The sequence below is a fragment of the Emydura macquarii genome, unplaced genomic scaffold, assembly GCF_026122565.2.
Source record: "Emydura macquarii macquarii isolate MOO-44397 ecotype Brisbane River unplaced genomic scaffold, CSIRO-AGI_Emac_v2 contig_967, whole genome shotgun sequence".
NCBI classification, from domain to species: domain Eukaryota; kingdom Metazoa; phylum Chordata; order Testudines; family Chelidae; genus Emydura; species Emydura macquarii.
This window is the reverse complement of record NW_027131104.1, coordinates 1,896,308-2,014,809: the sequence shown is the minus strand read 5'-3', so window position 1 is coordinate 2,014,809 and position 118,502 is coordinate 1,896,308. Positions and strand designations below refer to the sequence as shown.

Genomic DNA, 118,502 nt, shown 5'->3' with positions numbered 1-118,502 from the left:
GGTTTTTCGGGTTTATATCCCCTCTAGCAAACACGTCTACAATCCTATTTCCTGTGACTGGATTTCTTCCATTATCCATGTAAATGCCTAACACTTTTTTTTTTAATTCATGCTAAGCCTTGGCCCCATAGTATCTAGTGGGGGTGAGTTCCAATGGAATGGTTAATCATTCATTGTGTAAAAATTATCCATTGGTAAATGGGTGTCTTTTGGCACCTCCAGTCTTACTATGATAGTAAAATATCCCTGTCTTGACCTTATCTGTTTTGTAGAAAGGAAAAATTATTGAACTGGACGTTCTAGGACCATATCCTACACCCACTGAAGTCAGTAGCATAACTTCCATTGACTTACAGCAAGATTTATTTTAATTATAGGCATATCCATGATGCGCATCCCACCACAGCAGCTGAGCACCTCGTTAATGAGTGAATTCACGTAATGCCTATGGGGGTAGGAAAATGATTTTCCCCTTTTACAAGTAGAGAAACTGAGGCACGGAGAAATTACAAGACTTGCCCAAAGAAGCCTTTAGCAGATGGGGGTGTAAAATCCATGTCCCCTGGCACTCATTTGCATGCCCTAATCGCAAATCATTCCTTTCCTCCCTAAAACTGTTCGACTGAGGAAGAGGATGAGGAACAGTTGAGGATGAGTTGAAAATTAACTCCATGCATGACAGGGTACGGCCAGTGACATTTATTCCTCCTAGTTGGTCACTTCTATCATTTCTGCAAAAAGTCTAACCTTCAAAGATGCTGTGCTAAGCACAATACATTTGTAAAAATGCAACAATGAACTGTATCTGCTTGCCAAGCAGCAGAAGGATGGGAGGCTATAACAACTAGCAAGAGAACTTGTAATGATCCAGCTTTGTTTACTCAGCTACTGTTATCTTTGTTTATCACATTAGTCACGTTCTATTTCAAATCATTCCATGCAGCACCCTTTTAATCTCACTGGCATTTTGGCTTTTCATTTGTTTTCCCACCAAGCCCAAGAGTCATAGAATGACTCCCTGAAACCCACAGCCAGTTATTTACTAAGCTCGCTTTCTTGCCGAATTAAAAGGAGCCACTCAAACTCAAGAGAGAAGGGTGGAAATATCTGGCCAAATAATGCAGTGGTTTCCTAGCATGACACATAAGTAAACAGAATCTTCAGTATCTATAACCTGTAACTAATTCAAAAGCCTAATCAGCTCCTTTTGAAGGGTGTTCACAGGCAGATATTGTGCTATACAAGACAGTATTATGAAAATACTAGATTCCGGGAAACCATTTATAGTGCATTTTAAAAAAAAAATTAATCTCCCCAGTTCGATTAATGTAATTGAATCACTGTAGTTCTCAAGAGGAGATTAAACATCTGTATTAAGGGTTCAAGTACAATGTCATGCCGTACATACAGAGTCACTGCATATTATTCATGCTGGTGAAGAAGGGGAAAAAAAGAGACTACGTGTGCTATGGGGGAAATGAAAATATAGAAGGAAGAGCTGTGTACTGCACTGAATGACTGAAGGAGGAGATAATGTGTCTTTTATGGTTATGACAGACAGAAAGGGTCTAGGGTAATATGGAGCTGTAACACTAAACACAAATCCAAGCTGAAAAATATCTTCTGCTTTAAACATCATGACACCTTGCAATCTCTTTTAACACAATCCAGAATGGCCAAGTGTTTATACTAAAAACAACACAAAAATATGAATTCATAGTATTCTGTGTTTCAGACTGAACAGCAAAATGTTCACCTATTGATCCGTATTTATCCGGTAACACTTGGCCTTTGTAAGATAGTTCTCTGAAGCAAGACAATGCTCAGAAATCCTACCAGTATTTCTACAATTTTCCACATGAAAAAAACCTACCCACTGATATGTGAATCTCAGCTAATGATCACAGCACCATTATGTTTTGTGACTATAAATATCTTTGCTGAATGTTGCTGGCCGTTCAGTTGTACTCTATATGTTATGACAGTCAGAATTATACTGGTTTTAATGCTTACCTAGTTTTTGGTTGCAGAAATATGCTCGGTTTCCTGCTGTTAGTTGCAGCATTTTGCATCCACCCTGTACAAGACGGGCTGCCAAAATTTAAGATATTTCACTCTCTTGGATACCACATGTTCTAAATATGGTGTTTCAATGTTATTGAATTTTCTACATGCTGGTTTTATAGATCCATTGTTTGATATGTGACATGTTTGAACAGTCATGCTGGTCATTTTCTTGAACAAAATTGAATGTTTATGAAATATTACCAGGTAAACAAATAAATTATTGGGGGAAAAGAGTATATTTTGGGAGACGTGAACTGTAGTTTTTTCAAAATTGTTTGGGTTTCTTGTAAATGCAAGTTATCCCCCGTCACAGACTTTTCCCTATGTGCTGGGCTGAGATTGCATTACTCCACAAATTGATTTAAGTGGTGCTGCTCAAAGAGGAAGGCACTACTCCGTGTGAGTAAGGTAATAACACCCTGATCTTGTGTAGCTATGTAAGATGGTGGACTATAAGCCTGATCCTGCAAACTCTCACAGCACACTCAAATCTGATTCTGATCTCACTCCAGCATGACAGTGTGAACCATTCCTACACTATTATTTATTTGTTTTACGGTAGCACCCAAAGGCCCAACTGAGGTCCCGGCCCCTTTGTGCCAGGCACTGTTCGAACACACACTAAGAAACAATCCCTGCCCCAGAACTAAAATTCTCTATAGGGAAGACAAGACAAAGTGTGGAATTATTGTAAGTCCCTTTTTATGGATGGCAAACTGAGGCAGAGAGAGAGGAATAGATTTTCAGCACAGCTCAGACACGGAAAACCTGGCCACAAGGGGCACACTGGGAACTGAGCAGCGTTGAAAATGTGACCCCAATCATGAGGGGTAACATGGCCCTAAGTGAACGACCCAACATGACACGCATTTGAAGCCAGGAGCAGAACTAGAAATTAAACCCAGATTTCCTGAGTTGCAGTCTTCTGCTTGGACCATCCTTCCTCTGGCATGGAATCAGAATCAGTCCCTTCATGCTTATTGTTGTTGTTGCTATTATTTGTATTGCAGGAGTGTTTAGGAGGCCCAGTCATAGACCAGGGCTCTGCTGTACTAGGCGCTGTACAAACACAGAACAAAAAATATGGTCCTTGACGTAAGGAGCGGTCAACCCAAACCCTTTGATCTTTCTCCCGAAGGTCACTTCGGGGTCACAAGTTGAGGCCTTTTTTCTTAGGAGATGCCTAAAGCCCCCTGAAGTCAAAGAGAGTTGTGGGAGCTACACACCTTGCAGAACAAGGGCTTTGTAACCTGGATTTACTTATGTTTAAGAAGAATCCAACCAAATGCAGCTGAAGGACTTGAACATCTAATAGCTCATATGATGCCTGCCAACCTGACCTTGACTGCTGAAGCAAGTTAACAATGTTGTAACCATAACTATTAACTTACAGACTTGGCTGTGCGATATTTAGATTTCCTGTCAAATGGAGTTATTTTTTATAAGTGGTGGAAAAGCGGTGCCAGAAACACATTTTTCTGCTTAATCTCATAGAGTATATGGATCAGGCATTAAAATCAGTTCAGGTGAGGTTATATAGGAATACGCCCCTCCTTCTAGCACTGTGGTTGTAAGCTCTTTCCCCATCTATCTATCTTGCAATACATTCCCATCTGTCATACATAAACCAGTGGTGTAGGATGGATAGGATGGGCTAGTGGATAGCGCACAGGACTAGGAGGCAGGAGTTGGCTTCCTACCTGAGCTACAGTTGTATTGAGTGACTAAGCAATTTAATTTACCCTGTACTATATTCCCCACCCGCAAATTTGAGAGGAAGGATGGGCCAGTGGTTTGGGCACTAGCCTCAACATTGAGAGCGCTGTGTCCCAGTCCCTGCTCTGCCAGACTTCTTTTGTGACCTTGGGCAAGTCACTTAGCCTCTCTGTGCCTCAGTCTTCCCATCTGTGCAATGGGGATAATAGCTCTGCCCTGCCTCCCAGGGGTGGTTGTGAGGCGCTCACATACTGTGGTGATGCGAGCCATCTGAGTACCACAGACAGACACTCCCAGGAGTGTTGTGGGGCTAAAATTCCATTATGGATTATGAGGGACTGACATACTCCAGTGGTGAGGGCCTAGGTGAGTCTGTTGATGATTTTGGTTAATTTAATTACGTCTACACACATTAGGTATAAATCCCTCCAGTACCTCTGCCCTTTGTTAACATCCTAATTTCCTCCTCTTCGCTAAAGGGCTATCGCCAGCCTGATGGCAATTCCCAACCACTCCGTTTCCTGTTTTGTAAAGAGCAAGTCACTTGTTGTATCATGAGGCTGCTACTCCCAGCCCCTGCCATGGGGCGTGGGAGAGACTGGGCCTTGCTTCCACCTCCCCTAACATGCAGGCCAGCACAGCCAGGGAAGTAATTGGTGCCTGTTCTAAGGTGGGAACAGATTACTTCCCCCTCTTGGGGCGAGAGGGGAACCGAGGACCACGTTGTAACTGAAGCGAGTCAGGAAATGATTTCTCCTTTTCCTTGAAAATAATTTCAAAGGCAACCAAAGTTTTTCTTGCAGCTTTTTCAGATTTTCATTTATTGGATGGAAATGTGAAAAATTTCAATGGAACCAGATGATTTTTTGCCAAAATGGTGCATATGCCCAAAAGCTGGCTTTTGTTGATTAAAAGGTTTAAACAAAAACATGCCAGTTGGCGCCGCTTGTGACTCAGAGGCCCAACCGGATGCCTGGCTCTTCCTGGGTCTGCCCAGCTGTGCCCTGCCCCTTGCTTTGGGCTTGTGGCATTGAACCCTTAGAGAGCCAGAGACTAATCTCCAATCAGTGCCAGTCTGCAGTAACTTCACCAAAGTCAGTGGAATTACTCCAGATACACACCAGTATAAGTGAGATCAGAATCTAGCTAAATCTTTCCGAATCATTAACACCCTGTTTGCTGGCTGGTTTTCCCTCTGTTCTACCGCCTCCATTTCTACAATAGCCTCTTTATTAGAAGACGAGCCAAATTGTGCTCAGCATTACAAAAAAAAGCCTAATCGATCCTCAGTGCTTTACATTCAATCGTCTTCAAACCCCAGAGTTTTATCGGAGTTTCTTACCATAAGCACGGTATTACAAAGACTAAAATCATTTAAAAATCCCCAACACTATTTGTTTAGTACGCTTCATCCAAGTTTCTCAACGTGCTTTTAGAAGCATTGTTAATTAAGCTTACAATAAGTAAATTCCACTAGATATTTCCCTCAGAAGAATCCCAAACTCTTTTATAAACTTAAACTGATGTGCACACTACACACAAGGGCAAATTCGTCCTCCACTGAAATGTAGCCACCTCTAGGGAGTAACAAGACAGCTATTCAACAGCTTACATTAACATTATGCTTCAGCTTTGATTAGGAAGTGGAAATTGCCCCATCCAATTGAAACTCCCGAGGAAAGGTAAGTGGCAGAATCTAATTACCGGAGGCAGAATTGCCCAGGATCCCCAATTTAACACTACAATATTTTCTAAATGAAAGATAAGACGTGATATTTAATGGTCACACTGGTAACACCAGTGCCCTGAGCCATTCAGTCTTCCAAAGACATGACCATGATTTTTGCTAATGTTCTAGAGAACTATTGATTCCTTTTTTACACCGCTCAGATATCGCAGGGAGTTTTAATAGAGTTTTAATCATGGTCCCTTGCAGAATCCTTATGATCAACAGACGGGACAGCCAGCTGGCTCCCCAGGGAGAGAGAGACGTATGGATTAAAGAGGAGAAGAAAACCAGAAATATGCAATCTTAATACTGCAGCCTCTGTGCAGTCAATCGTCTGAGTGCAATATAAGGTCATGGCATTACTGGACTTCCTCAGGGCTCAAATGCTTTCATGATAATAAAAGTGACCCAGTGTTTGCCATCACATGAGCAGCACGAGTAGTGAAACATCCAGTTGTTTTTAACAGCCAGATATTTTAAATAAATGCGACAGCAGTAAATGCAACAGCACTCTTTGTGGTGTGATCCTTTCGCTGTTCATTAGAGAATTAAGTAACCCAAATGTATGTCAGTTAATCCTTTAGGTCACGTAATGCATTTCCCAGTCACCCCGTTGTGTCTGTGGACTGTTGAACTGATTGAACTAGTCCTGAGAAGTGTGGTTCTTTTCTATTTTATTATACAGCTGCACCACTGTCCACAAAGCCTTCCCAGGATTTGGCTTTGAGCGGGCGATCGATAGCATCTTTTGTGTAAAGCAAATGCATTTTAGCAGCCTCTTCATACAATGATCTACGGCTGCTGGGTCTGCTTATTCGTATAATGCTGTATGTCAAGTTGCCTTTGAGCACAGGAATTGCCGAATGGAATCAGACTGTGGTGCACCTAGTTTAATATCCTGTCTTTGACAACAGACAAGCACCAGACGTTTCAGAGGAAGTTAAAAGAAATCCTCATTTGCACCCTAAACCCTAAAAGATAGAAACTGATAGAACCCTGAAGCCTGCGGGTTTATATTCCTAAATTGGTAAATGCTTGCTAAATTCTTGGTCCCAACAACATCTTGTGGCAGTGAGTTCCACCATCTAATTACATGTTGAGTGAAAAAGTATTTCCTTCTATTAGTTTTTAATCTGCCACTTTTCATTTTCAATGAATTGTTCTTTTCCTTCCAAATCTACCATCTCTAAAGCATTCATTCTTCTGGATTCTTTTATAACCTCCCTTCTTATTCTTTACCATTTCTGAGGAGAGGAAATGTTCAAGCCCATTGCTCATGGCAGAAAGGAAGGAGTTTTGTAATTGCTCTTCAAAACAGCCCTAATTTCTGGGTGTCTCACATGTCTTTTTCAGCCACATCACTAAAAAGGAACTAACATTTTAGTAAATGTAAAATAAATTAGAAAAAAATATTATGCAATTTATATCCGTTTTCAGTCAAGTCACTCCAGCTTTACAAACATTTAATTAAACCTGAACAAAAAGGTTTGGAAAACACATTTTTTTTTTTTGGCCTGGGGGTGAGAGGGGGGAAGCAGAACTGGTGAAACTGAAACATTTCATGAATTTGTGTCAGATTTGCCAAATAATTTCAGCCAAACCAAAACAAAAATTTTCAAAAAAACAAAATGCTTTGTTTCAGCATTTTTTAGATTACATGGTGTGACTCAAAAGGGCAACTTGTTTAGAAAATTTCCTTCAATTTCAATTTTAAAAAATAGACTAGTTTAAAAAAAAAAAAAGTCAGAAATGAAAAATGTTTCGTTTGCCCCAAATCTAAACCTTTTCAACTTTTTTGGTTTGCCAAATAATTTTTTTTTTAATTTTGTTTTACATCAACCTAAAACAATTTTCTTTTTAATTTTTCATTTTGTCCAGTGAACTGAAAAAGCAATGAGATGAGTACATTGAAACTCAGAAGATTCTGATCCCTTTGCTCCATGATCTCTCATGCAGTTACTGCTTATATATATAAGCTCAAAATAAGGCTTGGAAGACCAGCCTCTACCACCATCACTCACACTGAATAGTAATGTGTGCTTAAGTCCAACTGAAGTTAATGAGTCTTAAACAGATGTTTGACTTCAAGCACAGGCGTATGTGGCTTTGCTGAATCAGGGCCAGACACTCAGGACAGGCCCACCAAAATCAGTGAAGTGGGGGTACTATGCAGTGAGTAAATGTATTAGAATCTGGCCCATAAGCACGAAATTTAGCTAAAGTCATTCAAAACCAAGACTGAGACTGAGACTGAATCACCCTCTCCGTTTGCAGCTATTCCTTCCAATGGCAAAATACCAGCGCTAGTGAAGTTAATGCCAAAAATCCTTTTGATGTTCAAGAAGCCCGGATCAGGATTTAGGCACACTGCGGGAAGCTTGCACGCTCTTTCCCTGTGCCATTCCTGCTTTGTCCCCACTCCCCAGTGCTATAAATCCATCAACTTTCACCAGCACAAAATTCACCTTGAAAGTTCGCTAATTGTTATTTACTTATATTGCAGTAGCATTTTAAAAAGCCCCCCACTCCCCGAGATCATGGCCCCATGGTGGTAGGTGTTGTATGTACAGTAAGTAAGAGATTACAAATGCATTGGGGGGAGACCTCAGCTGTTGGGAACTGGCATGCTAAAGCCTATGGAGCTACACTGATTTGCACCAGCTGAGAATCGGGCCCAAACACTGTGACGAAGCAGCTGTATGAAAAAGCAGCTGTCTCTCAGCATGCCTGCACCAGAGCACGTAATTTTGACATTCCAACTTGGTCCTTAAGTTGAAATGTTCTGTTCAAGTTTCTAGACGGCAAAGGGCTTGGGGCATTTCCTGCTTCCTGGAAGCTTTCCTGTTGTTTTTCTTTTCATTTGCCTTCTGACTTTTCTTTGGCAGAACACATGTACAAAAGAAATGAAGAGCTGACCCTCATTCTCTGTAACCCAATTAAAAAATATATGCTGAAGCAGACCCAGCATGCCTTCCCCCCATGAGTAATCAATCACACAAGCAATCCCATTAACTCCAATCAGACTATTCATATGAGTAAAGATTGGTACCTTCTCCTCCTCCTTTGTCAGCTTCTTGTTAAAACTTCATAAGGCACCGAAACTCTAAAGAGGGTTCCCAGCCTCAGAACTGCAGACCTTCCTTCAGCCCAGCTGAGATGCCTGTGTCTGCAAGAGGGGAGAAGGGTTGGCTCTGATTGGCTCTCCCATTGGCTAATGTGATGGCTTTTGTGAATCACAGTCTAAGGAGCCTGTCTCCCCCCATTCATTGTATTCACCTAACTCTGAGAATTGCAGTGTTTTTCTCCAGGCACCTAAAGGTTAGGCCTCGTGACGCTCAGAATCACAACACCTAACTTCTTTTGAGTGACTTGCCCAAGGTCACACTGAAAGTCTGTGGCAGAGTCAGGAATTAAAGCCAGGTCTTCTGCATCCCAGTGTAGTGTCTTTGCCACAAGACCATCCATCCTCCCAACGGACTTTACTAGGATTGCATTGGGTGTAACACAGGGCACAATTTGGCCCAGTGGTTGTCAGAGTTAGAGCAGGTAAATGGGATTCAGGTAGTTTACATTCTATCCCCATCTTGGACTCAGATTATGATGGGGTCAAATAGAAGATACATTTTGTACATATGTATAGTAACCTAGGGGCCTGATCATGAAGTTTTTCCTTTCATAAGTCTCCTAATTAAGTCATTGTGAGTTTAGGGTTCAGAACAGAGCAGCTTTGTTGTATGTTCAGGTTATAGTTTTGATCCCCCTCGTGGGCATGTGGTTCATTTATGAGAAATGTTTTCTTTTTAGTAAAGATGATCAGGTACCTTTAGACACTGGTCAGCTATAAAAATCAAAACCTGATTGAAGCACCAACTATCTTTTGTCTGTTTCCTTGTTAGGACAGGTAGAATGAAACTGGCTCAATATCAATTTTATATATACAGGCTGACCCCTGCCTAACCACAGCTTCTTGTTCAGTTTCTCTAAGTGGTTTTGCAGTTTAGATGGACCAAACTGCCTGTAAATTTTAGGATGCAGTGAAGCAAAAGTATTGGCTGAGCTAGAGATTTATTAAGAGATCTAAGACTTGTGTGAGGCTCCTTTTCAAATGGAAAAACATGACCTTTGCTGAACTTGTTTACCCAAAGTAAGAGTTCAAAATGCACACGTATATAGCTGATTTTGCAAATCTCAAACTTAGCTCTAAAGTCCTACCCTTTATTCCAAAGAGAGAAGAAGTAGAGAGAAGGGTTATAGGTCTTGCTTTAAATACATCTTCTGTGCATTGCTACCTTCGTGTCGATAGATGTGTTTTGAGAATGCTAGGTTGTGTGTGTCTCATTTCCTAGACATGACTTTTCTTATAGCAACTGATATTTTTGATCAACAACAGCAGAGCTGACCACATGTTGAATAATGGATTCACAGTATTGCCAACCTCAAGCGCTCAGAAAGCATGAGCTAAAAACCTGAGATTACTGTAAAAATCATGGTTTCGCTTAACTAAACAAATTTGAGGTTCTTTTTATTTACTTTCTGGCTTTAAGCCATTAGGGTTTTTTGTTTTCAAGCTTTTCTCCACAACCACAAGCAAGAAACTTACTTCTTCTTTTTAAAAATGATAGCTGAGCGTCTCACAATCACATGACTTCGGAGGATGGGGGTTTAAAAAATCATCTTGTGAGACTTGTGACAAAACTGATGAAAAATCCCCTGAAAAGCAACACATCCAAATACTATACCCTGTGACTGGTTTGGTACCAATGCAAAAAGATGAGTGCCTCTTTATGAACCACCAACACAGCTTCCACAGCATCCAGGTGATCTTTGGAAGCACATAAATGAAGGCTCAGTCTTAGCTCTACTATACACCAATCTGGCTGTTCTTCCTCTTTTTTGCATTTACACTAGTCAGGTATTCGTAGAATGTTAGCATGTCATTTCCTCTCGTCGTTATTTAGCCAAATTCAGACCTCTGCATTTTATTCTTTTTTGCATTTCTTCTTAGTCTCTTGAGTATTTCTAGTGTTAGTTACCGCCTGTATCTCATCGCCCATCTTCATAAATTCATGAGAGTAGTGACCAGGAGCAAGGAGGTGATTTCTTCTCTCTATATCGCATTGGTGAGAACAATTCTGCAATACTCTGTCCAGGTCTGGTATCCACCTTTTAAAAAGAATGTTGAAAAATTGGAGAGGGGGCAGAAAGGAGCCTCAAAAATGATTTGGGGGCTGGAATATTGTGCCTTACACTGGGAAGCTGAAGGAACTCAAGCTGTTTAGCTTATCAAAAAGAAGCTCAAGAGGATAAGTAACTTCACATGGAGAAAATACCAGATACTAAGATGCTCTTTAATCTAGTGGAGAAGACATAACACTAAGGCTGGAAGTTAAAGCCAGACGAATTCAAAAGAAACCCTAGGCAGTTATTCACTAAGATGCCTATTGGGAAAACTTTTATCTTAATTCCTACTAGCTAACGCACTGATGCATAAAACTCTTGCCTTTTAAAATCCATACAGTTATAATTCTGTCTATTGTAGTTATCCGTGTAACTGTACAATGCTCTTAAGGATTCTGCTAAGCAAGGTTGCAATTGTATCTTTAGCCAGGAGTTCCACCAGCTAATTGCATAGCGTGGAAAAGTTTTATGTGTTGTTGCAGTTTTACTGCTTTTCAACAACACTTAACACTTACATTCCCATCATAAAACGACACACAATAGGACAATGTAAGTGTTATGGGACCTCGTGGTCCCTTTACTGGAGGGATAGCACTACCTGGCAGGGTCCCTAACCTAATGGCACCAGCAGTAGCTCAGGACAACATCTACCTATTACTAGAATATTGCACAGAAGCAGCTCCCCTCCAGCAGCTAGTATAAGCAGTTCCCCTCGCTCCCTGAGGCAGGAAACACACACTCTTCAACTTCTTCAGAGTTGCTTCCTAAAACAGGGGTCCTTCCCATCTACGAGGAGATGCAGCCTTTGAGCTGCCTGCGATTGTGTTTATCTGTGACTGCCCTATGCACGGCCCCAGCCAGCGTAGTAACTGTCACACTGCTAATGCCGTTTTTGTTCCCGCTTTCTGAAATCCCATTCAACATATCAACAAAGTATAACATTCACCTTTAAAGGTCCCCTCAAAGAAGTGGAACCACAAATATGTATCTTAGGCATGCTAGTGTTCCGAGGAGACTGCATGTTGCAAGACAGTAACTTTAAAAGTTCTCTCGCCTCTATCAGGGGAAGTGTATGACAGGAGCATTGTTTTCTGCATCTGGAGACACCTTGACTTGAAATCTATAAAAATTCTTGAACCAAAAAGGAGGGGGGAAAAATGAGAGGAAGGAATAATAACATAACTGAAGAAATTAGAAGCATTGTTTGGTTTTGTTCATTTTAGATATAAATTATATTAATATATACTAAATATACTATTATAAGAAAGTTCAGGAATGTGACTTTGAAAATGCCATCTCTCTCCCACAATTAATAAACTACTGTGCGCACTTTTTGACAAGTTGAAAAAAACTTATTTTAAATATAAGAATAATATATTCCAACTTTGTACTGATTTCCTTTTCGATGACATTGTGACCTACCTGGAAATCAAACAAGCCATCAAGTGACAGTTATGACCACAATGTACTCAGGGTGGGAAGAAAAATATATAACTTCACTTTAAAGAAGTGTCACTAGCAAGTTTTTATGCAGCTAGCAAAAAGCATGCCATACCAGTGAACTCTGAACCAACACGGATCTTGTTTTCATGTTAATCTTCCTGGCAATAACAATTTAGAGAAGAGAAATGCAAATGGAGATATCAGCAAAATAGCTTCTAAATAGAATATTTTGCAACATTGCTCAATGTTTTCCAGCAGATATCAGTGGATCTTTAATCACAGTGGGCCAGACCCTTAGCTAGTACAAATCAGCATAACGCAGACGCGTGGACTTTAAGGCCAGAACGGACCATCATGATCATGTATAGTCCTCCTCCTGCACATCAGAGGCCACAGAACCTCACGCAACCACTCCAGTAATAGCCTCATAACCTCTGGCTGAGTTACTGAACTCCTCAAATCTTGATTTAAAGATGTCAAGTTACAGAGAATCCACCATTTACTCTAGTTCAACTTCGTTGACTTCAGTGGAAGCCTACCGTTCTACATAAGCTAAGGAGCATCTGTCCTCTTGTTTTGAGAGTGAAACTGAGATTTATTTGTTTTTCCATCTTACACACTCAATTTCCTTTTACAGCATGTGGTTTGGTGTTTACATAAAACTAAAGCGCTACGACAGTTTTCTTCACCAATTATTTTTTCCCATTATAGTTGATGTACAGCAGCAGGCCACAAGTGTTACCCTTCAGCGTGATGCCCTTATATCCCCCTGGCTGCTTGAAGTCACAGCAAACTAGTTTGGGATGAAATATTTGACTATTTATCAGTGAATCAAGTAACAGTATCAGTATTTATTGGCCCTCTGCCTCTTAAGCCAAATATCCCAGATGCTGCCAGCTCTCATGATTTATCCTGCAGAGAGACTCAGAGATCTGAACTTCATCGCAGGATTCCAAAACGTTACTCCAGTTTCAGGAATGTTCTGAATTTCCCTAGAGAATCGTAACATTTTAAACAGATGGTACTATATCTGGAGCTGGGGAGGGGAGGGGGAGAGACAAATATCTCCAGCGATTCTTATTTTAAACAGGAATTTTATTTTTTTCCTGAACACATGGGAAAGGTAAGACTATGAAAATACATGCCATTCTTTCCTGGCAGAATTGCCAATGCCAAGCATTGAAAAATCATTAGCCAGGTCTCAGAAATCATGAGATGGGTTTTAAAATCATGAGATTTTTTTAAATAATAGCTCGCCAGGTTTTTGAGCCATTAGGTAGCCTGTAGAAAAGAAAGATGGTCTAGTACATAGGGAACTAGCTGGGGCATTTGGAAATCTGGATTCAATTCTCTATTCTGCCACAGACTTCCTATATGACCTTGGGCAAGTCACTTAGTCTTTCTGTGCTTTCGTTCCCCATCTATAAAATGGGATGATAGTAGTTCCCTACTTCATGGGTTTGGGAAGATAAATATATTAAAGAGTGTAAGGTGCTCAGATACCACAGTGATGGGGACCAGGTAAGTACCTTAGATAGATATGGTTCAAGATTTTCTCTGCAATCATGAAAGCTATTTTCCATTTTTAAAATGAAAGCTGAGATTTGCACAAAATACCATGACTCCAGAAACTGGGGCTTTAATGAAAACACCAAATAGTATAAGACTTGTGATAAAAATCACCAGAGATTTCAACACTGCTTTATGACATCCCCAAAAGAGGTCAGAATTAAGGAATTTATCCTTACACGTGTGTTTGCAAATTAAAATGGATTTGGTATTGACTTTGGATCTAAATTAGGTTTATTCCTCAGTCTGGATCAGAACTAAATGTACAGACTGAGGCCAAAACTTTGTCCAGAGGATCTTTATATAGATATAGACATATAGATATAGAGGTGTATTATCTCCCTAATGTTGGCAAACAGAAGGCATCACTGCATGCAACTCTTTAGTCTATTAGAAGGAGTGACTAAATCACTTCCATAGCAGTGTTCCTCCACCTGAACTTACAGAGTCTTCTCTGCAGGTCTGAGACCTATCCAGGGGTCAGGGTGGAGGCTTGGTAGGTGGGGAGGGTGAAGGGTATCATCTCCTTTCTGGCTGCATGGGATTTCCCCAGAAAAGAGGGGTCAGGCTGTATTATCCCCCCCGGACCGTCTCCAGATGTAGCTAGAGAGCTAAGGCCATCACAGTTCAGAGTTACTGCAGAGGCACAGGTGGATAATACTAGCCCTAGCCACCTGCAGATTCCTGGGGATCCTCTAGGTTGGGGACTGGGCCCAACCAAGGGGCACAAAAGGATTATTAGGGGTTAAATCTGCTTGCTGCCAATGGGACAACATAGGGATAATGTCAGTGCCCCTTCCTAGGCCTGTTACTGCTCAATGGGATGATCTGGCTCAGAGAGAGGAGACAAGCCGGGCTTTCAAGGGTCTCAAAGTCTCATGGTCATAAAAGTGTTTCAGGAAGCCATCTGCTTTTTAGCAAAACAGAACGCATCTGACGAAGTGGGTTTCTGCCCACGAAAGCTTATGCCCAAATAAATGTATTAGTCTTTAAGGTGCCCCAGGTCTCTCGCTGTTTTGCTAAAAACAGACTCACGCGGCTACCCCTCTGGAACTAATCTGCTTTTTGTTCGTCCTCAAGCATGGCAGTCTCCCAGTGAAAACACAGGCGCTAACATGGGGTTTGCAGATGCCAGCTGTTTAGTCACACATTGAGAGATGCAGCAAGTAAGCTGAGCTGTAAAAAACAGGGCTTAATGAAACGTATTGAGAGGTCAGTGTTACACTGAAGTCTCCTGTTTTGGTTTGGTTTTTTTACATTCTTGCATTCCTGGTCCCTCTAGATCCCTTCTGAAACCTTTTTCCAGTTCCAGTAATCATAGTTTATAGTCATATTATAGCACAATCTTTTATTAGTGACTAGCTAGGGAACTATTCAAAGATGCAGTAGAATCAGCTAACTCATGTATGGGTGGCAGTTATCTTCCAGGCTGTGTGTTTCTGTTGTCATGCCTTTCCACAACACAGATTTAAGAGCAGTTAAATTGAAAACATCAAGAAAATGAAATTATTTGTGTTACTGCAAAAGCAGAAAATGCAATGAGGGAACAAAATTAAACTTCTACTTACAAAAGCTGACTTGCCACCATTTATGTTAAGGAAAATCCCTCTCCGGAGAGTTGCACTAAATGAATGGCTTCCTTTTTGGAGATCCAGCTGACCTGTTGGTTTCCATTTTGTCATCTTCACATCATGAACTCTTTTTGAATCAATGTATCTCAGATCCCGATAGGTTCTGCAGGAAAAGGTAGTGAACAGCCAGACTGATCAGAAATTTATTATAAAGGTAACTGAGAAACAGTTCCGGCCAATATAGATTTTATAAATTATTCCAAGGTAAAGTAGCTCAGGGCTGCAACTTTAATAGTTATTTGTGAACTCATTATCTGTGTGGCAAGACTGTGAAAAGCCAAAACGTGCCAATGGAAAGCAAAGAGAACACATACTTACTTGTGAACATTACGTCCAGATCCATAAATGGCCTTCATCTTTGCCAAAAGAATAGTAGGTCCCATATGTTTATTATCAGGCTATTTTAGAAGATTTTAGGCTTTCCGATATTTTGCTGCAGTCTTCCAAGTATTTGATTTGGAGTTCAGTTGTCTAAGCCTTGATGCCTGGCACATACCCCAAAAGAGGCAGCTAAATTATAAGGTTTTGGTTTGATTGCTGTTTCATTTACAGCATGCCTGCAGTGCCTCTTGGCTTGACTGGAGAATGCTTGGTTATAAAGCTCATCGCAAGCTGTGTTTACATATGGATGTGGGAGTACTGAAGTGTTTCAGGGGACTCATAACAATCCCATTCCTGGTCCTGATGCTCCTTTCTGGTGCTGCAAGGGAATCATGGAAGGGGATGACAGCAGGCTTGTTCTCAGGGAAACACTTTGTTATGCCTGCAACTGTGTATAAAAATACAGTCCAGGGTTACCTTGGTTGGTGGCAAGCAGTCGTAGTCATTCAAGCTTTGCCCTTAACACTGACCATGATTATTGCATGCTATGCCTCCTTTCCTAGCCAGACGTGTCTCCATGCCATCTTGCTGTTTCCCCCACCGTGCCTGGTGAAAGGGCAGGTGGCAGAAGGAGGAGGAGGAAGTGCACAAAAGCATGGAGAAGGAAGGAAAAGGAAACACGATGGGAGGGTGGGAGGAGAAAGAGAGACACGGCCCAGCCCAGTTCAAGCTCAGGTCAGAGGTGATCCAAACAAAAGTTGAGAGAGAAGAAGAAATTGAACCTGATTCTGCTCACACCAGTTTTACACCATGTGTAGCTCCATTGACTTCAGTAGAATGACACCTGATTTACACAGGCAAATTGGATGCACACACTTTACTGCCAGACCCATAATCTGCTCCTGGTTAGAGGCAGCTGGCTGGCTGAGGCTCTAAAACGTATGGGGGGGTCTGTTTTCCAGTTGCCAAGTGCGCTCACTGAGGGAACACTACACCCTCTCTAAATGCAAACCTTGCCAGTCCACTCTGCTACGTTTATGAGCTACACTAAGACAAATAAAGGGCATTAGAAACTTTTACTAAGAACTGATTTTGTCATCTCAGTGCTAACTAATGCCCAAAGGCTGCCTGAGGATTGTTTGTTTAGTTCAGTGCTGGGGGTTGCTTCTTCCATTCTTGATACTCTGAAAATCCTACATCTATTTTTTTTCTAATTACCTCATTTTACAAGTCAGCCAGCTAGAGTCCAGGGACAGATCCTCAGCTGCTATCAATCAGCAGATCTCTGTTGACTTTAAGCTGTATCAATTGACACCAGCTGAGAATCTGGCCCTTCCCCTATAATGCAGAGGGAAAGATGTTACTGAATGGTGATACTGTTTCTGTATCACTCCCGGTGAGGTGGCTAACCACATGCACAACTGGACGGCACAGCTGAGCAAATCTACACCCAAGATACGCATTGCCTCTCGCATCGCTCTCTCTAAACCTTTGTTCAAGTCACATCACCTTTTCCTTCACCTACATAGCACATAGGCACCCAAATAACTCACAAGATACTCACCTCATTGCTTTACTATTATCCAGGGGGGACGAGTCTTTGTTTCTACCTACATAAAGCTGGGGTGGCAGGTTGCTAAGATAACGGAGCTTCCTTTCATTAGAAATAACAATAAGCAGCCCATTCAAGCAAGCAGTACGTGCAACAGTGGGGATTGTATATAGAGCAAGAAGAATATAAAAGCTATCGCCTGCTACGATAATGACATGACCGTCCAGCTGAGCGAGAAGATAGCCCGTACAACCATGCATCTCCACTCAGAACACCTTGGATTCATAGATTCCAAGGCCAGAAGGGATGGCTGTGATTATCCAGTCTGACCTCCTGCATAACACAGGCCGTAGCACTTCCCCAAAATACTTCCTAGAGCACGCATTTGAGAAAAAAAAAATCTAATCTTGGTTTTAAAATGGTCAGTGATGGGGAAGCCAGCACGAGCCTTGGTAAATTGTTCCAGAGGCTAATTACTCTCACTGTTAAACAAGTTACACCTTCTTTCCCAGTTGAATTAGTCTAGTTTCAACTTCCAGCCCTGGGATCATGTTATACATTTGTCTGCGAAACTGAAGAACCCATTATGCAATATTCATTCCCCATGTATACATCTTGTTTCATGACTCTTGTAAGAACATTGAGCCAAATTCTCTTTTGTTCCATCACTTCAGCCCCCTGTGGATCCATAAATTCAATGGAGTTATAGTTGCTCTATGCTGATGAGACAACATGGTCCAGTGAGTAAAGCACTCGACTGGAAGCCAGGAAATCTGGAGTTTATTTCTGACACTGACCTGCCGTAAGACTTTGAGCAAATTGTTTTACCTCTCTGTTTACCCTCCCACTTTTCATCCATCTTGTCTATTTAGACTGTAAGGTCCTCAGGACAGGGACTGTCTCTTATTATATATTTGTACAGCACCTAGCACAATAGGGTTCCAATCTCCATGGAGGGCTTCTAGATGCTTACGTAGTACAAATAAGAATAGCTGATGTAACTGAGAAATATGTTAAATGATTAAGAAGGCTGTTTCCTTCACCAAGAAGCCTGCAAATTTCAAATCCTAGTTGCCTTTCATGGTTTAATAAAAAGGTTGCATTTTCCTACCTTCTGTCACATCAAAGGGTGAATCTCAAAATGGAGCTAAGTGTCAGAGAAGGCTCAGGAAATGTCTAAGTGGGTCAAGCAAATGCCAGTGATAAGGAGCAAGAAAAGTCGAGGTTTTTGGAGCGTATCAAAGGACTTCCCAACTAGAACTGGACTAGCATCAGAGAATACCAGCAAAGCAGCCGAGAGGACTAATAGAACATAGGATACATAGTCACAGTCATAGAGATTAAGGCCAAAAGGGACCTCCCAGATCATCTGGCCTGACCTCCTGTATCTCTCAGGTCACCAACACCACTCAGCACCTGCACACTAAGCCCAACAACTAAAATCTATGACTGCACTAAATCTTTATATAAAGATTTCTGACCCCAACAAGAATCGAACAAGGGGTTCTATATCCTTTAACATCCATCCCACCTATGGCATGCTAAATATTCCGGGGCAGTTCTTTGGCAGATGTAAATTGTGCAAAAAGCCATGACAACCTATACCAGCCAAGGATCAGTCTATGCAGCAAGGGAACCAGACTCCTTGTGAATTGAGCCAGCTCATTTCTGCAAAGGAAATCCTGCCATGCTGGCTTTTAAGGTCTGATCCAAAACCCATCGACATCATTAGGACGCATCCTCAGTCGCTGTCAATTGGCAGAGCTCTTCTGAAGTCAGATGCACAGAGAGGTGAAGTCAGTGGAGTTACATAGATTTACACTGCCTGAGACTTGGTCCCAGTGACTTCAGGGACTTTAGACCAAAGCTTCACTGAAGTCTTAGAACTGCGTTAATTTCATGAGTTGTTAATGTAACTAGAATTGTGTTATTTTAATGTGTGTGAAAGTAAATTTAAATTGTGGCTACATCTTTATTTAATGCAGCCACCCATGCTTGCTAAATCAGCTGCTTTATTTCAAACAATGAATGATGGCTATACTTTCCTTTCAAGCTTTGAAAATTAACAGCTAATTATTCTTAACCTAAGGGATAACACCTAAACAAAATATAAATGAATAAAAGCTAATAATGTCCTAAACTAAATTGAGATGAAAGACCTTCTCCATAAATGGCCAGGTTAGAATTAATGAAATACAGAGGAATTCATTCACGCTGCATGATAAATTAACATAAGAAAATCAAAATCCATTTCACAGCATAGCCAGAGACCAAGAAATCAGCCTGATTCCCTTGCCTCTGTATTAATCTAGTACACAGCTACTTCCAAGCCAGTTGCTCCAGAGCAAATTAGTACACCCAGCATAATTCTGTAGTGGAATTTCCATTGTCCATGAAACCTCTGACTGAAGGCTTCACTGAAGACCCACAGAAGAATTATTTTCCTTTTTCATAAAAAGATCCAAGGCTGGAAGGAAATGTCATCAAAGTTCAAACTAAAAATAAGATGCATATTTTTAACTGTGAGGATAATTTACCATCAGAACAGATTAGTGAAGGACATAGTACATTCTCCATTGCTAGGTGTCTTTAAATAACACTGGACATCTTTCTAAGAGATATGCCCTAATGCAACCACAACTTGTTGGACCTGATGCAGGAATTGCTAGGTGAATTTATATGAGCTGTTTGGAGCAGAAGATACATTTTTCAAAAATGGCTTAGCTATTTCAGAGTGGAGCTGTGCTCCTAATAGATTTTTCAGTTCACGGACAATTCTGGAAAGAAAAAAAAAAAGGTTGTCCTGAAAATAAATTGAATTTTTTTTTACATTTTGGGGGGAAAAAAGAGGGGGGGGGGTTTAATTCAATGCAAAATAAGAAGTTTTGTTTTGACAGAGTCATTTTTAGTGTTTTAATGTTTTTTAAAATAAATTTGAAGGAAATTTTGATATGGAAAGCCAGTTTGAACTGAAAAATTGAAAGGTTTTGACTTTTTTGGAATTTTGTTTTCTCTCCACACAAACAGTTCACAAATGTATCTTAGTTTTTCTGAAACATTTCAGTATTGCTGAATCTGCATTTTTTGCCAAAAGGGTTGTGTTTGAACAATTTTGCTTTAGCTCTACTTCAGATCCTCAATTCTATTGAAAGTCATTGAAGGTGTATTGAAAGTCAATGATACTTAGGAGTCACTAAGGTGCATTTGAAAATTTTACCCCTACATTATCATAATGGTCCCGTCTGGCTAAAAAACTATTAATCTCTTTTGCGCTTTCTAACTACACAAAGGCATAAATAGATTTCCTGGTAGATACCCAATTATAAGGGCCTCTCTCCAGATGAGACTGGCAGGTGGCCTTTAATTCTTTTAATCAGCCCTGACGAGTTTACAATCCAAAGATCACTATGAACAAAATTATAGCAACGAGATGTTTGTCTGCTAAAAGCACCAAAATCCACGTGTGTATAGTATAACTCAAGAAACATCTTCCTAAAACAGAAGTAGCCCCCAAACAGCGCCTTCCGATCCTTCTGCTTTAAAACTGACATTGCTGTCTTCATTGTTTCCATCAAAGTTTCCCAGGAAAACATCCTTGGGGCACAGTATTTGACACTTTAATTCTGACATTAAAGCAGCACATGAGATGCTTGTCTTTTTCTTGGCTTCCAAATCTGGGATGCCAGACTTTGTGAATCAAGCCACTTCTGCATCCTTCCATAACAGGTGGCTGTCTCTGGGAGACCTTTCCTGCAACAGGAAAACAGCATGTGAAGAATCTCCAGATCAGAGAGGACAGAAACGTATGACTGTGACATCTGTAGTTTTCTTTATTTCTAAATCAAATTTATAAACTGGGCTTGGTGCCAAACGGCTATTCTTAAAATAGGAGTTTCCACTCCCTTAACATCAGGCCGCAAACTGTACTTCCAAACTGGGAGACGTGCTAATATTATCTTTTCAGATGTTCTTGAGCTCTCTCCTGAGTTGCTTTGGTTTCTAAATGAACTATTTTTAGTGCTAGCGAGAGGTTTGACAGCCCAGAGACTGAAGCCATTTAGCCACAGAACAAGCATAGCCACCAAAATACAGCATGCTGCAAATTTCTCCTGAAGTGAACACATATAGGGATGATAGGGTACTTAGAGAGGAAGAAGGGATGGACTTGTAGTTACAGCATTCGATTGAGGCTCAGGAGAGCTGGATTCAGTTCCTGGCTCCAACACAGAGTTCTGCATGTGACCTCAGCTGAATCACGTAACATCTCTGTGTCAGCCGCTTGTCTGTAAAATGAGGATAATGTCATGCAGAAGGGTGTTGGTGGCTGTCTGCAATTATGTCTTAGATAAATTCTAGCCCTCCCAGAAGCTAATGAATGTTAGCTGCCTTTCATTCAGGCTAAATGAAGGAGCAATTTAACACCCCCTTTTGTTTAGTGATTGCTAAAATAACCGAAGCCATCACCCAAGGTGCTGGAACAGATGGAAAGGCCTGAGCAAGAATTAACTGAGAGAATATGAGGGAAAATCTGTGGACTAATTACAAATGCAGAGGCTGGGGCATCCATAGGTGGAGCTGTGTGTGTTAAAAGCAGAGAGTCAGCCAGAAAGCAAGGCGATAGCGAGAGAATCAGTGGGAAAGTGGCCCTGGGAGGAAGCCCTGAGAGAGCATTGGGCACGGTAGGGCCTAGAAAGCAGATTTCTGAACAAGGAACCTGCCTGCTCATTGTTCTTACTTGTGCTCCCAGAAGAGCACATTTTTTGTAAAATGCACCGGATCACACCAAAGAAATTCCTGACTCTCATCATCAATTTCTCCTCCTCTGGAAACAACCTGGTAATGTCCCAAATAACGGCTAACCACAGGGGCTAAGGTGCAACAACACCAACACCTTGTCTCCCCCATTATTTGTCTGTCTCATCTCTTTGTACAGTAAGATCTTCAGGTCAGGGCAGGGAGCATTGCACTGTATGGATGTACAGTGCTTAACACAAGGGGATTGCGGTCTTTGTTGTTGCCTCTAGGACAGTTAATAGCATGGTAAAAGCATCCTGATTGGTTAATAACTTAGATTGGTTAATAATTAAATCACACGGTGTTTTAATATCATGAGCTGCAAAGAGCCGCAGGAGACACATTAAAGAGCCACTCGCAGCTCGTAAGCCTCAGTCTGAATCTCACTGCTCTAGGTCTTACTGTGGCACGGATAATAAATAGCAATAATAAAAGTGCACCCTCGGTGGTCTCACTGCTGAGATTGCCCAGGAGGGAGCTGTTTATGGTGGCCACTTTAGAGGATATAAACACTTCTCTACTACAAACCGGAGAAAGGATTATCTTGTCTTCATTTGGTAGTTATTATCATTAATCGTGTTGATTACAGAACTCCCTAGGGATCCACCCAGCTCAGTGCCCCATTCCGCTAGGCACCTCCCAGACAGACACAGAATAGTGGACAGTCGCTGCCCGTTCTCAGGAGGCAGAGCACACGGAGGGTAGGGGAAAGAGTCTCCCATGCAAGCAGAAAGGGGTCTTTTTTTTTCCTGTTCACAAACGGGGCTGAATTTGAACAAGTAACTTCTGAGTGCAAAGTTACCCATTATCCAAGTATCTCAGGCATCTTGCCCTCACGCTGTATTTTCTCAGCCAACATCATTCATCAGAAATCCCTAAGCACCACACTACAACGTTGTGCATAAAATGCTGACGCTTCCTTCTGCACAAACCATAGTTAACGTCTCTGGTTTTGTGTTGTAGGTGATAACTTTCACTGTGGAAATCAGATCTTTGCCTTAACCCCATTCTCCCAGCTTCTAGTATTTTTAAGCCATAGTTGCAACTTCCAATGGTATTTTTAGGAATCTGGGTGTCAGGAAAGATGTTTAAATTACCTCTAATCTTTTTCATCTTTATTTCAAATCCAATGTTTCCTGCCAGTGGTAATGCTGAAGGAGGCAGTTTGTCTTTGAAACATAGCAATGCTAAGAAAAGGGATAATTACATGAGTTTGTCTTTCTTCACACATCGTATTACCCAAAAGGGCAAGAAATTTGCCTAGAAATAGCACAGTCGGTGGGAGGGAGAACTTGCAGCAAACACTAATCCTGTGTATTTCTATAGCATCTTCCACTGGGGGATCTGAAAGGGCTTTATAAACATTAAGACTAGGAGTTTTAAACCGGCTCAGCATTGACCTAAAACTTCTACTGAAGACCCCCCGACTTTGATAGGAGCAGCAATAGGCCAATACTGAACACTTTTGAAACTGCCACCTTCATTAACCCTCATAGCACCCTGGTGATGGTTTTAATTTCCAGAACTCAGTTTCCCAATTTGTAATATGGGGATAAGTGACTTCGCCAAGCTCATGCAGTGGTAGAACCCTGGTGTCCTCACACTTACACGCCTATTCTCACCTCTAAGGCCCCATTCCTGCAGCTCGGTCCTCTAACTACCCAGATTCCATGTTAGTTATTTAACTGCCAGCTTTCAGGAACTGAGACCCCACATGGGTTCAGGGATCCACGTTAGCCGATTGCATTACACAGGATTATGGCCTCCGGGGGTCTAACAATCCTACTGAAGGCAATGAGAACACTCCAGTGCTTAAAGCTAGGCAGCTGCTTCTGTACTTTTCTAAATTAGGGCCTAAACAGAACATTTGTATATTATAGAGATTGTCTTTAAATGCAAGTACTTATGACTGGTGTTCACCTTATTAAAACCGAACGCAGCTGTAACTTTGCAAAGAATTCAAACAAGAGCCTCAAAGCGTTGGCTTACATCCCCTGTTGCCATAGAAATAAAATACCCATGTTATGAATAAACTAACAAGTTCCTTTTTTACAGGACCATTTAAAATTCATGTGACAGGTTATAGTGAAACCTAAACTGTGCAAAGGTCGGGATTTTGCAGTTTATGTTTCTAAGTTTAAATAATGCGTCAGAGTGATGTCTTTTTTAAAGGACTTTTAGGACTCGGTCCATCGCTCACTGAAGTCAATGAAGAGACTCCCATTGACTTCAAGGGCCTCTGGATCAGGGCCTTATTGAACAGGGAAAGGCTGGAGGGTGATAAAATGCCACAATATGCCTTGAAACAGTCACTACAACTGGAGCATTCTGCCCTGTAGTGGTCGGTTGCGCACATGAATTGAAACTGTGTCAGCGTGTCAGAGAGAAAATGGCTCTGCTCATAGCTGGATTAGAAAAGAAATCCCAAACACTGAGAGCGAGCTGGGAGAGGCAGCACCTCCAATAATAGATAAGGAACACAAGAACAGACTAAGCCCACACGATCAGCAAAGGCAAAGTTATAATGGCTCTGTAGGTCTTTCCCGTGATGACTCCAGCTGTTGTGCAGTTCGGCTGGAACTCTTGGTAGGATACAGAATTGTTCACATATGAGTCGTAGGTTCAAATCAACCCAAATTGTTATCATCTAATGATTCCTCTAATGGATGTCTCTAATGGACGAAGTGAAATGGATTGGTGGTTTTTGGTCAGGTTCAGAGCGGGCAAGTGTTCACTGAACCCATCAGCACCATAGATTGTCATTAAAGGGGTCAATCTCAGCAAAGCGGCCAAGGTCTGAACGAGCCCTGGAGATTCAGCTACCTTCTTACACTTTGAGGGGATTGATTCCCATTGGCTGGGCAGTGGGGTCCGGAGGAGCAAACTTGTTTTATTGCTGTGGAGGGAAGTCTTCCATTTCCAGTGTTTTCACCAGCACTGCACTCACTTAAAGGTGAATAAATACATAAATGAACAAACAAACAGATAAAGTTATCCAGAAGTTTGGGTCAAATGAGATCAAAGATACTGTAAAATTTTTACTAGCATTTCAGGGGAAAATGGGGTGGAGCTATGCCAAAAAGGAAATAGAGGGCCAAAATTGTACCCTCCTGATAGATGAGGTTTAGGTATCTCTGCAAGTTTCATCTAGCATGCATTGTATTTTACAGGTAGTAAATAGTAAATGAACAGTTATTATATGCATCCCCTGTCCCAAAGCGCTTACACGGGCTTCTGCAAGAACTGTTCTCTTTTTCTGGGTGCTTACAGTCCAAGAGTCCAGGCCTATGAGGTGCATAATGTCTCCTGGCAGATGGTATGTGCCCAACCTACTCTCCCCGCTGATTTCAATGCGAGTAAGAGAGAGCCAGCACATTTGAAGTATCTGTCACTGCCTTACGCTGTAATGCAGATTGAGCTGGCGACAGTGTGATCTTTGTCACCCTCCAATGGCTGGAAAATGTGAAGAGGTTTATTTATCTGCTAATGTCTTGGACATCTAACTCAAACTGGAGAGAATCTTGCTTTGAAACCCAGATGTATAGGGTTCAAACCCTGATGATGATCCCTTCAGGGTCAATGGGATGACAATGGGACACTGCAGGAAACAGGGTGGGCGAGACTCCAGCAGCAACAACTGAACACACTGACGCATTAATCGCTAAAGAATAATAACGAATAGCACAACAGTGATGGCTGGAAATAAAAAAGCTTTTAAATACAGGTAATTGACTCTTTGCTGAATCCGAGCCAATCGTTCAATGGTTACACGGGGTTTCAACAGCTGAAGTATACTGTCATGCCTTAAAAGCTTTCAGAAGCGAGATCTAAGATGTCACAGTGGGCCATGGAAAAGCTCCACATTCCATTTCTTTGCAATGGGTTTCTCAACGTGGGTGCTGACTCTGTAATTCTCTGGCCAAGCGAATGCCACCTGGCACACAGTACCAGCCTCCTACCAAAGCCCTTCAGTGTCAGCTCTGTTCTCAGGCTGCTGATTTGTAACTTTGACCTTGTGTTCAAGGGAGGCCTCAGTAAATGAGATCAAATAGCAAGGTTTAGGCTGAGGAATGGGGCCTTAAATGTTCAAGTCACCAGTGAGCACCTCATATGAAAGCATTATGGAATTATGTCAGCACCAACACAAAAAAGTTAGCGAGGAAGGATGATCTTGTAGTTAAGGCACAGGACTGGGACTCAGGAAAACTCAGTGCATTTCCTACCTCTGCCACGGAATTTCCTGCATAACTGCGGGCAAATCTCTCTGTTCCCCATTTATAAAATGAAGGAAGGACATGATAAGATAATACTTCCTTTGTCTTGTTTATATAGACTGTAAGCTCATCGGGGCAAGGACTGTCTGTCGCTGTTTGTTTACTGCACAGCACAATGGGGCCTTAATCTTGGCTGGGTGCTACTGAACAACAAAACTGTAATAATAATAATAAATATCTAGGCTCATACAGAAGCATGGTTGTACTTATTTTACACTTTTATAGCTGTTCTTTATTCCAGCTTTTGAAGCCAACCAACTTTCATAAAATCTGCAATAAAAATGATCTGTGTCTAGAACTGGGCAGGAAATGATTTTCCCATCCTGTGAAAATTTTTGAATTATCAAAAGAAATTCCCATCCTGAACTGGGATGACAAGTTGAAATCTCAAACAGTTTCACAACCCAATATCCCCCTTCACAAAATTCAGTTTGGGTCAATTGAAACATTTCTTTTAAAAAATTTGAGGGGAAAATACTCTAATTTGCTTCGATTTCAAACCGAAAGGTTGTTTTGAAATTGTTGGACTAAAAAATTCCATTTTTCTTGTTCAAAACCTTTTTCTACTTGAGAAATTTGTCCAAACCAACCCTTTACCATAAAAAAGTTTGTTTCAATGAACCAGCAATTTTTTATTTAAAAAAACGTCACAAGTGTCCTGCCCAGCGCTATATTTGTCAGACCTCTGAAATCCACACGTAAGCTACTGTTGTTCTTGAAAATATATTTACAGAGTAAAATCAATTGCATTTTCTTAAACAAAAGCACAATGTTCCGAGAGGCAGGCTGGTACAGGGGGTAGGATACTGAATGGAGAGGTCGGAAACCTCTTTTTGCCACTGATCTGGTGTGAGACTTTGGGCAAGTCTCTTTGCCTTGCTGTGTCTCAGTTTCCCATCCCTTGTCTATTTAGATGACAAGAGCAGGGACTCTGTCTTACTATGTATTTATACAGGGCCTAGCACAAAGGGGCCTGATCTAAGTTGAAGCTTCTAGGTGCTACAGTAATAGTAGTTAAAACCCAAATTTTTTCAGTTAAAAGCATCATCATCTCCTCTCTACAGGAGGCAGAATATTTATTCAGTGCTTCACCTTCTCCAAGCTGCCTATTGATCAGCTGTTTGTCCCAGGGTTTCCCCTCCAAGCGCTTGAATTTTAACAGGAAGCAGCAGATGCGCATAAAGTGCCATTTCCATAGCTACCGATGAAGAGTTGACAGCAAGAAGTGATGAAGAGCCTCTTACCCAGATGTAGTGGTCATTAACATTCACCATAATGGCCCGGCTTGAAAAGACAAGCCTACGCAAAAAGAGAGAAAGAGATAAATCTTCTGTCTTGTCATGGGCTCAGGTTTTTAATCTATTAATTAATAATTTCTCTATATGGCACCTTTCAAAACTGAAAGGGAGAGCTAGGATTCTCCAGTCCACCTATGATCACTACGTGTGTAGCCATAAGACAGTGAACATCCCGAATCAAACACAGGCAAATCATAGCTTGTCATTCCCAACTACATCACTTATTTCCCCAGCCTTCAATGCCTGAGGCAATATGGTTTAGTACATAGGGCACTGAATGGGAAGTCAAATGTCTCATTTCTGTTCCAGGGTTTACTTGCTGTGTGACTTTGGGTAAGTCACTTTTTCCTCTCTCTGCCTCTCTTTCCCCTCCCTTTGTCTTCTCTGTTTGGTCAGGAAGAAATGCCGCCATTTCAAAAACATCTCCCTTCTGAAACGGAATGAAAAACCAAAATTTTCCTGCCAATCAGAATTCCAGAATGCTTTGGGATGACGGGAACATTTCATTTTGATTAAAATCAAAACATTTCTTTCCAATTTTGACCTTTTAACAACATTTAAGAAGTTTTCATATACAAAAACAATGAGTTTCATTTAGACGCGTCATTTCAAAATGAAAAATAAAGTTCCATTCTGAAAAATGTCAAAATTCAGGCAGGGGTTTACCCCACGCTGGCCTGGATAGGGGTGTAGAGTGTGGATATCACTGTCCCTCGGGCTGGAAGCCCTCCCCCTTTGCAACAAGGATGCAGGCTAAATCACGTAAGTGCCTTTCCACAATTCCTCCCAGGTGCCCAGAAGCACAGACAAGTTCTCCCACAATTCACTGGGAAAGAATCAGAGTGGCTCAGCTCACTGCAGCCCAAAGAACCATGGCATATGCCCCCAAAGACCTAGCAACACACATGGGGAAGCAACACACGTAGCACCAGTGATAGGGCTTTGCATTCTGGCTACTCACACCCAGGCCAGGCTAACCTGGTTGCTCAGACGCGATGCCAATCACCCATGTTAACTCCATAGCGAAGACATTCTTTCAGTGCCTTATCTGCTCCCTCTAGAGGCTATGTTTTTTTTTTAGAAGTTCCAGTTCCGGGGATTCATAATTTTAAACCTCGTGGTCCCTGCCTTTTCTCCTCCTCCTCAATAACATTTATATCTGTGCAAGCTATGAAAATGATACGGGGCAATCAACTCTCATGCTTCAAGGCCCATGCTGGTCAGGAACATACCCATCAACCTTCCAAAGCCCAAATGTGTGGACAGTCCCCAAATGAGAAAGGTTCCCCCGCTAAAAAAAAATTATTCATGAATAAAACTAGAAATGTTTTGAGATTTCTTCCTGCCCTGTAAATAACTCAGCCTGGTTTTTTTAAAATGCCCAGCAAGAGAAGGGACACCAAAGGACAGAATCTCAAAAGAGCCAGTACGGTGGGTGTTGACCTCTTTGGAACAGCTGGATGTAAGCATCACAATGGGCACTGCTGGGTGCTAAGCCCTTGTGCACATCTGGAGCATATTTAGGTGCCCAAGTGGGAGCAGAGTAATATTGAAAATCTGGCCCCGGATGTGTGTTGAACTCTGAGGCTGCACTGAGTCACATTCCTCACTAAGTGTCCATCGACACAGCACCTGGGAGGTGTGCTTCCCAAGGTGGGTAGACCTACATGCACTAGCTTGAGCATCCTACCCAAACCCTTGAGTACATACTCAGGCAGCTAGCTCAAGCCACCATCTGTGCTGCCGCAGCCACACAGCTGATTTTAGGCGCTAGCTCAGATCTGTCTACTGCACTGGGTATGGCCCCTTCCAGCTTCTGTGTAGACATACCCTGTGAGTCATGTTTGCTAAGGTAATGGTCAAGAAGGAATTCTAAGGGACTTAGAGTGTGAAATCACCCCATGGAGAGAGCCAGCAAAAGGCCTTTCGCACCACTTGGATTGCTCATCCTGTCTACAAACATCCAACACAGAAATGCAGAGTAAGGAGCTGGCGCTAAACTTGGAAGGATGGGGAAAAGAAAGCAACCCAACCCTTTGAGTAATTTACGAGGCATGTTTATCGCTGTGTTATTTATAGAGATCCAAAGGGATTCATATTGTTCTTTAACACCTGCCATTATTTGACATTAGTAGTGCCTGCCAAAAAAAAAAAAGATACTGCATCTTTGATTAATGCTTTTGAAAGCTAAGGGTGTCAGCAAGTCCTCCAAAATCCTGTCTCCGCTTTCCTGCAATAATTTATGTCTTAAAGGCAGATGGACCTGATTAAACGCTCTCATCACTTTAAATCAAATAGTGCCTCTAGGAAGGAAAGGGCAGTTTTTCCCCCTGTTGGAGTAGCTTGTGCGTTTCTGGCATTCAGTTCTGCACCCACAAAGGTACAAAGATCATTGACATGCCTATGGGGCTACTTGCTCTGTCTTTGCTGCCAAATGGAGAGTTTGCTTTCAGGCATATGAGGTCAGCTTTTACTTGAAAAGATTAGCTAATTCAGAGGCAGTCAAAATGGCCTAGTGCAAACAAACCAAGTCCCTCTTAGCATACTGGAAGGATAAAGAATGTCATGCACAAACTAAATACTATGAACTAAACAGACAAGGTGGTCACATGCCAATCTGTGCTCACTGGAACTATCTGGAATAGCACTGGTCTAGAACAACCCAACTTGTTATGGAGCCCATTTGAGAATCGTTCATGGGCTGTGCTGACTCAGAGAGACAAGCAACGCAGCTAGGATCTGCCCACACGATCAAGACTGACAAAATGATATGGGTGAGTGAGAGAGGGGCTGCCCCTCATGCACCCTGAGCAGGTTTTGTAAAAAAAAGGGCCCATTAACCTTATAGGCAGCAGCTGGAGGCAAGCCCAGGCCCAATGAAACCTAATGGCTGATGAAGCCCAGCTGTGGGAGGAGTGGGGCTAAGTTTATAAAGAGAGGAAGTTGGTGGCCCCAGAAGGGCTGGAGGGAGATGCTGGGCAGTTGTTATCTAGAGAGGCAGGGCAGGGCAGGGCGCTGGTTCTGGTTCTGGTTCTGGTTCTGGTTCTGGTTCTGGTTCTGGTTCTGGTTCTGGTTCTGGTTCTGGTTCTGGTTCTGGTTCTGGTTCTGGTTCTGGTTCTGGTTCTGGTCTTGCAATTAAAGATGCTGATAAGAAATGAAGAGGGGAGTAATAGCCAGAGGGAGCAGTGGGGATGCTCCCATGGAAAACCCACAGATAAGAAAGAGCCTAGGGAAACAGCAGTAGGGTCAGAGTTGGGTGTGGTTGCTGGGCGTAGGATCCCTAGGATAAAGCCTGGAAGAGTGGGCAGGCCCAGATTTCCCTTACTGGGCATTGGGAAAATGGCACAGACTTGGAGGTAGGTCAGAAGACTGCCTCAGACTGTAGACTGTTTGTCCAGTAGGAATTTAATACCCTAGAAGGGGAAGCCCTCAGTGACCTGGCCACAGGGCTTGTCATGAAGAGGGACCAGAGAGCAACACCCTAGTGTGAACAACTGAAAGAGGAGGTGCCAAACTGGAGAAGAGCTATTCCCCAGATGTAGCCCCACTGAGGCATCTAATGGTAAGTGCACCCCATCACGGGGTAATCACGTCTCATGTCTCTAGACTTGCACTGATTGTTTGAGGCATTAAGAAGGGAAGTTTTCACTATCTATACCTTTGCCCTCTTGGGGAGATGCATCATGGAAGGTTTTCTCCTTTTCTCTCTGAACGGGCAGGTAATAATGTATGGGCTCACCTGGTTTTCAACTATCACTTTAGAGGCCTTCCACAGTCAAAAGGCTAAGGATATACTGTGGGTGGGATATTTATTGCAGTGTAATTCTTACAAAGCAAAGCCATGCAACCCTTTAGGTCAACTGTTTGGCAGTCTATTGTTCAGTGTTGCCTCTTCTGTTGATTGTGTATCAGTTTTATTGATCGCCAATTAGCACTGCATAGCTGGGCGAGGTTATGTCTCGTGCCCAGGCCCAGAAATATCAGTGTTGTTATGAGGACCCCAACGCGAGAAAGAGACAGTCGTGCTTAGGAGAGGTGTGGTCTTCTCGTTATATCTTTATTAGCACAGTTAGCAGAGTGACACACCCAGCAAAGCAAGCAGAGATGATACAGAATGGTGATGCACTCTGGCATCTGAGTATAACTCCTATGCTTGCACCATCCTCTGCGAAAAGACATGGAGTATTAATTATCCTCACCCTTATCTCCACAATGGTGGTCATGCTGGTGTCTCCCACCCACAGGCTGGGATACGGCTTTTATAATGTTAGTGGCTCCTGCTATGCCTAATACATATTCAATAGACGTATTGGCCTTTTTTTCCTCACTGTATCCCCTCAGCCTACTAATGGCAGGGTGCCCTGTTCTCATAGGTTACTTGGCGTCTTACCTCATGCGTGTTAGCCTATATGCCAGTTGGTTCCCATAGCATGCTGAGGGTCAAACATCTGCTGATTTTCCTGATTTAAAATACCTAAAGTTGGGATAGACTGGCATCTAGTGGTCACTGCCAGCCGTTCACCGACATTTCTTTAATACGTGGCTCTTCCTTGTGAGAGTCACTTAATGGATTAGTTACTTAGATTGAGTTTTTAGGCCTTAGCTAGTTTGGCTAAGCTATTGTCTTTACACACTTGAGACCTTCGCCTTACTGCCTTAATCCACACCCATATCTTACCTACCTATAGCTATTCGCTACACCAGGCCCCTGCTTTGCTGTGGAATTGAAAATAACATACAGCATTGGCCTGCATCATAACGGATTTCATTCTAGATAGGGGCTCGTGCTGTACTCATAGCTGCTCCACGCTTGTTAGAGAAAGCAAAAACAAGCCATGCACTTGGTAGGGAAGATGGTGAGGCTTGTGGTGGTCCTTAGCGTGAATTGGATCCACAGCCTGGCACCGGCCCCCAAGAAGGTTGTCTTTGGGGCACATCAGCACCGCAGTCAGGAGATCAAAGCTAGCACAAGTAACTATCCCCGTGAAGCCTCCGCATCTGAGCAGTGGCTGTTGGCGTAATACCAGGGGTCCTGGGCAGGTAGCTAGCTTGAGTAACAATAGCAGTGAAGCTTTGATTTAGCTAGATCCAAACTAGTTCAGGTCCAGCAATCACACCTGCCATCACACCTGATGGCAATGGTGCTGTACCCCTGCACAGGTGACTCTGACCCATCTGGTAGAACAAAGTTCCATTGGACCAGAGAAGTAAAGCTGTCAACCAAAGTCTTCATCCCAGAGCTTCAGCTGATTCTTTTAAATACGCTGAACCCAGGCTGTTGAGAGCCTGGCTACCACAGTCTTGTAAGAATAGGTGTTCCCACAACAGAAAACTCCTTTGTGGATTAATAGGGATGAAACTGAACAAGGTTCTGTAAGAACCACTCTAAACTATAGAATCTAATAGAACTATAGCCCAGCTGTACATCAGCTTAAAGTCAATTGTCTCTTAAATGCAATAGGATTTTTCAATAAGGATCCATGATATTTCAGCTGCATCTAAACCAGAACCAAAAATATAAGCATCTGATCCAGAAAAATGTAGGCAGAGGCATTTCCCGTGCTGGAAAGCCTTCTCTTCAACCACCTGCTCTTGGGAGAGTTCAGATGTCCATCTCTAGGTGCATATACTCATGCTAAATCCTGCTTACTTGCTCTTGTCAGTACTTGCCCAGAAGTCAATGGGAGTAAGGGGAGGGAAGAGAAGGATTAAAGCAGGTCTTCGGGAAATAAGTGAGGCATCTAGCTTTAATGTATCCCTGGTGCCCTCTGGTGAGGAAACCTCATAGTTCAGGCTTGCTTGGAAAAGGCAGGTTTTAAGGTATGATTAAGAACAAGCTATCTGGTCTGTTTGTAAAGCACCTAACAGAGGAAGGTACTGATCCCTGACGGGAACCCCTGGCCAGTACCACGATAAAAATAACAGTAATATCAAATAGTAGCATGTAGTGTTATGGGAGGTCAAGCTGCTTAGGAACATGCAGTAGAAATGAAGTATGAGCAAATCAAGTTGGTTTTTTGTTGAAGATTGCTATTTATGGCAATCTTCATTTTACTGAGCTGTAATGTAATTTGAGTGGCTTTCTTCTGCCAGGACATGAAAGCAATGTAAATAGTCACTTTGGAAAGCAGCAGGTACCATCAGCTGGCAATGATGTCTAGTTACCAATATCAATTTGATTTGATCTAATCTAGCCTTTCACCTGTATCACCTTACATATTAGCAGTGCTATGCAAAGGAAGAGATGAACTGTAAATTCCCACTGAGTTCAGTGGGAGCACAAAGTTGTCAAACTCTACATTACACCTGTACTCAAAAGGCTTTGTTTAAACTCTACCTAAACAATCTTATGAGCAGCAGACAGTGAGCAATTTAAAGCTTTCCTCATTATACATTATCTTAAATGTATTTTGCTGTAGCAATGAAAGGCCCCAGTCAAACACTGCACAAATATGTATAAAACATGCTACATAATCTAACAACGTGCAAAAAAAAATAAAAAAAAAATCACTCTATGCATGTATACATGCACCAGCAGAGGCTGCCATGCCCTGATTAAACTAAATACTGCAGGCCAATCAGGGTCTGATTCTGATCCATATAATTCCCAGTGAGTTCATTTATTCAGGATCAGACCTCACTAAATTCACTTGTTTGCAGGGATTCCCTGAACTTGCTTAGCACTGATTTGTTACAGGGACTAGCATCGCCTTGAATTTTGGGACTCTTGGGAGGGACTAGTGTAAATGCATCTGGATCAAAACCACAATAAATATTCCCATGATCTTCTGGGAATCAAAACCACTGAGACTCTCAGCCCTGCTAGCAACAGGTTTTGAGTACTGAAATCTGCCAGGCCTGCGAAATGGCTGCTTCTGTCTGGGTGCAAGGAGGAGCCACTGACATCATCCAACACCTCCCTTTCCTTCTGGGCGGTGAAGGCTAGGCAAAAAGAAATCCCCACCCTTTCTGTGTTTTGATTTTTAATCTGCTCCACCCAAGGATCCAAGAACTCACTGGCAGCTCTTTGCTATATCTGCTCAGATGCCAATCCCTTAAAACTCCTGCTCTGTCCTTTCCACTAATCTCCCCACGGCTGCCAAAGAGACCCTCATATATTAAACCAGCGTCTCATTAGTCCTGGCTAGCATCGCTATAATTCAAAGAAGTGAAGAGGGGTGGGTTGGCAAGCAAAAGTTTCAGCCTTCATCAAAGTGCACCACCTGACGAAGCTCATAAATATTCAGTGCAATTTTGGTTGCAGATCTACTTCTGTCATCACAAACCGTGGTGGTCATCTCTCCCAGCAGCAGGTACAGAGTGGAGTAAACCCAGAAGTCTCCTCCCCGAGCTCAGAATCTGAGCTCGATCTGACTCAAACACTGCCCTAACTCCAGATAAAAAAAAAGCAGGGCTTTCTAATCCAGCCGAGAAAGGCATAACACAAACCGATGGCTAGAGTCGAAAGCCAGGTAAACGGGAATTAGAAACAACTCAGTTCTTTTAAGTGAGGGGTGACTTCCTTTGGTACCTTGTTCCAGTCGTTAGTGGTGATCTGATGACATTAAGAGCCTCCAAAACTGGAGGCTTAATACAGTGGCTTCCAAACTTTTTCACCTACCAACTCAAATTAAATGAATAGATGAAACATCAAGCTCACATCCATCGGCTGGTACACGTACCAGTTTGGGCGCGCCTATCACGCCTATCACGTTCAACTACAAGTTACTGGGCTCAATACAGGACTCAATGGATGAACGTCTCTGGCCTGTCATACTGAAGGTCAAATGAGATGAGCTAATGGTCTTTTGTACTATAAATTGATGCATCTATAAACTTTAACTAGCCATGGGAATCATCTTGATCTTTCAGATTAAATCCTAGCTGCTTGTGGTCAATGCAGACCCCACAGTACTTCTCAGTGTTAGCCCAGGGTGGGGGGGGAGACACAGGACACTAGCTTAACACAAGCTGGTAAAAGAGTGTATATTTCTGGCTTTAAAAATTAACCTTTTACCTTTCCCAAATTTGCAGAAAGCTTTTTGTCAAAATTCTGAATTTTTCAGGGTTTGACTGTTCAGTTTTGGGATATTTTTGTCTTGCCATCGAAATGGGAGGGAAGGAAAACCTGAACCTCAGATAGTTGGGTTTCTTCTCCCCTCCCCCCCCCATTTTTAGGGAGTCTTTTCTGGAAAAAAGGCCATTTATTGTCTCACACTTTGAATGGAAAAATTCAACCAGTTCTAAATTTAACTTCATCTAATATTGTGAATGCAGCACTACTTCATCCCTCTTGTAACTAAACTGAAGACAATTTGCGGCCATGTCTTGTATTTTACTCATGTGTTAGCGCTTAAACATGTTAACTAAAACAATTGTAAAGCTTACTGTAGATACACACAAGGTTTGTGTCTAGCTATGTTTAACTAGCTGTACCTAGGTTTAAACAGGACTAAAATCAAACTCCTGTATCCTGCCCACACTAGAATTAGACCTAGTCTACACTGTTTCACCAGAACGGTAAATTCAGCAAGCTCATCTAGTATAGATGAACTTAAACTAGCAAGAATGCCTTTGCTGGGATGCTTTATACCAGTTCCCTATGTGAAATAAGCAGCAGGGCTTTCAAAGCATAGAAATGTTGCTAAAAAGAAAATCACATTCCTAACACAATGATTGCAGCAGAAGTGTCTAGTGTAGGCCTGACTTTACAATTGTGTTTAACACATGTTAAAGCATGACTGAAGTCAGGTGAACATAGCCTGATTTGTGCTGGGAATGGATTTTCACTTGGTTTAGAGATTGTTCACAAAATTTCTCTCTAGTCAGATGCATCATACTAAGAAAACTGCAACATTCTAATAAATAAGAATTAAGTATCCTAGGAAAATGCAGTCTTTGGATCTGATCCACCTTTTTTCTAGGATTTCATCAGCCTCTCCATGATATAAATGAAATCTTTTTAAACTCCTCTCTTTTCTGTAACAAGTCTGATAGGTAATTCTTATGGCACAGTCTTTATTTTATTATAGGAGCACTTTGTGGGGGCTTAAATTATAATAAAAGATGAAGATATTCATCTTTCAACATTGATATATAATGATATAGTACTATAATAGATGTGATGCATTAATTAATGTATTCATATGTAATCTGTCACTGTAGGAAGCTATGTGAAGGTTGCTGCATTTATTATGTACTCAAAGGGATTCTTAGTGTTATGTATGCAGGGACTCCAACAGCCTACATAATTTCTATTTGATGTGTGTTGCTGCCATCTAATGGTCTTAGTTGTGGTTGAAAAATTCTTGAGCTGCAGGTTACATCTGAACAGAAATCAGCTTAAAAATATTAAATCAGTGTAGCTGCATTAAAATAAAGATTGAAAACCTGGAAATAAAAAGCTGGGAAAAATCAGGAAATGAAGGTCCACTATTTAGCACAAGGCTGTCATCATAGCACCACCCAGGAATCCCATGATGTACATATACTTACCAGTGGCAATGCTGGGAAGCTGTTGGGGATGCATATCTGACTTGTAACGTTGTGCAGACAGGCACTGATTCAGCAGAACATCCGACGTGTCATGAGTCAATAGAACTCAGGCATGTGCCTAAATACTCTGTTGAACCAGGTCCATAGCTCATTGAGGTACCTGGCTAGACTGGAAAAGAGAGGTTAGCTAGAAAGACTGAAGGGAGGCAATAAATGTCAGTCCTGGACTGCGTGGGCAGGAGAAGAGGCCAAAGCCCAGCTCCTCAAAGGTATTTAGGTGTGTAACTAGGAGGATCTGGGACTAGCTGCCTATTGCTGCCAATAGGCAGCTGAAGTAGAGGGGGATCTGTGAGCCATGAGTGATGTAGAAGTGTTGACATATCTGCATCTAGTCTATTAAGGGTGGCTGAGGATTTACAGTCCTTGTGTGAAAAGTGAGTAGTGGCAGGACTGTTGAAGGAGCCTGTGGTGGGTGGTTCACCCGGACGTGATGGGTAAACATCACAGGGTAGGCTTTCCCCTTCCACAGTAACTGGGCAGTCACCAAACAAACAAGGATTTCCCTTCACCAGGAGGCAAGCCAAGAAACTAAAACAACTTTCAGCCTTCCCTGGCTGTAAACACAGTTCTCTTAACAGCATGCAAGCTGGGGCATCCAGTCTTCGAGTGGTTGAGACTAGCATGTCTCTTGCCAGCCATATCTTTCCGCCTATTCTCTTTATTGTTAGCCACCCTCCGGCTGAAATGAGCCCCAGCTTGAATCTGTTGGCCCGACATGAGTGACCCTTCCCCCAACCAATGGGAAGTCTGCAGAAAACCAGATGTGTAGTACACGAGCCTATAGATAGTAAGCTATCAGCTAGAACCTCAGCAGCTGTAAATCAGCATAGCTCCACTAACTCCAGTAAAAGTATTGCTGACTTACGCACTCTGGAATTGACCCAGTAGGTCATTGATTTCCTCTTGCTATATTCAAACACCTCCCTACCTTAGATTCACATACACAGTTGACTTCATTATTAATCCACATGACCACAGAGCTATTACCGCATGCGTAGCAGCCAGCAGTGCTTATAGCATTACTATTGCTGAATGACGTAACATTTTGCGAGGGGGGTTTTTAAGCATTGCATTGATTGCCCAGGGGCTTTCTCTTCCTTTGTCAGTATTTTGACCACCTTCATTGATCACATAGCTACTTCCTAAAACTCGCAATTTAATCTTCCAGTAAACGCTGGTGAGATGAACCAAAATGAAGGCTGGCAGTCATGTTTCAGTACAAATGACCCTGGCTCATGATGTTTCCATCAAATCAACAGTCCCACATGGCTGGGATTTCTTTAAATCAAAACAGACATTAAGTCTCTCACTGTTACTCTTTTTTTAAGGAGCTCTCAATCTCTGTAGTTTAACAAAAAGAATAAGTGATTTGATTAGTTTAAAGTGCCTTCACAGGCACTTGAAAATACGAGGTTAAAAAGAGCTCTTTAATCTAGCAAAGAGAAGCATAACAAGAACCAGTGGCTTGAAGTTAAAGCCTGATATTCCACTAAGAAATAATTCTCTTTTTAACACAGAGGATGATAAATCACTGGAACACTATACTGCAGTAAAGTGGCAGATTCTTCATCTTTCTGTCTTCAAACCCAGTCTAGATGCGTCTCTAGAAGATACGCTTTAGTCAAACAAGTTGTGTTCAATACAGGGGTAACAGTGATACGTAATGGTCTGGGTTATACAGGACAGACTTGATCTAAATGGTCTCTCTGCCCTTAAAGCTTCTGTCCTTTGTTATCAATAGAATTCATGGAGCATGTCAGAGCTTAGTAAATGCTCCAAATGCCTGTGATGGAATTGTAAATCCTGGGATGGATTCCCAGGGGCCAGCCTTTTTCTGTGGTCTAGGAGACTGGAGATGATTCCCAAAATGACTTAGGTGGAAGCCCCGCCTATGCATTTTAACTAAATAATGCTATGGGCTGGCTTCATATTCCATCTCCATGTTACTGTAGAAACACTTTAAAAGTTGAGCTTATCTAAACGCAGTGTCATATAAATCAATCCCAGAAAATGTGGGTGTTTCCATGTGCTCTATTGTCTAGTCTAAAGAGGTAGTAACCAAGTCCTTGCATTTTGCTGGGACAGGAGACTAAGCAAGTTAATCACCTGAAGCTCCTTGCTAAAGGGCTTTCCTGGCCCACTCTGCCTCTTTCAATTCCTAATAAAATATTGTCCAGCATTGCTTTGCTGGTAGCAATCCCACTGTGCTTGAGAACCAGGAGACTCCCAGCAAGATTGGGGTGAAGTCTGGCCCTGTTGACAATAAGTGGGAGTTTTGCCATTGACAACAATGGGGCCAGCGTTTCACTCATGCTCAATTCCTGTGCTATCACTGCTTACTAGCCTGATGCTGTGTTACTGCTGTAATAAAGGGTAGCTGCACTGCTAAGGATAATATCTTTTAGGGGAGACATTAAACCAGAGTCCCTCCTGCCCATGTGGAAGTTAGTCCATGGTGCATTCTGAAAAGAGATGGGGAGAACATAAGCAACCTAAAGATGAACAGACGCATCAGGCTTCCTGGAGCTGCATAGAGAGGTTAATTCTATTTCATGGAGGGTTTTGAAATTTGATTTCATTCCCATTTGGAACAAAAACGAAAAGCTTTGAAACTTTCTACAAAAAGGAAAAAGCTGGGGTCTGTGACTCGGGGCAGTCTGCCTGCCTGGCTGTTCAAGAGCTCCATGCCGAGCAGCTTTCCAGGCTCACAATTCCCCATCAACTGCCAAGGAAGCCTGAAATCCCAGAAGGCTGAGGAACTGGCAGGGGAGCTGGCGTGAAACCAGAGGGAGTTCACAAGCTGCCTGGCATGCACGCTTCCCCTGCCATCCTGGCTGGGTTCTATTGCAACATAGCTGAAATTGGACCATGTCTATGGAATGGTTCCACTTGACACATCAGCAAATTCCATCAAAAATGGTTCATCAGCATTTTCCCAACCCACTAGTGATTCTGGCTCAGTTCTGTGTGTGCGTGCTTCTTTCTGGGTCTGTATCCTACATCAGATCCAAGTGGGCACATATTGGAGACTTAAGAGCTGTGCCAGTATCTTCAGTCTCTTTGGTTGCCCTTTATGAAAGCAGATTGCGTCAGATGATTGATCACTGCTTAACTCTGTAAATTGAGGGCAATTGTTTTCAGACCAACTATTGTGGGGACTTCACACTTGTCTGCTTTGCCGGATCAGCACAGCCATACTAGCTTAGACCAATAGTCCATCTAGCCCACTATCCTGTCTTCTGCCAATGCCAGATGCTTCAGAGGGAGTGAATGGAACGGAGCCATCCCATCACCCATTCCCAGCTTCTGGCAAACAGACTAGGGACACTTCAGAGCATGGTTTTGCATCCCTGCTCATTCTGGCTAATAGCTATTGATGCTGTGTTTATCAGACACCCGGTATGAAGTCTCTTAAAAACTAGTGACTCTTCTTATGAAAGAGGCTGGATCAAGCATTGTGGAGACAAGTCCTCTAGTTGTACAGAGGCATTAATTATAGAACAGCAGCCCAGGGAGCAGTGGTGCAAACTGTCCCTTACCAACATGCTGCTTTGGCGTGAGCGGTTGTTTGTCTCCATGGCCCATTCAATCCTTGGCTTCCCCAAAGAGATGACAGAAATGAGTGCCAGGGTGATGAGTTTGTTTTGGCAATTCTTGTTGGCGAGGACTCCATCCCACAGCCTCACTACAGCTGTGACAAGTATGTTCCATGGCATGCATAGCACAGGGCAGGTCCTCAGCTGGTGTAGATAAGCCTTGATGTCAAACAGCACTATGCCAGCCTCTGCTAGCAGAGGATCTGGCCCCATGCATACTCTCTCAACACTGATCACCTCAAGAAGCAGATACACCTAGTGAAACAACAAGGTTTTGTCTTTATTAGGAGTTCCCATGGTAATATAACACAGCTCATAAGGAATAAAACACAAGACTTTGGGAGGTGGGTTGCCATTGACAATAGTCAAATATCAGTACTTTGTCTACACACATGATCAGCTTTAGCACTTACCGCTCCTCCTCTCATAGTTCACAATCACAAATCCAGGGGTTAAAATCCAGCTAGTATTAAATCCTACATTGTTTTTATTATTCTTAGAGCTTCAAGTCACTGCGGTTAATTCAGTTATTCTTCAAGCATTTACATATGACATTCATTAAACAGACACAAAGCAAATGAGCTCCCACAGAAACATGCTTACATAGCCCGTGAAAATCTTTTAATTTTTTTCCCTTGTAATGAACGAACAAAAAGGACCCAAAATGTCACTGAGTCGGTGAAGGAAAAAAAGAACAAGGAAGACTCAAGTGAATACTGAAGAGCTGCGAATGTTTTGTAGAACTGAAACTATGGTTTCTTTTTATTCTCCCCAAATGGTTCAAATTTATTTCAAAGCACAGGTGGGGGGGGAAAAAAAAAGAAAATAGCTGCAATATAGAACATTTACTGATCACTAATAAGTGCACTCTCTTCTTTATGCAAAACGAGACCCACGAGTTAAACCAAAAATCAAACAGGGCTGACAAATGAACAAACTGATCTACTGGTTTTTTAAGGCTGATATATATTTTTGAAGGAGTTAGGTGCAGATATCCAATGGGACTTGGGTACCTAAACTGCTTTGAGATGATTTGAAAATCCCAGCTTTGATACTTTACAAAAAGATTAGCTTTTTAGTTTTTAAAAGTCTACATCTATCTTTCCCTTAAAAGAACCTGTAAACATAATTTTAAAATAGTTAAAACACTGAAAAATAAAGTTAACGCACATGGGAAAATGCAAACACAAGAGGAAGCAGATGACACCCACAAATACCAGGGGATATTAGACAAGACATGTGAGGTAGTGCCTTGCATTGGACTAAGATATTACCTCACCCATCTCCTCCCTCATATTGTGGGACCACCCTGGCTCCAACAATGCTGTGGGGGACAAAAAGGCAGTGGAGATAAATGCTGTGATTGGGTGAAAGATGACCCCCAGTCCAAAGAACCAGCCCGAGGCCCTGAGCTCTCGAAATACAGCTTAAGTGATGCATGTGACCCAATTGCCATCTGGATCTGAAACCAGGATCATGCAGTGCCTGAGCTAAAAGACCAGCACCCAGTTCCTCAAAGGCATCTAACTCACTGATTTCCATGGGAGTTAAGAACCTGAATACCTCTGAGGATCTGGGCCTCCGCTCACAGGCATGAAGCAGCCTCTATATAGCGTTTGTCCACTATATAAGGACAAAGAACCACCACTGATCTAACCACTAAGTTAGGGTAGATTACATATAGGCCTTAACCTGGGTCTTTCCTTTAGGGTGAAATTTGCTGTTGTGCAATGATCTATAATATAACAATTGCCCAAATTATGGGCAAAATCCTCAGCTGATGTAAACCAGCATAGCTACCACAGCCATTTACACCAGCTGTGCCTCTGCCTCTGTAACTGGAGCTGCCACTGATGAAACCTTTATTATCTGCTTTCATGGGGGACCTTTACGATAGCAAGATTCTTGCTATCTTAAATGACTGCTCTTGTCATTTTGACTTTTCCTCTGATCATCGGAGGTGGGGGGGTGGCTATTGAATTGAACATGCTGCCAAATGAACCTACTTTATTGACTCAAGTCTCCGTTTACGGAGTTCTACTTCTATAAATGAAAATCCAGTTGCTGAAAGGTTTTCATGAGACTTTGTTTCAGATCGTCAGCTCGTGTCAATTAAGTCTTAACTTCAATGGTGCTATGCTGGCTGACCAATGCCAGCTGAGGACCAGGGACTTCTTGAGGGCGATTGTAACTTAGCTTTGAGGGCTGGAAGTGTCCATGGACTAACCCAAGTATCAAGTGCTTGATGAAATGCTGCTATGAACTCCTACAACCAAATGATCGTGATGGCTGTGGTGGTGGTCAGAAGCTATGACATGAATGAGTCTGGGGAAGAGAGCGGGGAGGGATGTTCACTGTCCGATAAGACTCTGCAAATACAATGGTACAGAACATTTTTAAAAAATTAAAGTAACACACTTTTTAAAATTTCCTCAGGGACCTAACTTGGCAGCAAAATCCAGAAGGAAAAACAAAACAAAACCACCTCAACCCAACAACTGGGTAAAATGCATCTTGTCAATTTCTAGCACAGGGTTCCTATTCTTAATAAAACAGATACAACCATTCTATGACCTCACGGGTGAGGGGGAATGTTGATGTAGGTTTAGACTGGTGTCCCTCCACCCTCCTTTAGCTGGGCTGTTTGCAGGTCAGGACCCTAAGAAATATCCAGTTTAAAAACCCTTGCATTACTGCTCTGTTAGACATCTCAAAAAGCAAGTTGTATTTTTAAAAAAGGCAGCTCCCAGGAAATTCACTTCATCCTTCCTTCGTCAAAAGAGAGATGTTTAATGAGAACGGAGGCCACGTCTCAAACGCACTCTTGAAACTGAATTTTGGCATGTCCAGCGTGTCAGAGGGTTTGTTTCTTTAAAGGTGGAGGGAGCGGGGCGGGAAGTGAGGGGGATCACTGATGAGGAGGAGGGCGGATTGAGGGGACAAAGTGGCGCCATAGCTGAGCCCCACACTGGTTGCCCGCAGTAACCGTCACAGGCTCTAAAAGAATCAAAAGGGTCTCCTGGTACCCCGCCCCCTCCCCCGGTCCGCTAGGCGGCCACAGAGAGGTTAGCTTCTTAACCCAAGCTGGTGATGTTGGCACGTCCGCCCGGCGGCGCCACTATGCGCTGAGTTGTGCGCCGGGGGATGTTGTCGTCGATCTGTGCACCTGGAAGGAGAGGGAGAAGAGAGGCCGTGTCAGAGCGGTGCTGGAGTTGAGTATCTTTCAACACAGTAACTGAGACCTGTGACCGGGCCCAAAGTCTACCGGCCGCATTCAGCCCATGGATCTAAGAGGATGAAGCTCTGCTGAAATTGATCACGTCCTCTTAGGCCAGGTTGAATTAAACCCTGTGGCCCGGTTCCTCAAAAAGGTATTGAGGCACCTAATTCCCATGGAAATCAGTTGATGTCTTGCCCTGGGGAAGGCGTCTTCTGAGCTCACCACAAAACAAGACAGCAGTTCTGCAAGGCGGAAGATCATGATGCCCTGCTGAATTGCTCTAATCCAAACCCACAGGGACCTGCCCCATTAATTATGGTGGAACCTGAGAGGTGGACGGAGACCTCCAAGTAGGTTGGTGGCCACCACTAGCTAATGGCTTTGTGGGGGAGTGAGCCAGGTGTTGAACTACCAGCCTAGAGACAGGTTCTCTATCCCTGTGCCATGATGAGGGGGCACTATCTGGTCCACAGTGAACAAGAGCTTTAACCTCAGCTGAGCTTCCCATTGCATCATGTGCTCAATGGAAGGGCTCTGAACTGGCTGCTGAGGACAGAGGGAGAGATTGCTTAGTAGGAATTTAAGGCTCTATGCCTATAGAATGGGGCTGGAGATGGGACTGACCCCCGGGGTTTCAGAACAGCAACACTAAAAACAGACAAGATTATGCTGCTATTGCAGTGGAAGCTGTGTGCAGCAGGAGTGGCTCTGGAGCTGCCTGCAGATTCAGGGAAGGGGCCCTGCATTGGTTCGCATGTTAGTAATTAAGGTCCTCTCTGATCACCAAGAGCTAAGTTAGACTGTGCAGAAGCAGAGGGCATTGGGAAAGCTTCCAAGTGGTTGGCTGGTGAGTGAAGAAATGTTGGTCTTTCCACCCCACCCCCCCATGCTAACTTGTTTGAATTGCCTATTAGAAGCATCCCCTTCAGAGGAAAATCCCTTTCCTGGCTTCCCCTGTTTTAGCTTCTGCTGAGGCATGCCAATGATTTACTACCCCTTTCTCAAACACCTGGGCCACCCAGTCCTCCCAGCTAAGTTAACTTCTGACTGGAAAACCTGGCTGTATTTCTTGAAGGAGGAATCTCATTAAATAATCATTCTGATCCTCAACCTATTGCTTCAGCACAAAAGGGGACAGATGTTACACTTTCCTATGCAGAGAATCTCAGGACAAGTCATTTCAGTACTTCCCCATGGTGCTACTGAAAGGCACTTTTAAATACTTCCAAGGGAGCTAAAAGTTCGGCGAGGCTGAGATGCAGATCTCTGAATAAAACTAATGCATTCCTGTAAACTGCAGGAAGCCTGACCCGCTTTTGGTCAGGTGATTGCTTTGCTCCAGGGAATAGAATCAAATTAGCTGTACACTGCTGCATCAGAACAGCCCTCCTGCTTTCCCGAACTACAGCTCTCCAAGTTCAGACCTGTCCTATTCCCTCACTGACTTGCTCCAGTGGCCCCCTTACAATTCTGACCTTCTAGCTGTGTGTTCTTACTTCACTCCTCTGATTTTGGCTTCCTCTGGACTAGTCACAATAGACCTGGACCAATAGACCTGGACCTCTCACTTTTGTCATAAAAGTTTGGTTTTCATTGAAAATAGGATTTGATTTTTGTTGACCAAGCCAAAGAAGTTGAATACGTTTGGCTTTCGTCAAATTTTCCATGTGGTGGGGGCGGTGGAGGGAAAGGGTCCTGCTCTCAATTTAGCAGTCAGGCAGCCGACCCTGTCCCTGGATCTATCTCCCAGACAACCGCTGTCTCTTCATACCTCACCATTAAACCCTCTCTTCCCTATTCAGGACAGATCTTCTCTCTGAAGTATCCTGTGACGCTATGTATTCAGGACGCTAGGCCAAACAAAAATGCCTCACTCAGCACTGTATGGGCCAGATCCCCCCCACAGCTGGTGTAGACTAGCATAGTTCTATTGAATCTGGCTCTGAATGTCAAACACAGGCTCTTCCTTTGGGCCACTCAATCCTGGTCCATTAAAGACTTGTGTGATTGTCTCCCATTCTGTCCGAGCTATTCACTACTCAGAATCCTAAGCCATTGAACTTTACGATGTTCCAGACCCTCAATCAGCAGATCTCTATAATGGATCTACTTAACTTGTGTCCCAGCGGGGTCCTGGCCTCTGAGTTGTGTGGGGAAATAAAATCCTTTGCTTTGGTGCTGAAATAAATCAGAATTCTAGGAGGGCTTCTATCCTGATTTATCTACTGCTGTAAACCTCCTAGTCCCTGTCTTCTCTTGTTGCAACCAAACCCACAGCCCCACAAGAAAATAACCAAGATTTCAACGTAATAATTTAGCCATACATAAGTATGTACCAGACAAGCTAAATCCAGACTGGTGCAGGTTCCTGACAGGTGGGGCCTGCTGTTTGGCTGGAGACGTCTTAGCCGAGGATGCTGGTGTGACAGTCTTCGGTGTCACCGATACTTCACAGACAGGCCCATCATACAGGCCCCGGGGGACGCCCCGCAGCTCAGCCAGCTGGAAAACACACAGGTAATGAACCTCCCAATAGCAAAGCTAAAGGCAGCATAAGGAAGAGACCGAACAGAGGCTGGATATCACCAAGTCAAAGGTCTTGAGTCAAGGTTCAGTTTTCACATTAAAGTTTACAAGCCACATCTCTGCAGGCTGCTGATGAACTATAGTGGTTCAACTGCACAGGTGGAAGGGGGAGTAGGTTCTCTCTCTCCAACTGCAATTTATTTTGGATTGAATGTAATCTTACTAATTGAGATCAACCAGATTTGGAAGGGAAATCCGAGTATCCCAAAATAATGGGATTTCATAGTTATCCTCATGGATCTCCAGTATATAAATCCATTGGCTTCAAAGCATTGCAAATTGTTTTTATCAACATTTCAAAACACATTCACTCTACTCATGAGTGTCCAATATTCACTGCAAATGATAGTGTAATAATCACAAGCAAACAGCTCTGATTCCGTCCAGCAGAGAGCAGTGTTGCAGATAAGTCAGTACAGCATGAACTATTTCCCTTCTCAAAGAATTTGACAAGTTAACCAATATGCACAGTTAAGTTACTGTTCCAGTTTGATACACGCACTCAAGGAACCAGATCCTCAGCTGGTGTAAATCACTATAGCTATGTTGATTTCAGTGTAGCTATGCTGACTTCTACTGGCTGAGGATCTCTCAAATTTGCTTCTGGTTTGGCTTCGACTGTTTTTTCAAGAGTCTTTGAGGTTAAAATTATTTGAAAATGTAAATTCACTATTTTTCAGAAGCAGCAATGTTCTAGCTCTATTTGTTTCAATTTAGAATAGAATAATGTAGGACTGGAGGGGACCTCAAGGTGGAGTCCAGCCCCTTGCACTGAGGCAGGACCAAGTAAACGTAGAGTCTAAACCATTCCTGACAGGTGTTTGTCTGGCCTGGTCTTAAACCCGCCAATGACAGTGCTTCTACAACCTCCCTTGGAAGCCTATGCCAGATCTGCAATATCCTTATAGTTTAGGTATTAGGAAAATCTTTCCATCTCCCTGTGACACACTGTACCCCATGTATACCCTTACGGTGTGATTGTGTATCATTTGTGTTCACCCTTATAGTGCAACTGTTTTTTTTAATGCAAAGTATGTCATATACGGTGGTGTTGCAATGCTCATGACATACTGAACATTACGGTTATGGTGGTATGTGTCCTGCAATGTCGCATGTATGATTATGAAGCTCTGCTATGTAATATTCCCAAATGCGTCTCACCTTGCTTGAGGCAGATCTAGGTAAACACTAAAGGCAGAGAAGGTAGTTCACGCCTCGCCAAAGCATGCATGAAACCACCCAGCTCTTTCAGGAACAATGGACTGGTCTAAGCCTCTGATAAGGTGATGCACATTTGACTCAGTGGAGGAAACCATGCCAGACTTGGCCAGTCACTTGACCCCAGAGGGGGCCATTTTGGTCTCTGGAGCTCTCTTGCAATCCATCTACAAGACAACACCAAGCTATTGAAAGACTGTCCACAGGGGGAGGGCCTGACCAAGGAGGAGTCAATGCTCACCACAGGCTGGCTATCTGAGACTGTAGGGTTAGACATTTTAAGCTTAGTTTAGAATGCGATTTGCTTGTATTCTATCTGGTCAAATCTGACCTATATTCCTCTGGTTTATAATCACTTAAATCTTTCTGTACTTAATAAACTTATTTGTTTTATCTAAAGCAGTGCATGTAGTTTGGGTGTGTGCAGAGACTTCATTTAAAGTGACAGAGCTGGTGCATATCAATTTCTCTGATATAAATTGACAGACAGAAGTTTGCAGAGTCCAGGGGGCAGCACTGAACTCTAAGACGGCAGTTCCTAAAGTGGCATCTGGAACTGGGGATGTTTACTGGGGTCATTCTATTGCATAATCCCATGAGTGGCTGGCCAGAAGCACTCACTAAGGTAAGAGCCGCTTGCTTGCAGGAGGCTGTGCATGGGCTGACCCAGGAGTGGAGGTTCTCACAGCAGGGCAAGTGCAAGACAGGCCCTAGAAGTGAGGGATTGGGGTGACACAGCTATACATTGGTCCAGATTGCAGGGGGAACGTTGCACTCCCTTGCTGCAGAGTAAGCCCATTACTTCTTGTCCTACCTTCAGTGGACATGGAGAACAATTGATCACCATCCTCTTGATAACAGTCCTTAACCTAGTGGAAGACTATCAGGTTCCCCTTAACCTTCTTTTCTCAAGATTAATTATACCCAGTGTTTTTTCTAAACCTTTTACCATTTTTGTTGCTCTCCAAGTTGTCCATCTTTCCTAAAATGTGGTGCCCAGAACTGGATACAGTATTCCAACTGAGACCTCATCAATACTGAGTAGTGAGACAATTACTTCCCACGTCTGACACTTCTGTTAATTCGTGCAATCGGTGATCCACTTTACCCCCCAGATTTGCTTCAGCAGTACTACCACCCCGCCAGTTATTCCTCATTTTGTAGCTGTGCATTTGATTTTTTCCTTCCTAAGTGTAAACTTACTAAATTTAAATCTTTTAAAATTTTTGAATGTAAACCACCAATGCTGCAAACCAAATCACAAGAGACTCAATCTGCCTGAAAATGTGACTAGCCCAGTTCCATTGTTTGAAGATTGATTAAATGCAAAGGGAAAAAAGTAAGCAGCATAATTGAATTTACACTTTAAAATAACAATCATCCAGAAAAAAATTCTCTTTTAAACACTATCTACTTCTGCTACTGTGACAGGATGCTAGTACGTTGCAGAGTTATTTTGCTGACTCAGCCTGACCTGCAGACCAAACAGCTCTTACTAGTTATTACTCCTGTCCCTCTAAGACAGGACTGTTAAGAACAGACACAGGTTCTGCAGGGACAGTCAAACTCAGGTTGAGGTTTGTTTGTACCTGGTTTAGAAAAAAACAAAAGCCAACCCAGAAAATGAGGTAAATTAGGACAGTACCCCCTGAGTGTTCACTGTGAAAGAAGTGGGGTGGGGATGTCACCTCTTTACCAGCCCTGTAACATAGAAGCTTCATGAGATAACGAACTTGTATTCGTTGACACTCACCCTGCTCCTTGCCTTGATGCGCTTGTAAACGAAGTCAGGGAATGGCTTCCGGGGGATGTATCGTCCAGAGCCCTCAGTTGCATGGAGGTTCCCATCCTCCAGCACAATTTTTCCCTGGCTGATAACCACCAGCGGAGACCCACGGCATTCCATGCCTTCAAAGATATTGTACTCCAGAGACTAGGACAAAAAGATACCAGGAAAAAGTGTTTACTCCAACGCATGATGCCACATCACAGGATACCACCTAGGAAGAATTCCTCCACCTTTTTTTTTTTTTTTAAAACAGCAATCCCTGCTGATTCCCAAAATTTGAGTTGAGGTGAGAGACAGGTGACAATGTTGGTGCATTCACTCCTAACATAAATCTCAGTTGCTTTTATTATAAGGCTAAACTCTATGATCCTTATTCAGTTTTTATACAGTCAAAACTCCCAAAGGAGGGTGGGGACAAGTTGTAATGATTAACAAATGCCAAAAAGTTCAAAGCTGGATGTGCTAAAGTTTAACCACTTCGGCTTGGATTCTCAAAGGGGCTGGGCCACAGCTGACAAAGGGATTTAGGAACTTGAACCAAAGCCCATTGAAGTCATTCACTGTCAGGCCTGATTTTCAGAGGTGCTGAGTGCCCAGATCTTGGAGCAGAGGGATGGCTATATGGTTTCAGCCCTGGGCTAGATTCCATCCACAGACCTGTATGTCACCCTACAAGTCACCTGAATCACTTTTTGCCTCCATTCCCCATCTATAAAATGGGAATGGTAAGTAGTGTTGCTTGTAAAATTTCAAATTCAATTTAAAAATGACAGGATCACATTTCTCACAATTTTTCCTGTTTTATTTTGACGCCACCGTGATATAAATATATTCAGTCCTACATTTAAAATCTTCATTCAGCTGTATTTTTTGCCATATCCCTTCTGAGTTAGCCCAGGATAGACTTTCCTATAACCTGGTGTCCTCCCAGAATTTTTAAATTTAATGTCCTGAAGGTTTATACTACTAATAAACAATATTTAGTAAAGCAATCCTTCTGAATTGCTCCTGCCATATCACACCTGAACAAGCTTTTATTCCTAAGTACGTGTGAGTAAAAGACACAGCATGTAAGAGTTGAACATTTTGAGAAGCATATGATTAACAGCCTGCTTTACGCTCACGGAGCATTGCATGCAGTATTAATCAGTTGTATTCTATTATTGCCAATAGGTCCCAACTGAGATCAGAGCCCTATGGTTCTAGCTGACTTGTGTGTCTCTGCAGCACACTCTCTGTAAGGTGAACAAGCTGTGAGAATTTGCTTCCCAGATGGAGGGCACAGATGTCTCCTTTTCATATTGTTCTGTTTTGTCATTAGACAATCAATACGGTTAAGTTCAGTTGTTTGGTCTTCTGAACATATTTAAGAATGATTCATGAGTATAGTCAAACTAGAAACACCTTTGAGTCACTAATACATATATGCTACGTATACATATACATACACAGATGCTACTTAAACACATACTGCTCTGTCATTTCCTTTACAATCTAATCTTAATTAGGCTAAAGCTAAATTGAGGTTTAAAAAATGGGTTGCGTGTCAACACTTTGCCTGTCCTAGTCCCGGACTCAATCTTATTTTACTCTAATAGGATTGCTCATCCTCAATTAATGGGATTTGAAATATTAGATCAGGGGGCGGGGGAACAAACAGAAGTTCTAAAAGGAACACTGGTAAAATGATCCACCCCTTAACTGCATTGGCATGAAGGCCTCTACTAACATGTTAGTTGGGACCAGTCATTCTTGTGATCCTCTTTGGGGGAAATAGCAACTTGATCCAAGTTGCTTTTGCTGAGCTAATGATGGAGTCTGAGCTTTAAGTGCCTGATGAGCATGGGTGGGTTTCACTGCAACTTTATAATTAATTAGAATGGTGGTCATAAAAAGCAAACGGGGTCCGGTCTGAAAGGGCTGTGGTTGCACAGGAATTGTTAGCTCTAAGCACAACACAGATTGCCTCCGTAGCTTTAATGTTTCCTTACCAGAGCATGGCACAAGTGTGAAATGCTGGAAAATGTGTTGCTCTAACTTCTAAAAACACACAAGAATAAGCTGGTGCCCCATAATCACTAGCTCTGGTTCCGCAGCGGTAAAAGCATCGCCAGTGTTTCAAACAGGCTTTGGTTTTATCTTTAATGAAATGTTCCTTTATTTTAAAGGCTGCTAAAGATTCCACACTTGTATGGCTTTTGCCTCCATCACCGCGTACATGAGATGTGCCATGGATACAAAATAACAGAGGCTATGCAGGGCAAGTTCCTGCCCCAGAAAGCTGTGTCTTATGTCAACTGGGTAGAGGTGATGTAGGGCGGGGGGAAGATAAACAGAAGAGCAGTGCGATCATGTATGGTACACAGTAGTCTCAATTCACCGCTGCCTAAAGTCCATACAGCACCTAGTACAATGGGAATGTGCTGGGGGTTCTAGGTGCTACTATAATAAGGGACAAATAGGTGCTACAAATAAAGGATGAATAACATTTAAAGAGTCTCTCTAACATCATCCTTCCCCCATCGTGTTGTAACCAAGTCCGGAAGCCTTTAAGGCAGGGGCAATCTCTGTACTTCCTGCTATACAGCACCTAGCGTAATGGGGACTTGAGCCCCCAATTGAAACCTCTACGTGGTATTGTAATATAAAAAAATATCTATGCCTCGTGAGAGACTGTTGGGGCTACAAACGTGCCGTTTAGAAATGGTGGGGTCTCGTTTATGTACTGCTTGTATCTGGCCCTGTTCTACAGTGATGGGATAGTCTGGCTGGATGGGTAAATACCTGCATGAAAATTAGGTACTTACTGCTTACAAGTTATTGTTTTGTGCTATTTGTCTTCAGTTGGAGTCTCTCTCCTCTTGTTTTTAAAAGGTAGCTTTTTGAGAGGTATTGGACTTCACAGCCTTCGAGACGGAGGCCTACATTCTGAAAGGTATTTAGGCACCTAACTCCCACTCATTTCAATGGGCACCTCATTACCTCTGAGGATGTGGGTCTGAGGTCCTCTGTCCACAGAGCTGATGGGGCAGTCCCACAAATTTGCTTTGACCCTGATGGCCAGAGGCCATCTTTAAATCTGAGGGTCACTCATTGAGTCCTTGACAGCCAACCAAGCCAGAAATTTACAAAAGCACCCTAATGATTAACATGCACAAGTCCTGTTGAAAGTCAAGGGGGCTTACGTCGCTAAATTAATTGGGGTTTTCTGAAACTCTCCCCCATGTGGATTGGATTCTCCTCTGTTGTGTAGTGGCTGTATACTGCCATACCTCTGATGAAGCTGGCTAATTGGATTGAGTTAATCCTGATCATACTAATGTAAAAAAAAAAAAAAAAAAAAAAAAAAATCAGGCCCTGTGTGTGGTGTGATATGGACACATGTCTTTTGGGAACCCATCAAACTCACATCAGTGCCAAAGAAAAGCCATCAGATGGAAAGAACTTTCAGATGCTACTGACCAAAGTAGAACAAGATCCAGCCTCCTATAATCATCTCTTGATCCACCTCCATCTTTGTCAAAGCTTTCTTTGATAGAGGATCTCTCATCCACCATACAAGTTAATAGCCCACTTACCAAGTCAGACAGTGTTAAGGAATAGGAAAGTAAGCCAAGCTTTTTTTAAAAAAAACAAAAAAACAAAAAACCTTTGTTAATGTGGCCAGGGATCCAAGGGGTGTAGGAAAATGTTGCTGCTTCAGCAGTGGAGTGAATAAAGCCATTCATGGAAAAAGCACAAGGAGGTTTTTCCAAGGAAACGTTCTCTCTTAGCCAGCAGCTAAACCAGTTGTAAACAGACCCACACCCTGGTTGTTCTTACTACTGCAGGGTCAGGGGCAACTTCAGCTGGCCCTGCCTGCTGATCCGGTTCTGTTCTGTCTCATGTAGAACACAACGGACCTACTTATTCAACTGCTGGAGCACGTGATTAAGGAGCCAGACTCTCCTCTGCTGTGAATTAATACAACTTCAGCAGAGCTATATGGATTTATTCCGGCTGACAATCTGACCCATAGACTATCAGGCCAGAAGAAACTATTCTAATTCATCTAGCTCACTGGTTCTCCACCTCTTTACCAGTGGGAGCTGCATAGGCAGCTCTATGGGGGCCGCCTCCCCCAATATATATATATATATATATATACATACATACACACACACTACCTGTATGGCCCTGAGGATGTCACCTGGGCTGCAGCTGTGTGTTGATTGGGCCCCCAGTTGAGAACCACTGCAAGCCTGAAAACTCATGGTTCAACTCAACTCTTTTAAATCACAAGTTTCATCTGCACTATCTGAATTTGTCATTCAAACTCTCCGAAGTTCAAGAGGATCCTCGGATCCAGGCTGGATTCAGCCCACTATGACGACAAGGAGGGCCACTGGCAAAATGTCTACGCTGTTTTTTGAGATGAACACTCCCCCCACAACAGCCATCCAGCCTCAATTAACTGAAAAAGGATCCCCAGAATCCAGACTGTCCTAGGGTTGAGACCCCGTTCCTACTCCTGCGTTCATGGGCCCATGAACATCTGTGCTCCTTCCCATTCAGAGTCCGGGTGTGGTAGTGTGTACACAGGGGTGCATGGTCTCAGTCGGACTCTACAGGAGGGTAATGGCAATTGTGGGCGTAAGTTTGAAGAATGGGGCTCGATGGCAAGTTATCTTCCTGTGGAGGGCTGAGGAAGGATCATGTATCAGTCAGGTGTGCAGATAAAACACTCCATTCCCTTTGATCAGAGGGAGCTGCCAGGCACATGATGGAGATAAGACCAGAATTCTCACTATGAATAGTGCTCTGATAGGGAGGTCTACACTTAAACTAGATCAACCTGGCTACATTGGCCAGGGACGTGAGAAATGTCATGCCCTAAGCAGTGTAGTTAGGTCAACCTAACATCTCGTGTAGATGCGACTACATCAATGGAAGAATTCTTCCATAAACCTAGCTGCTTCCTCTTTGGTAGCTGGATTAATTGCATGGGTAGAAAAACCCTGTGTGTCGAGGTGGGAAGCCTCCATCTTATGGTGCTGCAGACCCATCCAGAGGTTGGTGCAGAAGGGATGATAGGCAGGGCTCAGCTGCAAAAGGTACTTACTATGTTGTGAGTCTTGGCAGAGATGGTCTTGATGCTGTCGGGATCCCAGATAACAAGGTCAGCGTCGGAGCCCACGGCAATGCGGCCCTTCCGTGGGTACAGGTTGAAGATCTTAGCAGCATTGGTGCTGGTCACAGCCACAAACTGGTTCTCATCCATTTTCCCAGTCACCTGGGGAAGGAGCACAGAAATCATTGCATTAGCAGAGCACAAACCTGCACTAACAGCACCTCCCACCTAGCAAGTTCCTAATGGCCCTTTGTTAGACAGGTTTGTTCCCAGTGGATGGAGGAGGTAGCTGGCTTTGAGCAGACATTACTTGTAACAACTGAGCCGTTAGCATTTTCCCTTCAAAGATCTAAAACCGCTAATAATGCCTAGTTCTTAGGAGTAGAACTCAAGGCACTTTTTTTTTTTTTTTTTTTTTTTTTTACAATAAAGGTCACGGCTATTATCCCCATTTTACAGATGGGGAAACTAAGGCACAGGGAGGGGAAGGGGCCTGCCCAAGGTTACCCAGTGAACCAGTGGCAGAGCACTCATCTCTGTCCAGTGCCAGTCCAGTGCACTATTCACTAGGCCACACGGCCTCCCCATGGCTGTGCAAATCTTAGTCTAGCAGCACCTAACATGCCAGTGGGTCAGTTTATTAGACATTTTACAGATGGGGAAACTGAGGCAACACAATGGAAGATATGCATTTCCTCTGGGAGGGCTGGAGAACTTTGAGCCTGGATTTAGTCTCTGCATCAGCCCTCTGAGAAGGGCTACCTATAACCCTACACTCGACTCCTGTGCAGCCCTGTTGTAGTGGCACTGCTGGGACAGAGCCCGAAGACGAGAAAAAGTCACCCGCATGCTCTACACTGTCCCACTTGTAGGCTACAAAGCAGCCAATAAGCAGCTATTAAGGCTGCTATAACTCACACCAGCTTCCTATTGCAGCCCAGAAGTAGACAGGTGCAAAGAGGGGCAGCTTACCTCTAGGTAGAAGAGGGACAACTTTCACTAGATTCTGTTTCACAGATTACTTTCACGTTTGTGTTGCCCTTTCTTTTTATAGTAAATAGGGGAAGCAGAAAAGGGGGCGGGACTAACACAATGTAACCTCATTGTGTAACCCAACTAGAGAATGGTGGGGAAGCGGGGCCCTGCGTGCCGTACCACAGCCTTATCCCAGATGATGGACATTCTTTCTTCAGTCCCGTTGGTTCCCTCAGGGATCAGGGTAAAGTTGTCCTTTCCTACCGCTTTCTGGGCGGTGTTGAAGGTGCAGTGGGCACTGCCAGTTACCTGGAGGTCTCCGCTGAAACCCAAACGGGGTGGCAATTACTAAAGATACTTTATCTTCACAGCAAATTAACAGCACAAGTCCTCCGAGAACCCAAGATCTTGGGCATGAGAGCCCAGCCCTGGAGTTGAAGATGTAACTATTAGCTGGCAGCAACAGGAAGTTATCTTTGGTGACCACCCGCTAGCAGAAAATGATTAACATGCTTAGGGCAGCGTGTTCTATGAACACACAAGCCTCTTCTACTCACCAAGCCAGCAGAGAGTTGAGAAAGTCAGGAGTGGTGGGGTCAGGGCTCAGGGGTGGGGAAGTGACAAAGGCTGCAGCCTTGATCCAGTTCTTACTCCAGTAATGAGATCCATCGGTACCCAGGCTTGCTGTGATGGGCTCACCATACACCACGGTGCCTATGAGACAGAAAGACACCAACGGCACAGCTGTAAACACCAGCTGGGCAGCACGGCAAAGTGCATCTCCAAGCTTTCTGTGGGGCACCTGCCATCCTTCTAATTAGGGGAGAACAGGGAGATAACGTGCCCCTAGGGAAATTATCCCAGACCCCACAGTAGGATTGCTTGCACTTTCCTCTGCCACAGCTGGTACAGGCCCCTGACAGAGGCAGGATAGTGGACTAGATGGTCTGAAGCAGCATAGCAATTGCCCCGTTCCATCTTCCTGGTAGAACCCAACCCAATCTATTTGCTACACCAAATGACAGGTGCTATAAATGCCCCAAAATGTAGGCGGCTGAAATCAGACCCAACAAAAACCGTAAGGTTTGGCCAAAAATTTTATCTGAAACAAAATACTGCCCTTACTACTCCACCACCCCACCGCTCCCCATCTTCTTGTTCACAGTAGCTAAGTAGGCGAGAGCTCATTCAAATGTTAACATTTCATTGGTATGCACGAACTGCCCCGCCCTGCTACTGGAAAAACCCTATGGAAATAATGTATGAAATGCATATTTGCTGATGTGATGACAACCGTACAATTCACATTTCCACTGTGTGACTTGCTGGCGGCATGATCTTAGATCAGTATAATTAGACAAGGTTGCCTGTTAAATGCTCCCTCAGAAGTACGCCTGCCATTCTGTTATCTTTGACCTACATTTTCACAAGCCACCGGTGATTTTGGGTGCCTAGCTTGAGAAACCTTAATAATGATAAAACAGCGAGAGTCCTGTAGCACCTTAAAGACTAACAAACGTATGTGGGCATAAGCTTTCGTGGGCACAAACCCGCTTCGTCGGATGTGAGTTAGTCTGTAGGGTGCCCCAGCACAGTCGCTGTTTTGCTAAAAACAGACTAACACGGCTACCCATCTGGAACTTAATGATAGCACCACTTTCTCTCATCTCGAGCTTTTCACCAGTAGCTCTGAAAAGTCAGTATCATCCATTTTACAATGGGGAAACTGAGGCAGAGAGCAGTGAAGTGACTTGCCCAAGGTCGCCCAGTGACCGCAGAGCTGGAACTAGAGCCCTGGTCTCCTGAGTCTCAGTCCACTGCTCTGTCACTAGACCTCACAGCCTCAGAGGCCTGATTTTCAGAGAGGGGTACTCGGAAATTCCAGTCCATTTATGGCATCTGAGGGCAGGCACCCAAAACTGCCAGTTACTTTTGAAAATGTACATTTAAGTATTTGCAAATTAACGGTGGAAAATCTTATCCCTGATGAGCATTTAGAGCAGCAAACTTTGCACTGTCCTTTTGCAGGATCACTGAAGGCAGTGATTAATCCTGCCTTTTAGAAGCTTGTAAATACCCAATTTATTAGATCCCTCATATGGGACCATACAAATAAGAGCTGGGGGGGGGGGAAGCAGAGTGGCTGAAGGCCCATTATGGGATAAATCAGAAGGGAGCTGATGATAATGTAGCAGAATGAAGATTGTTTTATATATATATATACACACGTATACACACAGTGATGCTGGCATAAACAGACTGGGGCTCGCAGTGCTAGGTTCTGTACATACACACACAGTGAATCTCTGCCCAGAAGAGTTGAGTCTAAATAGAAATGACAGACAAAGGGTAGGAGAAAGGAAGACATATCCTCATTGTACAGATGGGGAACTGAGGCACAGAACGTATTTTTCCCAGTGTCTGTGGCAAAGCAAGGAAATGAAACCAGATCTCTTGAGTCAAAGTCCAGTGCTTTAACCACACGACCATCCTTCCTCTTTAGAGAAGTATTTTTAACCACAGCAGGGAACAGCCCATGTTTTAGGGCATAATTCTTTACATGGGTGGGACTCACCATCACGGTCTGCGTAAAGAGCACATACCTACTGCTGCAATTTCAGATGCCCTGGCAGCTGCACTGAACTTCTAACCCGCTGAACCCCTCTGATCTATCTAATGCACCTCTCAGCCAAGCAAAGATCCTTTCTGCACTGCTACTCACGTGCAAACAAGGCATCTGGGGCTCTGTGGGTTTTCAGTCACCAAGAATAGGGAAAAGACTCTTGAATCTGGCCATGTTCCTGTGACACTAGAGTGCTGAAGGTGCATCCTAGAGAACAGGCATTGAGAGTGGACCATGATGTCTTGGCCTCCTACCCCATTACTGGGTCTATTTAAGAGACAATTTTCCAGCTGAGGAAAAGCCTCCCAGAGAGTACTCCCAGCAAATAGGTTCAGGGCTTATGAAACTGGAACAAGGCAAAGGGTATGCGGATGTGAAAGGGATGCCTGTTTATATCCAATACATTGGAGGAATTGTTCTCGCAAGCTATCTTTCATCTTGCAGAGCTGCCAGGGACCGTGTCTGCAGGGAATATTCACCATGCAAATGCCACCATGGGCATCTGGCTTGATATAAAGTTCTTTTTTTCCTATTAAGAAATCAATTACCTTTTGTTCATTCATTTGGATGTTCTTCAGTGACTCTCTCTTTCCTCCTCTCAGGGCTCTGGCTGCAGGGTGTGTGGTCCTCTCTCTGTTGCGTAACTGCTTTGCATGCAATTTTTTTAAGCTACGAGGAGGCAAATGCTATTTGACCTTGAATTGTACATGGGCTTCCACCAAAAAGAGGATAGCCGAGTGGTTAGGGCTCTCTCCTACAACATGACAGAGCTTCTATTGCCTGCTCTACCACAAACTTCCTGTGTGACCTTGGCCAAGTCACTCAGCCTCTCTGTGGCTCAGTTCCCCATCTGTAAAATGGGGATAATAATTCCTACCTACCTCATCGGGGTATTACTAAAAGATTGTGAAGCAGTATGAGATCTACCGAGAGCTAGCGAAGCAGAGCAACCAATGGGAGTTTTGTAAGGAGCACTGACATGACAGTCAGTGTGAGTGTGAACATTTGTTTATTTGTTGTGGGGGCTGGGTACTAGACAAGGCTGAGAGCTTCCTAACAAGGCAGTAGCCAGCCAGCCTTTGCCCCCTAATCCCTTTAGGATCTCTTGACAAGGGGGCAGGGCTAACTCAGGGAAAACAGGTTTTAAAAGCCAGCCCCTACACACCGGAGGAGCTAGTGAATAGGTGAGTTTAAAGAGGGAGTGGGAGAGCCAGATACACCTATGAAACATACTATGAAACATAGGCCAAGAAACCAACCACACCCCAAAAAAGAACAAAAACTAACAAAACCCTGCCAGAGCAAAAAATAATGCAGGCAGAAGTCTAGCAGCAGCAGGGGGACTGTCCAGTTCATTGCAGCTAACAACGCATGGCCCTCAGAGACCGAGTACGGGCTCTTGAGAGTGGGTGAACTGGAGGAGTTAATGGAGATGGAGGTACGTAGCTGAGATCTCCAGTGGCACAGCAACGTGGTCCCACCCCCAGTCTGACAGCCTCTGTGCCGTTGAAGGATGAACGTCTTGAAGGAGAACGTGAAACTGGAGCAGAGGGAAATGATCCCATAATTGAGACCCTCCTCCCAGATGATGTCACTGTATCCTCTTGCACTGAGGATACCCCTCCAGGGGAGGGCACCCGAGTTCTGAGGAAGAGCCAGGTAATAGTAATGGGGGATCTGATTATTAGAAATAAAGAGAGCTGGGTTTGTGATAACCAGGAGAAATGCATGGTTAATTGCCTGCTGGGTGCAAAGGTTATGGGGCCCTCCAGACATCTAGACAGATTTACGTGCAGTGCTGGGGAGAAGCCAGTAGTCATGGTACATATAGGCATGAGGAAAGGTAAGAGAGGTCCTGGAGGCCAATTTAGGCTCCCAGATTAAGAGATTAAAATCCAGGATCTCCATGGTAGCATTCTTTGAAATGCTTCCAGTTCCACGTGCAGTGACTATAGTTCAAAGTGGGGTGGCATTAAATATTCAGTAGCTCATAGTTATATGTAGGGATTACATCATAGTACATGGTTTACTTTGTCCACACAATCTATTCATATAAAACATTCTACAGCCCTTCTGCTAAGAATCATTACTGTTATATAAGTAATTTACATTTATTGTCATTGTGTTCAGCGCTACTAAGAAGATAATTACAGTTGCACCATGTGTGCATTAGACATATATTTTTGATGTTGTTTGGTTGGCCTGGGACATTTTCTATAATTAGGGGGTAGGGGTCTTATTATCTGCATCATTTCATAAAAATAGCAGAGAGAGTCAATTCTACCAATGACAAATATTTTGTGATGGAGGAAAAATTGCACCCCGTCCAGCCCCTCCATCCACCCTGGTGATCACCACCAGATATGTGCCTAACACGTAGTAGCAATGAAATTTTTCTACCTGCTGGGTTACTCCTTAATGCCCAAAATGAATTTGGCCTGGTAGACTGCTAGCCCACATCCCAAAAACTACCACCTCTATTGGCTCTCTGTCCAGGTGTGACTAAGGGAGGAGGGAGGCTTTTCAAGCTTAGTGCACATGACTAGGACTCAAGAGAGCAGAGCTCAGTTCCCGACTCTGCCACAGTTTGCCACAGCCTCCTTGGGCAAATCCCTTAATCTCTCAATCACTCAGTTCCTTGCCCATAAAGTGGGAATAATACTTCCCTCTCTCACGGTGGGGGGAGATAAATTCAGTCATTTGTTGAATGCTCAGACAGTCTCCTCACTATGTGAATTTACTCTCATTTCTAGGTTATCGTTCTAGGTCCCAAATGAGCCACATCAGTGGGTTAAGTGGGGAAAGCTGCCTCTGATGCTGCTTGCATTGTTCCAGTTCTGTGGCTGAAAGAGAACATCCTCTATTCTTCCGACCAGCTCTGAATTAATTTAACGGGAATCAGGGGGTCTAAGCACTTGAGAATTCTCTCCCCCCTGCATTGCAGTTTGCTGCAGTAGGAACCAATTCTTCCAGCACCTTGCACCCACGTGGAAACTGATCTCATGTATCCGTTTGGTTTTATTTAGACTGCATCAGATTAAATCCAATCCTTGAGTGCAAAAAGAGAAAAAAAATCCTCCTGCTTAAACTCCCACTCTAGACGCTTTCAGTGGAAATGAACGAGGCTTTAGTAGCAGAAGCAAGGGGTGAAAGCGGAGCTCTCTCTGCTGTTTAACTGTAAATCCACTGAGTCTGGAAAGGGGTGATGTCATTTGCTTGCCCTGCATAAGCTAATGCCCTGCTTAAGAACAGCACAGCTCACTTTTTCCTCCTACATGGGTCTAAGAAGCAAGAGAGACAATGAGCCCATGTGGGGTATACACATCCCAAGGGCAGATTACTTCTCTCCGCTGCAGCTGCCCCGGGAATACTGTGTTTATTTGCGGGCGCAGAAGGGTGCCGTAACCAAGAAAGAGCGGGGGAGCTGGAAGGAGTGAGTGACGAGGACAGAGTTTTGTGTAATCTGACACACTGATTAAAGGTGGGGCACCTGCTACCTGTCTAATGGAGGAAATTACTGAGGGTAACGGAATAAATATTCAGAGAGAAAACAATTGGGTGACTATCAGGAAAAACTTCCTGACAGCTTATCAGGCTTCCCATGGGAAGTGATGCAGAGCCAGTTGCTTGGGACATTTAAAACCCAGAGTGGACAACACCAGAAAAAATGTCCTTCAGTGAACAATCCCAGCGCGGCAGGGAGACCAGCTGGACGGTCTCCTAGCAACTATGAATAACTTACCCTTTTTCCGGGCCTGAGCAATGACATCGGCGGCACTTTTGCTCATCACCTTGGTGATGTAGAGGGGGCAGTTGGTCTGGTTGGCGATGGTGATCGCCCGGTTCACTGCTTCAGCCTCCACCTAAAAAAAATCAAGTCAGCGGCGCGTTAGCACAAGCTCCGCTGAGCGGGTCCATCTCTTCCAACAAACCCGGTTACAGCTTTGGTTTCCTAGGAGCAGAGTGGGCACAGGACTCAAAGGAGGGGGGTGGGTTTGGGTGGCTACCGGCATTTAGATGGCAGGCTGCTGCAGGGATTGGATTGGCCTTTGGTATAAATTAGGGCAGCCTTGAGAGCTGCTGTAGTTTAGTCTCCATGCACACAGGCGGCTCTGCAGCATCTAAAATCCCCACAACGGGTGCAGGCTAGAGGACTCCCCTACTGCACCCAGCTGATTCCTACCATGCCCCTGCCACTGGGACTCTTCCTCAGTTCCTTCCCCAGGTTGGATCCAGGGTTTACAGCTTTCATGCCACTCTGAACCCCTTTACCTGATTTACAGGAGCTGGAACAGCAATGACCGTTTCACCCACAGGACTTTTTCATGCAAGGACAGATCATACACCTAGTATTATTGTTAGTTGTTGAGTACAGGCAGTGTGCTCAGCATTGCACTGAGACGGTCCCTGCCTCAAGCACTTTACCAGCTAACATTACATCCTTCTATCCTTCCTCTGGAAATAGCTGAGGTATTGGAGTAAAGCCGGTTTCCCCATAACTGATCCACCAGTCATTAAGTGCTGCACGTGGGAGAAAATTCCTTCCTGAAGGTAAGGCAACACACCCTGAAGCATGAGATTTGATTGCCCTTATCATGCCTTACTACACATTTTAGTCCATTTCTTTATTCAGTCATTGGCATACTCAGTGATAGTCGTCCTTCTGCAGCGGGCCAGCACAAGGCCCCATTTAAGTCCTAAAATGTCATCCATCGTGTGCATGACAATTATGACTAAGCACCTTCCATAATACAAAAAGTAAGTACTCCAATGCTGACTCAGCAAAGCCACCAGTGTTCCAGCCCACATAGGCAGCAGATACTACAGATCATAACATTAGCCATATATTTTCAGAAGCCACGTTTGCAAAGCAGCCTCCTAAACTGTATCCTCCCATCATCATATCTGAACTGGGAATCTGCTATGATGTGCAAAGTCCCACAAAACTGCACCAATCAACAGCTCGTTGCACATGGAACTGCACGCCCTCGCAAATTCTGTGGGAGCAGTTTTGGAAGCCGTGTTAAAAATTTGGCCCTAGAATTAATCCAACCACAGTATGAGACTGTTACAGGTGCTTGAATGATCTCAGGAAGAATCAGATCAATCCATTGCAAAAATCAAACAGTGTAATAACAGAACCTAGTATTTTATGGGCCTATTCCTTGAATACGCTCAGTTTGAGTCTCAACTGAATAATAAATCAAATACCTGGCTCATTAGCAGATTTCAAAGCGCTTTATAAAAGCGGTCAGTATCACTACCCTCATTTGACAGCTAGGGAAACTGAGGCGCAAAGAAGGGAACAGACTTGCCCAAAACCACCCTGCAGTCCAATGTAACTGAAGTTACACAGGCCTAGTTATGGAATAATGCCACAGAGAATCAGGGCCTCCAGCATCTCAGGTTGTGTCATCAGCGGGGACTACCCCCATGCCTTTGTCATCTTCGCTACAAGACCAGGGCTTAAATTTGGCCCCTTTACCTTTAATGGGACCTTTGGGATTGGGGCTATAGTTTCAAAGTGCTATACAGTCACTAATGAATGAATCCTCTCAATGGGAGGCAGCGATGTTAGTTACTGTCCACCCTTGTCACAAACAGAGGGAGCAGGAGCCTGGCTTTCAAAGGCGATGAGCAGACAGCAGCTCCCCCTGACAGCGCTGGGGAACACGTCTGAAAAACCAGGTCCTACGTCACGAGCCCAAGGCTGAGCCAGAATGAGAATGTAGGGGTGTTCCTGGATCTCAGCCCTTGCCTAATCCATTGGGCCATGCTACCTGAAGGCAAAAACAGAATGGCCTAGGGAACTATGCATTAAACATACACATTTTTAAGTGCCTATAGCGGCTTCTGCTCATATTGTCCAAGCTGCCATCTGTTGTGCTGCTCTGACGCCCTGCAGCTGCCTTAAAACAGCTGTGACTTTAAAAAAAACGTGGGGTCTGGCACAGCATGGGTTAAAATGCTGGCCTCTTGGCCACTCCACGATTTGTAACCAACTCGGCCCCCACTGTGGCCGTGATGCACAGCTCCCACCAACTTAAAAAGGGACCTTTTATAGCCCTGCCGCCCCACCCAAATGGCAAAGGGAGCGAAGATGTGTGTAATACAGCTTTCTTAGCTGCAGCGCGCGAAGGCCAGCAGCACTTGCCATGGAAAAAGAAGCTGGTAGGAAGAGTGGACGGACGCCAAATATTCTTCTCCGAGACACAAGAACAAAAACCAGTCACATCGTTGAGCCAGCCTTTTCAGGCAACACTGAGACTCCTCCCTTTGATTTCCATGAACTCTGAATCAGACCATAAGAGCACCTGCCTTCCTTCTCCTATTTAACTGCATGAGCTCTAAGCCACAGCGGCACCCATCCTGCAATGCCCAGAGGTTGGAACATGCGCAGGTGAATGGGGAGGCAGGCGGGGCAGTGCATGGGAAGCTCATCGCTGAGGTGGGAATGTCACAGCGCAATCGCTGGTATTCCTATCCGCGACTGGGGAGGATTGTTATGACACTGTCCCGGCGACCTCCTGGAGGGGATGGGGAATGATAATATCACCTAGTCCTTATGTAGCACTTTTCATCTGCAGATCTCAAAGCACTTCGCAATCTTTAATGTCTTAAATGATAATTGTGGACAGGCTGTTTGAATGAATCGAAACTGTTATATTCAGTTATCATTGGGTCTGTACCCAGCTCCGCCACTGACTCCCTATACAATCACGGGTAAATCCCCTTTTCTGTCTGTTCCTCAGTTTCCACAGCTGTAAAACAGGCATAACAATACTAAACCGTCTTAGCGAAAAGCACTGAGATTTTTGGGTGAATAGTACTACATAAATACTACACCTTACAATGATCTGCTATGAATTGAAGGGAGCAGGGCTGTTTAATCTGTGTCCTATGCCCAGATACTATGGTGACAGGCACATGACTATTACTGGATCAGGACTCCAAGGGGCACGTTTGCAATAACCAGTGTGTATTGGAAGCACAAGCACAGCAGTTCCCTTTTAAAAAAAAAAAGTTAATAAAATAAATCTGACATTTCCTGGAGCATTTGGAGGGACTGTGATTTTATTCTTGTGGCCCAATAAAAACAAAAAAGATGGATTGCTCTGAAAACACATCATAACAGAAGGAAATGAGTTATTAAGGGCAAGGTTTTCACAAGTGACTAGTGATTTGGGAAGCCCAGTCTGAGACACCATAAAAGGGCTTGGCTTTGATGGAGCGCTGAGCATCTGCCTCTCTGCAAATCAATCCCTATCATATATCTTGGGTTGGGCACCCAAAACCATTAGTCACCTTTGACACTTTAGCCCTAATTCATTTACTGCTTGCATTTCTGAAATGCACTCAGTTGTGCAAGCCAAGGAATATGCACACTGTTGAGCAACACACACACGTGCGGCCAGATCCTGAATTTCTTACTCAGGCAAAGCTCTCACTGAACTCAATGGGAGTTCTGACTAAATAAATGCCTTGGGTGTTGCTCAACCCAGGCCTGATCCAAAGCCCAATGAAGTCAATGGAACAACTCCCATTCCCTTTGCACTCATTCCCTGCACAAGCAATGAAAGGAAAAAAAAAAAAAAAAAAAGACACCCAGCAAAATAAACAGCAGCCCACCCCATTAATCCCCACACCGGGGACAGAGACAGGCCTTGAACTCAACTCTGCGCGCTCTGGTAAGCCCGTGTGCAAAGTCAATTCTATAGCTGACAGCCCTTCCACCAGGTGGTTATGTCTTGCAGGCATTAGACCCGTTCAATGCTGAGCCCCTTCAACTCAATGGGAACTGCTGAGCCACGGCCCCTCTCAGGATCAGGCCCTTCACTACACCTTTGTGGTTGATGGGCTTTGCAAGGGAGCAGAATGGGGCCAAGGCACCATTAATGCCACTGAATGAGCTGATTTCAAGGGCAAAGGTGGTTCCCAGTGTCTTGGATTGATTCTCATTTCGGGCACCAGCACGTCAGGCAAAGTATCCTAATTGTACTGAAAGAAGAATGAGCATCTCCCGCAAACTGGAACAAACAAGCCAGATAAGGGAACAGCCCCCTTACATCGAAGAGCTTTGCTCCTGCCTAGGATGCACTTCAAAGGACTGAGCTAATCCTCCACGAGGCTGAGCATCCTCCTTTCCCTTTGAAGTCAATGGGAGTTGAGGGAGCTCAGCACTTCGAGCCCCAGCGTCATGCAGTTTTTCCTCCAATGCCACCATCTGTTATTGTTTTCCTTATGCAATCAGAAAAATATGTAAAGGAATACAGGGATGGATGGGAAATCTGGATGCAGATGTTTGCACACAGCATCCGGGAAACAAACAGTCCCAATCCCCGGAGCCAACGATGGGGGGGGGAGAAGAGGATTTTGTTTGTTCCCGTCAGGCTGAGCATTGTTCCTCTCAATCCGCAACAGCATTTGAAATGGAAAGATTTATGGCTGGCACTAAATTGCCTTTGGATGCTGCTCGACTGAACAAAGTGCGGGGGGGAGTAAAGAAAAAGGGGGTGCTGTGCAAATGATCTCACCCACCAGGCTTTCAGCAACACCACATCTGGCACCATTAGCAAAGCCCCGATACTTTGGAGAAACAATAGAATCCCCTTGAACAGAATGAATGGACTTCACAGAGCCAAGATGCCATGGTGCAAAGTCCAGCCTAGTTCAGAGGAGTACGACACAGTGGGAACAGAACTTTGGACCAAATCCTGAGTTGTTACTTATGCAACAATTTTCAATTTTGGAGGCTAATGATACTTATAAGGATCTTCATCTTGTAGGACCTTAGGACATAGGGCACTACAGAAATATTTTTGTCATAAGCATCACAGTAATTCAACTAAAAAATAATGGTCTTCATCACTATCTAGTATTTATTGCACTGTGACAGAATAGGCAAACAAGCACTTCCAAAAGCAACAGTCTCTCTTCCCTTCCTCCCATCTGTTTGTGAAACCAACACGTCCTAGGACAAATGATGTGAACCATATTTATGGCCACATTCATCGAGGCACAAGGCTCTTACTGGTAATATTCAAACATGACCCAGAATAGGGGGAATTAAGTGAAAATGTGTAACGTCCTCACCTCTTCTGGTCTACTCAGTACGTGTCCTTCAGGGCCTGTGATTCCCAGTTCCAGGATCCTTTGCTGCTCCTAAGGCAGAAAACACAAGAAGATGGCTTAAAACAGTGTAATTTCTAACAGAAGTAGCTGAAGATATTCGGAAGAGATGTAAAACTGAGGTTCCCTTCATTTGTGCTCCCTAAAGATCCCATGGTACGTTCACAGGCAGCAGTAGTAGAACCAGCCTTCTGACTAACTTCCAGTGTCTGGGTAATTGCCAGAACTCTGCAAATCTTTGCCATTTCATTTGCAGTGTTGTCATGCCAGCCTTTCCTTTGATGTCACTTCACAACCCCTCAAGTTTCACTCTGACTTTGGGGTTTGAAAAAACAAAACAGAGCTTCCCCCAAAACTATCAAGCCATGTGTTGAAAACCCTTTAGGCATGACACATAAAGTGAGTGTGACATGAGCATCAGGACGCAATATATTTATTATTATTATAACATTTCTATTGCAGTAGTACCTACAGGCCAATCAAGTCCAAGTCCCATTGTGCCAGGCGCTGTATAGTAAATGTTTCTTCACTTCTGGTCCTAAACTGCTGTGGAAATATTGATATAGACAGTGGCTGCCTTCTACCTCAGAGGTGGCTGCATGTCAGTGATGGGTGAAGAGATTTATGCATACAGTTTCTAACCACTACGGAATAAAAGCTGCTATGTAAACCTAAGGCACGGTTATCTTACTGTGAGTTACAGGGGCTGTACACTTCAAGTATACCTCTGCTTTCTACATGGAAACGTCTATGTTGCTTGAGACAGACCCTTGACATGTTTTAGTGATTTCCTGCTATGGGTTTTGAGGGAGGGATTTGGAGTTTGAACACCTGACAGCATAATGCAGCTAAAATCCCACAGAGCAAACAGATAAGATACCTCAGCAATGATGTCACCGTTCTCAGCATGAACTTGAGCTATGGCGCCTATATCACGGATTACGCTCAGGACCTCATATATCTAGGAGAAAGAAAGGGCACCATTTGATATACACCTTTTGGTCTTACAAATACACCAGTGTTTTTGTAGCTTAAATGTCCTTTAGCTTAAACTGTAATGTAAAACCAAAACAAAAAGAAAGTGACTGAGATAGACAAGCTCTCTTTAGCTCGCCTTAGAAGATAAGGCAGTAGACTGGGATCCAGAGCTGGGTTCAATTCCTGCCCCTGCCATTAATTTGCTGGGGATTCTTGGGCAAGTCACTTCGCCTCTCTGTGCCTCCGTTTCCCCATCTGTAAAATGGGGATAACAGTAATGGCCTCCTTTCTAAAGCACTTTGAGACTCTCAGATGAACAGTGAGATACAACAGTTAGGAATTATTATTATTATTATTATTATTATTATCGAGCATAAAACAGGAATTGGTATGTTCTCCTGCGCATCCTCTGTGGTAGTTCTAAAGGCCCAAATTTTCAAAAGTGGCATCTTTCATGCCCAACTTGCAGAAGCACTGGGCCTGATTCTCAAAGATGCTCAATGCCCACAATTCCCACTGCCTTTGATGGGAGTTGCGGCAGCTCTGCACTTCTGACAATCAGTTGCCTTGGGATCTCACACTGAACAACCAAAAAACTGAGCTCACAAAATCAGTGGCCTCTGATTCAAATTTTGGCCATATTCTTAGATAGAAGATACCAAATTTTCTGTCTCCTTTTACTCAATTTAAAGCAAACTTCAGACACAGAGGAAAATCTCCATCACATCATGTTTGGAAGTAAAAACCTCCTGCAGTTTGTACATCCGAACAATGACGCGTATCCAATGATTGACAAGTAGAAATAGAATTCCCACAGGAAATGTTTTTCCTTAAGGTCCCAGTGATTCCAATGGCAAACCTAGAAACTGGTTTCCCAGTTAAAATCAGGAACTGGCATTCTTAATAGGAGTGCTAGTTCCCAGTATAACGTGTATAACACATGCTAACCCAGGGTCTCCCTTTAATGGCAAGACCATATAGAGAGATTTGTGTGTCTGCTACTGCCTCCAAATTAAAGGAGCTGGGGTAAAATCGTGGCCTTCCTGAAATCAATGAGAATTTTGCCATTGACTTCAGTGGAGCAAGACTTTTAGTACTGCTCTTTTAGCTAAAGCAGGAGAAGCTCATGCTTTTATCTCCCGGGGCCTCTGGTTCAATCCCTGCCAATTGCACAACCTGAGGCATTGATACATGTGCAGAGCATAGCTTCATAGAGTTTAAGGCCGGAAGAGACTGTTAGATCATCTTCTGTATAGCACAGGCCTTTACATTTCACCCAGTTACTCCTCTGTTGAGCCCAATCACTTGTATGTGGCTAAAGCATCACCTGTAAAGCCCACCTACCTGCGAATCTGTTAGCTGGAAGTGATCTTTGAAGGCCATGTAAACCAGGAAGGAATTCACACCTGGCAGAGACAGAACAAAGAAAATGCCCCGGATGTACAAGTTATAGGCATAGACAACGTCCATGTTGAAGCTAGAAGTGAGCCAGCCACAAGTTACACAAACAAAGTGATCCACGTGGAAGTTAAGTGAATAGATGGGCTGTGTCTGACCAGAACAGATCAAGAGCCTGATTCGCCTACCATGCATGCTGGTGTAAATCAGTAGGAGCTCCAGAAAAGCTAATGGTTTGAGGGAGAAGAGAATCGAGCACAACGTTCGTAGAGTTAAAACTGACTACACCGTTTGAGAACTGCAGAGTAAGACAATCCTGGCCCTGTAAAATTCCACCTCTCTGGAATAAAGAGGATTCTCCCTTCCTGCCGGACTGGTGGAATTTTATAGAACCAGATGCACCACTGAGACAAGTACAGACACTGAAGACACTTTTAACCTCTTCCCATCAAAAGGAACTGATTTTGCATCTGTGCAATGAAATGGTCTGCTACGGATGGCCTAATCCTTCTTGGCTCTGAGGGCCAGACCGTTGGCTGGAGTAAATCAAAGTACGGCCCATCAAATCAATGGAGCGATGCCAATTTGCACCACCTGAAGATCTGACACTTTGTGCCTCCTGGGAAGTGCGAAGCATCCTCAGCTCCCATGAAAATTCAATGTCAGGTAAGGGTGCTCAGCACTGGGCAGTATCAGCCCTTTGGACTGTATGCCAGGCATTATAATGGACCTATCCCCACTGGAGTCAATGTGAGTTTGTCGTTGACTGCACTGGGAACAGGATCAATCCCACAGTTTGTGATGTACTGAAATACACCAGAGTATGACCGTACAGCCATGGAGACGCCCAGGGAAATAAGACATGGACCTCTCTAAGCTCCCCTAGAGAGCAGAAATCATAAAGAAATCAATTCAATCTTCTGCGCACGCACGCACTTAATGGATCATAATTAAAGGCCAACATCTTCTTGGCCCTGTGGCATTTAATAACTCTGCTAATAAGAATGCTGGAGCCCACCTTGTGGCAGGGAGAACAGCTAAGTCTTTAGAGCTTCACTCAGCTCCGAAAAGGAATAAATCTTTTGGATTCAGCTTTGTGGTAAGCTGAGCAAACAAAAATAAGCGGAATACATCAAAAATGGGTCCTGTCTGCCTGATCTCCCTGCTAGATAGCTGGGGAATATCTAACAGAGCATTTCTACAAAGCATTGTGCTGACCACAACGTAAGAGTTCATGCAAATCAGCCTCTCTGTCCCCCCTGCATTCTACAGCAGATGACAGGGTAAAAATTCGTAACCAGAATGTGCAGGAAAACCACCATTAGGACACAGAAGTTTGTTGTGTTTTTTAACCACAACCAGGATGAAAAATGATTCCAGCCCAGGGGATGAAATGTCAAGGAAATCAGAGATGGGAAGGACCCTATTCGATCATCTTATCCATCTCCCCTGCCTTCGCTGGCCATTGAAGGATTGCTCTTTTCACACTTCCACTAGTTGAACTCCATGAACTCCCCTTGAGTTACTCCTGACTTGCACCATCGCATGTGACAGGAGAGTCGGGCCGCTTTTATCTCCCCTGGATGACCTACAGTGTTCCTGGTGACATTGGCCAGGGGAGACACACACATCCTAGAAATGCGTCTCTTCGGGACATGCCCATTGCCAGAGAGAGTCCAGATCCTCCATTGCGGTAGCTCCATTCAAGACAATGCAGCTATGTCGATGGACATCATCTGAGGATCTGGCCCGTATGCCTTCTGAATTACACAGGTAGCTGTCCACTTCAGCAATGGGTATAGCCACCCCAGCCATCACATCTCACCCCTAAACGTGGTCAGTACAGTCTCCCTGCCCAAATACCACTCCAGAGGGAAGGAGGCTGAGTGGCACCGCTGGTATTCCATTCCCATCCTATACACTAACCTTGCTTCTCCAAACCCCCTACAACACTGCCTCCTGATTTGCCGAGCCCCAGCAATAAAAAACCAGACACCATTCTGAATTCTGATCTGGCCAGTAATTTGAGCAAAACAAGAATAAAAATTATTTGCAAGGGCCAGTTTTCAGAACCGAAAAGAGGAAAAAAAAAAAAGAACCCATGACTTTTAATCAGTAAAAACGTATCTATTTAAAGGAGCCCAAACTTACCATGATCTTTCACCAAGGCTTCCATCTCCTCCTGAACCCCTTTATGCCACTCTGTGATATCCACATGCAGAGAGTAATCGCAGCAAGACTTGCTATCTGCCCATTCTCGCCACTGGTCAAATGCGGTGAGCAAGCTGGTCCCTGGTTCTGGAACTACATGGTCAACTGGAAAAGACAAAGCATTTGCAGCAGTGAGTGTGCGTCCAAAGGCCTTTAGCATCCATTCGAGACACAGACAGAGCTTTCCACTGACTCTGTGAAACAGGATGTTTCCCCCCACCTCCCTAAAGAAAAACTGGAGCTTGAAAAGCTCTGTGTTTTCCAAAGCCCAGGGTTTTAGAATCCACTCTGTAATTTGATTACAAGCAAAAGCTAAAGGAGGAAATAATTCAGTTACTGAGAGTGTTTCACTGTAATTGCATGCGACTGGAGCGGATGAAATTCCTAGTTCAAAGCCAGTGCAAATTCAAACCACTGCAGGGAGTAATGTACAGTTACTCTCACTTCCTATTAGAGTTACAAACAAACAATGACAGACAATACCCCCCATGAGCATCAGTGAGTAGCTTTCCATAGTCAAACTGAGGGACGTCTTTGTCTACTCTGTGCCCTGTGAGATGCTGGATAAGGTACCCCAAAAAACAGGTAGGGGGCTTCAGTTACGGACCAGGACCCCACTGCGCTCAGCACTGTACAAACACAGAACAAAAGGACTGTCCCTACCCTAAAAAGCTCACAGTCTAAATACAAAGCCCCACTTTCTGCACCTATTCTCTGCGTTGCTGCCACCACAGTCCCACAGGACACCGGAAGGGAGAGCAGCAAAGAGTCCGGTGAACGAATTCAGCTCTTCTGTAAATCCGCCGAAATAACTCAGGCTACAATTGCCTTGACAACCTGCCCATGGGCCCCCCCCCCGCCCCCATCATTTCCACACTGTACTCAAGGCAGAGACCATTGCAATTTGTAAATATACACCCACCCCTTAAATGAACTGCCGTTGGTAGATCCAGAGCGATAGTCACACGTGTGCAGAGGGGCCCAACCAAGATCTGTGCACCACTTATGTCTCCCTTCAGCCCAAGGTTCAAGTGAGGCTTATGTGGGGCACAGTAGACCTTGTGATTGCTCTTGGCACAGAAGTGGGCTTCTCCTCAAATATATACGCACAAGGAGGCCTTCCAAGAGTCTGGGCCAACTCCAGCCTGTAGAAAAGGAGGCTGTCGTCTATTGTACGGACTTTTCTTTTTTTTTTTTTTAAGCGCTAGCTGTTTCGCATCAACTAAAAACAACCATCAATGCAAAAAATTAAGACTAAAGCCCTGACTGAGCTGCCGATATTCTGCTATTAGCCCACCAATGACGACTCCAACACAACAGCCTGACGTCCCGGTTCATCAGCGCCCCTCCTCCCAAACACCCAGTGTGACTTCTGCAGCCTGCCCAGAAAAGTTGGCAAAGCTGGGCGCCAGTGGATGAAGGAGGGGGCAAGTTGTAAACGGCTGCATGGAGTGCCACCCACCTCTTCTGGGGCGACTCTAGTTCAAGGGCCTCCGCTGACTGCAACCGGAGCAGTACCAGGGGAAGGAAGGAAGCGAGTCCAGAGCCATCAGGGACTTTATAGATTAGAACTGACACCAACATCATAGGTAGAGGCAGCATGGAGCAGTGGGTAGAGCACTGGACTAGGAGCCAGGAAATCCGCATTCTATTCCTGGCTCTGTCACCTGGCAAATCACGTCCACTCCTTGTGCCTCAGTTTCTCTGTCTGTAAAATGGTGATAATGATACTCCCCTCCTTTGTAAAGGGCTGTGAGATCTACAGGTGAAAATGCTCAGAATTACCACCAACAGAAGGACTGCCATAATGGATCAGACCCCATGTCCAGCTGTTCCAGTATACCATCTCCAGTTGCGTCAGAGGAGGGTGTCAGAACCCCACAGTGGGCAGATGTGGGATAATCTGCCTCCCTACGCTAGGCCCCTTCTAATCTTTAAGAGTTAGAGACTGACAAACCCTGATGCATGAGGTTTAACATTCCCCCCAAAAATTGTTTAACAGGTCAGTACTAACAGGAGCGCTCTCTGGAGTCAGCTAGCCCTGGGGAGCGCATGGTCAGAGGGATCCACATCCCGAAGAAAAAACAAGCCTGGAACAAGGCCAGAAAGCAAGAGACTGAAAAACTGGGCAGCGGCTAAGAAAAAGACATATAATCTCATGGCTTCAGAGGTCCCAAATGCAACTTGTGCTGCAGGGAGGTTTGTACACTGGCCCACGGGAAAAAACAAACAAACATGAAACCTGCTTAGTTATCGGCAGAGAAATCAGAGCAGTTTATTTTTAGCTGACTTGTTAACTATCTGGGTTGCAACCAGCCCAGCATTTAGCTCTAAATTGTGATGGAAATGCTGAAATGAGAGACAGAGTCCTCAGGCCCGGTTAGCCTTTGCCATATCACAAAAGATCCCTTTGCTCCTACTCTGAGCCAGAAAAGCCATCCACGATTTACATGAGGAGTTGCTATCAAGTCACTGCAGAAACAGTGTCGCTTCCCTGAATGCCTCATTAGCCTGCAATCTGCATAGGCAATGGTGTCCCAGACTGCCTGAGATGAGTGAGCATTCCAGGAAGCAAAGAGGATTACGTAAAGCAACCACCTTTATTGCATGAATTAAAGGCTTTGGCTGTCACCTCCGTTTTCGTGACGGTGGCTACGTGACTGTCAGCAAATAATGGTTAAAACGTTTGTGCCCTTCGGATGAAGTTGTGCCGGCTGCTCAATGCAGCAAGTCATTCTGCGAGGAGGAGGGTGCGGCACGGAACGTTTTGCCTCCGCGTCACAAGTTCCAATCCAGCTGAGCTCCGTAGCAACCACACGTTCGTTGTTAGAACTTCAACGATGGCGCGGTGGCCTTTCGTGAAGTTAGTGGGTGGATCTCAGCCCTTGGTGAAAACTAGCTGCTTCTGCTTTGTAGACATTCAGATGCCGTGATAACGGTGACATATATAATTCGATTCAGTCTCCAGGCATGTCAAACCAGAGCTTTCGTCCTCTACTAGATTCACTCCATCTTCTGCTTGGTCGAACCTATCTCCGCCGTTAAAAAGCAAACGGATGGTGGGAGCATTACTGACACCTTTCCCTATTCTTCTCACAGGGAGTGGAATAACAGAGCCAGGTCTTGGGCGACATGAGTTAATCAGGTAGGCCAATGTTTCCAAAGGGTGCCTAAAGTCCTAATGCCCTAATCAGGTACCTAAATAGCCACTGGATTATTGCTTCCATTGATTTCATTGCGCGGAGCAAGTGCTCGCTCAGCAGAGCTGTTTGAGAAACTAACTGAAATTTTTGTGAAACTGGCTTTTTTGGCTGTTGAAATTGCATTGACATTTCAAAAGTTTTCAACTCTCTCCAGTGCAGATCACCTCTGAATAGCTTGTGGTATCTGAAAGCCTCACAAACATTTATGGATTTAATCTCCAATGCCTTGTAAGATTGTATCCCCTTGTATTGCACAGGGGGAAATGGGGCACAAAGAAGTTAATGGACCCAGGTCACAGAGGAAGTCTGTGAAAGGAACAGAAATTGCACCATAATCTCCTGTGTCCAACCCAGTACCTTTAACCATGAAACTGTCCTTCCTTGGTCCACGTATTTACCTGTCTGAATATGGATTCAGACATTTTACTACGGAAAATGTGGCCAGAATCTCCCTGAAAGTCAGTTTGTGCAATAATAACAAAGGCACAATTATTACCTAGCACACCATGATGCAGAACGGGGAACCCCAAATGCAACAGTGTTGGGAAGCAAATGGCCAGAATCAAAAATGACACTGACCTGTTTCTGGCCATTGCTGATGAGGAGCAAAAATCTACATGTTTTTAAAAGATATCCACCTTTAAAAAAAAAAGTTCTTAATCTACCGTGTTATCAGTAACAGGGAGTGAAATTTTATTTAGTAGATATACAATTTTTAAACAGGGTGGGTACAATTTTCTACACTCAGGGCACCCAATTCTACATTTAGGTGCTTAAATACACACACAGGTGCCCAGGTATCTGTTTAAAGCTCTCAGGGCTGAATGCTCAAAAAGGAATTAGGAGCTTAAATGGAAGCTAGGAGCCTAACTCCTTTTGAGCATTCAACCCCTACGGGCTGATTTAGCACTTTAAGTCAGGAGTCCAAGAAAACTGCTCCTTTCAGATACAGAGAGTGACTTTTGGGAGGCGCAGCTGGGGAAATGGCAGCAGAGAGGTGAAGACTGAAAACCTGGCCACCCTGAAGTTATTGGCAAAAGTGTCATTTACTTCAAAGGGGCCAGGATTTCACCTGCAGTGTCTTGCCAAGGTCACAAAAGAAGAAATTTGCCAGAGTGCAGAGGGCTAGCACAGGCCTGCGTGCGCCATTTCAGACCTCAAAATAAGGCTCCAATAAGATTTAAGTGGGGCACAGGCCTTGGAATGACCCCGTCCACAGGGTGAAATTTCACCCACGGTTAGTGGCAAATTTGGGACTAGGACAATAATCCCCAGACTCCAGGCTGATGCATTACGCCAGCCACCAGATCGGCATTCTGATCCATGTCCACAGCATCAGGAATAAGCAATAAGTTTAAAAGGTTGAAATGCTAAAACAAAATGTTTTTCCCTTTCTTCTTTTGGCAAAACCAAGATATAAAACAAGGCACCAGATCCTCAGCTGTTGTAAACCAGTGTATCTCCACTGACATCAACGGGGCAATGCTTTTTTACACTAGCTGAACAGATGTACACGTACCTTAGCTGAAACTAACTGGCTCGGAGATGATGGTGTTTTTCTTTATAGCAAATCTTTATTTTTTCCCCTTTGTTCCTGGAGGTGTTAAAAAGCCTCTGAATTTGAAGCCTATTTTCCCCCAGGCAAGTTAGAAATCTAATTCCTATCAATGGGATTTAGGCACCTCACTGCTTTAAGGCTCCTTCGAAAATATCAACCACAACCATTAAGACGTTGCCTTTAATTGCTCCTCAGATTTTCCTGTTTTAGGTCTTCTGTCATTCTTGGCAGTTTTCACTCTGCTTACAAGGTGCATGTGTTCTAACTCCTAACACCCCCTCACCTGCGTATCCATTGCCGCCTTTCTCTCTCCGTCATGCTCCCTTCGCTCCCTCCTGGTACAAATTAATCAGCTCAAGATTAAAACCAGACAATAAGCCAAAGTGAGACGACACCACCAACCACTGTCAGCTTATCTGTGTGGTTTTAATGTGCCAGAGCTGGCACCCAGCCATGTTGAAATGTTGTGTGTCCTACAAGCACCAATGGTCGAATGCTGTGGGGAAGAGATAACAGCCGTCAGCGTATCTGGCAGAGCAAAGCAACACTAGGACTTTGTGCAACATAAAGGGGGAAAGCACAAAATAAGAGAAGCTGATCTGAAGGGAACATTTCAAACACAACCAGTCACAGGAGGATACAAAAAAAGAAAATAACGCCCCACATGTTTAACATGAGCGGAAAACCCAAGCGGGAGAATTGAGTTATGATGGCAAACGTGTCCCTTTGCTAAACACTACCATGGACTTAATAAGGCATCAAACAGTTAAAGTTCATTGTAACAAAACATCCTTGTAATGGACCAAGTTGCATTGCTTTCCCCCACCCCAGCCCTATCAAAATTTTAAAAAAGACACAGTGATCATGTTAAATAACATGTTAAAATAATAAGGACATGCCAGGCTGGCTTTAAAGCATTCAGCACAAAACGTGTTCCATCCTCGTTCCAGATCCTGGTTCTAATGCAGAATCCTGGGTCCTGGGCAAGCTATTTCAGGGTTGATTTTCTCAGGTGCCCAGGCACCTAGTCTCGCATATAGGCACCAAAGCAAATGGCCTGATCTAAATCGTGTGTGTCAAGTCATAGAAATGCTGGCCTTTAGGAGAGACTTCTGAAAATCGGAGCCCCGTTGTCTGCTAGATGGCCATCCCTTGTTCTCAAAGTGATTTATAGAAATGTATGAAATCTTCCTGCACTGCATCCTGGTATTCTCTCCAGTTCACAGCTGGGGGTGGATTGGGGGAAGCATAAGTGATCATTAATGTTCAGTGTCTCGTGTTGAGATTTGGGGTAGTATTTTCAAAAACGCTCAAATCCTATTGAAAGTCCGTTGGATTTAGGCTCCTATGTCACTTAGTGCTTTTGAAAATGTTACCCTATGTCTTGATTTTCAGAAGAGCTAAGAAAGCACAAACCCCTCTCCTTCAATCAACAGGGTCTGCAGGTGGTCTGCACCCCTGAAAAATCAGGCCCTGATGCATCTCAAGTTGGACACCTCTCCTCCCCCCATTAAAAAAAGAAAAAAAGGAGGCATCCAAAAGTAGTGCCCACTTTTGAAAATGTTGTGACTTTGTGACTTAGTTTCCCCAGCTGAAAAATCAGAAGCACAACAACACTTCTCCATTTCACAAGGGCTTTGGAAGGATTAGTCAATATTTATAAAGGCCTTTGAAGATGGAAGGACAAATTCACTCATAATACAGCCTGGATCTCTTTGGCATGGAAAGCGCTACCTAATGTTATATTTTTCTGCATGGCAGTGGGAAGTATTGGCTTTCTTTACATTTTATTCAAGTAACTGGTGCACTGTGAATGGAACGGCTCTTTGTACAAAAAGATATGGATGTTAATCTGAACACATCTCCGCTCGTGTTTTCAAGATGCCACTGCATGACTGTGCACCATTCCACATCCAATCACTGAGACACTTTCTGGTGAAAACCAAAAAAAAAAAAAAAAAAAAAAGGCATTTGCAAGGACAAAATTAGAAAGGCCAAGGCACAAAATGAGATTAAATTAGCTAGAGACAAAAATGGTAATAAGAAAACTTTTTACAACTATATTAGAAGCAAGAGGAAGCCCAAGAACAGGGTAGGCCCATTACTCAGCAAGGAGGGAAAGACAAAACAGAAAATGCAGCAACAGCCAAAGTGCTAAAAGCTCTTTTTGTTTTGGTTTTCAGCATGAAGGTTATCAGTGATTGGATGACTAACATAGTGAATATCAGTTTAAATGAGGTAGGATGTGAGCTAACATAGGGAAAGATCAAGCTAAGAATTACTTAGACAAGTCAGATGGCTTCATGTCAGCAGGCCCTGATGAAATATATCCTAGAATACTTAAGGAACAGTTTGTTATAAAAAAGGAAGGTGATAATTGTTCTCCTTATCCACTGGGGACAGGGCAAGAACTAATGGGCTTAAATTGCAGCAAGTGAGATTTAAGTTAGACATTAGGAAAAACTTCCTAGCTATGAAGGTTGTTAAGCAGGGAGACAAATTACCCAGGGAGGATCTACATCTCTGGAGCCTTTTACGAACTGGTTAGAGACACACTTGTCAGGGATGGCCTACAACAGATAATACTTAGTCCTGCCTCAGTGCAGGGGACTGAACTAGATTGACCTATTGAGGTCCCCTCCAGTCCTACCTTGCTATGGTTCTTTTACACAAGAGTATCATGGATTCATGTAACAGTGCTAGGATATTTCTAGGTACCACCTTCACCCAACTCACAGACACAGATCCCTGGAGCTAAGTTTATAAGGTACTTACATGTCCATTTATCATAGTATTAGAGCACCTCACAATCTTTAATGTACTTATCCTCCCAATATCCCTCAGAGGTATGGCAGAGCTATTATCCCCATTGTACAGATGGGGGACTGAGGCACAGAGAGGTTAAGGGGCAGATTTTTTAAAAAGTATTAAGGCATCTAAATACATTTAAAAGTGACTTACCTAAAGTCTGTGGTGGAGCAGAGTACCTGGGTCTCCCATGTCTTATGCTAGCTCCCCTCACCATTGGACTATCTTTTATTTCAAGACCAATCCTTGGCTGATCTTAGACGCCACATGGCACAGCTGTAAGTGACAATACAATGAGCAAAGCCCCAGGTGACCCAAGCTACGTTCTGTGTTTGTTCTCAGAGGAAAAGCAGCATTACACTCCCAGCATTTTTATTTTTGCTACCATCAGTTAGCTTTCGAGACGCTTTATTGCATCTCCAAGTCTTAAGAGTGACAGATATTCAGATTCTTTCAACCACAGCCCTTTAATCAGCAGCACATTTTTTCGAGGGTGGGTGGGGAATAATGGTTTTATCGTTTCCTGCTATTGTGGTGCACATATTTTTATTTTTTAGCTTCCTGCTACATTTTGAAGAGACCTTGCTTTGCCTAACAGCCTTTTCCTGACATTTCTATTAATAGTGTCCAGTTCAAATGTCCACCCAGAAGTGCTTTTCAACTGGACTAAGCATCTGTCATCTAAAACACATGTGAAATTTCCCCGAGTGTTCAGCTAATGAACAACATGACAGAAGGAGGGAGGGAGGGAGGGAGGGAGTGGGGGGGGGGGGGGACGACAGGGGACGACGACAAGGGACAGCTCTATACTAAGGTATAAAAGCCAGTAAAGATCTTCAGGTAGGGATTATGTCAAAATTTCTGCACTTCATAAAAACACCCATCTAAGGTTCTAACTCCCATGTTAAAAACCTTCCTCCTAACAAGCTAGATCAAAGCCCCAACTAACTACTATGTGCAGACTGCTTAAGAGGAGTTTATAATGTGCAAATGCTGAACAGGAATGAGCTAAACTATAGCAGGCGTCCTGCCCCAAAGCAGATTTTAAACAGTGGCTGGGTCATTACAACATCCACATTTAAGACTGAATAAAGCTGCCTAATCTTCACAGCAGCAGTTCCTGCTGCAGCTGATGAAATCTGGTTATTTTACTGAGTTGTACGTCTTGCTGCAAGCCACTTCACTGAAAAGGGCAATTAAAATCACTACAGCTAGTCGGGCGACTCCATATTCATGAGTTTGGACGTTGCTACGCCGCTCAAAGCTACAGGCATGAGTCTGCTGAAACAAGCAGCACAAGGACAAAGAGTAACTCCCCGGAAGTTCACACAACCATCCAGTGTGAGAGCAAAATTGGGCCCCACCACCCAGTTTCTAAACTGCCTAGTGGTCTAAGGTGCGTCAAATTTTGGATGTTCAGTTTGACACATCTTACGGAAGCCATATTTTTGCAAAATACTGAACTTCCTTTGCTCTCTGAAAACCAACCCCCTTTAAGGGACCTGAAGTTGGGCACTCAAAATGTGAAGCCCCCAAAATAACTAGTCACTTCTAAAAACTTAAGCCACGATCCTTTTTCATACAGTGAAAATACTCTGCACTTTGAAGGCCAAACTCTAACCTAAGATTCTCTGATAGGCAGAGAGTACCTTTCTTCCAGACACATCAAACACCGTACTAATACATCTTCACAACACCCTTAGGAGGTGAGTGAGTACCATTATCCCCATTCTCCAGGTCAAGAAACTGAGGTATAGAGGAGTTCTGGCCTTGTCCAGAGTCACATGAATTAGTGTAAATGCCAGGAAAACCGCTCATTCAAACCACTGGAACACAACTCCCTCACATACCAATTAGCACCACAAATATTCGTGAACAGGAAGAGGTTCTATGACAGTTGGCGTCAAGCAGGAGAGAATGGAATTTAGCGCAAAGTCTCTTCCCCCAGAGAACGTGTCAACTGGAAGCAGGGAGGTGTGCTAGAGGAGAAGCAATACCACGCCTTCCAAATAAACCCACCCCAGACCTAATGTGACACTGCTGCCATCACATTGCACACTCTGCTTGTGTTGTGCCCCTTCTCTCCTCTTGTGTCAGCCTTGTCGATTTCGACTGTAAGCTGTTTGGGGCAGGGATAACCTACTGTGTTTGTGCAGCATTTAGCACAATGGGGGCCTATTCTGAGTGAATAACTAGGCACTACAGTGATAAGCATGATTAATAATACACTTCAGGGACTTCTACATCACAGGCTGATCCTCCGCTGATATTTAGCAGCTTAGCTCCAGTGACTTTAGTGGTGCTACATCAATTTACACCAGCTACGGATGGGGCTCAGTATTTCTTCAGAACACTTCCCAAAAAGTTTTTACTGCTCCGTTATACAGTTGACGTTTTTCCTCTTCTCCACTGAAGAGCATAGATCTGAGATGGCTTTTTAAGTTTTCCTCTATCTTCTATATATTTACTAACTTACACTGAATTCCACAGTGGGAAAGAAACCCACACAAAGAACTTTCCTAACTACGGTATCTCAAGCTACTTCTCACTAATTGCATGACCCCTGCTGAGGCCCCACTGAGGGTCTCACAAAAAACAGGGATTTTTCGTTTTTTGCACCTTTCTATTTCCAAATCGTTTTTAAAAATGTTAATGACTTTAGACTAGATTCTTATGAGAGATTATTAAAAGCATTCGTTGGGCTAATACAATTGTTTGTACGTCTCTGATAACTAATCCCAAGGGAGAATAAATGATGTCACATTGTTTTGTGTCTGCCCGGATCCACTATTAGACTTCTTTTTTAAAATCAGGAACTGGACCAGATTCAGAGGAATAAAACATGGCTGCAGCCTGAGAATTTATCATAATGTTTTGTTATCCCCTAGCTGATGACATAGTGAGCAGTGGATTCTTCATTTGTATTTTCAGCTGTCCGATTAGATCCAAAAGATATGAATAATAATTTAATGCCTTTTGGACCCAAATGTAAAGAGCAATAGGAGGCTATATGTTGAAACAACAATTAAATTACCCTTTTCAGCTGTTGGAATTATTAAACTTTCAGATCACAAGCAAAATAAATTCCCGATTTCTTTATAATAGGAATGTACAGTGCCTCCAACTAGTTTTATAACTCAGGGGGTGATTGTGATAAAAAAAAGAGTAGGGAAGGTACGTTCAAATGGGACCTGCAAGGGAGTCAAAGATTTTTTAGTACATTTCACAGCTGAAGCCCATGAAAAAGCATGCAACACCTCAAAGGATAATTCAATATGTATAATGGTCTGTAAACCTAGGGGGGACGGGTGGGAGAAAGACCAAGTGATTTACAGTTTGTGGTCTTGGATTTAAAGTCAAGGTAAAATACAATTAACAATAACCAGAGGGCAAAAGTGTGTTTAGAACAAATCAGTTGGTGTAAAAGTCAGTGTAGCTCCACTGCAGTCAACAGAGCTTTGCCAGCTTTTTCCCCAGCTTAGAATCTGACCCTAATTTTGCTTCCCATCAGGGGGTTTGTTCTGGATTTATGTCAGCGTTACCAAGAAGAGACCTTGGATTCTGGCAGAGATTTCCTTATTGGAACATTCCTTTGACTTTGTATAATCTCCATCTAATGTTCCGTCACTGAGCAAAGACCAGACAATTCCTCTTTCTTGTGATTTTGGCTAAGAGATAGATCACATTTTCGAAAGGGGGTCCTGAAATGTGTCAATATCAATTTCTGTTAACAGCTTCAGGGCCTTGATTCAGCTCTCAATTAAACCAAACTTCAGGGCAGTTAACACCCAATTTGCACCAGGGAAAGCCAGAACTGGACCCAAATTTTCACATGTGCATGGACACTGGAATTTTGGTAGGATTCCAACTGTGGGTGCAATAAGCCTGGGGGCCTTAGGAGGACAGTGTTCAACTCAACACTTAAGCATTGCAAAGGCCCATTTTCTGAACCAGAGTATCCATTGGCTTCTGACTTATAAAGCCCTGAACGGCCTGGGAACTGGTTAGCTGGTTGCTTAGGCGATCGCCTCTCGCTCCATGCAACATTGCCCCAGTAGTGATCTTTGGAGGCACTTTAATGGGAGCTCCCTCCATTTAAATGGAAAGGGGTTGCTGGCAAGCCACTTTCTGTGGCATGCCCTTGACTTTGGAGTTCACTTCTCTCCGAATCTCTTGGCCTTCTGAGCACACACGTGTATTTTCTCAGGCTCCTGGGGAGGTTGGGAGTTGGAGGAGAGAAAGGTCCATGATTTTGGGTGGGAAGAGGATTTGGTCCTGCAATTAATTTGATCTGGTTGGTTTAGGGATAGAGTTGAATAGGATTGTGGCTCTTAATTGATGTACATGCTCCTAGAGCGGCTGGGTGGCGTGTCAGCTCTTTGAGTCAGGGAATATGCCTTCTGTTTTTCCATGTTCTCCCACTTTGTTTTTTTGCTTGGGTATCTCAGACTAGAAGCCAGGGGTCGGCCACCTCTCGGACGTGGCGTGGCCACATCTTTCCTCATTCCCTCCCCCCCCCCCGCCCGTCTCCCACGTGCCGTGGGCCCAGAGCTCTGGCCAGGAGCCACTCCCGGCCCCAAGCAGCACTGCATGACAGCCACCCCACCCCTCTCCAAGCACTGGGCCCACGTAACATTACGTGACCATAGGTTGCCAACCCCTGCTATAAGGAGATGGCTCAGTCGTGGCTCAATAGCCCTCACTGATTAATAGCAATACTGAGCATTATACAAAGGCTTTATTTTATGCACCTTTGAATCTGGATGAGGTTCTGGGTAGCCTCTCCCAGCATCTCTTTAGGGTTGTAGACCTTCCTGCTGATGCCCATCTCCCACGCTATGGACTTCCCTCACCCAGGAAGGATTTTCAGGCCAAGTCAGTAGCTGGATGGAGCAACTGCATCCATGTTTCTGCAGAGAATGGTGCTCTCGAGTCTCATGTGGTTGATGGTCCCCATCGTTTTATATGAGGCTTAAAACAGAGATTCTAAGTACTTTTAGGAACTAAAAATTTCATGAAGCTTTTTACAGCAGTAGCAGGCATTAGTATTGTCTCCTGGCCAAATTCCAGGCTGGGCAAGTATAGCCTGCCCATCTGAAGCTTCGCCCCAAACTAACCTACACTGAAGTGATATAGGGCATTGACATAAAATTGCTGTGTTTCACCTTAATGCTGGATGAAGTGATCCCTTTGCATTCCACAATGTGCAGTACTTAGGGCCCCACTTGGATAAAAGATACTAGATAAGGAGTTTATATTCTCCTCTCACCTACACTAATTACACTTCATGAATAATTTACCTAAAGTAAATGCAACTATGTTGGTGAAAAAAGGAGAATCAGACCTTTTGTGCTACATACAGCTAAGGAATTAGGTTTTTAGAATAATATTACACTATTCAATTCCTCACTGTGAAATGCTCCCCCCCCCCCTCTTCCTTTACACAAAGTGGTACTGTGTAATAACAGAGGATCATTCTCAAGGAGCTCTTACCGACTTACACTCACATTGCAATTATAGCATGCCAGGGAATTTCATTCATTTGTAAAAATCTGTAGTGTGCCCAGGACTCCAAAAATACACACTACACATATGTGACTGTTTTCAGGAGCAAAGTCGTCTGGCTAACGCTTGGACTAGAGGCTACTGGGAAATGGAACTTATCTAAGTTGTTGTCACTTTTCAGTAGGCTTTGTATTCACACAGAGGCTTGCTACTAGAATTCGTATGTTAAGGATCCATTTAAATGTAAGGTTCAGATTACTTAAAATCATCTTACAGAACGGCTTTCAACTACAGGGACCCAGCGGCATTTTAAATACCCGAGGTTTGAGTCTCCTCTTGCTTACACCAGCATCTACACCCAACTGTTGTTTCACTTTACCCCACCGCTATGGCCCCAATTCTGCATAGTCAGCTGCATGGACAGACGGATGATCTGCATAGAAACAATGCAGGATGGAGGCCTTCGACCGTAAGCTTTTAGGGGAAGCTATATGTATATCTGATATACATGCATACAGTGCTCGCACGCTGGGCTCCTGTAGGTATTTCCACAGTGCAAATAGTCAGAACCACCAGTGTAGCTTACTGACAATGTTCCCTTGTGCTCCCTCTTCTGTCTGTACCCAAGTGCTATCTCTGGTCTTAGATTGTGAACCCTTTCAGGGAGGGCCTGTATTCTTGTACTTCATTTCTGCAGCATCCAGCACTAAGTCCCAATCCATGACTTGGACTCCTAGGTGCTACCACAATACAAACAACTGGTTTATACTAGCTGGGGTGGCAGATTGGAAAAAGGATCCTGAGATAGAAAGCTAGAGCAGCGCTAACTACGCTCCCTGTTGTTCATAAGGAGAGGGAACACTGGCCAGATGAGAGTAGCAAAACTATTTGAGAGTAGCTCTGTTTGAAGAGCACAGTATGTTCCATCATCACCCCCCCCACACACACACACAGACACACACAGACACAACCATGCAGTGAGAAAGCAGCTTTAGTAATCCAGACCATTATATGGAACACTAGGGATTAAGTGCTATTGCATAAACACATAACATCAGTTACTTCTCTTGAGTGGTTGCCAAATCCCTCTTTTCAGATGCATGGAAAAATCGAGGTTAACTATCCAGCTGCATCGGCAGGAAGGCAGCTGCACTGTCAGTAATGTTGCCATTTCAATTGTTGTTAGCTAAAAGCAGAGCACCCAACTAGAGTACACATGACATGGATTTCAGTCATTCCTTCCTATTCTTCCCTGTCGAATTAGAGCCACACTCAGCCCTGAACAGAGCAGGGCCAGTCAGAAAGTGAATCGAGGTCAAATTCACCTGCTTTTTAGAATTTGGTTACAAACCTAAATTGGCCAAAGGAGTCACAAGTCTTTCAGAAGATTGAGGAGAGCCCAAGATTCCAGGCTAACTGAGGACAGGGGGAAGGAGAAGAGGAAATTCATGGGTGGTGGTGGCTGATTTATAAGCAAATCACACTGAACTCACTGGTTTTACAGAGCAGACACGGTGTTGTTTTCACAGGAGCCCAGCTGAGAGCTCAAGAGAGGAAGAATGGCCCATTGGTTAGGGTGCTACTAGGGGACTCAGGAAACCTGGGTTCAATTCCCTGCTCTGCTACAGACTTCCTTTATAACGTCAGACAAGTCACATAGCCTCTCTGGGCCTCAGTTTCCCATCTCTCAAAGGGGGGAGAATTGCACTGCCCTGCCTCACAGGGTGTGGTGAGGATAAATATATTAAAGATTAAGAGGAGCTCGGATACTACAGTAATGGGGGAGCCAGATAAGTATCTGCATAGATGTGGGGTTTAGCTCCAAGGCAAAACATGGGGTACTAACCAATGCAAGGTGAAAGCACAAGGAAATGTTGCACTAACCCTGAAAACTACCTGTCCTCGAGTTCTGTTGATCTAGAACTGCCTTCCCGGGTGACCGCTCGATAAGACTCTCTAACCCTCTCATCTCCTTAAGAATAACATTGAAATGGAGAGGCTGTCAGCAGAGTCCAATATCTGACGTGCCATCCTCATCCCTTTCATAGCAGCAGCCTCCACGCTCCTCCTTTCAGTGGCAACCCATTTCTACAGTGGCTGAAGGACAGAGTCACAACAAACACTGCACACGCAAGAAAAACACACACAAGGCAGGCTACGAAATAAAACAGCTGGTCCCTTCTGTGCTAACTGGCAAGAGCTACTAAGGACTCGGTGGATTAGTACTTTCATTTCCAAGGGGGCCCCTCACAAAATCCCCCCATTAGAATACTACATACAATTCCACAGGCTGGAAAATAAGTGCCTGAGAAATATTTGGAGGCACAAACGGCAGCAACAAGAGCTCTGTCGTCCTCGCACTAGCTGTGCTGCTTAAAAGTAGCACTACAGCCAGAAACTGCTAATAGACTTAGCGGGGTTTAAAAGCTTGAGAGGAAGAGCTTACAGTAGGGAGTGCCCGGTTCTGGTGACAAACAGGCTTTGTAGTGAATGGCTAAAGGCGGCTGTGATTGCAAGTAACACGTACGTCAGCGGAACCCAGAAGTTAAAAGTCACAGCAGCAGGCAAGGTTTAGCGTGAAGCCACGTGGAGCCCAAATGGGGGTAAAAAATTAAGTGCCCATGCTCCGGTCAGTCAATCCGTGATCTTCATCGTTCTGCACTTGAAAGGACGCCGTCCAGAGAAGGCTCAACATTTAGTTTCTGCACAATTTTTTCTTCCCCCCTCAGAAGAGACATTTTCATGCATTTTATACAGAAAAAATTTTAGCACTGGAACTTCAAACACAACTTTGTGCTGGTCTGCACAGCTGCCAGAAAGTGAACTGACTGTAAAATACAGCTCAGGGTGTATTAGCTACCGGTTCGCCTGCCCACTCAGCCAGTTCCTCTCTTGTTTCTGAGAATCTGCCATGCATCAATAAGGCAGGTGAAACGAAGAATGTTGGTGAGACACTGCTTCCCAGTGGACAGTGCACTGGACTGGGACTCAGGAGACCAGGGTTCTCTTCTCAGCTCTGCCACTGACCTGCTGTGTGACCATGACCACGTCACTTCATCTCCCTGTGCCTGTTTCCCCACCCACCCTTTGTCTCTCTTGCCTATTTAGGAGTGTTAGCTCTTCAGGGCAAGGAAGGACTCTTACCACAGGCATGAGCAACACCTAGCATGACAGGCCCACTCTTGGCCAGCCTCTCTAGACTCTACTATAATATTATTGATGTAACCCTGGCTCAGGCAAAGATTTCCAAGGTTGCAGGAGCAGGGCCAAGGAGTGAACGTGACCAATCGAGTTTCACTTCCCAAGCTAAGTGAAGCGCAAAGATTAAAACAAATAAAATAAAATAATGAAAAATCAATTAGAAACTTTTAAATATATAAATCCTGGGTGTTTCATTATTAATTAGCTATGGTAATCATTTCATTAATAGTCTAAGGTCTTGTTAGAAGCAAAGACAAAAAATATATATATATGGCCTGTTAATGCTTTGCCTTGCAAATTGTGAAATCATGCAAATCTGTGCAAAAACACTAGCATCACTGAACAGGGAGCAGCTTTTACAAAATATTTGTACAGTGGGGACTCAACCTGATTGGCCTTAAATATTAGCAGTAATATTTAATATTAAACAAGGATTGCTGAGTGATCGCGTTTGGCACTCTGGTGGAAGTACACACAGTGCAAAGTAGGGAAGAATAACACCCATTATTTTTAACCTGACAGTGCTTCTTTGAAGCTCTGATGCCACTGTGCCTCAGATATTGCAACAGCAGATGCTTCTGTCCCCACTTCAAACTATTTATCCTCATTGCTCATTCTACTCCTGGCAGGAAATAGCTCAGAAGCGATTTAAAATGGTGCGACGATCACTAAACGTGATCATTTCACTATCAAGATTAAATCGGAGAGCTGGTCCTGCAACCCTCACTCACACGCAACCCTCTTTTGAGAAGTCCTTCCCAACTTCTTTTGCCTAGCTGCTGGATCTCCCTGCTCTAGTCCTGTGTTTGTTCCCACTTCCCTTTCCGTCTCAGAAGTTCTCTCTGGTAGGATATGAGAGCCTGCTTCTGGTCTCATCGGGTGTACCTACGATCACTACAACAGAATTACTCCTGCTTCACTCCAGTAAAAGCTAAGGGAGTATTCAGCATTCAGACTTAAAAATTCCCTTGCCATTGGTTAAATATTTAGTCTGGGATTTTCAAAACAGCCTAAGGAATTTAGGCACCCAATTTATTGCAATTCAATGGGAGTTGGGTACCTTGAAAATCACTTCTTCAATGTACACCAACCCTTTAATTAGGAAGCAGACTACAAACCATTTGAAATGTCCCCTCATTTTATAAACTTCCCAAAATACAAGAGCTCATATCCCTAGTGTATTTTCTCCATATTATTAGAATAACTGGTAGTCAAGTTCAAAAGGCAGCTGGCTTCCAAGTCGCCAAGCCAGAAACAGCTATAATTTCTACTCACTGTAATTTCTCCCTGTGATTATAACGGTGGTTGACTGAGTCAATGCCTGGAATGTCAGCAAATGACTTCACTCAAGGACAGCAAAGATACAGCAAGGAGTTCTCTTAAAAAAGTAACTGCCTCAGCTGAAATATGTGTGGGGGCTGGACTGGAGAGTTTCCGTTCTCATTAGGATATGAAACAGGCCAGCGTTAGCACTCGGGCAATAAATGTATGTAATTAATCCAAAAAAATAAAATAAGTGTGCCCATAAATAGGATGAAATCAAGCCTCTATTTGAGATTTATTTGAGATCAATGGCAAATTCCCCATTGACTTCAATGGAGTCAGGATTTCACCAAGAAAGATTCATAGGAGATCAGCAACTGGAATCCCTTGTGTTGATAGAGAATCTTCTCAGAATCCCAAAAGACCACCCTTGTTCTCAGCGAGTAGTGCCTTACTCTATAAGTAGTCCTGTGACTATTGTGTAGTAATGTTCCACTCGACCTCAGGCTGGTACAATCTGGCCCAAAGTACTTTGCAAACAATGGGCTGGATTCTGATTTTAGTTACCCAGGAGTAAATTCAGAGGAACTTCAATCAAATCAATGGAGTTACTTCCAGGTACCCGCCCTGGGAACTGAGATCAGATCCTGACCTGTTAATTAAATATGCTTCACAACAATGCTCTAAGGTAGGAAAAAATATTATTAAACCCGATTTTGCAGATGGGTGAACCAAGGCCCACAGAATCCTCAGCTGCTGTAATCTGCCACATTACCACTGAAGTCAACAGAGCTATGACAAGTTCCAGCAGCAGAAGATCTGGCCCATACACAATAAGTGACTTGCCCAAGATCCACAATGAATCAGTAGCTGAGATGGGAATACAACCGGGGTGTCCTGATTCCTTCCTGTAAATACTAGACTATGCTGGAACCATTCATTCAAACTAAAGGATCGAGGAAGAACATCTGAATGCAATTTGAAAAGAACAGTAGTCCAAACCTTGTCATGATATTGCCTTTGAGACCTACACCGGGCTAAAATATTCCAGAAAACAACATGGGTGCGGCCAGAAAAAGGATTGTGCAGAAAGAGCATCGTTTCACCCCACCAGCCTGCTCCAGAAGTGCATGCAATCACATCACACAGGCTTTTCCACCGATTCACCCTGCAGAGTGAACACAGCTAGGGGAAAGCAAACAGTAGACTATTCCGGCTTACAACATCGGTGGCGATCTGGTCACAAATCTTTGTTACCGAAGAAGTCAGAGGCAAGAGGATCACAGCCGGAGAGTCAGAGGCCACATGACCAAAAGCTAGAAAAAGACATCATCATTGACTTTCACACTGAGCAAACTGGATCTGGGCTCGGAGAGAAGTTGAGAATTCCCCCAGAATTATGGAAACCTCCCCTCCCCCAAGCGGCCTTTGTACAGTGTGCCGAAGGTAGAAAGGAAAGGGGCAATCCAGAGATCATTGCTATTAACCATTCTTCCTTTCTGCTGACTAGCGGAGGAGTTGAGATGTAGAAAACTAGAGCCAGATCCCCCGGCTGGTGTAAGTCAATGGAGCCACACTAATTTATTCCAGTGAAGGATCTGGTCCTTATTGCTGAGACACTATAGCAGGGGTGGCTAAACTTACTGACCCCCCAAGATCCCCACCCCACTGGGCAGAATCCTCTAGTCCCACCATCCTTCGCAGGGCAGAAACTCCGAGCTCCCCACCCGAGTCTGGTAAGCAGAGGCGGGGGGAGCACAGGAGGCTCCACGAGCCGCACTTTAACTGTAAAACAGCCGCATGCAGCTCACAAGCCATGGTTTGGCCACCCTTGCACTATAGTAAAGGGTGCGTTTAGAAATGAGAACAGAAATCTATGAGAACACAGTCCAGCCTGGAAACAATGCATTACAGTTTTGAATTTGTCTATGCTTCCCTTGTATATGCTTCCTGTGAAAGCAAAAGGGACATAATCAAAATAAATCTAAGAGGAAACTCAAGTTCAGTGAAACCAAATCAAACACACAGGGTGAAATCCTGGCCTTACTGGTGTCCAAGGCAGAACTATCATTGACCTCACTGGGGCCAGGATTTCACACACGGTTTTTCCAAAACCCAAGACCAGTAGAAATATTTCCAAGATTTTTTTTTTTTTTAAATTCCACTGAAATACACATGCACATCCCTGCAATATTTGCAACTGAAACAGTTCAGCCTTGGGTTACTCAAATGCAGGAGAAAGTGAACCTGACACGTGAAACTGACTAGTCTGTTTTCTTTTAGACACATTAACCAAGAAAACAAACAGCATAAGTGGCAAACACTGAACCAAAATGATTTCATTTTTAATCATCTTGGATGTTGTTCATAGCGTAAGAAAGGATATTCAGGTGATTTTTAATCTAGGCTGGGTCCCTTGAGGAAGGGCTTTCCAAAGAAAAAAAAGAGAGGAATTAGGCACCCAATTCACTGAAATTTAGTGCGTGGCTAATTGTCTTGGGCTTCTTTAAAAAAAATTCCCAGACACAATACTTAAAATAAATGGATACAATTCTTGCATGGTATTCACACACGGCAATTTGTTTACAATATTATAAATCTGGTTTATTAAACATAATCCAGTTTATTTAAAAGAACATCTTGAACTGAACAATGGCTCCCACCTGCTTTGGAAAAAATCAAAGGCCACCCACAGGGAGGGTGTTCATGAGGGCAGCAATTCTATGCTTCCTTGTGGAGAAAACTTTATGCGAATGTATAATTTTGCTGAGACGAGAACAGCTGAAGCAAGCCAGCATCTACAAAGCCTTGAAGTGTGGTAAGATTATTCATCCTTTTTTCCACTGTTCGGCTCCAGTTGCTTACATCTGCCAATTAGAAATCTCCCCCTAGCCTTAAGCAGTGTGAAAATATTGTCGCACCATTTCCATCACTGCCAGGCACTGTCAGTCAATCTTTCAAATGTGGCCAACTCGAGACACCTCGGGGAGGAAGGATGGTGTAGTGGAAAGGACACTGATATGGGTTCAATATCCAGCTCAGAAACAGACTTCCTGACCATGAGCAAGTCACTTAACCTACAGTGTGCATCAGCTTCCCATCTGTAAAATGGGGAGAACACTGCCCTACCTCACAGGGTCTCATCAGCATAACATAATGAGCCTCAGTTACTCTGAGGCACTCAGATTACTACACTGATAAGCACTATATAAGTACATGGATGTAACATAATAGGGGCTTATGTTTCAGAAATGTGGAAGACGGATTGTGTCCATTCACTGCTACACAATTGTAGGTCTTTTGCTTTTCTGAAATATCAGATGTCTCACGTTGGGCACACAACATCAGCAGCCACTTATTTAAAAGAAAAATAATAAACTTTTTCAAAAACTATTCAGGCAAGAAGTGCTATTTAGCACCGGTGTTATTACAGAAACATTCCATTTAACAGCCTAAATAAAATGACGGAGAGAACGTTGTTTTCTACCTACCTTCGTTTAGCAAGGAAGAATGATATCAAACATGTATGTTATGATAACGATACAAAGCAAGCAACAATGTGGACAAGGTAAATCAAGCATTCTCACAACACAGGTGAATTTAAAGTCAACAAGTATGAAACTTAAAAAGAAGTACCATTTTATACAACGTATAATTATACTGTAGAACTCATTGCCATAAGATATCATTGTGGCCAAGAGCTTAAGAGGATGCGGAAAAGAATTAGACATTTATATGTTTGAGAAGACCCACAGCTATTTTAGATAGGATACAAAAAATATACAAGATATAAGCCTTTATACGTCACATCTTAAGTCATGAGGTTAGGAAGAATCTTCCCCAGGGGCAAGTTATTTCATAACTCCCAGTTACAGCGTTTCTCATGCCTTCTTTGAAGCATCTGGTTCTGGTCATGGTTAGAGACCAAGGACTAGATGGAATAGAGCAGTGGTCTCATCTGGTTTGGCAATTCCTGTGTTCTATATATGGCATTTCCAAGAGTTTAGCTCCTCGGTATCTGAGCTCTTTGGGGATCAGGAATTCTGGTTTTTTTGCTTATCATGGTTTTACCCACGGCGCGGGTGGCTATGCAAAATACAAGCAATGTTAGAGTTCTGTTTGCTGTCTCCCTGCCAGGCTGCAGGAAGGCAATGCCATGAATAATCAAATTTGAGCACGATAGTCAACCACTGTCGCCTTTCTACTGGTTCTTAGCTGTCTTCCTTAGGCAGAGAGGAAAGTCACTCATACCGAAAGCCCATGTTTCGCTTTGGGGAACAGAAAAGGCAATGAGGAAGATTTTCAAAAGGCAGAAATGGCAGTTAGGTGCCCAACTCTCATTTGTGCCTTTGAAAATCACCTACGTTATTGTAATATCTTAGAATAACTGCTCGTAATCATCTTCACATCCTGGCTGCTCTGCCCAGGGCAGGCCCCTAATGCCCATCCTTTCAATGCCCCCACATCAACACGGCTTTGTAGAGCATTGCCCATCCCACAGCTCTGCCCCTATTTCCTCCGGCTTTCCCTCTTGCGCCTCCCGAGATTCCCTCCCATCTCCTACTCTTGTGCTTGTGCCCGCTTCCATGCCTTCCATTACGCCTAGGACAGCCTTCTCCTTTCCTGACACCAAATGACCTTGCATCCACTCTGAGATGTGCTCTGAGCTAAGCCGCCCAGCCTGTACCATTCACTGCCCGTATTTTACAACAACGTGTTCCTCATGCACTGAAGTGGCCAGGAAGACTTGCGTCTGGAGACAGTGAAGCAGGAGAGCAGTTTTTGCTCGGTTTAACTAACTAGCTGCTTAAGATCTAACAGAGCCCCTATCCCTGGATCTATACTCAGAGTAAGGTGAAAAAAACACCCATCCCTCTTCAGCATGGGGCATTCCCGGACTAGAGGTGGGTCAGCAGGTCACTGCAATAGAGCCAGTCTCACGTTTTATTAGAAGAGGGGTTCTCAAAGTGGGGGGGGGTGAGATGGATCGGGGGGAGGAGGGGGGCTGCGGAGCAGGGGACAGAGCAGGTCCAGCTCCATGCTCCCCGGAGATGGAAGCAGCTGCCGTCGCCCACCTCCTGGAGCAGCAGCAGCCCCCTGCCGTGCTGCCCCCACGCCCGGTGCCGTAGGCTGTTTTTTCTAAAAGGGGAGGTTTGAGGGAAGCAGGATTGTTAGGGCCTATAGCACAGGAAGCGTCCACCTAACAATCACACACCCCCTCCCCCCCACACACATTTCAGGGAAAAAACAGGGCCTGCACTGCCCACAGCACGGGAAGCGCCTCCCTGTTTTTTCTGAAAGGGCCCCACCTTTCAGAACGGGGACGGGGGGGCGCGATTCGGGGGTGGGGAGGGCGCGACTGTTAGACAGAAGTCCACGGAGGGGCTCCATTTAAAAAGTTGGAGAACCACTGTGTTAGAAGACCCATGAGAAGTATTTAGAAACAACTGGTGTTCCCCTACCCTAATCACTTTCCCTCCGCCCGTTCCCCATGACCCTCCACCACAGTAAGCAGGTGGAGAACCCAGGTGTCCTGGTTCCCAGAGACTTCAGCTAGTCACAGCGGAGTCCGTAAGTGTGTTGTCTAAGTAAGGATCAGGCACGTTTCTTTGATCTTTACAGTTACTTCTGTATCAAAATCAATGTAACGTGTGTGCAACAAAAGGAGAGAGGAAGGATCAGAAAAGGAGCTAATGACTAGAACCACAGAGGCTGAAGATGGGACAGACTTACCACGTCACAACCAGGACACCCAGCCTTTCCCACTGAACTGCGCAACAGGAGAGGCCACAACAATGGATATGCATCTACCAGGGATGCCAAAGATCAGGCCCAAGTCTGAACCCCACTTGGTGCCAGATCGGTTTGGGGATCTATTTATATACAATTGCACATTTTGTGGAAGATGCTGGTTTCTTGCCCCATTCAAGGTTTGAATTGAAAAGGCTATGAATGGAGCTTTAGGGTGCATTTCTCCAAACCCAAACGACAATAAGAGCACTGTGGATGAGAGGAGAATCTGGGTGAAAAGCTTTCTCCGATGACAATAATGTTACTTTACCACGCTGACATGTTTCCTTCATTTTTCCTCCTAAGGAGGAGCATTATCTAAATAGATTACTACTGGGGTTCGTGCAGAGCTCCGGGAATCAGGACATCTGGAGTCTGTTCCCAGTTCTGTCCCCAACTCACTGTATACTCAGGAACAAGTCACTCGGGGGAGTGGAATTTTCTCTGCTCTTTGGGCAGCCCACTGTCCCTGACAGTTAAGAGGAGATGCACTAAATTCCAAATTCATGCCTCTGAAAAATCTCCTCCTCAACTTCTCCATGTCAGTTTCCCCACCTGCAAAATGGATCTAAAATGTAATAACTCTTACACAGAGAGAACATGTATTTGGGGTAGCTATCTATGGTACTTACATGGGCCTCATTACTGTAATATCTGAGCACCTCACAACCTTTAATGTATTTATCCTCACACCACCTCTGTGAGATGATAGAAAAGGCTATTATCTTTACTTTACAGCTGGGAAACTGAGCCATAGAGAGACTACAGCCAGATCCTCAGAGGTATTTCAGCTCCTAACTTCCACTGGTTTCAATGGTCTTTAAGGGCCTGGGCCTAAAGGGACTGGCTCAAGATCACCTAGAAGCCTGTAACCTGCCAAGTCCTAGGCTAGTGCCCTGACCATTAGACTGCCCTTCGTTTAATGATGGGATTAATTAAGAAGATGAAAAACAGCAGGTTAAAAAAAAAATCACCCTTTTAAAAGCAAATTTCCTTTACCAGGAACTCATCAGGTAAACAGAACCGAAGAGCATTCTATAAATGTAATGGTCATCATTTGGCTCAGTTTGGACAGTGAAAAATAAGATTGATAATCCTAGTACTGAGCCCTTACCTAGCACATTTCACACCTGGTTCTCAAAACACTTTACAAGAGGTTGATATTTTCCCCATTTTACCAACAGGGGAAATGGAGGCACAGAGGGGTGAAGCAGCTGGCCAAGGTGACGGACAGACCTGGGAACAGAATGCAAGTCTCACAATTCCCAGGGCATTACATACCCACTGGACCCCCACTGCCTGCCAGGCTAGCCCATCTACTCAGTATTTCTAGTGAATAATTTAGACAGCTGGTAAGCTGTGACCACTGCTTTTCATGCTGATCAGCATCGTCTCATTGTTACCTTATGCTTTCCTTTCTGCCTATGAGCTGTATCCATCTGTTGTTTCTTGTCTTACACTTGGACTGTACGCTTCTCCGGGCAGGGGCTCTCTTTTGATTCTGTGTTTGTACAGGTACCTAAGTTGATCATTTTTCAGCGAGTAATGGTGTCTCTATGACGGCATGCACTCACTGTTATGGAAAGCGTTGAATTCATTCATCAATTTTGCTGCAGAATTTTCTTTCCCTTGATAAAAAATTTTGTTCTGAGAGACCAGAATTCTAGCAACCTAAAACACAGACTCTGACGTATGCCACAGTGGGAATCAGCTGAGGCAGCACAGAAGAGCTTGCGAAGCAAACGATGCTCTCCCACAACAACAGACTGCAGGATGTCCTATGACAATTCACAAACTATCGGTTGAACTGAAATACACGTTACTTGTTTCTCAGCTAGAAGCACATAAATATGAATAATTCATGTATAAAATTATACGGGCAGATCCTCAGCTGACGCAAATGGCCACTGGTACCATGAACTAGGCCCAGTTAGTCCAGCTGAGGAACTGGCCCAGTAGTCAGCTTCACTTCCTGATTCTCACATGCTAATCTGATGATGCAATTCCAAGAACTAGAAGGAGAATGTTTAATTATTTGGTGGGGTGAGGTATTTTAAACTGCGTTTTTAAAATGTCTAACAAAGCCAACGACCAAAAATTTTGGAACTTGGGTGCCTAACAGTAGGCCCCTACCTCCATCTTTAGGCGCATACCAAAGAGGTCAGATTTTGAGAGGTGCACAGTACATGCAATTTGCATTGACTCACGGTGCCGCATCAGTATGATCAGCCTCTAACTTCCGTGAGGACTGAAGTATTTAACCCAGGAACCCCCATGTGAAGTGTCCCCCATAGTATACTTACAGAGCACAGCACCTAACACTTTACAAACAACACACCAATTAAGCCTCAGAACACCCTTGTGAAGACGTTGTTAAATCCATTATATAGCGAGGAAGACTGAGGCACAGAAAGGTCCAGGCGGCGACATCAAAGGCGAAATTCCCATTGATTTTAATACGACAGGCTCTAGGAAAATTCCTCATGGTCCCATAGTCAGCAAGGGTTTGATCCTATCCTCACAGAATCAGTGACCCATTGACTTGAAGGTTGCATGACCCGGCTAGGAACAGAACCCTGGAGTCCTGACTTCCACTCCCCTCTGCTAGACCTTGGGCAAACTCCCTCTCAGGGCTGAGACTAGAACCCCAGGAGTCCCAACTCCTACTCCCCTATTCTAACCAACAGGTGACACATACACTGGGAGGTAAATACGCTGAGATTTTCTATACATTATGTCCCCTGCTTATAGATATGGTAGCTCCCCAAGGAGCAAATATCTATCTATCTATCTTACTGATCATCGTGGTGCCTCCAGCCACGGCAGCCTTGGTTCCTTGGAAGAAGTCATCAGCAGAGGTCATTCCCTGGTCTGGCATCTGGAAGCGGGTATGGACATCAATTCCCCCAGGGATCACCATCCGGCCATGGGCTTCAATAGTTTTCACTCCCCCTGGCACAATCAGATTCTCTCCGATTTGCCTGGGTAAACAGGTTTCAATCAATGAGTGAGTGACAAACAGTACACTACATGAATATACTGACAAATCGGTCTCCAGTGAGCTAGGTGGTCTGGATACAATACCCTTTATCAGGTGCCTCAGATACAACACAACACAGCAACAGCAACAGGCAGCTTCGGTACACAGCTGTGATGCTGGCATTCGGCATATCCTATTTTTCTGCCTCCTCAAAATCCCACTGGAGTCAGTGGGAGTCTTGAAATTGACTTCAAAGGGAGTTGAACTGGGTCTTTAAGTACCAGTGCAATAATTCATTCTGGGACATAACAGCGATTTAGATTTTAATGTTGCTTTGGAAAGGAGTACAAGAATTTCTGCATGTATCCCATCTATTTTGTTTCACACTAAAACATATGTACAGCAACCACAAAAATAAACCTGCACATATGCTAGTTACCAAGTTCCTGATGAGACCCAAAAGCCCCTCCGTCTGGCTTTTGAAAGGATTTATTTTTAAACAGTGAACTGCGGATGGCACATCACAATTAATTAGGTGTCTTTCATTTGCTCCTCCAATTTCTAGCCCTGATTAACAAAGCAGATGTGCTGACTATATAGCCAGAACAGGCAAAATTCTGGGTTGTAACCTTTGGCCCGTCCATTTCTCATGACGAGTTTTATTCCAAGGAAATGTGTAATACATTCAATGTGCCAGAACTGCATGTGTAAGGACTAAAAGCATAGTGGTGAGCCTGAAAAGGGCCTGATCCAATGCCACTTGAAGTCAATGGAAGTCTTTAATGGGAAGACATGAATGAGATTTGCATTGGGCTTCAAGTCAGTTTGCTGTGCTCTGGATTCAGAATTTCCTAGGCCCCAGTGCAGCAAGGTATTTAAACACATGACCGGCATAAATTAAGCATGTGAGCAGTCCCACTGAACTCAAATTATTCAAGTAGTTAAGTACCTCGCTTGACCAGAGCTTTCATGACTACTTGAAATGGAATGTGCTGTACTTTTGTTATTGTTATTCAAACACCTTGTTTTTAAGAATCCCTCCAATAAAGCACCAGTCTATGCATTACATATTCATCTTTCTGCACCCTAATACAGCTCTCAAGGCTGAGTTATTCCTTGCAATACTGCAGTGCATTAAATTAGCTATTTTCAATCACATCATTGTATCAGGCTGCACTTACTTTATCAACCCATCTTCCATGTAAATGTCTGCATAGAAAGACTGGTCATCATTAACTATTTTACCACCCTTGATCAAAAGACGATCGCTCTGAAACAGAAAAAAGGTGTAACAATACATAATTAGTCTGTGAGAAAACCAACCGTCTGCAGCATCAGTTCAGAGATAAAAGTGGAGAGAGGGAAACAACCTGCATTATTCAAAGGGCATGTCAAAAAACAAGTCAATTACAGTACTTTCAACTGAAAAGATAAAATATTTCATTTCATCTGCAAGTCCTTTCATCACTCCAATGATCCAAGGGACGAGCAAGCTATATACTGTATTTAAAAAAAAAGTGTGGTTTTGTGAGGCTTGTTTGTTTTTTAACTACACCAGCAACCAATTAAAACAAAATCCTTCACCCACCCATCACAAAAGCCCCAAACAGCGTTTCACAAGAGGCAGGTCCTCATTTTCAACCAAGTCTGTTATTTTTAACCTTGCTGAAGACGTAACTGCCTAAATGCACCCACACTGAAACCACTACTTGGCTAATTGAGTCACACTCGCAGTCAGGAAAATTGACCAAAAGTCTGTTGCCATGGGTTACACAACACAAACAAACCCATTTAGTCCAAGTATAGCAAGATTTCAGTTCAATGGATACTTTTACTGGGTTTCTATACAGCTACTGCATAATCTAATGAAAATAAAGGCATATGAGCAAATTAATTTTAAGAGAAGGATCTAAGAAGCCATATTATTAAAGCTCCCTCAAATTAGACGGCTGTTTGGTAGCAACAGAAAGGTAGTTCTAATGAGGCAGCTTTCAAGCCCTTCCTTCTAGATATTAGCTTAGGTTACACATCTCCTTTGAAGCTACTTTAAGTGAAAACAACGTATCATTTTGTAGTAACTGTGCACAATATCAAAACACACACTCTAAAGATCTTCAGGTGAAAAGGGAAGTGGGACGTTAGAATTAGGTTCATCTCCTAACCTCAAAAAATTAAGTGCACATATATTTAATACTTAATTCAAAGTGCACGTGACTCATGCAGCACTAAGTTAAAACCTTACAAGTTACACCTGGCCTCTCAGAAATATATTTGCACATATTCTGAAAAGAAACTGTTTATACTTACCCCATTTCCTTCAATGACATTTCATAACCCCAAGGCCTAACATACTATTGTCCACAGAGGAAATTCAAGGCTGATTTAAAAGATGGAGAAGTGCGTGACTTTGACATATGGATGCAGAGACCATAACATTCGAATACATGCTTTCTGCTGCATTGTATTATTTATTAATATTATAGCAGCAGTCAGGGGGCCACAGTCAGAACTGGGGCTACATTGTGCAAGGAGCTGTGCAGGCATGTAGAAAGAGGCAGTACCTGGCCCAAAGAGATTGCAATCTAATTTAAGATAGGGGACCAGATTCTCAGGTGTTATTAACTGGCATAGCTCTTTGGAAGTCAATGGAGCTACAATGATCGCAACAGTTGAGAATCTGACCCAGCGTGTTTAAGATTTGCATTTACAGCTATTTTTATACCATTGAACAAAAATCAGAAAAGTTTTTTAGTGTCCAGTCTTTTTTTTTTTTTTAAGCAAAAGTTAATGGGGAGTTTTGCCTCCGTAAGAATGCCAAAATAAATCAAGCTTTTACATTTAGGTTCTGCTGTGACAATAAGGCTTAATGAATCAACATGCGGCTTGAAAACCCTGCTTGTTTTCAATGCCAGGTTCTCGTACACTACAGCAAATTTGTCCTAGACTTTCATCATTCCTAGAATCACTGCACTGATCCCCTCCCCACGCCCCCACATGCAGCCTTCTTGTGCATTAAAGCCCTGCTCCTACTGAAATCAATAGTTTTGCCACAGATGACAATGAAAGCAGGAGAAAGTCTGAAATCCACTGAGTGTCATTTAGGAAATATTTAAATATTGACAAAAATGAGCCTTGGACATTGTAATGCTGTTCTAATACCTACTGAGACTGATCCAAACCCCACTGAAATCAATGGGAGTCTTTCCATTAACTTCAGTGGGCTTTGGATGAAACCACATATGCAGTTTGTATTCGTGGGAAGGGCTGGTACCACATTTTCTCATGTTTACCTTGCTAATTCAGGTGAAACAGTCCCCTACCCACTGAGCCTGATTCTGATCTCTTTACACTGATTGATCTCAGTGGAGTCACCCCGGGTATACATCAGAGAAAACCAAATCAGAATCTGGCTCATCTCCTATTCATTGTCTTTTAAAGTATGTTACATTCATTCCAACGCAATTGAGTGCAGTGTTCATTCATGAGAAAAATACACCAAGTCACTTAAAATCCACAGCACCATTCATCAGTAATGGTCAACTTCCTCTAAATCTAAACTAGTTTTTTCAAAACTTTAAGATACTGGACTGTTAGTGATTGACAACTAATTTTTTCTACCAGTTAAAGGTTCAGTCTTATCACATACCACCCAATGAAATACACTGGCCTGCATAAATGCTATTTAAACACAGCTACCCAATTCAACAGCTCACATCCAAATGTCATACCTAATATCATCCACCCACCGCTATTGATCTTTCACTTTTCCACCTCTAATTAGACTCAGGAACAAGCCTGATGATGGGTGTGTCCTTAGGTCTAAGAGAGGAAAGCTTTTACACCGATACAAATAATGCAGACTTGTATGTCAAAAAAGAAATATGTAGCATTTTAACAGCCTCAATTCTGCAGAAAGTTAGCATCCCTGAATCTATGAGATCAGTTCCCACAATAATGAAACAATGTAGGGTTTTATGTAACAGCTCCTTTTCTTTTCCCTTCCGATTTCATTTAGGAGTGGATTGAATTGTGTGTTGCAAGAATATTCCTGGAGAAGAGAAATAAATCCTATTTCATTTCTAAACCTATTCTTAAAGAGGGTGGGGAGTTTCTCATGTACCAGTACCAAAAAAAAAAAAAAAAAAATCCAACCTCCACCCCCTCTTTCTAAGCATTGTTTTCTCTGCAATGGGAAGGAGGGTGGAAGATGAAAAGAACAAGCCCCATCTGCTTATCTCATCGGAGCAGCGCCATTACCTCCTGGAGGAACAGCACAAACACTGTCCCCAGCTCCTCACAATCACAGCCTCTTTGTATGAGCAGAGAGGGAAAAAGCTGTTTCGATCATACCGGGGGGGGGGGGGGGGGGGCGGGGCGAAATCTCAGAGCCCAGCCAAATCTCCTCCCCCCACACACACAACTAGCAAGTAGTGGAGAAGCTTTAGGAAAGCTGCCCAGCAGATATTTCTATTCCTGACCCATATTTTAAACGGGGATGGTTACATCTCTTTTATGTTTATTTTAAAATCTCTTCCCCAGTGCCTCTTTCCCAGTCCTATCTCCTTCCACACCTCCACCCCACCCCTGCTGTCATTCTGCATCTACCATTAATTCCCCCCCCCCCCCCACACACACACACCATCAACCCTTCTTCTCTTTATTAAAAGCAGAATGGATTGGAACAACAACAACAAAACCCCAAACAGATACATTTCCAACTCCTCTATTTTCCCAATCGGTGCTTATGAACCAGCCCCATCTCGAGCATCCAGCCCGGAGCCAGCTCCCTGAGTCTATTATTCCACCCCTGCACACTAAATCTGCCATCCATTTGCTAGGATCCGCGCTCGGGTAGCAGCATCCCCTGAGCTGCCGCAGCCCACGAAGGGACTTGTATTAACTAACGCAACTTCAGGGCAACCATTCCTAGCCCCAGCCTCGGCTTTTTCCAAAGGGCTTCGAGCAACGCTGCGGCAAAGGCAGCCTTCGCAGGCGATCTGGAGCTCAGCCCCTTTCTGCACAAGCTCTGCAAGCACCTTCCAGGCACACAAAGGGCTTAATCCCCCCCCACCGCCGGCTGAAACTCACCGTGATCCGCGGAATGTTTTTCTTCCCCTGGTACGACATGTCTCTCGGGAAACGACCCCCGCGATGCACCCCGGGCTGGGATTATTGTATGGTCTTTATTTTTTTGCAATCTGTCAATTGCAATCCAGGGGCGGGGGCTGCAGTGCAGGGAAGGAAGGGAAAGTGCAAGGGGGTGCAGCTCTTTGCGGATCGCCGGAGCAGCAGCAGCCGCAGCAGCCCCTCGCGTGTCTCCCTTTCTTTGCTCCGCTCCAAGCCCAGCCCCAGATTTTAGACCAAAGGCGGGGGGAGGGAGGGGGAAAAAAAAATCCCGTAGCAATCAAAGCCTGAGCAGCAGCAGCAGCAGCAGCAGCACAAGGAGGCAGCGGGAGCGCATGCGCCCTCAGCCGCTCCCTTTCCTCCCGCGAGCGGCCCACCCAGCGCCGGCTGCGATTGGCTGGCACCCCTCCCCGGCTATGCAAACGAGCCCCGGCCGCTGTGCAATGGGAGGGGAGGAGAGCGGTAACATGCAAAGTGGCGCAAGGATGGAGCCGGTTCCCCCCTCCCCCTCTCCCCGGGGGGGGGGCCTGTGTGAGCGCGCGGCGGGCGGAGATGGGCAGGAGCCGTGGCAAGTTGCAAGGATGCTGCTGGGGCTCCAGAGGCGGCAGTGCCAAGGGGAGGGGGTTGGTTGCATCCTCCGCTCCCTGGATGCTGCTGGCTCTTAGGAGGACTTCCAGCCGCCCCAGGATGCAGCCAAGCACCGCTTTGCCCCCCCCCCCCCCGGCCTTGTGCAATGCCCCAGCTCGCAGCCTGCAAACGCAGCCCCCCCCCGCCGTCGGAAAAGGGGCCCAGCATCTACGCCTGCACCGTGCTGGAGGGGACCCATCTCCGCCCCTCTTTCACCAGCCAGGGCGGAGCGGAGCGGAGCGGAGGGCTCCCCCCGTCCAGCACCTGCTGGCGCGGCTGCAAGGTGCGGTTGCGAGGCGAGATCAGGCAGGCGGGTGGCAGGGGAGTGGGAGAGGAGAGCAAGATAGGCCAGGGCTCAGTCACTGCCAGGCAGCAGAGGGAGCTGGCTTCTCCCCCGGCCCGGGCCTGCGGGCCAGGAACGTTGAGCACCTGCAGCTCCTACGGGGAGCCAGGGGTGCTCAGCGCCTCTGGAATCCAGGTGGTTCTTTGGCAGGGAAGGTTGCAGGTGGGCGCAACGATTTTATTCCAGGCACCTGCACACACCCCACCAGTAAAGCAAAGAGGAACATTTTTCCTGGAGAGCAGGTACAGCAGGGAATAAGGCACACGCCATCGTCTTCCACCTTCCTTTGCGGGATGGAAAAGGAGTGCAGCTTGAGGCAGAGCAACAGCAAGAGGGCTGACCTGGGTCCTGAGCTCAGAGGGTCCCCAAAACATCTGTAAGGGGGTGAAATGGGAGAGGGTGGGGACCCAACAAAATTCAAGTACTGAGGCCCCAGAATTCTTGACAGGCCGGAGTAGCAGCCCAAGGAAATACAGGGTCAGGCTTGACCAGACCTTCCAGTTTTCCATCTTCTGCTACTCTTTTCCACTCTTCCCAAAAATACACAAGTAGCTAAGGGGCATCCACATTCTACATCTCTGGCTCCATGGAAATCCTCAAGAAGCAGGGATTATGTTAAGGGCCATTGGTCCCTCCAGCTCACATTAATTGTCCATTGCAATATTGCCAACCCCACATATTCAAATATTGTCAATCAGGCCTCAAAAATCATCAGATGGGCTTAAAAATCATGAGTTTCTATAGAAGAATAAGGGGATTCTGTTTCTTTCCTTCTAGTTTCCAAGCCTTGAGACCATTCTCAGGTCAAGTTTTTCTCTTTGCTTGAGAGCTAGAAACTTACTGTAAAAAAACGACAGCTGAGATTCTCACATAATCATCAGACTCCAGGAGTTGGGGTGTTCAGGAAAACAACGACTAGAGCAAGTGCTGGTGACCTGGTTGGTATGCACGGCATGCGCAACGCTCTACAAGATGCACAGGAAAGACAGGGTCACTACCCGCAGCATTTTACAATCTCAAGCACTAGGATCAGCATTCCATATCGTATCAGTGATCTTTCTAACCCTGTATCCCATCACTGCTGGAGCCAGCTGTTTGAGAGGATGATGCAAGAAACCTCTTCCTGGACAATAGACAGACGACACAAATCCACCTCTGTTTGCAGGTCGGTATGGGCCAGGCCATGACGAACAAAAGGATATTATTTAGCCCCCTCAATGATGAGTGAATTATACCTGTTAAATATAGCACAAACTGTAAAGCTCTATGGGACTGAACCTAATAGTCTTGTTACTCACACAAGGAATCCACTTGGGGCGGGGCTGCCATTTCAGAAGCATTCCACAGAGAATACGAAGTTGTGCTAGCATATAGAACATTACATGCAATTATATTACATCCTGCAAAGTCTGGGGAGAAGATGCAAAAAGTGGAAGACATAATGGAGCATATAGACCTATGAAAAGTCTGGAGTGAAAAACCAAGGTCTGCGGGAGCAACTGCCCCATAGGAAATGACACCCCTGATCTGGGGGCTAATTCCATGAGTAGCGGGTTGCAGGAATCAAGCTCTTTGGATCACAAGATCCTTCCAGATAAAACATACAAAGCATGAACATAAGAGATTAAAAACTCCTTTAGCATATCACTGCAGTGCATTGTTTTAAAGGGGACATCTGTTCAAAGAGATGAACACCAGGACTTCTCTTGTACGTTAGGCCATAGGAAGTTGCAGGGGGAAGGTAGAGGGGAGAGAGAAAGAGAGTTTTTCTGGGTGTACCAGGGCCATCGGGAGGCCTTAAACTGGGTAATGCTCCAATCCACTAATACCTGATCAGTAACGAATGATAAAGCAGCTTGTTATCACAGTAACAACATGTTTAACTTGTTACTGTGCTGTTTAGTATTTTGTTTGAACAATTTGAATAAAAAAAAGCACTAAATGTATTAATTTGCCCCTCTCTGTTCTGCTGCACTGGGGAAAGTTTTGACATCTCAGCACATTTTTACCGGAGACCTGGAAGTAAAATGCTGGAATCAGCAAACCATGAAGCCAAGAAGCTGTAAGGAAGCAGAAGCATGTTATTAGCTGCAGAGTCACATACACAGTATATGGTACTATTTACATATTAGTAGCCTTGTTTTATTATTTATTAAATGCCAAAGCACTCAGCCAGGTATAGGACACAATGTATAGAAAGTTCAGATCAGACCATTCCCAAAGTTCAGGAGCTTTTAGACTCAGGGTTATGGTTTCAAGTCCTACATAGTTTATTACTAATAGAGGAATGCCTAGAGGCTCCATCTGAGATGAGGACCTGATTGTGCTAGATGTGCAAAGTAAGACAGTCTCTATGGCCTAACGATCCTATCAAGTCAGAAGAGACACAAGGTGAGAGAGGAAACAGAAGCACACAGGCAAGGTGATTTGCCAACATCATACAGTAGGTCAGTGGCACAGCCAACAAAAGAACTCAGATTTCCTGACTCCCAGTCTAGCGTCCTACCTACTGGACCACACTCTCTCTCTCCACTAAAGGAACCCATAATGCTAGTTTTCAATGGCACTTCTATTGCAAGTATCATGGAGATGCTCAGATATGCTTTCCCCTGACCATATTACAACAGAACCTCAGAGTTACAAACATCTCAGGAATGGAGGTTGTTCGTGGCTCTGAAATGTTTGTAACTCTGAAAATGATGTTATGGTTGTTCTGTCAAAGGTTTACAACTGAACGTTGACTTAATACAGCTTTGAAACTTTACTATGTGGAAGACAAATGCTGCTTTTAACCATCTTCATTTAAATGAAACAAGCACAGAAACAGTTTCCGTACCTTGTAAAATCTTTTTTTAAAACTTTCCCCCCCTTTTTTTTTAGTAGTTTATGTTCAACACAGTGCTTCACTGTGCTCTATTTGCTTTTTATTTGGTTTCTGCTGCCTGATTGCGTACTTCTGATTCCAAATGAGGTGTAGTTGACCGGTCAGTTTGTTATTCGGTGTTCTACTGAGGTGAGGTTCTACTGTATAAGAGTCTTCAGAGCACAGAACAGCACGGATGAAGAGATTACATAGCTGGATAACAGACTGATCCAAAACACAAGATCAGAACAGCACAAAAGACATCCGGATTCTCATCCACTCCCAGATCCAAACTTCACAACCCCATCTCTAACCCTTATATGCAAGGTTGATAGGACAGATCCTTAGCCAGTGTAGCTACATGTAGCTCCATTACACCAGCTAAGGATCTGGCCCAAGATTTTTCCTTCCGAGAAGTTAAAAGGCTTCATAAGATAAATTATTTTAAAAAAAATTATTAAACAGCCTCAAAATAGTAACTTAGAAAAGAAAATGCAGCTTACGAACTGACAGCCCATACCTGTCTTCACATTGACCATCTTAAAAACAATGCATCCTTGTTCTTAATGGTTCATGTTAATCATCAAGGTGCTATAAGAGAAGATACCTGTATTCTCTGAAACGTGCTTTACATTTGAGGTTATTTTGCTTGTCTACAGGCCTTAGTTTTGCCTAAATCCACAAGCTTTAAATTAAGACAAATAAATCCCAATCAAAAAAGTTACCTGTGGTCGTGAGTTACTAGGTTAAAATGAGTGGAGTGAATTAATTGGTGAAGTCCTAGTGGCTTGTGGCATAACCCCATTGCAATTACCAAAAAATAAATCCTGCCCATGTACTGTGGGAAGGAAAGGAATGCAGCCAGCTCTGGAAGATTCAGGCAGCTGAATAATTCAGTCTATTGATTCCTTTTGTGCCCCAGAGGTGTGGCTCTGCTTGCAGCAGGCCGCGAAGCTTAAAATTAGAAGACACCGTAATGAACAAGCTCTTTGCCAGAGCCTTCTTGCCAAATGCTAAGCAAGGAAAGCAGAATGAAACAGCCAGCCAACCCAAACCCTAAATGCCACCTTCCCGACTGGTATCACCCAAAGACATGGGAATTGCTGAGTGAGGGATAATGGAAGAACGATAGTATCCCAGACCTATCTCTGCCAGTGTGTCCCTATGCATCCCTCATCAAGGGTGCAATTACCCAATGCACAGAGCCTAGGCAGCAATTAAATCCCAAATTAAAGAGTAAATGTTTTGCCCATGTACCCAGGCTCACGATAGGAGGAAGGATTTTTCCTCTAGACTGGAGAGTAGCTGTACTGCTGTTCCATGGGGGCTATTCCTATCCCATGGCTGAAATACCCTTGCAGGGATTTACGCAAGCCCTCTTTTCCCTGCTCCTATCACTCCCGCCTATCACTGAGTGTACCAAGTTCATCTTTCGCCTAAGTTCTTCCATGTGTACTCTGGCTACCCTCCACTTGTCTGCCATTATCCTCAGTATATTATTTCTATTATATTATTTCTTATCTCTGTAAGACCCATTGTTTCCAAACAATAGCGCAGGCAGGGGCAAACACACGCAGAAGACACATCTTCCTTTCCGTTATTTACTTAATTGCCAGTCCCACAGTACTTTTGCCACCTTTTTCACTGCCGCCCATGCACACTGGATTCTTCATTTCAATTCCCCAAAGCTCTCTCTGAAGGCACTAGGTATTCTTCCCAAGTGCACAAAATCTTCTTCTGATTCAGCTTCTCTCCTCACACTCAACTGTTCTTTTTCCACCTTCCCTACTTGCATAACTTCTTTTTTGTGTGTGTGTTTACCTTCAAACCATGGTCTTCAAACACACATGCCCACTCTGATACCATTACAGGTCCTATAGATAGAATTTAATAGAGGATGAGAAACTCTCTCAGGTCCATGTCATCAGTTGGTGTAAATCAGCATGGTTCCACTGACTTCAAGGAGCTACCCATATTTATACCAGCTGAGGATATGGCTCAATAGGGTTTTGGGTTTTTTTTTGGACCATCCTATCAAACATAGTAGAGAATTACATTCCCACTATAAACTATAGGATGGCTCAAGTGAAAATCTGTGGAAAGGACCTCTTTCTCTGTCTAGGTCTCTAGGATTTTAGAGTAATTTCAATAGGACCCTGCTAATTTCTACAATACCCTGTTGGTTTTATCCCTATTCGATTCTTTAAAACTTTTCTATAAGGACATATGGTTATGGCATGAGAACAGAAGCTTATTTTGAAGTTTAATGAAAAGAGGGATCGGGTAAATTTAAACCTTCCCTGGTAGTACTGCAAACTCCAGCACAATAACATCAGCATGAGTATGTGAGAACCAAGTTGGAAACAAACTGTTTTCACTCAACAAGTTTTATATTTTTTCCTAGGAAAACAGACACATTATCTGACAGATAAATGCTACTAATCCACCCCCACTAGCTGCTCCTACTGTCACTGAAGTCAATGGGAGTCTTTTTATTGCCTTCAGAAGAAGCAGAATTGGACCAATAGAGTTTTCACTTATCCATAAGTAGGTCCCTGATCAGCACACGTAGATGGCTGCACCATTGACTAGTGAGTACAGTATTCCACCCACACATTATCAAGTGCTCGAAGGATTAGATGTGAGTTGGTAAATATCAATAGGGGCACATTTATCCCTCCCAAAAGGTAATGAAAGAAAAGTCCATTGTCAATAGCTATAAATTATATAGGGGAACTTCGGTCACTAGTGGGGGTTTTTATTTTCTTTTGACAGCTAATAAATGTTACAGTGTAACCTAACTGCACATTGGGGTCAAAGAAGCTCTGATGATGAGGTACAATCTTATGACTGTTTTCTGCCTCTGTGGTCAGAGGTTCTAAATAAATAGTATCTGAGGTTTTGAGTGGAGGATTTAATTTCCATTTGCACAAACAGATCAATAAAAGCGGATCAAAGTGTGTCTCTGGATTAATTATCTTTTTTTGCTCTTAATATCTTGAGAGATGGTTCTGACAGACCCTTATGTAAGGGTCGTCACTAGATGGCCACTACGTAGGCCTTCCAGAGCTAACGCATGTGCCCCTACCGCTTGAGCTAAAGAACTAGCTGGGAGCTGTAGCAGATGAATGTCCTCTGTGGACATGAAGAGTGTGTTCAACTACTCTGCTGTATTTGGGGAAATTCTGACTGCATGACTGAGGAAAATAAAGAAGGGTAAATCTCTCCGCCAAAACGTCATTTGGTATCTATGCCATGGAATTTATCTTTTCTCTCAGATCGTCTCAAGAATGGGAATCTCTCGTGTGTTTGAATCTTAGAACAAAGATTGTTGATGCTTGCTATATTAGGCCCAGATCCTCAAAGGTAGTTAGAAGCCGGTCCTTAGTTCCTTTCACAGTTTTGGTCCCCATTGAAGCCTCCCTTTAGGGTTCAAATGAGAGAATAGTTTATGTAGAACAGAGATAGTGACATTATTCCAGCCGGGATGCAGAGTTTGCTGCTAAAATAACATCTCACCTCTCTAAAAAACCCTACTGGATACAGAATCAAATTTAACATGCAGCATATATTACAAGTGGTTAGAGGAATTAGACGCAGCCTTGTCTGTTGCAGATTCAGGCCAGATCTGGAAGATTGCCTTGTAGCTGATAAAAACGAGCTAATCCTTTAAAACTATGTTCATATTATTTGTATTGCGGTAGCTCTCAAAGCACTCGATTACTGCTCCATTGTGCCCCGTCACCACTGTAAATACACAGGAACACAAGGTCTGTTCCCCTGTTCCACTGGTGTAAAGCTCCATAATAGATCAATGGCAATTTACACCTGCTGCGCATCTGGCCTACACAGTTGAGCTTCTTTAGTCCAAATGATATTTGTTGGCACTGTATCTAAGACCCTGGTTCTTTTCTGCATCAGAAGGAAGGAGGAGTGAATTGGTAAATTCTTGACAAGCACTTAATAGAACACTTTACAGTATGCTCTCAGAAGGTGTGGCGTCTCCCTAACGTGGATGGGTGTCTTGAGGGATCCAGGAAGCGTGCAGAATTTTGTTTGGCTTTTCAGTAGCCAGACAAATGACTATGATCCATTGGGAGAATATGCAAGTCATTTCTCTGTGTAATTATTTTGCAAGCAGTGACAACCGAAACAAGGCTGGAGAAATTGCAGGCATTGTGACAAATTAAACTTGGAACAGCATATCCAACTGTTTGGAACAACCTCTATTGTGCTTTGCACGACGACGCCATTAGCATTCCAAAGTCTACCATTATTAGCTCTCTGTCCTGTTAATCATTATTGTTTGCAGGGATGGGCAAACATGATCATGGGAGCTTAAGGATTTTGCAGCAACCCCAGTTATTAAGCTGGTTTGCAAGACTATTTCTGGAACCTCTTTTTCCTTGTAAATTAAACCCCACTTTAGTCTCTCAAGGTTGATCCAATTTTAAAATAGAATTGCTTTCCTAGTCTGTTTCTTTACTGTTGTTATTCATTTGTATTACAGTGGTGACACAGGCCCCATTGTGCTACATACTGTACAAACACAGTCTATGCCCCAAACAGCTTGCAATCTGAACAGATCAGAGAGGAAAAGGATTTATTTATTTATTCCTATTCTACAGATGGGGAACTCCGGCACAGAAAGATTAAGTCAATTGCTTCAGGTCACCCAGGAAGTCTGAAGCAAAGCCAGGAATTGAACAGAAAGAGACCTAGTCCCAATCTAGTGCATTCCCATCTGTGCAATGTACAGGACCAGCAGGTGCTGTGTGTAAATAATTTATATTAATGCCTCTGTTTCCCAGATCCCCCTCTGTAAAATGGGGATAATAATCCTCCCTTCCTCCCACAGTGTGTTTTGTCTATTCAGACTGTAAGACCCAGATCCTCAAATATATTTAGTCACCTAGTTCCCATTGGTTTCAATATCTTTAAGGACCTGAGCCTAAGTTCTTTGGGGCACGGACTGTTTCTCGCTATGTGTTTGTACAGCACCTAGCACAATGGGGCTCTGATCTGAGTTAGGCCCTCTAGATGCTACTACAATGCAAATAATAACTATATAACTACTTTTCTGTATGAAACCATCATACATTGTCATCACACTAGCAGCCTTCATCCCCAAAGTAACTTCAAATTGGCTTTTATTGGGTGACAGATCTTTTATTCAAATTCCTGTTCTTTAAAGGACTGGAACTAGTGGTGGGCAAATTCAAAATCCACCTGTGAAATTAAACCAGAAGCCTTGATTTTAGATGGACTCAGGCAATTATCCATAGGATGGGTTTTAAAATGATCATTAATAGTAGCAATACATTGCACTTGATAGCATCTTCCATCTGAGGACCTCAGAGCGCTTTATATAGCTAGTTTAATAATTAAACACCTTAGATTTAAAAAAAAAAAAAAAAAAAAAAAGAAATCTCAACATTTAAAAAAATGTTTTCATCGTTTTTGTTTGCTTCCACTCTTTGCCCTTCACTTCAGCACTGAAATTCAATTCATTGTTTTCACTCTTTGGGCTTTGTCTTGCCGTCTTTACTCAAGCAAATCACCAGGACTTTTGACCTGAATCAGGGTGTTGTTATTACGATGGTACTTTCTGGAGGCCCCTCCCAGGATCAGGGCCCATTGTGCTAGGCGCTGTACAAGCACATGCTCCTACATGTTGGGTACGTCTCTGTTGCAGCAGGAGTTGTGAATGGCAGCTTGTGTGGACCTACCTGTGCTAGCCGGACTCTAGCTAAAAATAAAAATGAAGATACTGTGGCCCAGGCTTCAGTGTGGGCATAAGCCTGTCTGGCCTGCCTGGGTACATACTTGTTCATGCAGCTGGCGTTGAAGCCTGTGCCACGGCATCCTCCATGCTATTTTAGTGAGCTAGTTTAAGTACAACTAGTGCGGGCAAGTCAGCATGAACTACAAATCAGCCTCCTGGTGGCAATACAGGGGTACCCATAGCGGGAGTCATCCCCCGTCCAAAAGTTCACAGACAAAGCGTGGGAGGGGAAACAGAAATGTGAAGTAACTTCCCCAAGGTCATACAGCCAGTAAGTAGCAGAGGGTGGCTCAGCACCCTGATCTCCCAAGGTCTGACCTGTTGATTGGTCTACACTGCCTCTAAAGGCCTAATTGAGAAATGTTGTGTCAAATAGGTTGGAGACCCGTCCTGATGTCTCTAGTGATCTTTTTAAGCCCTGAAGCAAGGGGCACCATAGCAATAAGATACTGCTGTGATAGATGCCTGTGGAATACCATAGACAGCCAGAGAGAGATTTGATTACTCTTATCTTAGTCTGCAGAACTACACACGCCATTTAATGCAGGACAATTCAATTCCTTTTTTTATCCTCTGGATAGTGAAGAGTACAGAAAAATTCCAAATGTGCTGGTCCAAGTTGTCTTGCTAATGATGTCAGCTGAGAATAAGGTAAGGATCATTCTACAGACAGGAAGAAAAGAGGACTGTGCTGTAGTGTATTTTGGATCGGATCCTTGGCTTGCATAACTGGACATAGCTCCCCTGATTCCAGGAGAGCCATCGCTCATTTATACCACCTAGTGATGTGGCCTGTTGATTTCTAGACCAGAGCACAAACTATCAAAAACGTATGGGTTCTTAAGAATATTGATTGTGGCCATAACAATTCTCAGCCTCCGAGCTGAAGATAGTTGAGTGTTAGAACATCTTGGCTTTTGTTAGCTAATCTACATTTTTCATAATTTCAGGGCCCCTTGAATGAATTTATCATTGTTTTATATGTTGCATCTTTTCATTAGCTATATAGAAATGTAGATGGGCTGTTCTTGGCGAGGTTGTACATTATTATAGATGTGTTGTTAAAACTATCTTGTGCAACTGAGGTGTGAAACCAAAGGGCCAAATTCAGATCCTGAGCAATCAAGTGCAAATCCACTGAAGCTAGTGGGCTTTTAGTTTTTTAACACAGGTCTGAATTTCGTCTAATAGCTTCAGTGCTTTCTTTTCCCTTTCTTATATAAATACATTGAGCCCCATCCTCAGCTTGCGTAAACAGACACACCCTCATTTACTTCAATGGAGCTACGCCAGTTTACATCAGTTAGGGACCCAGCCCTTCAATTCAGTGCACAGATGCAGTCACCTGGGAAACCATAAAAGCTACAGCATTCCTGCTAATGAGTGCCAGTATATCTGAAGTCATTTACCACAGAAGACTTCATACCACCATTAGAAAAAAAAACATATTGGTGCCAGCATTATGCACAGTTAACGGGACACAATTCAAAAATTTTAGTGGATTATCATTATTTTGTGCCATCTTAATTAAAGTTATAATAAAAATGTTTATAAATATGACTATCAAACTGATAAAATGTGACAGCTAAAAATACAGTTAATATTCTGTTACAATTCCTGATTTTTCCTCCAAATAATCCCATATTTACTATTTCCAATTAATACTTTAGGCAGATACTTTTTTCCCCACTGTACAATAATTGCACCTTTTTATTATTATTTACATCACATATTTACCACTATCTTCTATTTTTAGTACTGCAAAGCATCCTGAGTTACAGTTTGTATGAAAGATGAGACATAAAATTAAATCCTGAATTGCAAAAACTTTCTTGAACCACAAGCCTGCAAACATTTATGCAGATGAGTAATTTTATTCCTGAGATTAATCTCATTTAGTTAAATGGGACAACTTTATTGAATAAAGTCATTCACAGGCATAAATGTTGGCAAAAGCAAACCTTGGACTTCTGCAGTAGCAGATGGATATAGGGTATGATTTTCACAGGTGCTGGGCACCCACAGCTCCTATTAGATTTATGAGTACTGAATGTCAAGCCCATATGGACAATCTCACCCAGATTTTTTGCCTTGAATGTACCATCTCTGCCACTGGTGAATCAGCGTCTGGGTACCAGCGATTCAAATTAATTCTTAAGAGACTGGTATTGTTTGGTAAGACCTTTGGGGTGTGGGCATGGGGAAATACTTGGAAGAACTCTTCCCCACTTTGCTACTAGAAGTTTGTCAGATTTCTTGTCGACTCTTCGTTCACCTCGACTCTTCAAAGCTATGAACACCAGCTAGGTTGCAAAGGAAAGCACAGAGAGTGGCAATATTTCTTGGTTTAAATCTAAGTAAAGCTTGTTTGAGTTGATTTCCTTTTACTTACCTGGGAAAGAAATTACATATGACCAGCCAGAGCCATGGCTTGAATATTTTGTTGTTAAGGGAAGAAGAGGTGCTTAATTATACATAGTTTGACACATTAGCAGAGAACGGGGACTATGGGTCAAGACCAGGATTTGCAAAGAAATCTAAGGGAGATAAACTAATTTCAATGGGATTTGAGTCCCTCTTTCCTTTGACAATCCAAGCCCAGCTTCCTACAAACCCATTCAAGATTTGCTCAGGCAAAATTCAGTCAATCAGCCAATTCCTAAAATTCTTCCTCAGCCAAAACTCCTCCTGAAATCACCTTAGAGATTTGCCTGAGTAAAACAAACTGGGGAAAGCCTTCAGGCTTGGGCCCCGAGGGAGCGTTACCTTCAGGAAACCTGCAGGGATCTGGCCATCGTGGCTCGCTCTTTTGCTTACAATTGCATTTTGTCTTGTTGTGAGCCGCATTCATCGGATGGGCGGGGCCCTTGTGCTAGGACAGCGGTGCTTGGAAAATGCCCAAGACACAACAAGTCAGCTTGCATCCGCTGATGGAAAGGAAAAGAAAAGGGGCGGGGAGGGGAGGGGAGGGGAGGGGGGGGGATTTTCCTCTCTCTCTAATTCTACCAATCGCCCCCCCACTTCAGAGGAGCACCACGAAGTCTGGCCACAAGAGGCTGGCACCAGCGAGCACTGGGCCAGGCTTGCAAGTTGAATGCAAGCAGGAGGCTGGCGAAATGGAAGCCGGATCAAGGGCTGCCTTCTCCCCCTCCCAGGCTAACTGGGGTGTGTAAGTCGCAGCCCTGCAGACACGCACAGACCCGTCCGCACCCACCTGCTCATTGAGGTTCTGCAGCGCCTCCTTGCCGGCGGCTCCCCGGATCTCCACCTTCCTCCCCAATTCAACAGCTGGTGCCCTGCCCTGCCTGCCCTGCGAGCAGGGGGAATCCGAGCCCAGGTGGGCCACGTCCCTCTGCTGGGCCACGATCTTGCTGGAGCCGCGTCCCACCGAGAGCGAGTCGAAATCGATGGTCTTGTTCTCCAGGGAGCCTTCCACCGGGCAGAACATGCCGCAGAATTTCTGCCGGGGCTTGGGGCTGCCGGAGCCCAGGTTCTTGAAGAAGGCGGGCACCTCTTCCTCCGGCCGGCCGGCCGCTCTGCGCTCCGCCATGGCTCGCTGCCCCGGCTACGGAGAAAGCCCACCCGAGAGGATCAAAAACCGCCCGCGCCCCCCCCGGGAGACACCAGCTGCAGCGGGGAGGCGCCTGCAAGAGCCGTGTGTCTTGCCCTCCTAGAGCAGAGGCCGGCCGGCGGGCGGTAGAGACAGAGATGCAATGCAAAGCAATGGTAATGCAAAGCAATGGTAATGCAATGGTAATGCAAAGCAAAGCAATTGCAATGCAATGGTAATGCAAAGCAATTGCAATGCAATGCAATGGCAATGCAAAGCAATGCAAAGTTAGGGGGCTGGGGAGGGTGCTCGTGCTGCAATCAGCAGAGAAGGTTTCAAATGCCCAGCCTCCAGCTGATTGGGGAGGGGGGGGGAAAGAGAGAAAAACCCCTCCCTCTGCAGCAGAAAGGGGGGCCTGATCCGGAAGTGATGCGGCTGGCGAAGGGGCAAATGGATTCGAGCAGGTCGGAGCAGCCCGTTAACCCCCCCCCCCCCCCGGCATTGAACTTGCGGCTGCTACAAGTGGCTGCGGGGGGGGGAGGGAGCGTTTTCAAGCGCGCGCGCGCCCCGCCGCCCCTCGCCCTACCTGCCCGCGTGCAGCGCCGAGCCGAGCCGAGCCTATTGTTCCAGCCTTGGCAAAGGCAGCAGCTGGAGGGTGAGCGCCGGGGAGGGCGAACTGCTGAGTCACAGATGGGGGGGGGGGAGGTCCGTCGCCGCTGACACGGCTCAGCTGGTGTCCCCTGGGGGGGTGGGGGGAGACAGGCGGAGAGAGGGGTCGGTGGCACTGCAGACAGCCACACGTGGGGCGTGGGGGAGACGGAAACGGCCCATGGCCCAGCACTTACCTCCAGGATCCGAAATGAGTGACCGAACCCTGCCAGATGGTTCAACGCTGCCCCGGCAGCGCCGGACACACGCCGCCCATCTCAGCGCTGCGGGGGAGGTTCAAGTGAATTGCTTTTTAAAGGAGGGAGGTGGTAAGAAACAAACCCTCGCCGCCCAGCCCCTGCCCGCCGGCTCCCTCCCTGCGCCGGGCGTGGTGGGGCCAAACGTTGCAGAGAGACACACCCCGAGCCACGGCTGGCTCGGCTCGAAGGAGTGGCCCAGCTGCTGTCGGGGGTGTGCCTGGCTCCGCTTTCCAGGCGCTGTCCCTTCAGCACCAGCGGCCCTCTGCATGACTCAGAAGGGAGGCTGCTGCTATTGTTAGGGGGGGGGGGGGTGGAAACCAGGCACCTGCAGGGACCATGGGAGCTTGCAAAATGACCCTGTCCATATTCCAACGCGCACATCCCACCCCTCTGTCCCCCCTTTTATTATTGAGGGCTCGTGCATTAGCTGCTGGGTTACAGCACACACCCATTCCCCCGCTATTGTAATAGACTGAAGTCCCTGGCTCCGCGGCCTCGCCTCCCCCCCCGGAGAAGGTTAACAGATTTTCTGTTGTTAAAGAACTCTTAATCTCATCATTTTTCATATCTAAATGAACCGTTCCAAGGTCTGGAGAGGGGAAAAAAATGTTGCCCTAACGATTTCCCAGTGATTGATTGCAGCAGAATACAGTGTGGGTGTAGATGTTTCTATCACAAAGGTAAGTGGTGCAACACACAATAGGTTTAATTTAGCTGTATCCATCTGGTGCGGGTTATTAATAATGCTGATCTGTAATCTTAAATCTCATCCCTATTCAGCATTGTTCTGAACCAAACTCAGTTGCTCAGCTATTGATTGTAATACATTATTCATTGATATGCATAGATTAAATGTTAATTTAGAGGCAACCCTGCCCAAAAGGGGAGCAGGCCCCTTAACAAGAAACATCTTCTTTTTTTAAAAAAAAAAAATCAATATATTGTCACTAATAAGGCAAAGTGCCCAAGTAAAGCCAAGGTCAGAAGCATGAGAAGGCATTAAAGAAAAACGCCCAAGCCCCTGATAAAAGACT

General features: G+C 44.1%; 1 protein-coding gene across 6 annotated transcripts; it reads right to left on the bottom strand.

Moving 5' to 3' along the window:
• Nucleotides 1–40,982: 40,982 nt before the first annotated feature.
• DPYSL2 (dihydropyrimidinase like 2) lies at nt 40,983–117,546 on the bottom strand. Of its 6 annotated transcripts, XM_067543730.1 has the most exons (16): nt 117,406–117,546; nt 117,147–117,300; nt 116,225–116,575; nt 99,450–99,538; nt 98,085–98,269; nt 71,901–72,065; nt 69,696–69,757; nt 68,254–68,334; nt 67,338–67,406; nt 61,987–62,107; nt 56,179–56,335; nt 55,802–55,943; nt 54,638–54,808; nt 49,501–49,680; nt 46,280–46,445; nt 40,983–43,889 (listed from the first exon to the last, which is right to left on the bottom strand). In XM_067543730.1, exons 3-16 carry the CDS (start codon nt 116,558–116,560, stop codon nt 43,798–43,800), a joined length of 2,016 nt encoding a protein of 671 aa, XP_067399831.1. In that variant the 5' UTR covers nt 116,561–116,575; nt 117,147–117,300; nt 117,406–117,546; the 3' UTR covers nt 40,983–43,797. The 6 variants fall into 6 exon arrangements, with proteins under 6 accessions (XP_067399831.1, XP_067399830.1, XP_067399834.1 ...); XM_067543729.1 differs by lacking the exon at nt 117,147–117,300 and having other exon boundaries at nt 46,268–46,445; nt 117,406–117,541; XM_067543733.1 differs by lacking the exons at nt 116,225–116,575; nt 117,147–117,300; nt 117,406–117,546 and adding exons at nt 100,576–100,645; nt 102,526–102,545 and having other exon boundaries at nt 46,268–46,445.
• Nucleotides 117,547–118,502: the final 956 nt, after the last annotated feature.

Excerpts from the sequence above, each read along its gene's own strand:
- DPYSL2 (XM_067543729.1), bottom strand. The coding sequence starts at position 116,560 with ATGGCGGAGCGCAGAGCGGCCGGCCGGCCGGAGGAAGAGGTGCCCGCC. Across the intron at positions 69,758-71,900 it reads AGCCTTGGTGAAAGATCATG|GTGTGAATTCCTTCCTGGTT; the intron begins GTAAGTTTGGGC and ends TGTCTCTGCCAG. Across the intron at positions 54,809-55,801 it reads TCATCTGGGATAAGGCTGTG|GTGACTGGGAAAATGGATGA; the intron begins GTACGGCACGCA and ends CTCCTTCCCCAG.